The sequence below is a fragment of the Crassostrea angulata genome, unplaced genomic scaffold, assembly GCF_025612915.1.
Source record: "Crassostrea angulata isolate pt1a10 unplaced genomic scaffold, ASM2561291v2 HiC_scaffold_163, whole genome shotgun sequence".
NCBI lineage: Eukaryota > Metazoa > Mollusca > Bivalvia > Ostreida > Ostreidae > Magallana > Magallana angulata.
Window position 1 is genome coordinate 1 of NW_026441716.1, and position 144,179 is coordinate 144,179.

General features: G+C 33.5%; 1 protein-coding gene, 1 long non-coding RNA gene and 1 pseudogene across 2 annotated transcripts; 1 reads left to right on the top strand and 2 right to left on the bottom strand.

Moving 5' to 3' along the window:
- Positions 1-6: 6 nt before the first annotated feature.
- On the bottom strand, positions 7-99,732 carry LOC128169631 (uncharacterized; the record flags this gene model as incomplete). Its single annotated transcript, XM_052835747.1, has 29 exons — positions 99,616-99,732; positions 97,278-97,606; positions 87,640-87,783; positions 76,738-76,897; positions 76,436-76,591; positions 55,601-55,737; positions 55,255-55,425; positions 52,171-52,214; positions 52,009-52,040; positions 51,779-51,879; positions 48,658-48,819; positions 48,515-48,561; positions 48,110-48,223; positions 38,692-38,814; positions 35,602-35,682; positions 34,645-34,656; positions 20,857-20,958; positions 8,679-8,707; positions 7,405-7,499; positions 6,967-7,161; positions 5,942-6,000; positions 4,124-4,134; positions 2,457-2,572; positions 1,174-1,305; positions 1,027-1,079; positions 833-940; positions 590-700; positions 185-222; positions 7-96 (listed from the first exon to the last, which is right to left on the bottom strand). Coding segments are annotated over exons 1-29 (3,069 nt in total), but the record flags the coding sequence as incomplete, so codon positions are not given.
- LOC128169633 (uncharacterized) lies at positions 40,251-41,170 on the top strand. Its single transcript, XR_008241561.1, has 3 exons — positions 40,251-40,328; positions 40,736-40,830; positions 41,088-41,170. It is a non-coding gene; the product is annotated as an uncharacterized LOC128169633 (long non-coding RNA).
- Positions 99,733-123,078: 23,346 nt separating the features above from the next.
- On the bottom strand, positions 123,079-124,652 carry LOC128169632 (uncharacterized; annotated as a pseudogene).
- Between the last annotated feature and the right edge of the window lie 19,527 nt (positions 124,653-144,179).

The following is a 144,179-nucleotide window of genomic DNA, read 5'->3' on the forward strand; positions in this document are numbered from 1 at the left end:
GGCATGTGTATTTTGGGTGATGCTGATCGGCATAGTACAGGGTTCACTGATGTAACATGTCACGCTCTCGATGAGACCTACATGAGTGAAATGTCCCTGAAATATTAAATACAAGATGGTTTTAAGTATATCATGCATACAAACTCTATAAAACAAATCGATATGATTCAATGAATAAGCTTACCCCGTTTTCAATTGTGTCTGTTAGATTTCGATTAATATCTGTAAAGCATATTAAAATTTAAAGTTTTAAAAACCATCAACAGAAATATTTTCATTTAATTTACCTCTAGAATAATAAAAAAAAAAATAAAACGTCTTGAGAATCAAAGGAACTGCTCCTTATCTGAATAATGATAAGAATATTTTAATTGCTTAAACAAAGATTCATTAATTGATGGTTGCCTATCTATTGTTCCCTTGGACAGCAAAACTAAATGTATTTTTCAAAAATTCAGTTTCTGTTTCTAAACAAAACAAATTTTCTATTTATTCAGTAAAAGATACACATCTTATTTTATCTTTTATCATTAATGATTTTGTTGAACCTCTTTATCTCAATATCTTCTTTAAACGCGTGATAACTTACCCAAAGCACAATTAGACCCTTCCAGTCCCAGACGACAAAAACAACCTCGATTTCCGTTACTTGTGAAACAAACAGCGTCGTTTTGGCAATATGATTGATCGGTACAAAATCCTATAAAAATATTTGAAAACACATTTTATATGCTCTAGAGGTGTCTTGTTTATTCCATTATACCCTTTGCGCATCAAAATTGATTGAAAAAGCAATGTCTATTTTGTAGCAAACTATTTTAGAACATGATACCGTTTTCACAGTGCTTTCCCCAGAATCCCTCTCGACAATGACACCTGAAGTCCCCTGTCGACTCAGTCTGACAGTAAGCGTTATTCAAGCACGGGTCTTTTGCACATTCTTTATAAAAAATAAAAAACAATTAAAATTCCGTTAAAATAAACTTATTGAAAAATGTGAAGAAACATCGACACGTCAATACATACGATCAACTATGTCGTGGGTGTGCATTTGGAAACATCTGGATTCTCCTCTGGAACTATACAAATTGAAAATAATAAATGCACATGATTTACTCTACACAGGAGTGCATATATAATGTAATTTTTATATAATTTAAGATAAAGTCTTACCAAATCAGGAAGCATATTTTATTAATTCCAACCGTGGACGTGTTGGTATACGCTACTTCATATCTACACAGTCCCAAGGAGATTTGTGGATCAAATATACCGGTAGAGGGGTCATTTGTGGTCAACATTGAGCTAAAATGAAGTCGCAAACAATTTTTAAAACTTGTAATTTACTTTAAATTTGATTTTGTTAAAACAATTTTTTATGACATTGTATTCACTTTCTTGAAGCCTGCTGTAAGATATGTAACCTGTCGGACTACATTACAAGCAAAAATGAAGATATCATAATTATATTGTATTGTACTAACCCTAATCCTCTCCCATCCCATTTGATATCAAGACAGAAGTGATAAAAAACAAAACTACATGTCAATCACAATCAGGTTTTGTAGCTTGCTGTTATTCAATATCAATATGATATTAGCTAAAGGATAAATCTTCGTTTAATGTTTTAAAAAGTATTTGCGGAGTGTGTAAAGGACGACGTTAACTCAGAATGAGAAAAAATTAACTAATGATAATGAAAATCATTTATCAGTGTCATATAAAACCGATTGCAGCTGTATGTTTCACTTTAAAAATAGAGTGGGCTAATGGCGTACGTTTTGAGTAAATGGCCTTTGAATATTTTAAATTTAAAATACAATTCATACAAACTTTTATCATACAGTTGAAATGTCGTTATTGTTAACTAAATGATAATAATTCTAAACATTTATAGTTTTAAACTGTTACAGTGACCTTATTGTGCTGTATTTACATATATATCAGACCAATGATCAAATTTATTATACTAGTGCCGACTGAGAGTTAAATCGTCACTTTCTTAATAGTGCTGCCTAAATCTTTTATTGCGATATAATAATTCGAAACATTATGTCCATATTTGTTCTTTGTTTGACTGGATTGCCTTAAAATGATAAATAAATACAATGTTATTAATGATTTATTGTATAAATATGTATTGTGTTTAGAAAAAAATGAATAAGCATTGTGTTTAGAACAAATCTTTACACATGACATTGAACTTTATAAAAGTCCAAACTGAAGAGATCTTACCCTGAGTTAACATCCATCGTAAGAGAAAAAATATGATTCAACTAACTGTAATCTTTTTCAAAAAGCTGTGAATTTGCATGTGTAGAGTTGTCGACGATTTAATGGAACTTAAAATAGCAGATAACATTAATTATTATTGGATCTATTATTATTATCATTATCATATCGTTTCTACATAAACCTTAAACACTAATACATCATAATTTTGAAGGTAAAATTACCATCTTCCACTCGTTTTTTCAGAATACAGATAAAAATGGCAAGATTGTCCTTTTCTGCATCCAACAGTTGACTCTCTTGGAAGAGTTGGTTTTACAAAAGTGCAACTATGATTAAGCTGTAAAATTTATAATAAAGATATACAATCATTTAAGGAACCTACTAGTATGCAAGCAACAAGGAATCAGTAATTATAGTTATGTCATTTCATATTATAACTAGACTTTGACCCGTGTGAGCACGGATTGACACTACATATCGTACATTTACGAATAGATACATCGCCACACCGCATTGTTGATATTTACATAACAAATCTATTAGCCTACAATAATGCTATTAATTTCACTACACTCTCCTATGTTAGAATAATCTAACAGTGTCTCGAGAAAGGCTCTAACCATAGTTAAAATGTCTTCCCTTTACCCGTAATGTAGCGGGAAATTGCAGAATCGCTCCGAAACGATTTTGGAAAAAATTAATGATGTTGCATTGAAAATAACAGTCAAATGAATCATTATAAACCTTTTTTAGACTGTAAATACCTTTCATCTAAAAATTTTATCCATATAATGGAAGAATTCAAAACTTTTTTTTTACCAACGTACATGTTTTTTCTTTACTACAGAGACAATACATAGAACGCATTCTTTCGTAAAATTGGGTTCGTATGACACTTATCATTTTAACGATAAAACATTCTAACTTCATTCCTAAAATATATGTGAATTTTTTGGATGGAATCAGATATTTTTTTGCCATCACAAAGGCAAAAATTACTACTAAGTTGATATGTATATTTGTTATTTTCAAATTTCTCTCTTAAAATATCAGATAGATATATATATATATATATATATATATATATATATATATATATATATATATATATATATATATATATATATATATATATAAAGCACTGAATAGAATCAACAACACTAGGCATCTTTAAGGTGTCGGATCTAATATATAGATACTCAGCCAGTAAACTGAAAATATGAAGCACTAAAAATGGCTAACGACGCGAACAATAGAAATTGTCAAATTTTCGGGACAACCCGTCCCTTCTTCAGGACCAAAAAATAAATTACATGAGAAAAAAACAAAGAAAACAAAATCTAAAGCTACTACTAAACTACTTAAGAAACTATGAAAAAGAACAGCTACATTATACACATCATTTGATCACATTCTTAAAGGTGTTGATACTGTCGCCGATCGCTATAAAGTAATCAATCGACGATTGTATGATGTGTATAATGTAGCTGTTCTTTTTCATAGTTTTTTCAAAATATCTTATGTTACTATTCGATAGGGACGCTTAAATAACTTCAGAATATGAAATCTGTTTTAAAATCGATATACGCATTCTTGAGATTTCGGGGTCCAAAGTTCTGAAGCGAAGGTCTGAGTAGCTCAGTCGTTAGAGTGTTGGACTTGTGTCCATGCGAACTGGGTTCATTCCCCGAGTGCCGAATATTTTTTCTTCCTTAATTGTGTTTACTTTAACGATCTAAAATTATTAATTGTATGTTTTCCACTTTATTCTTACTATAAATGAAAATAGTAGCAGCTTTCTTTTAGTACCAATAGATAGCTCGTTTCTGTCAGCAGTAAATTAAAAGCAAAAAAAAAAATATATATATATATCATAGATCATACTTACAGATTGTTGCACTGTAAAAAATGTTAACTTAAGTTAAATATATAAAAAAGATAAATTGTTATTCTGGTCATTGCTTTAGCAATTTAGAATCAAGTATGAATGATATTAAGACCCTTGCATAGTAGTAACGCGGGGGATTTAAAGAAGCATATGGAAACTGAGTTACATGTAATTCCGTGAAATCACAAATCTTAGTTATTTTGTACATATTCAAATATCTAAGCAACGAAACGTAGACCAAAAAGAAATAAAAAATACTGAAGACAATTTTTTTTCAGAAATTAGTTTGTATTACGTAGATTTACACATTGATGACATCATGACCAAAAGTTAAATGTGGTGTGAAAGCATTGTAAACATATTCAAAATATAAAAAATCTAAGAATTCTAATTAAGTATTGTGGTGTGATTTATTGAGAATTGAACATAAGAATACTGGGAGAGATGTAAGTTTTATCAATCATTCGCTAAAAAGTACGTAAATTTGCTTTTATTTCTCGGTCAGGCTTTCCTCTTTCGTTGTTTACGATATAAAAATCGGACTAGAACAACACTACCCCGTATATATTGAACTTGAAATTTTATACGTATCGTTAGTTTGATCAATGCTTAAATTGAAAAATGCCGCTAGAATCCCGTGATGTGTGTTGTTTTGATGCAACATACCGTTTTCCCTGCAGACTTTGTAAAAGGTTTTACGAGAGCCGGATGAATAACTATTTAATTAAGAAGAACACAGAATTCTAGCAGCGGTTTTGATTAAACTGAGATGTTTTGCTTTCACTTGGTATGTTTATTTTATTTTGGAAACCGCGGGGTAGTGTTGTTCTATCTCATTTTATGTTAAGGAATGTACGTAAGCTATTTATGGTTATCACACATTGTAGCAGTAATATACTACCCGATTTTATCGCACTGACATTTATTTTAAAAGATAATACTAAGCTTTTGATCTTATTCAAAATAGTTATCTAATTTCATGATTTTTAATATAACAGTCAAAGTAAGACGCTAAATTGCCCGTATGCTTCCTAACACCCCCGTGAACACGAATAGTTATCAAATAGTTCTCAATTTTTTTATATAGAGTTGCACTTTAGTTTTTGTGTAAAACGAACGTGTTTGGCCTCTCATCTGTAAGTATTAATGGTCGATTGATCATGGTTTTGAAATGAAAAACCAACACCGTATCAAAATAATTGAAAAGAAATATCACAGATTATGACATCATGGTGTTTAAAATTCCATTAAAAAATTCTTAAAACATATCTACATTAGACGTAAATATCTTATATGGCTCTCATGTTGTCGGCGGCGAGAAATTAAGCAGCGCAGGGTAATACTATTTAATAAATCATTATTGTGAATATGATTGCGTCCTGAGATTGAATACTTGATAATCAAAACTGTTTAAAGAAGCTTTCGAGTAAATGCATTTGATTCTGTTTTGTGTCACGTTTTGAATAGGTCTATTGCTGCACAGAGAAAAGTAAATAATATTTGTTTTTTTTTTGGACAAAAACCAAAGGTAATAAAAAGAACTTGCTTTAATTGATTGTAAGAATTTGAAGTCTCTCATATTTTAAAGGTTTTGTCTCAATGAATAAAACAGTGCTTTGCGACTGAACGACGCAGAGACGTAAGGATTCAGTGTTTTGATTGCTGTCAAAATAATTTATGTGTAAGCGTACTATTTGAGACAACAGTTCGATGAGATTTAACGTCCAAAAAGTGATTCACAAGTGATGCATATAACCTTTTGGTATTCTCAAATACCTCATTAAATAGCTTTTAAAGTTAAATATTTATCTTTCTTACCATATGGAACTCCCCTATCTACAACGTGGAAACATCGTTTATCTGTTATATGTTCAGGTCTGTAATAATAAAAAAAGTTTAATACAGATAGAATATGAATCATAGTTTTTTGTTGGTGGAAAGTCAATTTAAACATAATGTCAAATTGGTCTTTAATATTTGTAGACCTGACTTGCATTTAAAATTTTACATATTCTTTTCATATACATGTATACATTTCATATTTTTTTTAGAGAGGTATGGATACGATTCAAATTAACGAGTACATATGAGTGCGCATGACTGCGCAGCTTTTACTTCATGCAATCGAAGGTGCAGAGTTATATTTCTTTTCTATTGTATTTTTATTTTAAATCAACATTATCCGTAACGGTTATGAGTTAAAAAAAATGTGATTTTTTAACCGTAATCGATTAAAATTGTAAATGGGCCTTACGACAGCTTCATTTGCTAAGTCAAATACCGATCTATTACAATGGTATGATATACTTTAAGATCGTATCAAAATTTGAGATTTGATTTAATCGCATCTGTGACCTTACTTTTGGATTAAACCTCTTGATTTATTTGGACTACAGTGTAATGTTTACGCATTGGCCATCTAGTGTTGATTCATGCATGTTTTTGAACTACCAAATTTCACACCTTTTGGAAATCAATTAAATTATTTGCTTTAAAATATAAAATATAATCTCACTCGTGAATTTATAATAATACGGGAGACAATTTTTTTGTTTGAAATATCGTATAAATATCGTCAACCTTAATATATACTTGTAATTAAACTGACATGACTAGTTCCGCTGTAAACCGATTCAGTCCTTTACTTAGCAGAACATTTATAACAATTGCGCCAGAAAGTATGTTAAAAGTTTGCTTGCAAAGTTAAATAAGACCCGTTGACAATAGCGTGATATACTTAAAGATGATATCAAATTCATTTACAGTAAAGAAAAATGCATTGTACCGAAATACTCACAGGCTTTGTAACGCATTAATGTTCACAAGACAGATTATATACTCACAATGTGAATTTTGCTACGTTCAGACAAAGATCAATTTCTTGACGTTTCGGATCGTTGAATTGTGATTTGGAAAGTGTTGCTTTTGATAGAAAAATGCCATCAGAAATAATTTTTAATGGCGAAAAACTTATTTTTCGATCAAACGAGCTCAATTCCTTTGTCCCGATGAAGAAAGACAACTTCGGAGTAGTGCTGCTACAAAAAGAAAAGGATGGAATGATATACACATGTACCAATTTTATATTACCAATAAGTCAATTCTAACTCCTTAAATAATTGCCTTTTTAAAACAAAATCAATAATACATTAATGTGATAATTAAAGAAGAAGAATCACTTAATTTGGCAAAATATACTACTGTAACTGATAACGTTATTAATTATTGATTATGTTGCAGCGACTAATGTTTTCAGTTAGTATTTATATTAAAAGACTTACTTTGAAATTAAATATATTGGAAATTCGCAATTGCTTTCGTAAAAATCGCATGTAATAATTGATCCACTAGAAGGTGTCGGTTCTATGAAATACGGCTTAAAAAAACAAAACAAGAAAATCATGCAACAATATGTAATCAATTTTAATCATGTGCTTGACAGCTTAGTTCAACTATGACTTGATGACTATGAACTATTAAATGCAAAAACATGCAATTTTCCTATTGTGTCTATGAAAATTTGGAACAAAGCAACAATCATTTTTTTAACAAAAAAAAAGAATGAAGTCAATTTTTGTTAAAGATAATGTAACATTATTTTAAGATAATGTAAGGAATTCAAAATACATTTAAAATGTTGTTCTGAAATTTAAACTCTTTATTTGATTTTAAGGGTACGTCATTCATATCTTGTATATATTCGACCCAAGCATGTTAATATTTCTCAAACTGACATGTTCTTGCCAAAAAACTGAATAAAATTGTTAAGGTACCCTATTTTGAAACAATGATGCAACTTTAATATACAAGATTCAACTTTTTTCTCAACAAAGTGTGGACACTTTTGACCCCTCTTTGATGATTTTTGAGAATTTTAGACATTCATATTCGCGGCAGATGCGGAGTTATCAATGATGACATTGTTATGTATTTGCATACAAAAGAACACGTGAAACCTAAAATTTATTGCTTTCGTATCTTTTGACAGGCAGTTTTGTTTTGGCCAGTGTTTAATCTAACAAGTCAGTGTCAAAATGTTCCCACATTTGGTCCAAATATATGCAAGATGGTAGACACTCCCTTTGATTAATCTTGTTTTCTTAAAGGTATAAGAAATTCGGAATATACGAAATGTGAAAAAGATTTAAAATAATAGCTAAACAATAAGTATGATATTAAATCCAGCTGCCTTATCAAACTCTTTTAATGATTCAAACATCCAATATAGATTTTGAATCATTTTGAGTAAATGATATAGAGAAGAAAGCAATTTTAAGCTTAGGAGTTTTTGTACAGTCCATTTTATATGTTGATAGTTTTATCTCATTTTATAAAAGGTATGAGAATGTGCATCTAAAGAAACAAGATAAATTGCATTTCATATTAGTTATATAATTCTGCTGTTACTATTATTTTTATTCCGACTTTTAATAAGTATTATGCTAAAATCAAAATATTGACATGTTATGTTTGAAGCAAATTAGAATAACCTTTTCTATGAATATAAGTAAAATGAGACATATTGTACACAGTGTAATTTAGAAGTCATACTTACGTTTTTGTCTTTCGATAAGTATGTTTGATCTTCAAATATATGAAAAGTTGAAGAAAATAAGTAGATTTGTAATGGGCATAGTCATTTTTTGAAATTTAAAACAGTTCAAATTTAATTCCAGAAAAGTATAAAATAGTTTAATACGTAGTTTTAATCTAAAGGCGCATGGTCACGATTTTGGTCAAATTTTATTTTTCTGTTTCCATTATTTGCAATGATTTAGGAATGCATTTCTAATGATCAAATGAAATTTGGGTGCCAGTCGTTGAGTTTTAAGCAAGATACAGGGCTTACAATTCTTCGTCATGTACACAAGGTCCGTGTCCTGTTTTTGTTTACATAGGTTCAATATACCAGTAAAAATCTTTTTAAAGCTGGTTTTTCTATCTTATTGTTCATTTTAAGCATAAATAAACAGTTCCTAACGATCAACACATTCATTTCAGGTCTAAAACTGGAATTTTAACTTCAACATTCAAAATTAATTTCAAGCTCTGTAACTCGCTTATGCCTCATCAAATGACATTCAAAGTTTGGTTGCCTATTAAAAATGCCTTACTGAAGCATTGTTAACATTAAAATTGAAAAAAATAATTTTTGACCAAAATCGTAACCATCCCCTTTAAAGTACTTGACTTAACTTAGAATTTAAAAAAAAAGATATGTTACTTGCGAAATACAGAGAAGTAAATTTCTTTTTTTACATAAAAAGGTCTTGGCCATGTATTTTAAAAAAAAAATAATATGTTGTAACGAAATTAAAAATCTTAAAACTCTTTAGATATGTTCTTTGTCTTAGGACCAAAAGAAGATCAGCATAGCGTTTTAAAAACATATCGCCAATTTAAACAAATATACAATTCAATTTTTGATATATGACTTGCACATTTTGGTAAAGAATTAAATAAATGCATCAATCAACAATTGAAGATAAATAAAAAAAATCGGAGAGAAGAGAATGAACCAAAATCCCATCCGTGCACCTTATAATAGAGATGATAACAAAATAATTCAGCCTTATCATTTCTGCTGTTGAAGAACAAAAAACCCCCCAAATTATCATTAATATTTCTATTTGTTATTGTAAGATCTACCATAAGGCCTGAAAACCCAACTCAGTGGCCATGGCTTTTTATAGTAAAGTAGAGGACTTTATGGACATTATAATAACGCATTTATTTTTTTTCCAAATATATACTGGAACATAGAAGATCTTCCAAGTTTCAATAAAGCACTTGCTGTGACCTTCAACTTGACTTTCATATATATTGAAGTGTGTTATTCATTATCAACTGTTACTTTTACTCTAATGTTATCCAAAATATCACAGTGCGCTTGTTTTAAAAGCTACTACAGATTCTGAGAAATCTGTTTCATATTTAAATATTTTACTAGAAAAAGACGTTAATGGTAACATAACAACAAAGCTATATGATAATCACCAACTTCCATTACTTATGTAGCGATATACCATCATCACCTGCTTATTGAGTATGCTCTACATACGAACAATTTCGAAAACGAGGCAAGTTTTTAACAAGTTGTTGGAACAGGAATATCAAGAACCTCGATTAAGATCATCTTTACGCAAGTTCTATGGTCGATACAATGACCTTGTCATCAAGTACAATGTTTCATTAAGACACATGCAAACTGACGTTGTTCATACTTGTTAGACCTTTATTTACACATCGAACTGACAACGGGTTCTTCCGTTTTTTATGATTTTGGCAATGAGCGCACGACGGGGAATACTTACTTCTCCTAAGCACCTGATCCCACCTCTATCCTTTCAGAGGTCCGTGTTGCTGTATTTAGTATTCACTTTATGGAGTTTTGAGATGGTTGACAATTTGTTATTGTCATCAATGACCTCACCTTTTGACCTGAACCACTGCCCAAGTGGCCATTAATTTTACAATTTAAGCATAAAGCTTCATAGATATCATAACATAACATATATATTTTACTACACTTGTAGTAATGAAGATGATTTTTTAAAATTAAGGAAGGAGTCATCTGGGTTTTCGATTTTCGAAAGAATATTTATTTAATATCCATTAAATCAAGGTAAAAGGAAATGAAAATTTCATTGTTCCTTTCTTTTTACAATTATACAACTTGGCATAGATATAGTAATCAAAGTTTGGAATCTAATAAGGACTATATTTTTGGCGGAGCTTTAACGTAGGAAAACATCACATTTTTTCAATTCAAATTGCTATTAAATCATGATTTGCTTATCAAATTACATTTTCAATAGCCTCATTCTATAAATAGAATTGTGTGAAAAAGTTACTAGAATTGGTTTTTCTGTTATCAAATGGACATTCTGCATACGCTTTTTACATTATCTTTTTGATAGGTCATCATAATATATAAAGATCTATCTGTAATACTGCAAGCAGAAAAAAAATAATCAAAATATCTTCGAAGTTTAAGAAAATTAAAGAAAATGCAGGCTTAGCAATAACAATTTTAGTTTGAATCCCTATTCTGATTTGGGAGGGGGGGGGAGATAAATTTCTCAAATTATGTTCCCCATCCCCTATAGAGGCTAGACACCAAATCTGGTCAAGGGTTAGGACCTAGTTTTTATAGAAGAAGCTAAAATGTTCAAATGTGAACGCACGATGACGGACGAAAACAGATCGCAATAGGTAAGTGCCTCAGTTGATCAAAGCATCGAAAAAATTGGGTTTTGGACTGAACTGACCAAGGACAACCCCAAAATTGTGAACGTAAAAATTACAGAACATTATTTGAGGACCAATTGATTAATACACCGAATAATTTTCTAAGATTTTATTTTACTTTATAAATTGCATTGTCTCCCATTACCAAAACTACATTTATTTATTACTTAAGATTGAAAATTATATTTCTTCAAAATTGGATCATACAGCCTTAAGCACTAGAAAACATATTTAACTTTCAATATTTACATTTGATACGCCATTCATCCATTAATAGAACAGATAAATCTTTCTAAATACCGTTTTTACATGTAGCTAACTAAGTAATTAATAACTTTATGACTACTAGTTTATTTAACCAAAAAGACGTATTGTTAATCCTTAATTTCCAAAACCCAAGAGGCTTGACGGTCACCTGAGTACCAAAGCAGGTAATTGGACTTGTCAGGTAGTCTCATGATTGCATTTTCAGCTTCATTTTTAAAGCGCTAAGCATAGCTCAGCGCTTTATTGTCGTTAGACTTCTATTTCCGGTGCAAGGAATAACTGCCCTCTATGAGCAGAAATATACATCATTTGAATTGGTAAGAGGTATAGAGAACAATTTATCTGGGTGACGGAAATGGCCGAGTAAAAACGATTGGTTTGCGGGGCTTACGTACATCAGCACGGGATGCTACGCAGTGATGAAAAAATATAGTGCGTATTCAGAAGCTAAAATATAGAAAAATAAAATCGATTCTTTGTAAGAAATGTCAAAAACTGTGATAAATTACTGTTCAAAAGGTATAATTTGTGATTTTAACATATCTTTTTTTAGGCAAGTATCCATATACAAGTCGTGTTCAGCTTTAATTCACATCATCTTAAGAAAGTAACATATATCTAAAGAAATCTGGCCTTCGATACTTTAAATTGATATTCATTAAACATAAACCAAAATTTCAATAAGGCTCATTTCCGCCTACGCTTGCACACAGTAAATTTTCTTAGAACCAAGCTAGGTTTGCGCTTTTCAGTACTTTCAGTACTTTGATTTATTCTAAGCCCTAGTCCTAGACTCGTCAGACTTTTTTTCACTCTTTTATTATTTGGTTTTTGATAACAACATTTCATAAAGGGTAGGGGAGAGTCAGAGGTATCTCTTATTAACTATGCGCTTTGCACCAATTGTAAAATTTTATATATAAAGAGACCTGCAAACCTTGGACTGAACTTTGTCTATAAGTAAAATAACCTCGGCGCATTTTTGTGATTGGAATTGTACTTTTCAATCCTTTTTTGTAATAAAAAGTATAGGAAAGCCAGATGAATTTAATGTTTACCTGCGTAAATTGCACGGCAATAGGTTACCCGAGTGTCTTAAATGCCATATTAAAACATATTCATTACATCGCTGCTAGATTTGCCACCCATCCCCGAAAATGTCTGAACCCTTGCTTAAATGGCAGCGAATTTTTACAATTTGGACGCCATTATGGACATAATAACAATGCGTTTGATTTATCTCCCATGACTATTAGTACAGATTTTTAAAAATAGATTTCACTATGTGGCCATATTAGCCCTAACCAAAGGCTTTAACTCCTGACATGAATTTCAAAGTTTAGGTAGAGGGCTTCATGGAAATCAATACAATGCCTTTCGCTTATCTTTCCCTAATGTGGAAATAAAAAAGATGTTTTTAAAAGAAAAAATCCAGTTTATCTTTATAGCCAAATTTGTCTAAATCTGTTTGCTTCTAAAGCAATGAATTTCACAATTAAGTTAGAGGGTATCATGAATGTCATATGAGCCACGCCTAGTGATCTAAACCCCTGGTCGCGGGGCCATAAACTAAGACGAGTTCGCTTTTGATCTCAGTCTCACTTTTCCACTATAGGTTCCTTTTCTAAAAGGGAGACTTAAATCAAAAGTAACGTCGTCTAAGTTTTATGCCTCTGGGGCCAGACTCATGAGCCATGAATTCCCCAATTTAAATAAAGGACTTCATTAACACCAAGTTCATGCATTTAGGTTTCCTAAATATAAAAAGGAATTGATAAGAATATTTTCTAAGATTTAATACATGGTCATTAAATAATCATATTGATCGTACCCTAGAGTCTAAACCCTTGACACAGACATTTTGGTAGAGGCATTCCTTCTCATCATAACAATGTTTTAAGTTTCTCTGCTAAATGTTCAGAAAAAATCTGCATCAATGTTTACAGTTTTCACTCAAAATTTCGGGTGCCTTAAAGGATGGGTTACCCTCCTATAAATGCTACACACCAAACTTCTACTAGTTTTAGACTCCACACTCCTCATGGATAAATAAATATACATCAAACTACTTTGATATCAGCGAAAGCATGTACATTTAGTTGTAACAAAGAAGATTATAAATAGTGCAAAATAAATGACATACATGTAATTACATTGCGCAATGGTTTTCGATGCAGAACCACCATGACAGAAGATATAGTTACTGATTTTAGGTGGTATAAGACACATGTCAATATTTCTGGGATAAAAGTGCATTAAAACCACAATTCCTTTTTTAAATTTTGGAAACTTAAGTAAAAAAATAGAAAAGTCCCAGCAGAATTTGAACTCTCTACTTACGGACACGTAGTTAACGCTCTAACCTATTGCAATTCATTGTGAGGTAATATTATTTTGGGGGAAAATTTTATATTTATACTTTGTTGTTTATTCCAATAGGGAGTGCAACACAATATGCAGGTGTCCTGTACCACCTTAAGACTGAAATGTGTGCTTTACATAGTTATTTACCGAATAGGCAACTGGCTTTGTTTGGAATAAAGTCGTAAAAATACATGCATGTTACAAATAAGTGATACTGTATGAAGTTACGTACACAACACAGGTCTGATGGCCGCATTTGAGGGGTACTAGTTTTACCCAGCTCTTCGGTTAGATGGGTTTCACGTATTGTACATACCGGTATGTGTTTTCCATATGCAGAAAAGGATTAATAATATGCATAAACGTTTCTTTTGTGATGATCAGCTAAAGGGATTTATATTGTGCTCCAACTGGATTATCATTATGATGTTGACCAAAGGAGGTGTAACAAACTAAAATTCGTGTGTATAATTGTAATTCCCCTTGGTTCACCCTTCCGGTTTATCCTTTGGAGAGCCCCTTGTTTTAATACTTTGACCCTTGGTTACCGTGGTAACATATCAATCCTGTGTGGAGCCCCTCGTTGATACCTTAAATAGTTGATAAAAGTATGCACGGGTTGACCCGGGAACATCAGCCGATAGACGTGGTCGTCATCCCGTCTAGTGCCCAGGGGCCTGTTTTAGAAAAACATCAGGTATTTAAACAACCAATTTTTGTACGTTTTAACCACACGTGTTTAAATAGGTTTTTGGTAGTATGTTTTTCTTTTTGTTTATTTTATCAGGGTCTTTTCTGCCTTATTTTGCTGTTAATTTCCCCGTCCCTACAGAACGTCAATACCTGCCAGGGAAGGAGGGTTCTTGGGTGCTGAAATATTTCCGGCTCCTGTATTTATGAGTAGCCGTTTCCATTTTCATGGGATAATTTATAGAGACCACTGTTCTACAGCGAGTGGGTGAACTACGGCGGCACTTTCGACACATCTCTAAAACTACTTATGAATATATACCTGAGGGTGATCTTCGCAGTTTTAGCAATTCATTATCGTCAATGCAGATACGTGCTTTAACTTAACATTGTGAAAGTTTGATATTTATATAATTTGTGTCATTTGAAAAATTATATTCTGCATATTGAGTTTATTGAAAGAAACCTCCAATCAGCGTGGACGAGGCCATGGGACATTTACATTACCAAAGAAAACTTTCGTCTAATGCAGCCTCAATAGACCCGTGTAGCATGTGAACTTTCTACTTCGACTTAGTTCAGGTGGTTGCCGATATACCTATATCTGACTGTAACCACGTGTTCACCTGAGGGTTCTTCAATACCACGTGCGCCGGAACCGGGCTGACCAAATAGACTTTTTTCTTCATTTCATTATTTAATTTGTATATTTTTGTTTGTTTGGTTTTTTTTCTTGTTTAATTTAATTTTATTTTTTTATTAAATATTTTGTTAAAAATTTCATACTTGTTCTGTTGATTTATGTAAGTTCATCAGGATGCATAATCACACATCCTCACAGTAGGTAATCATAATACATGTTGTAGCACAATATTATGAAACACCGGTATAAGTATGAGTATTATTTTCACTTTCTAAATAAGCAATCTCCCTTTGCCAGAATACTATTATCATCAATAAGCTTTTCATCATTACCTATTCAATCGCATTTGTACAGTTTCTGTCATTTTAATTGCAAAAATTATTTTTTCATTTGTCAGATTTATACTATTGGGTTGATTCCATTTTGACCCTGTGACATTTTGTATTAAATTTGTGTATTACATGTTAGGTAAGTGTAGAGACTTATTATCATGTTTACATGGGTGAAAATAGGAAGAAAGATGTCCATTTATTATAATGTATTATAATGAATTAAATATAATAAAGGCCATGATACTATGGGATTGTTCTGATCCCAGGTAACTACCAAATATCTTGAAAACTGTTGAGATCCCCACCACTTAACCGTATATCACAATTCTTGTTTCTAATGTTATTATGATGCGTCAAATGGTGTTAAATACATGACCCCCATGTATTGTCTTTAAACCACCCCCTCTCTGAAATAGGAATTGATGATATTTTTTGATAATTTTTCAAAACCCCATCCCTAATTTACCATATTTATCCTTCCTCTTTGTGTCATTGCGCATCAAATGGTATGTAGGTTATAGCCCTTGAAAACACCCTGACTTTCTAGGACTAGAAATAATACCCATTATCTTATCGATATGTAGTGTTTGACCCATGTGGGTAATTCCTAGCCTAATGATGAACCTGCTTTGTTTAGGAGACTTTACTATTACCCCGAATGCAAACAAGATTTTGTTTACCTTAAAAATTAAAAAGCAATTTTCAAAATCTTGATGTGCATCTAGAGAAAAATAGCAATCAAAAAATGATTCATAATTTGCTACCGTACACATGTAAGAAGACTCTGAATCTTTAGAACCAGGTTTGATGGGGGGGGGGGGGGGGTGTATTGGGGTGGATGTGGAGGATAAACATTTCATTTTACTCATTTATTGTTATCGATTTTAATTCAAATATCATTTATTGGTCCCCAGGTAAAAAATAAGACATTTGATCATATCTCAATGGATCATTTGACAATTATGCAAGATGTATTGTGGTTTTTTTTTCTTCAAGAAAAACATTTTTTACAAGGTTATAAAAACATTTTAGACTTCAAATTATATTCTGCTTTTAATAGATCATTCGACTATTACAAAAATTGTAAATTTAAGTCTTTATTATTTTAAGCAAAAATAAAAGACATTGCAATTTTTTATCATTCCAAGAAAAAACAAGAGGCCCAGGGGGCCACATCGCTCACCTGAGCAACAATGGGCGTTCAAAAGATATTGTGCCATATGGCCCTCGGTAGAATAACAAAAAAATAAATATTGTAAAGTATTCGAATTTGACACTTATTTTTGCATACACGTAATCTTTGACATTGTACCTTCATGAAATACTGTTTTTACAGAGAATAAGAAAATCCTACGCAAAGTATAGAACTAAAAAATTGGTAGGGGTACACTGTTATATAACTTCTAATTTCCTGTATTTTCGTTCTACCCCCCCCTTCCCCACTTAATAAAGCGATCAAAATATATGAGAGCATATAGGTACATTTTCTTCCTCAACTACTTACTAGTTATTGTATTTTTTAAAAAATATAATAGTTATTGTATTTTATAGAAAAAATCCTACATGTATATATGTGAAGAAGAAAATTGCACCTCAATGCGCTCAATTTCTCAAATTAAAAATATTCAACAATTTAATTTGTCTTCTCCATTATAATTAAATGACTGTTGTTTACCCCGCGTAAACTCGTGACTTTTATAACTTTACTCACACTTGATTGATAATACACTGGAATGAAAAATGTTGTCAGTTGACATGTTAAAGAGCTATAAAAATCACTGTTACAGTATTGACAGGCACATTACTCTTATTTACTATGGCCCACCCAATTATTTCATTTTTATTCAAAAATAGCAAATGGCTACAAACCAGGATAATTTTCCGCTGTAAACTTTTCTTAGGAATAGCGTTAATTCTTTTATCCCCGCAGCAGAAACGTGTCAGAACTATGGAAACTGTTTTAACGATTTCGTTTTTATTTACTCACATTTCACATTATTCATTGTATAAAGAGGGGGCCCCAGAGAGTAGTTATATACAGCATAACATTCTTTAATTTTTTTGTGTACAAGTATTTAACATACTCTAATTCATATAGAATTTCTAATGATCAACCAAAATTTCAGCGTCAATCGTAGAATTATAAGCAAGATGAGCTCAAAATTTTGCTAGGTTTGAGTCAAATTTTGTTCACATGAATTTATTACATTCAGCGTAAGATTTTTAACTTGGTATTTCCTATTAGGCATTTAAAATGGAAAAAATGAATGGCCTCAGATCTGTGTACAAACATAGAATTGTGGGCTCATCTCTGTATCTTGCTCATAATTCGAAGCTTAACACTCAAATATGGTAAGTAAATAGAAATTGTAAACAATTAAACACAAAAAACATGCACTATACCAAATAAAGAACACAATTTATTTTTCAAAATGAATCATATACATGTATATACCTACATATTTCCGTCAGCGATATTAAACTCTATTTAAACTGAATAAACTCTAGAAAATGCCGAGCATCTCAACAAAACATATTGCATTATTCTACCATTACGCAAAAGATGATACCGAATTACCGATAGCCTGATTGAATTGCATTAAAGTTCTTTTTTAATACATCAGATGTTGTTTAATTTGCGCAGGTAAACAGTAAATTGTTTGATTTACCGAAGTCTCTGTTTGATTTGATACGTAAAAATCAGGAAATACAAGCGACAGTTCCCTGTTTAATGCAAAGCATAAATGAAAACGAAACGAAAATCACAACAAGCTAACACCACCGTCATATGTGAAAACTGTCAACGCATTGAAATATTTAGCCTCAATTTACTTCACAAAATCGGCACCGATGTATCTTGCATGTTTCAAAGATTCCCTTCGTACACGAACTGTTGCACAACAAACAAATTCATCATTGTCAGATCGACCCGTTTATCATATAGTGTCATGGCTGCTTTAAACAAAGAACCTCGTTTTCGAATTATGGAATACGAGTCTTGGTAAAATTGGTAAGCAAACCCGGGCCGGGGCAAAATAAAAGCCGGGGAAGATCGGCAAATGTCAATTCCAATTACGCATTATTTTGCAGCAATATTTACAGCGAATACAAATATACTGGTCAGTAAATATCTTGAAATTTTAATGAGATTGGCAGATTAATAACTGTCAATCTTTTGTTTTGCCCTGGTCCAGTCATGCCTACTCATTTTACCAAGACTCATGGATGCTATAAATTGCTTGAAACACGCCTTTTCTTTCTTCTTATTTTCGTAATAACTCAGATTTGAAACAGAATTAGCCCATAATTTTTGTAATTTATATTTCTCATTCCATAAGGATTACTTATGCTAAATTACATTGAATTTGACTCAGTAGGTCTTGAGAAGATTTTTAAAAAATGCACCCCCCCCCTTTTTCTACAGTTTCGATGTTTTCTCCGCTTTGAATGAAGATCTGTCTTTCATTTTTTAAAATTTATATTTGCCTTTCCATAAGACTGCTTTGTGCCAAATTTGGTTGAAATTGGCCAAGCAGTTTTAAAGAAGAAGTTTAAAATGTAAAAAGTTTACAGACGGACAGACAGACAGACGGACGGACGGACGGACAGACGAACAGACGGACAGACGGACGACGGACAAAATGTGATCAGAATAGCTCACTTGAGCTTTGAGCTCAGGTGAGCTAAAAAAAATACGTCATTTTATTAACAGTGTAAGGAGAGATTCATGCGCAAAATCAGAAAGTTTTTCGGGGGGAGGGGAGTTATTTAAGTTTGCCGGGGTCATATTTGACAATTTTATATTGTAATTTTAAAGAAATTTGAAGTTTGATTTTTTGGAGAAGGGTTCTGGACCCCCCCCCCCCATCTCTAGATCCACACATAACACATATAGGATAGCCCCTTTTATATCCCAAGATATGAAGTGTCCATTATTTAATCTAAGAGGAGTTCTGGGATGTAGGTTTTTTTATGAGTGATAAACGTCAATTTTTTTTGGCTATTTTTTGACTCTCTGGATGAAATTTGAATTTTCCAAACCTAACTGCACATCTATAGGACAGCCCTAATCATATTCCAAGAGATGACGTAGCTACTACAAAAGTTTTAAGAGGAGTTCTGGGAATCATTTTGTTTTCCAAAAAACGTTATCTTTCGTTGCCTACCAATCACTGTGTTAAAATGTTGATGTTTTGAAACCCGATTTTTTTAAATGAAAGAAAATTTTTCATCCATCAAACAACCCCGAGGACAAAACTGAATTTCCTGAAACCTTATTGCGCATTTAAAGGACACCCCAAAACATATTCCAAGAGATAACTTGTCTATTGTTGAACATGTGGAAGAGTTCGAGGAAGAAGGTTTTTTGTGGAAAAACGTCATTTTTTAATAATTATTTGAACCCCAGGCCTACTAGAGAATTCTTGAAACCTTTTTACAAATCAACATGAAACCCCAAATCAAACACTGAGAGCCGAGTTTGCTGATTTATTGGTGTAAAAGCGGTTTGAGAGAATAAAACGTGACAGACGGATGGACAGACGGACGGACAGAAGAGTAACAACAATTTACCCAAACTTTCTTTTTTTCTGTTTTCATAATTTGCAATGCTTTAGGAATGCATTTTTAATGATCAAATGAAATTTGGGTGCCAGCGTTGAGTTTAAAGCAAGATACAGGGCTAACAATTCTTCGTCATGTAAACAAGGCTCGTGCCCTGTTTTTGTTTACATAGGTTCAATATACCAGTAAAAATCTTTTTAAAGCTGGTTTGTCTATCTTATAATTCATTTTAAGAATAAATAAACAGTTCTTAACGATTAACACATTCATTTTGGTCTAAAACTATAGCGAAGAATTGTAAGCTCTGTAACTCGCTTATGCCTCATCAAATGACTCTCAAATTTTGGTTGCCTATTAAAATGACTTACTGAAGCATTTTAAACATAAAAATCGAAAAAATAATTTTTGACCAAAATCGTGACCATGCCCCTTTAAGCAGATACATACTATCAGAAGCGATTTATAGAAAACGGTTATAATAATTATCAATAAGCAGTAGTAAGTTATGTATCTTCCTTAATATCTTTCGATGGAGGGTATACGAAAATACATAAGAATTATACAATGGCCTATACCAATTTGAATTTGGCGGTCATTTAAACATATAAGCTACTCAAACTTACTTGAAATCCATGTCGCATTAAGTTGTTGCCATAACGCTCTGACGCACTGGTTCATCACACATACTGATGATTTACTCTTTGAACAAGTACTTGGACAATATTCTACACGCAAACAAAAAACACATATCCTGTTGATATTTAAAATTGTTTGTCATTATCTATCTATCTATCTATCTATCTATCTATCTATCTATCTATCTATCTATCTATCTATCTATCTGTCTGTCTGTCTGTCTGTCTGTCTGTCTGTCTAACATAACGTGTGTATTTTGCAAGTACTATGTCTATATAGTTGTCAAGATATGATACATAATGCACCCTCCAGTGGAAAGTAATGTGTCTTAATTTCTAGTATTTCTGTTGAAACACTGGATATGTAAAAAACAAAACAAATAAGCAAATTCTTGGATATCATCATGATGTTGTCGGTTCATTTATTGAGTTTTTATCGACATAAAGTACGTATATCTTTTTTTTTTCTTTTTTTTTTTTCATGATTTATTTCTGTTATTACCATTCAATACAATAGTTCTGTATATAAAGACAAACACATCAAAAAGACATAACACAAACTTTCACTCTCACACTCATTCTAAATGTACATTTACCACAGTTACTAAGCGGTTACTTCAGTATATGATGCATGTCAAATTAAAAATACATGTTGATATAGATATACGTGTAATGTCCATTATAGCAAGTAAGCATATGGAGATGATTAAAAATAATTAAACATGAATGTTTGCTATAAGATTCTCAATAGTTTTCCACCTAGTAATAAATTCATCACATCTCATTTTTATTGCAAACAACTTTTTCTCTACCAAATAATATGCCAATATTGATTTCAATAATTCGCTAATATGCAGATCAGAACTTTTCCTTGATTTGTAAAAAATATATTGTTTTGTTAATAATATCAAAATATTAACAATATCATTTTTTTCTCTTGTATAGCCAAATATTACTTCACTTAATGAGAAGTTTACATCAAAATGACAATAAAATGACAAAAAATGCTCTAATCGCACCCATAATTGTTTACTCTTATGACAATAAAAAAACAAATGTTCAATTGACTCAGGTTCTTTTGTACAAAGATTGCATGTGTTATTGCATGTAATTTTGCAATTAAATAAATATTTGTTTGTTCCTAGAATTCTATGAAGTATCCTATATTCCAACCATAATAGTTTACTGTCTTTTGTACAATTAAAAAGTGCATTATACTTTGATTTCCAACTAAATGTATCATCTAACTCAAGTAAAGTTTCCCATTTATGTTCATGTTTAGCACAAAAATGGATATCTTTATACACTTATACACTTCTTTGTTATTTTTTTGTAACATATTTATAGATGCTGATAGGAGAGGAAATTGCTTATGTGCATAATAGTTGTCATTAATATGTAGACAAATGACTTTTTTTAATCCAAGTACAGTGGTAAATGGCAGATTAACACCAAATTCATCAAGCCAGATAAACTCTCCAAGATCATTAAAAAAATCAGACAAATACATAAAGCCTTTCTTATATAAACTTAAAAAAAAAGGTGATTTTTATCAATTTTGATTTGAGGATTAAACCAGACAGGAATGTGTTGTGCATCCAATGATTTATGTACAATGTCAATGCAATCACTATATGATATTAAAGTTTCTTTCCAAAATAAGTTGTTGATACTATTTGAGAGATTTTTTTTGATAATCAGATCCTAATTGCAAAAGTTTAGATATTGTACTTCTTGTAATTACGCTATAGAGAGTACTCAGTAGATTATCTTTTGATTGTAAAATTCTCCTGAACCAAGACAGTTTCAGTGATTTGATGTAGGAATCTAAATGTACCATTTGGAGCCCCCCATCAGTATACTTTTGAATTAATAATGCTCTTGATATTTTATCATTTTTTCCATTCCAAATGAATTGGAAAAATGTTTTTTTCCAGTTGTTTTAACAACTCTTTACTTGGTGTAGGCAACGTTATGAAAAGATGTGTCAATTTAGGTAGTACTATTGACTTTATAACAGTTATCTTTCCTAAGGGAGTTAACTGCCTTTTATTCCAGTTATTAATTTCCTTGATTATCATAGAAAGTTTACGATCAAAATTTATTTTTGTAATATTATTTAGACTTGAGTTGAATTTAATTCCTAATACATTGAAATCCTCGTTTGTCCATTGTATTTTAAAACTAGAGCATAAAATATCCTTGTTTCCTAACTTTGACCCTATCCAAATGGCCTTGGTTTTTCCGAAGTTTGGTTTTAACCCTGAATATTTTGAAAATTGAAAGAGAAGATCTAAAGCTGATTTTAAACTTTTTTCTGTTTCATCTTAAAACATAATTGTAATGTAATGTCCAAACATTTAGAACCGACTCCTGAGATGTGTTTATTTATGTGTTTATATTCAAGCTATTAAGCTCTGACTGCCCATGTTCTCACGGGTAAATCTATGTACAATCCCAACATCTGTTATCATATGAAAATATCACTTCACTTAATAAATAGTTAGCAAACCATACAGACGTGTTTCTTACTCTCTCTCCAATACATTACAATGGCGACGAGGATTCCTTGGTGATACTTGGACATTTAGTACTACCGTGTCGAACACTTGTGGTATATTCATCATGTCATCATTACCAAGTTTCCCACCGTTTTCTGTGCATGAAAATGCACCTGACATTCGTTGGAAAAAGTGGAAGTTAAGACTAGACAATCTTATTCTTGCAATGGGCGTTAAAAACGACAAACCGAGACAAAGAACGTTACTCCTACACTATGCTGGAGAGGAAGTGAATGAAATTTTTGAAACTCTACCCGACACCGGACACGACTACGACACCGCTGTAGCCAAACTTACGGAGTACTTTGCGCCAAACAAAAATGCAGAATTCGAAATTTATAAGTTAAGACAGGCGAAACAGGAAGCAGGGGAGAGCATAGATACGTTTCACACTAGGCTTAGGCAATTATCATTAACATGCGAATTCGCCGCAAATGACAAGGAGTTGAAGTGCATTGAGGGAAGACATGAGTCTGAACGATTTACTGAAGCTAGCGCGATCTATGGAAATATCAGACAGACAAGCAAGCGAAATTAAGAAATCGGACAAATCCACAAATGATGTCAATGCGATAAGGAAACGCAGAAACGCACCCAAATTCCTGGAGAAAAAACACAGAACGCCGCATCACAAGGACGCACGACCAAAGGACAAGTGCTATTTTTTTGGAGGATCATATCCTCACCGGAATAGAAGATGCCCCGCCCGAGGTAAAACATGCAATTTATGTCATAAGCCAGATCACTTTGCTTCAGTGTGTCAATCAAAGAAGAAACCGCATTCTACGTCTAAGTCAATCAAACAACTCGATAAAGCAGCCAAGTACAGTGACTCCGAAAGTGAATTTGAAGAATACGTTTTTGGTCTGGGTCAGATTAACTCTGTATATAAGCAACCACAAATAAAAGTTGAAATCAACGGAATCCCCGTGACAGTACTCGTTGACACAGGCTCAAGCATCAACGCAATTGACGAGTATACATTTGAGAAAATAAGAGGTAAAGTAAAACTGAGGAAAGCCAATAATCCTGTTTTTGCATATGGCTCAAATACAAAGCTTGAAATGATTGGAAAATTCACAGCAACGATTGAAAATGAAAAGAAAAAAGGAACAGCTGAAGTTTATGTGGCCAAAGGAAATTATGGCTGCATACTAGGATACGATACGTGCATCGAGATGCAGATTATACCAAGAATAGCGACCACCGTATGCGAAAACAAAATTGAGAAATTGTGTAAAAAGTACCCATCCGTGTTTGATGGAATCGGGAAACTGAAGAATAAACAAATTCAACTCATCATCGACAAAAACATACAACCGGTAACGCAACCACATAGACGAATACCGTTCCATGTTCGAAAACAGGTCAAACAAGAACTAAAGAAGTTAGAAGAGCTTGAAATAATCGAAAAAGTAGATGGACCAACACCGTGGGTGTCACCAATCGTTGTCGCACCAAAACCCAAAAAGCCTGGTGAAATTAGACTTTGTATTGACATGCGTAAAGCGAACACAGCCATTCAGCGGGAAAGGCATGTAACCCCAACAATTGACGACATGATCTTGGATCTTAACGGTGCTAAAGTGTTTTCCAAGCTTGATCTTAATGCAGGCTATCATCAACTCGAGTTACATCCGGAATCACGCAATATCACAACATTCTCTACTCATGTAGGATTGCGTAGATACAAGCGACTCAGCTTTGGAATTTCGTCCGCTGCCGAAGTATTTCAGAATACACTCAGTACTGCGTTGGAAGGACTGCGTGGTGTCCGCAACATCAGTGATGATATAATTGTGTTTGGAGAAAATCAGCTCGAGCATGACAAAAACCTGGAAGCTGTATTCAAGAGGCTATCTGAAAGAAATCTAACATTGAATAAGGATAAGTGTGAATTCAACAAGTCACAGCTTGAGTTCTATGGATACGTGTTTGGTGCCAATGGAATATCAGCAGATCCACGGAAGGTTGATGCTATAAAGACAGCGGAAATTCCCAAGAATGTAAGCGAGGTAAGAAGTTTCCTGGGCATGACCAACTATGTCGGGAGATTCATACCAAATTTTTCAACCATTACAGCACCATTGAGGGACTTCACCAAAAAAGATGTAAATTTTGAGTGGGGAAAGAATCAACAGGAATCGTTTGAGACACTCAAACGTGATCTCACAAATGACAAAGTAATGGCTTACTTTGATGCAACAAAACAAACTGTAATGATTGTAGACGCTAGTCCCTTAGGATAAGGAGCGTTATTAACTCAAGATGGGATAGTCATATCATACGGGAGCCGAGCGCTAAATGATGTTGAAACAAGATACTCCAAAACTGAAAGAGAAGCATTAGCTGTTGTTTGGGGCTGTGAGCATTTTCATTTATACTTGTTTGGAAACCAATTTAAAATCATTAGTGACCATAAACCGCTAGAGTCCATCTTCAACAACCCAAATTCAAAACCCCCAGCAAGGATCGAACGATGGAGACTAAAGCTTCAACCATACAGCTATACAGTTTAGTATAAACCGGGGAAATCAAATGCAGCAGAATACATGTCGAGACATCCATGTAAACGATCGATACCAGAACTATCAAGCATTGCAGAAGAGTATGTAAACTACGTTACAGAAAATGCAGTCCCAAAAGAACTCACTTTAGAGAAGATCGCCGAAGAAACACGTAAGGATTCGGCACTTCAACATGTTATTGATGCGATCAAAAATAGAAAACAAATGTCACCATGTTTATTCAAATACAAAGTAATTGACACTTTAATACGAAGAAAAAACGAGATGACCATTTATCAAGATGGGAACGATTGTGTCCTACTGGTCGAAAACAGGATCATCATCCCAGAAACATTACAACATACCGTAATACAATTAGCGCATGAGGGTCATCAGGGAATCGTGAGAACCAAACAACTCCTCCGCCAAAAGGTTTGGTTTGTCAAAATAGACAAAAAGGTTGAAGAATTTTGTAACCGATGTATCCCGTTCCTGGAAGGCATTGCGAGCCACTGAAAATGTCACCGCTACCAACACGACCATGGTCAGACGTGAGTATGGACTTCTGTGGACCATTTCCGAATGGATCGTACCTGATGGTTGTGATCGACGATTACTCAAGATATCCTGTCATAGAAATTCTGTCTAAAATCTCTGCAAAAGCAGTGTTACCAAAACTCGATAGCGTATTTGCTTTATTTGGAATCCCAGACGTCGTTAAAACCGACAATGGTCCACCTTTCAATGGATCCGAATTTAAAGAATTTGCTAACCATCTAGGATTCAAGCATCGAAAAATAACCCCGTTGTGGCCTCAAGCGAACAGAGAAGCAGAGAGATTCATGAGGACTATAGGAAAGGCAATAAGAGCAGCACATAGCGAACATCGGAGCTGGAAACAAGAACTTTATAACTTCCTAAGAAATTATAGAGCCACACCTCATCCGACTACCAACGCGACTCCAGCAGAATTGCTGCTGGGACGAAAATTAAAAACCCGTGTTCCAGAGATCATCCCGCCAGCAGTGAATAAGAAAGTAATTCAAGACAATGACTGGAAACGAAAAGAACAAATGAAACAATATGCTGATGAAAAACGAAAGGCAACACAACATAAATTAAAGATAGGAGATCAAGTCCTGGTCAAACAACAGAAAAGGGATAAATTATCAACTCCGTACAATCCACAGCCGTACACAGTAATTAAACAACATGGGTCCATGATTACTGCGAAAACAGAAGATAAAGAAATAACCAGAGACGCGTCGTTCTATAAGAAAATTAACACGGAATGTGATAAGCCAGCTGAGACCTCAGATGACCTGTGTGAAGACATTTACCCGCAGCCGCCGGCACAACAGGAACCTAGACGGTCAACACGCATACGCAAACCACCATCGTACCTAGAAGATTACTTGTGTAAATAGTGCTCTAATAGATGTAAAGGGGCATAATAATCCCCTCAATTATAAACATACTTGAATATGTTTTAGTTTTAGCGTAGTATTTAGAAAGGACGGTGATATTCTGAATAAACTTTTGTCTTTCAATCAAACAAGAAAAAATTGCAATACTGAATTAGGTCTAATGAATTTTATTTTAAACATGTGCTCCATTCTGAAGAAAGGGAGGGATGTAATGTCCAAACATTTAGAACCGACTCCTGAGATGTGTTTATTTATGTGTTTATATTCAAGCTATTAAGCGCTCTCTGACTGATCATGTTCTCATGGGTAAATCTATGAACAATCCTTCACTTCACTTAATAAATAGTTAGCAAACCATACAGACGTGTCTCTTACTCTCTCTCCAATACATTACATGTATCATCTGCATATTGAAACAAACAAATATTTCTTTGTATGTGTATTCCTTTGATATGTCTATTTTGTCTTATCATGATACCAATGATTTCTACACATATATTAAAAAGATATGGTGAAATAGGATCTCCTTGTCGACATCTGCGCCCAATATTGAAAAAATCTAAAAAAAAAATTCCATTTTGAATCACACATAACTTTGCATCTGTATAAAGTGTTTTCACCCATCTAATGATATTTGGACCAAAATTGAAAAATTTAAGTGCTTTGAATATAAAAGACCAATAAGTAATATCATTCCAGGAATTTGCCTTATTTTTGTTTCATTAATAATATCATAAACACAACGGGTGTTTTCTCCAATAAACCTACCCTTTAAAAACCCTTTTGATTTTCATTTATAATGTAGTATAGTATTTGTTTTAGTCTGTTTGCGATACATGCTGATATTAGTTTATAAGATACATTTAAAAGTGATATTGGTCTCCAATTTTTTAAATATTCTCTACATTTATCTTCTTTTGGCAAGATAGATATTATTCCTAGTTTCTGAGTTGTTGATAGTAGTCCCTTATCAAAGCCTTCATTAGCTGACATTAACCAGAAGTGGCATATATCTTTCCAAAAAAATGGCGGTAAAGCCATCTAAACCTGGTGATTTATCGTTTTTCATATTTTTTAGAGCTTCTAAGGCTTCTGAATAGGTTATATTTCCTTCTAGTTTTTCACGCATATTACTATCAAGTATGTTTACCAAGCTTTTATCTATAATTTCTTCTATATCAACATCATTCAAGTCATTATCTTTATTGCTATATAAGGTTTGATAAAAGTATTTAATTTCATTAAGTATTTCTTGTTGATTTGTGATTAAAACTCCACTGTCATTGGCAATTTTGGATATTGTTTTGTTTATAGAATTTCGTTTTTCAAGTGCAAGAAAATATTTAGTAGGCTTTTTGCCCTCTTCAATCCATTTAGCACGAGCTCTTACCATTACCATGTGTTCTTTTCTGATTTATTCTAACTCATTTTGCAAAAGAACAAGTTCATCATTATTAGTTTCATATTCATTATTTCTTATAGTATTCGTCTTTTCTTCTATTTCTTTTTGCTTGTTTACTTTATTTCTTTTTTCTCTCGAGCTGTAATCAATTGTATATCCTCTAATATGGAGCAAGATCTGCTCAAAGAAGGACTGGTAATCAATAGTAAGAGATAACAGGGCATCAGGTATTTGTTCTATAGCTTCCAGTGAGTCTGATTTTTCTGCATACTGATGTTTTAGAGAAACTTTTTTCACCCAACTACATATTCTTTATCTTTCAACAGAGAATTATTAAATTTCCAAAACCCCTTCCCTCTGACAAAATGTGAGAAAACAATATCAATAAGTACAATAGAGTGGTCTGACCTATACCCTATATCTATTTTTGCTTTATGTACAAAATTTAACAAATGTGAAAAGACCAAAAAAAAATCTATTCTGCTTTTTTTATTGGATGGACCAAACCATGTATACTGTTTTTGATCTTCGTGCAAACTGGGTCTTTTAAGTTAAGTTTTTCTATTAATTCTAAAACTATTTTCCTTGCTTTTGGATTTCCTATAAGTTTGTAGTTATGATAATCTAGAGATGTTTCTTGAACTAAATTAAAATCTCCACCTATAACAACAAAGTCTCCATAAAAGTTTTCAACCTTACTTTGAATATTTTCATAAAAATCAGGTGAGTCACGATTAGGGCCATATATATTGATAAGAAGGATATTGTATTTTTCTATTCTTAGATCAATTGCTAAATAATTACCGATTTCATCAGTTGTTACTTGAATGATTTCATATTCAAAATTATTATTAAATAAGATTGCCACCCATCTGGAGTCAGTTTTACCTGGGCTAATAAAGATTCCATATCCCCACATTGATCGCACCATATTAACATCATCTTCTGTGAAATGTGTATCTTGTAAAAAATAAATTGACTTTTGTTTCTGTTTCAAAAGGTTAAAAACATCCCTTCCCTTTTCTATACCATGCAGACCTCTACAGTTAAAGGATAGTAAAGACAAACTCATTAACCGTTATAATAGAAAATGTTAAGAACATATTGCAGATTTTCTTAAATGAGAATAACCATTTTGTATGAATGAAAATGACTTTGAGAAGAGAAGAGACACGTATATTGACACAAACATGTAATTCCACTCTGTACATTATTTTCTCTCATACTAACACACAAACTTAAATAACATATATACAATGAAAAAATAACACTGAGCATGATCTAAACCCCAAAAACGGCTCAATCAAATCGATAGGGCTCTGAAATTTTCCCCACCCATAAACAAATAATAAATTTACAAATGCGAGCATCTGTTTAGACACAAACCGGAAGTTCTATTGTGCACAGTTCTTACCCTTGGAAACCGTGTCTAAATACGGACGGAAACGATAGTTTCGGAATAGTCACATTATTTTTTGATGTCATTTACGACTTGATCTACAAGTTCCCTCATTAGACCAAACCTTGCAACACCAAGGTGCTCACCGCCATACTATCTTGTAATGACACACGCAATATTTACATGGCAGCGTTCCTCAAAATGCTTTAGTAGATTCCTTCCCGCACCAAACTCCCAATCATCCATCGATCCATCGATCACCTTACCATCCTTGTCCCGGAAGCGGTACACTAGAATGCGATCGTGTGCTTGTGCATGCCTCGGCAGAGAGCACAGCATTTTGTAAAAATTGCGTACTTCACCATAGGTTTTGACGGGGGTTCCGGTAGCCACGAATCTACTCCCACGTTCACGTTTTTCTTCCAAAGTTACTACTGGTATTTCATGTAGCTTGTATAATTCATCTTCGTCGCACTGTAGAGCATCTTCAGCCCGGGGGACGAGTACTTTTTCTCTGAATACATTTCCGTTGTTTTTGAAAACAAGTTTGTTTCCTCTTACACGCGTTTCTACGTTTTGAGACGTGTATTTACGTTAGAGCTCAAACAGATGTTTCCTCTCCTCCACTAGGGCTGCCGGGAATTGTTCGGATACATGGAAAGGAGTTTCTTTTGATGAACGCCTGAAATTCCTCTGAATTTGTAGAATTTCCTCCTTATTGTCATAATGCTCTAACTTCCCCACTATTGTGCGTGCTACCGGTCCGCGAATGGGTGGGCCAATACGATGTATGCGGACAAACTTTAGATCTACACCATAAACCTTTTTAATGGCACTTGGGATATCCAGCATAAGGTTCTCATTGGAACTTTCCTTGAATCTATGGATAAGTATATTGTCTCACATGGAGCGGCTTTTAAGGTCAATAATTTCTCTATCTTGTTCGCTAACTTTTCTATCAAGCTTAATGACTTTTGCCTTTAATAAATCAACCTCACGACGGAGATTTTTATTTTCTTTATGAATAGTTTCAACATTTTGCACTGCGTCCTCTGCTTGTTGAGCAACATATTCAATCTTTTGTTCAAGGCCGTCTGTTCCCCACAAATCCTCTCTCAGACTTTCTTTCACGCTTTGTAATTCTGAGCGGAATTCTTCAAGACCGTTAAGTCTGTGCTGTATATCTTGGAGGCTTTGTTGAACTATTGGCAGCGACTGAAGAGCGCTACTCACCTCTCCGCTGAGTCCGGGTGTAGAATTAACGGTATTTGACGTAACACCGGCACTGTGTTTTTTAAGGGAATTCTTCAAAGGTCCGTTTTGCGCCATTTTTTTGCCACTTTAGTAATCCTTTAGAACAGAATTGTTACTGCAAGCATTTGTACTTAGAGATACGCTTGATCTACGCTCCTACTGGGATTTTAAGGGGAAAAATTCTCTGCCCAAATTTTTTACAACCACCTACATGCTCACGTGACCGGAAGTACGTATATCTTAATTAATGTTTTAAATCAACCAATTTAAACCGGAAAGTGAATATCACTAGTTGATATTTATAAATGAAAGATTTCTCTTATACAAATTGATCATTTGAATGAAATATGAATGCACCATGCATGCATCTTGATCGATCACACACTTATTAACATGAGTAAGCTCAGGTTCAGAATTTGACATTTGTGGATTAAGTCATTGCGCAGGAGTGTTAGAGAAACAAATGAAATCAAAGATACAAGGAATTCTGCGATATAACAAATCTTAGTTTTATTAAATACCTATTTAAATATTAAACATTAAAACATAGACCAGAATCAAATAAAAATTTAACAATTTGTTTTTTTCATAAATTAAATTGTATTACATACAGGTTTACACATTACTGACTTCAACTTGCTTACACATTGCTGAATGACTGAAAGTGGAATGCCGTTTTAAATTTGATTGGAAAGCATTTGTAAACAGATTCAAAATATATAAGAAATCCATGAACCCTACTAAAGTATTTTGTTTTGATTTGTTGAGAATTTAACAAGAGCATAATAGAATATATGTCATAATCAAATATTTGCGAAAAGGTATGAAATTATTCTTTTATTCCTCGATCAGGGAAAAATTATGTATTTCCTCTGTCGTTGTTTACGATATGAAAATCGGACTATAACAACAATACCCCGTATATTTTAAACTTCATATTTAAGTAGGAATAACAAATCAACACAACATGGCAGACCTCTGATAGAAAAGATATTACGTTGTATTAAAAAGATTTTATTGACGGTGGCACGTTACTTAATCTATAGCTAATTAAATAAAGTGTCGAGATTGTGATCTGTACATCTTGAGTTCGATTCCTGCGGGGGCTTTTGTGATTTTTTTACTGAGTCGAATTTTTGTATGCTCCATTTCCCCCCAAACTACAAATTTTTCGATTATTTTACATATGTAAAGCTTATTTATTATATCTTTCAGTAACTCATATTTAAAAAAATACTGTAAATGTAAAAGATTTTTTTCCTACTGTGTTATTCCACCTTAACACGATCCAAAAGTTTGATCAATGCTCTACTTAAAAAATGCTGCTTGAATCACGTGTTATGTATTGCTTTGATGCGACAAGCCGTTTCCGTGCAAACTGAATCAAAGCTCGGGAGATTTTTCAAGAGAAATGGAGAATTGCAATGTAATCGAGGAAAATATAGGATTCACGCAGCACTTTTTATAAAACTGAGATGTTTTGTTTCTTTACTTGATATGCTTTTTGTTTTGTTGGAACCGCGGGTTTGTGTTTCTCTATTTCATTTTATATTAAAGAATAAAAAGTATATGTAAGATACTTATAGTTATCACGTAATGATGAATCAATTTAGCATTAATGTGCTACCCGATTTGATTACAGTGACATCACTTTTATCGGAAAGTAAAAATGTTTTTGATCTGATTAAAAACAATAATTTGATATTACAATTTTGTGCATTACAATCAAAATAAGACTCTAAAAAGTCCAAATGTTTCCTTAACATACTCGCGTGCCCTTCAAGTTAAAACGGTTATATACGAATGTATATATTAAAAAGTATATCATTTCAGCTTAGTTTTATATTTATCACATTTTTATCTATTGGTGGTTACAAAAAATACACATTTGAGAACCTTATTTGTTTTTGCTACATATTACATGATAATAACAACATACAAGCATCATTTCATACTTAAAACTGATATAAGTAGGGTTCCTACTCGAGTTACGTCATCATTGAAAGTTATGTAAAACTACATTAATAATACGTTATAATAACTATTGGATAATCAGAATTATTGAGTAGAATATGTACAAATGATATTGCATTAGCAGCAAAGTTTTACGTATTTTCTTCATATATTTACATGTTTTAAAATTTACATTTTAAAGTTTCAAAATATTGTATTTGTATATGCATTATAGCATATACATATGCATATACTGTTCACTTAACCTTTACAATTATACTATTTTCATTAAAGGTCTATCTTTTAAATATCTTAAGGATTCCAGCACCAAAGATGGCATGTGTCACCTTTTTTTTGGGGGGGTGGGGGGGGGGGTTCTCCTTATTTTTCTTCTTTTTAAACTATGAAAGAAATGATAAGTGTTACATTTTTTTTTACATAGTACTCATTATAGAAAATACAGATTGTAAACTTGTTTTTCTTTGAGATATCAAGAATTGCAAAAGAAAAAAAAAGAAAATTGACTGAAAAAGTGTTAAATTAAATATGAAGTAGTGATTTTAAACCCAAAAAATTATTATCATATAACAATTCTGTTTAGACGATATATTTTTTTTATTATATCGGAGTTCTTACTAACAGTTTAGGAAAAAATCTCATATAACTCTAACTAAAAAAATGTTGAGTAGGGACCAACCCTGAGAAGCACGAATCTTGATTTATAGAAAGTAAAAGAATGATATCAATAATTTCAGTTTAAGGTGAACAAATTTGATTAATGGAACTTAAATTAAAATAAAAAAAACAAAAATACTTATAACCGAGGTTGGATGGCCAACAAATTACGGGTTAAGGGACCTCCACACACTTGGGAACAGTTTGCATACAAACTTGAACTTCAAAGTTACTTAAAAATATAAATTTCTAGCATGTGTTTGACTTGAAAAAGACAACGGAATTAAAATTTCGGGAAAAACATCATTTTTTAAAAATTGCACTACTATTCATAAAAATAAAAGTCCCCGCGGTATTCGAACTCGGGACCTGCAGATTTGTAGATTGAAGGCATATACATATGTACATTGCGCCACAGAGATAAAAAACAAAATTTGGCGACATAACAATTTTCAAATCATCATGTTGTGACGTACTGTAATTAAAAGTAGAGGTCTCGGGATGTTGAGGATCTTCTTAAAGTTACCTTTACATTTGAGAAATATAATTATTTTAGCAAAAACTATTTAACTGAAAAAACGTTAGAAGCAAAACTTACGCTGTCCATTTCCTGTAAAGAAAGAAAATTGAGTTTATCATTATAAACATGATTGAATCGACACATATACTTAATAGAAAATTTATTTTAAAAATTTTAAAAACAATTTTAGTTTTTTTAATTAAAACATGAACAGGGGTCACATTGCTTACAAGAGCAACATTGGTCAGTTGACTTATATTTGACCAAAGTAGCCCATTAAAAGAAAATACAATGCAAAAACACATAAATCTTGTTTACGTGTCTATGCCGATCAAAGTTATTAAATTTAACTTTAACATATAAAAGTTGAATTATGCATATATTTCAACATGAATTAAAAAAAACCCATATATATTCTAATATTTTACAATTCCCTTTACCCTTCAAATGTAAAAAAAAAACCAGATTAAGATTTTCTGAATACCGTTCACGAGTACATTGGCAAGGAAAACGTTGAATATTTTTTTCCTTGAAAAAACATTTAAATTTCCTTTTTAATAAAGAATATTCCGTTTTTAACAGCGGTATATTCTTTATCAAAATACAATTTTTTCTTTGAAACTCGTAAGTTAATACCTTTGATTCCCTTTTGATCTGTTTGTAAAAGCAAGCCTTCAAAGTTTGTACAAACTCTATACAGTAGTTATTTATAAATCAATAAAAGTAAATATTACTTGAAGTGTGGATTTTGAGATTTTTTTTATCTTCATTTACAATATTTGTTAGTATTATTATAATTATTTATTTTTAACCAATAACAATCTTTTTGAAGTTGATCTTGACCTTCATTTGAACACAAAACTTTTTATGAACATATAAATCCTTTAATCAAAAAATACTTGGTTAGGAGTTTTGATGATGTTACCTATATTGTTAAGTCAACAATGTAGAAAAAACTGACGAAAGAACAGACATACAGAATGATAGACGAAAAAACTGACCAGAACAGCTTACTGTTGAGCTAAAAACAAATACCTTGATGGCATTGATGTAAACGTTGATCCTGTTCACAAATTTGATTCTCAGCACAAGTGGTTGGATTACAAACATCAATATCTGAAAATATTTGATTTGTCTTATACTATATGCCAGTTATCTTAGAAACTGGATGACTATATGTATTATTAAAATATCAAAGTATATAAATGACAAACAATACATATGTAATTAATATCTCGGTAAAAAAGTGTTAATGAAAAATGACAATAACAAACTTTCAACCGTCTCAATAATCCGTGTAGCGATATACAAATTCAAAGCAGAGCAAACAAGGACCTCTAAAAAAAAAGGGGGTGGGATAAGGTTGCTAGGAGGAGTAAACACCACCTGTTGACTGGTCGCAACCCCCGTGTGCTCTGAATATATTAATAAATTCATCTTAAAAAAACTATAATTAATTTTAATATTTTTATACTGCAAACAATAAACAAGAGGCCAATGAGCCACATCGCTCACCTGAGCAACAATATGCATGATAGAATCAACTTTATGAAGTCATAAGAAAACTCTTCGGACAATGTGGTATATTACATGTAGATCCTGTATAAACTAGAAAACTGACCAGTCAGGAAGGGCCCCGCTATGACAATTAATATACAGAATTGAAAAAAACTTAAAATTCCATCCTCTTTATATTAACAATGATGAAAAATAAATACCCGGCATAAGATGTAAAGAACTTCAATATATAGGATCTCATGATCTGTAGTTGGATATGATTTTCATCCAACAATTGAATTGTTAAACTGAGGGGTAAAAACATAAGGGTGCAGCTCATAGAATGAGAGTTTAATTTGATTACATCAAAAAAAATATATGAAAATGATAAGTAACAACTGTATTTTTAAAATTTCAAGATAATTCCTGAATGTCCAAAAAACTCTAAATAGTAACCTTGTATCTGCATAAAACAGAGATAACCTCGTGTCTTATAAAAAAAACTAAATTAAATGTGTATTTAAAAAAGATTTAAACCGGTGTTTTATAAAATGCAAGCCTTCAGTGAATGCAAATACATTGTATCACCCACGGTTGACCTCAACTTCAAAACAAACATCAGTTGGAGACAAAGGTGTTCATTAATCTTCATATGACAGATAGAGATAATCCTCTAAATTTTCTGCAGCAGGCAAGATAATTAATCCCAGGGGGTTAATTGTTCTGCTCTCTCATCCTTTTCTTCTAAATTTACAATAAGATTTGTTTTTTCAGAAATGACAGAATTGGGTTATTATCTGATTACCTGTTAAAATTAACAGCATTAAGCTAGGCAGAAAAAAATAAAATAGATTATAATTAAAAATTAAAATAGTGAAAAGGATTTCTTAATATATATCTTGATTTTAGAATTCAATAAAATTATCATAAATCATTGTGTACGGTATTTTAACCAAAAAAAGTATGAATATCATATTTTAAATCCATATTTCAAAGAATGTACACAATACTACACATCATTCAAAATTGACCTTAACTTCAAAACAAAGTTCATCTGCAGACACAGGCAGTGCAGTAATTAATCTCAATGTGACAGATAAAGATAAAGCTTAGGATTTTCTTCCTGTGGAAGGTTAATTAATCCCAAAGGACAAATATTGCACAGCCTTCCTAGTATACAATGGTAACATTCTCAGCAGTTATCTCTCTTTGCCCATTCATTCTTATGCATAGTTATGGAATCTACCCCACCACCCCAGCTCCAAACCAGAAGACATAGAAAACGAAACTTAGCATCAAAATATGTATTTCTGCCTATTGAACTACCATACTAAATTTGAACTTGATTGGGCAACCATAAAAAAAGTTATTAGAAAAAAACAGAAAATTTGTGGACGGAAGAGTGACGGATGGTCGGACGGACAGAAGGACGGACGGACAGAGTGATTACTATAGGGCACCCGCAAATCCTTGCGGGGCCCTAATAAAAGTTCATCCCCCCGGATATTTTTGTGTTTATGATCCAGTCACAGATTTCATTGTCATATAACATGTTCAGCATTGCAGTTCTCAAAAAAATCATAATTCTTTATAAACGGGATATAAACCTACATCACACTCTAAACCTCTTGTGAGGGCCAAGAAACGTACAAAGAGACCCCCAATGTGGCCCCACCCTACTCCTTAAAATTTGGTTTTTAACGAATTTAAATCCACACCATTTGAAGTTGCTTTCACCTTAGTTACAACTGTTCAAGGCAAATGGTTTTTTAAAGAAGTTTTTAAGATTTTTCTTTATATAATCCTACGTAAAAATGTGCCCCTACCCCCTCCTGTTGCGACCCTATCCTACCCTCGGGGATCATGTTTTGAACAAACTTAAATCTACACAACCTGACAATGCTTTCTCACAAGTATCAGCTTTCCTGGTTGATTAGTTTCTAAGAAAAAGATTTTAACAGACTGTTCACTATATACTCCTATGTAAAAATTTGATCAAGATTTTCACAGCTTTGTATTTTCACTACCTTAGAATGCTTCGACAAAAGTTTCAGCTTTCCTGGCTGATTGGTTTCTGAGAAGAAGATTTTTAAAGATTTCTCAAAAATTCTCAAAAATTCCTAATTATCTCCCCTTGTAAAAGGATGTGGTCCTTAATTTTCACAACTTTGAATCCCCTTTGTCTAAGAGTGCCATGTGTTAAGTTTGGTTGAATATGGCACAGTGGTTCTGGAGAAGATGTTGAAAATGTAAAAAGTTTACGGACAGACGGAAGAACGGACAACAGACAATATATGATCAGACTAGCCCACTTGAGCTTTCAGCTTAGGAGAGCTAAAAATTATTTTCACAATACAAATGTATATAAATATTTAATATTGCGTCGTTTTATTTTTCTTTCATGACGAAAACGCCCTAAAATTCAATATTATGATGACTATTATTTCTAAAATATATAATCATTTAAATACATAGAGATATTAAGTAGAACACATCAGTATCATTATCTCACCCACAGAAACATGGGTTTGGACGTCAAATCATCGGGTTCTTTTGTCAACTTGTGCATATGCATGTAACAGGACACCGATCAAGAAATTTATAAAGCAATTCAAATTATGTACTTACCAACGTCACATCTTACGCCTGTCTTTCCTGGTGGACATGGGGTACAAATAAAATATGGTGGCGTCTCAACGTCTATGCAGTTATTGGTACCAACGCAAGGCTTTTGTTTGCAGATCTTTATTTCTAAAAGAATTCAACAAGTAAGGTTTAACACAACTTATTTGACCAATCATTTATGCTTCATTTAGTCAATAGTGTTACTAGTTTAATTTTATATAGTAAAAATAACCTACTTTTACACATTAACATAATCATTTTTGCTTCTTTTTATTGACGAATCTTCAAGATTCATTTAAAGCAATATCAGCTGCAATTTCTATGTCGTAATTTTTTTCGACTAAAATGACAAAAATATCATAGTTTTAAAATTTCTGTCAGCTCTGTTTTTGTAGGAAAAGCCATTAAGAAGCATTCATTGGAGAAAAATTGAATTATTGTCGTCCTGTACAAAAATTATCTGCTATATGTTCCTTATAAGTGAAATCTTTTTTCTGACAAAAATTAATGATTTTTTCAAATCTTATCCATCATAAAAGTTTAAGTTACAGGCAGACTTATCACACTAGCAAGTTTTTGCAGCAAAATAAAATTTTAAAAAATACAGTTCATATTCCTTTAATTTGTCTTTGTTTAAATGTGTATATCAGTATATATTTTGATTTCATATGCATGACTGTTATTGAAACATTTATGAAGCATATGCGGTCAATTGCATTTTTTTTATCTAATCCTCTTGAATTTATCTCAATAAAACATCTTCAAACAAGGTTTCAAAGACATTATTGTAGCTTGTACACAGCTAATCGTGCCACATACGTTTCACATATGTTTGAACTTAACACACGTACAACATACGTTAAACATACGTTACACACATGTGAAGTCAAACCGTACGTTACACATATGTTGAGAAACGCATGGTTAACATACGTGTGATAACATACGTTCAACATCACATATGTTTAACATACGTTAGATTTTACATATGTTAAACGTATGTGAACCATATGTTTTACATATGTAGATCTCAACCACATGTTACACATGTTAATAAACAAATGGTTAACATGAGTTCTAAAAACCATATATTACATGTGCGTTAATAATATATAGGTTTAACATATGTGTGAAGGCGTGCATTTGAATATTTTACATTAAAATTATCTGCATGCGCGGATCTAAGGGGGCGGGGGATGGTCGGAGGGATCCCAACCCTCCCCCCCCCCCGGAAAATGAAAGTAAATGAAATTTACACAGTAAAATTATCGCAAATATGCCTCGGATCCCCCCCCCCCCGGGCAAACACAATTATCCTTCGGACCCCCCCCCCGGAAAAAAAATTTCTGGATCCGCGCATGATCTGCATGTACATGTCTGATGTTGCTTTATCACTCATGTCTCTGAAATGAATGTGTGAAGAAAAGCCTTGTTACTGTGCATGTTTATTGGTTTAAACTTATATGTAGGTATGCATAAATATGTTTCATTAACAGAAGCCACATGTCCTCTTAAAATTAATTCGATAACGAATCCGGAATTAATACAAAATCGGTTTTAGTTTTGTCGGTGACAAAATATACGTCACATTTTTACGTCACGGAGGCAGAAGATCGAACTGCAGGATGAATTTAGCAGAGGTAATGATTGTCAAGCATTCGTTTTTATTTACTTGCATTTGAAAATTATATCGTATAATTACCGATGTCAAAAGAGAAAAGGTGTAGCCCGGAGCTGTAAGTGTTCTCAGGGAAAATTCGGGTTGAATTAATGACGATAAAAATGATGTTTCCCCAGAGAGCTACAACTAAGCAGCTATTTGGTTTTGTTAATTTAGAAGAATCAATACTTATTAAAACCCATAGAATATATGTCGATCTTGGATAAGACGCATTTGAAAACTGAAATATTTGAAAGTAGAGAAAAACTAGAGCAAAGCCTATGCAAAAAACCGAGTAGGTCTTCCATTGCAACTAAGTGAAATGATTATTGAATTGCCTCTATTAAGTTGTATTCTTATTGCATGGTAATTGAAACTTTTTAGTAGGCATGCATTGGCTGCTTGACATATCCCTGGAAGAGGACATCAACTAGCTAACACAGTCAATGACAGATGTCTCTTTGAATTGATAAAATCATAATGTAAGTACACATACCAGTGCATTTTACAATTTTTTAAGGGTCATCAACACCGCTGGGAAATTTTTTTCCATACAAATCCAACCTAATAAATAACTCAAAGGTATGGATTTCTATGACATACACATGTACTTCATTAAAAGTAGAAGTCACTGGGTATTCAGGATCATTAATGATAATCTGTTGCATGACACCTACATGTACATTTGTATTTCTTAGTAAGTAAGTGTAAAATTTAATGCATGTATTATATTTTGTAGCAAATGGATATAATACAGAAGTTTCAAAGATCTGTTTTGATGTAGCCTGAAGATTTTGTAATGAATGATCCAGGATCCCAAAGATCCCAAAGTTCTTCGCAGAGTTCAAAGACAGTTGCAACGTGGTTGCTAATTTAGTGACAGGTTAAGGTAATTCAATTTAGATAAGGATAAGGATTAATACAGACATGTATCCAGTCACCCCCCTCCCCCCAACCCCATACCCCCCTATTTTTTTGCATCAAAGATTTTTCTTAAATTTCATATAAGAAGTGAATTATCAAGGAGTTGCCCCCCCCCCAATGCATGCACACACACACACACACACACACACACACACACACACACACACACACACACACACACACACACACACACACACACACACACACACACACACACACACACACACACACACACACACACACACACACACACACACACACACACACACACACTTTTCTGGGGACTATGTGAAACTATGTGTAAGTGTACTTTAGAATATCATTTCACCCAAATGATTCAAGCTTATTCGCATAACAAAAAATTTACCTGTATACCTTGTTTTCCGCTTACATGTATAAATTATATTTTTTATCGTGTATTTAAAAACTCTAATGATTGTATGTACTGAAGTTTGTATTAATATTTTAGAAAGAAGTTCAAACAAGCATTGTCATGGGAAAACATTAAAAAGGAAGAAGTTGGAGGTGGACAAAAATCAGAATGAATATACTAGAGGTAAAAAATTATTTTGTCAAATTAATACTTGTGATTGACCTTCTATTTTGCCTCTCTCTCTCTCTCTCTCTCTCTCTCTCTCTCTCTCTCTCTCTCTCTCTCTCTCTCTCTCTCTCTGAGAGCTTGCAACTAAAAGAAATCAAAGTACTGAAGAACTGACGGGAGTTGATTTTGTCGATGTTTATTTATTTGAAAATCAATGATATGTTTTTTTGCATGACAAGTACACGTATACGTAGTTTCTAATTTGAATTACGCATCTTTTTAGAGTGTGACTAAAATGGGAAGCGAAACCCGGGCCGGGCCGGGATTCTCGAAACTGATAACTGGGTTTTTGTTGATTTCTTAAAAAATACTTATTTGTTCTGCACGAAATTCGCAGGAATACTTTATTACAACTTGTTTTGTCTTCGCTGATATTTTTATCATTACAGAATGAGTTTTTCAATATTTATCACACATTTTCATTTTTCAGGTGACTAAAATGGGTAGCGAGCCCGGGTTACACATTTTGGCGATATTAAGCTAATTACATTGTTGTATTTGGAAACTTGTGTATTTAATCATTGCTATTTAAGTTAAAATACTTAGACAATTCAACAATTCCGTCATAAAAAGCCATTTGATAAAATAATAACAAAATATTATAAACCCGGGACGGAAAAAAACCGGACACGTTTACCCGGGACAAACCTTTTATTTCCGAAAAAGCGACGAGAGGATGTTAGCTACATGTATCACTCATGCATGTGATATATTGCCAAGCTCAAACCTCGCGGAGGTATCCACAATTGAATCTTCTCTCCCCATTTGAAATACAAAATATAAAGCACCCAAACAGCAAATCACGATGAAAAACCGTTCTAATTGTGTAAAACACAACGCCCTACAAGGGCCTAGACTCGGTTTGTTTCTTAATGATTTAACCTGTTTTACTGAAAATCAAACTAACTACCTATAAGCACTATTTATTATTTTGAATTTATTTTAAAAGTTTTTTTCTGGTAATTAAGTTTGCAGCACAGTAAATGTTGATTTTCTGAATAGATATTCTTTTCCTAATTAAACTCATTTTTCATTAGCAAAATCTTCATTTTTTGGATCAATCAGTTAAACCTCTTTGGGATGTCTGAAATCTTTGAACTGCTAATTTTTTTGTCTAAAAGCTTTGTTAATATCAATAAACATCGGATATTTTAATTTTTTTTTAATGTGACATTACTTTTGGTCTTAAAATAATGTGTAGGCACGTGCCTGTGCCTAACGGCAGGCTACGCCACTGCCCGGCTTTGAGTTAACACATGCATTGGGTGAAGAATTCAAATAACATATACCCAGTTATTTATTGCAGACTTCATCGATATCCACCATTATCTCCCCCCAGGAGCCTCCATGACACAGTTATGAAAGGAGACGGGTGGTGTGGTAAATAAATAAAGACATATACTTAGTTGTCGCCGCTAGGTATCCGAAATAATTATTTCGGAAATAAAAGGTTTGTCCCGGGTAAACGTGTCCGGTTTTGCTCCGTCCCGGGTTTATAATATTTTGTTATAATTTTATTAAATGGCATTTTATGACGGAATTGTTGAATTATCTAAGTATTTTAACTTAAATATCAATAATTAAATACACAAGTTTCCAAATACAACAATGTAATTCGCTTGATATCGCCAAAATGTGTAACCCGGGCTCGCTACCCATTTTAGTCACCTGAAAAATGAAAATGTGTGATAAATATTGAAAAACTCATTCTGTGTTGATAAAAATATCAGCGAAGACAAAACAAGTTGTAATAAAGTATTCCTGCGAATTTCGTGCAGAACAAATAAGTATTTTTTAAGAAATCGACAAAAACTCGATTATCAGTTTCGAGAATCCCGGCCCGGCCCGGGTTTCGCTACCTATTTTAGTCACACTGAATTTTTGAACTTTTTCGACTAGAATGTCGAGAAACCTCCATATGAATCATGTTAAATAATATTTAAAGATAAAATTAATTCAATCAAAGTATGTATCAGTGGTAGAAATATTTCTCGAAAATTGTATGGATCCAAGCACTATTGAACTTTAGTCTCGTTCAACCAAACGCTCGGTTGACACCGTAAATCTCCGACAAGGGTTTACGGAGACAGCCGAGCGTCGAGTTGAACGAGATTATATTGAACTCTGGCGTAGGAATACATACGACTACAAAAAAATATTGAAATTGTTCGTACCATTTAAAATCTGACTATTTTTAAGGTATTTGTAAGTAAGTTTCCTTGAAAAACAATGCTTTAGCATACATTACATCGAATTCATCAATTATTTTCAAGAACTAAGTCTTGTCAGGCGCAATGGTTTGTGCTGAGGTCCAAACACTGTTTCACTTTCGGTTTGTCCGAGTGACTGCATAGGAAAGTTGATTAAAAATCAACTCCCAAAAATTATTATCAATTGTAAACTTTCTTCATGTTGTATTTGCAATAAAATCTAAGTGGATCCTGTTATTCTTTAACAATATTGTTGAATAAAAAAGCAACCGAGGCATTTGTAAATTTTACTTTATCATATAATGAAATTTAATGTAATATTCTTTGTTTCCCCAGAAACTATTAAAGCACAGAAAATGACAACAATATAAATCTAAATGTAACCATTCAAGGAATTAAATTCATTTTTAATCTCGAAACTGTTTTTTTTATGTAACTCTGATTTTAGATTAACAAGTAGCTGGAAATGCAAAATGAATGTTTCCAAAGATCCACTGAAGTTACTGAGTAATCAATTGAAGTGATTTAAGCAGCAAGATGAAGTAAATCAAGAATGAACTGAAAAATTTAAAATATTCAAGTAATTTAATTTTAAGCAATTTACATGTGATATGTATGTAATTCATGTGAAAAACGTACGTTGGATCCACATGCGTTAACGTATGGAATGTATCACGTATGTCTAACACACGTGTAACATACGTTTCACATATGTTCATTAAAGTACGTTAAACACACGTGGTACTTAAATCACGTTAAACGTACGTGAGGTCACATACGTATCACACATGTTTAACGTACATCTGTATGTGAAACGCATGTGGCAAATTTTGCTGTGTACACAGTATATGAAAAATATGTCTTTGCTATTAATAATCTAAATTTTTATGATTATATTCATGTCAGTTAATTTATGTGTGACGTCATAACGCGAGATGATGGGAAGTGTCGTCTGCGAGCCGAGACGCGCTTGGACATCGCAGAAAAAGACACTTGATCTCTAGTACTCCGGTAATACGGATACTGCCATGCCGTGCAGATCTGCCTGTGAATCTACCATGTACTGTTTTGATGTTTTGCGTTAACTGAACCTATGATCCTTCTGTGAACTTGGATCCGTGTGTGCGTATCTTTCCATCTTACTGTCCTCGCAGGTAGTGCATAACGTGTTCATAACATTATATTCTAGTTGTAGAGAGGTTATTATGAAAAATTGTTTATATAAAGACTTTAATAGAGTAATGATAACATTTTAAAATTTTTTTTATCTAACGCTGCGATAACGTTGTGAAATGAATTACGTATTTAAGCCAAACCAAAACATTTTAATAAAAAGTTTGAAATATTTTTTAAAAAATGTTATCATCAACATTGTAAACTTTCTATGAATTATTAAAACATTGTTATCAACATTGAATATGACAAGTCAGGTACATTTTCAAAATTGCTTTAAGGACGTTGTTGACTCAGGATTAGAGTTCTCAAATTCGGATTGTTATCAAGTTTAATGTCATGAGTAAAAATGTACTCAACACTAAAAGTATTTATAAAGGAATTATTAATGACATACCATTCGATATTTTACTATATTATTGAATTAGGCTTAAACAAAGGAAATTCGGACTAAAATTTTCAGATTTTTTTTTTTTTTTACTAAAACATTTTTGTTAGTACTGTAATTTTTAAAGTTTAGTTTTTATCTGTTAGTCAACATAGTTTTGCCTATTTTCTGTTGGTTTTATCTCACTTTTTCATTTAGATAATCAAAGGCACACACTTCAAAGATATTGAAAAATGCTTTAAAACAATAAACAATAAAAGACACCATATCTCAAAATTTTGATCATTGACCTCATATAAGTTTTATGCCTGCAAATTGAGGTCAATATACTTATTTTAGTGCTATAAATGTTTAAGGATTTTCATCATTCAGTTTTTTATTAAATTAAATCAAAAAATGGGTAGGGATTTGAAAACTGATAGAGGAAATTCGGACTGGAATATTTATAAAAATTTTTGAACAAAAATTTTATGCTTTGTGTCTTTTTAGTGTCACTGCCATTCATAAACTGTATTTCATTTTTAAAAGAGTTTAACAATTTGTATTATATTCACAATTAATCTCAATCAAGTGTAAAAATTTTAGGGATTGTTTTTTATTCTTAAAAAATATCCAATAGCCATAAACCATTAGGTCATTGACCTACTTTTTGAAAGTGAAAAAGCACCACAATGATAGATGGTTTTCATTATCATCAGTGGAATTTTTTTTTCATTTTGAGTAAACGTATACCTTTAAATATTTCGAGAGAGATTGTGACCAGGTGTGACCGGTCAGCAGAAGATGCTCACTCCCCCACGGCACCTGATCCTACCTCTATCTTTTTAGAGGTCCGTCTTGCTCTGCTTTGAATTTGTATTTCGTTTTATGAATTTTTGAGATGGTTGACAGTTTGTTATTGTCATTTTTCATTGATCAAACATTATTTGCGTTTTTATTTCTTTTGATATGATAATTATCCTTTGCCTAGTGTCTCTCTGTGAATACTTACAAAGATATTTTACTGCATGTATGATTTGTTACTACATAACATATTTGGAACATATATCAGAAATGTTGATAAAACATATGGATTTTATTTTTAAAAATATGTTTTTAAGTGAATTAAAAACCGTAGCGGGATGACACGTTATGCAATATTTACGCCATTACATTTTGCCTGCATTTGTGAACTTATTTCAGATACATGATGTAAGTTTTTCTTTGTGCCGCTTCTCATTCACATGAGGGTTTGTTTTTTGGGGAAACGAGAGACAACTTCTTTTCTCGAACAATTCCTTATCAAGTTGTAGCGTGGTCTATATTCAAACATTTTTTTTTGCTATAAAATTCTATCTTGTGTCTATTTTTTTTAATTGTTGTTGATAGGCATGGGGAGCCCTTAGGTAGCCCCTGCGTTTGAATAGCCGCTGGGTAGGTTGGGTAAGTTATGTTACATAAATTATATTCATTATTTTTCGACGATAACACACATTTTGAAATACATGGATCAGTAGAAAGCGGGGGTTCCGCCCCCACCCCCACCCCACACGCTTTCTGAAACACATTAAATTCATATAGTACAATTAGTGATTTTTTGTATTGAATAATTTATTAGCAAAATATGTATTTGGAACCGTCATGACAAATTTTAAACAAGTTATCCCTTCGGAAACCCGACATGGGTAGCATTTATTTAAATGCGCTGGCATTAAAGTGTTTTATATTTATATGTTCCAATCACTAAATCAGAGGTAACTACCAGTACACAATAACAAGAAAACATGCCGACTTGTATTGAATAAAGACCTCTTAACGCCTTAGAAATTTTTTAAAATTAAACTCTGTAAATGTGTGGTCTGTAATGGAAATGCCTGTCGGATCCAATTAACAGAAAGTGTTTTTAATGTCTATAATGTTTTTGCCTAACCCTCTAAAATTGTATCATAACACTCCTGCTTCGCAGCCGCATAGAAATGTTTCAATTTTACATGCCAACTTCCAGTGTTTCCTTTTTGTCTGTTAAAAACGTAATTCAAAATGTTAATATTCATGTAATGTTATTGTTATAAAAACATTTTAAAAAACCTTATAATGGCATTTTGAAGCCCAAAATAATATACCTAATTCTAACGTTATAGATTAGGTATTCGTAACATTTTGATAAGATTAGCATAACGGTTTTTTTTACGTTATTGTGCTAAGTGGCCTTTCATTTCTGTCGCCAATCAGCAGAGTAAATGCGTCACTTTATTATGATTGATTGATTTTGTGTTCGTTGATTGTTTGTGTATTTTGTTCAACTATTAAATGTGCAAACATTGATAGTTTTCTCTGGTGATTTTATAAGTGTCGCTATTTTTAGATTTGGTAAAGTTACTTTGGACTATTTTAAGATTTCTGCATGTAGCGCACGTTACAAAATAAAGATTCAAATCAAATTGAAGGGTGTAGTCTATTTGTAAAATAGGGTTACCAAGACTTACTTTTTTCACATAATGTACCATTAAATCTTCCACCGCAAGTACATTTAAAACCAGATTTGTCTTTATAAGCTGTACATATGCCATTGTGTTGACAAGGTTTTGATTCACATGGGTCTAAAATACAAAGTGCACATATGGATTAAGATAAAACATAATTAATTGCCTGTAAAATGCTCTAAGTGATTTTTAAAGGAAACATTGAATTTGTTATTACACTCTAAACATCAACTGCATTTTGATATTGTTTACCTTTTCTTTCAACTGTTACGACGAGGCATCTCACGGTTTGTTATTGCCTTTTTTTATTTACGCTAAAAACGTTAAATGTAACTTTTGCCGAAAAACATTACGTAATCTTTGCTTGCTTGTATTCCAAACTTCAACTGCATTTTGATATTGTATTACCTTTTCTATCAACCGTTACGATGAGGCATCTCACGGTCCAGTCAAATCTAAAAATAACATTAGATAACATATTTAATCTTCTAAAACATTAAAAAAGTCCTTAACATTACCTCAGCAGGAAATATCAATTTGATAATATTCACCGATCAGTGGCGTTTAGACATATTTGTCGAGGTCCAGGTGTCAAGGCTAAAAACTCCACTTGTGCTACCTTGGTGTCTATTGTTCCATTAATCACATCAGAGCTGTATTGTATTGTCACATTTTCCTGACTTCTGTCTGTACTGATAATCCTGTCAATGCCTCTAGATTATAAAAATTATATTCTGATTAATTGTTTTAGAACAATATAAATATACTTCATTCGACATTCACATTCATGAAGACCCGACGATAAATTAATGAAGAAAATTAAACCCTCCGGGGTCATTTTTAAATGGAGGTTCTATAAGACTCCTCTATTGCTACCGGTCAGCTTGCATATGACGTCGATAATGGACTTCGTGGATTCGACGGTCACCGCCTAGCAGCAAAATTTGCAAAATTCATTTAGCATTCAAATTTTAATATTATTATTGAAATGATTATGTTATTTGCAATTACAATAAATAGAAATATCAAAATCCCAATAAGTATAAAACTGAACTTTATTTTTTTTTACAACGACTGATAAGCAAGTTCTTCAACTTATATTAATGTCTCTCGTTGGCACGGATGTTAGCGCGAGGGGTTCATTGGTGTGGGAAGAAGCCAGAGTACCCGTAGAGAACCACGAATCCAAGCAGGCGACCGCCAAACCCTATCACATACAACCACAATAAGTATGAATATGCGTAAGCTTAAAAATATTGATGATGTTTGGGGTTCAGTAGAAATGGTGTGATATCGTACATTGGCTATTTATACTTTTTATACAGCCTCCTGTCTGCAATGCCAAATAATAAGGATTCCTCAAAAACTACCCAGTGTTGACTTATCATGAGATTCAATGGATAAACATGGCGTGATTCTTTGTCTGTATCGTATATTACTTGTACATTATCAATTAATCTTCTGCAGTGACGTATTTTTTTTATGTATAGCCACCCCCTCCCCCGGGACATCGATCCTATTAACATGATTATTCAAGTTGAACCAATGTTATGTGAAGCTTGAATATTTCCCCAATTAAGTACAATATCAACCGTGACATTGGTATGGCATTTTTTTGTTTAGTATTACTTTACTTCTTTAACGATCACTTTCGTTAATTTTGACAATAATCAGTAAAGCGTTCGGTATGCATACTAAACCTACTATAAGGATAATGAAACAAATGAAATTACATCCAAATTTCACTCGTTAACGCACCCCTCCAACAACACACTCAAACACACATTTAGTGGGCACATAGGAAGGGTACCCAGCCCACGTGCGGCGAAGCTTGATTAATCTTGCAGGTCTGGCCAGCACTGCCGATTTCAAAGTAATGTGGGAAGTTAGTGTGTTCTTTCAAGCTGATAAGTGAATTGTGCGTGAAAAAAGTGTAAAAACATTAAACAGAATATTTCATTTTAAAAATGAATAACGAGGGTATTACAATATCTACCGGTATATTATTTTTTCCCTTTTTAAGGTTATTTCCAATTTTAAACACAGTAAGATAAAATAATAGAAGTTATGCACATAATGAAAGATTAAATCTTTTTACCGCATAATGTATGGAAGGGAATTACCGCCAAAATTCTATGTATCTTGCTTTTATTATTGTTATGCCTACTTCTTTATTCTTCAGTACATTTACACTTGTATGTCACTTTATTGTTTTCATATTTATGCTTATCTAATTTCACTTTGATTCTCTTTGATCCTTCATTGTTTGCTTTATTCTATGTTGCAACTTCCTCTTCTTATTCGTGTAAATTATTTCTTCTATCTCTGTTACAAACGTGAATTCAAACACGCAAACCATAAGGCACTATGAATAAAGACGAATACAAGTTGCATGAATTTAATGCTGCATTATGGACTTTCTGATCTGAAATGATTAATCCAACGGTAAATTGAGAATTTTAAAATTTTACATTTTTGAAATCCTTAGAAATATATTTGATCACTATCTACAAACGAATCAAATTTCTGCAAAAGAAAAAAAACGACAACACGTATTTCCTAATATTAAGGGTTTCCAAAAGTTCGCTTTTCAAGAGTTTTTATTAATTATCTATCATAAATTTTAGTACATATTGTGAATCATTAATTATGATAGTAACTATCGAAATTTTTTTTTGGTTTTGTAAAATATTTATTTTTGCGTATTCCATAAAAAAGCACGAATATGTAAGCAAAGTAGTTTCTATCCTGTAGTATTTAGTATTGCAAACTCTTAATTTATACTCCAACTTCTATACCCTAAAAGGTGAAGAAAAAACCCATATATTTTTATAAGTTTAGAGAGGTTTGTCCCTCTGTTTAAACCTAGCCATACTGGATCACCTCTATTCTGAAAACTTTGCATCATATATTATTTTATTCGTGATTTTTTCTAAAATGCCAAATAAACTTTGCTGAATAGAATTGTTCAGGTAAATTTACGTATTCACATAGTTTAGTAAGGGACTATATTTAATGGCGAGGTTTTAAAGAAGAAAATAATTTTTTTTTTCATAATAAAATCGTTTTAAAGTATTGTAACTTAAACTTTCTAGTTATCAGAAGAAACAAAACTTCCAAGTAGTTTCTTTTTTCGGATATCTTCATTTTGTTCTGAAAAAACTAAATGAACAGTTTTTTTTAAACATTTCGATCGACAAATATTGGAATATCATAAAAGACTAGCAAACTTAATCTACGGTTTAAAATATTTTATGCCACACCTGAAAATACATATATAATAGACCCATACTTTTGGTTTATTTTCTGAATCTATAAGATTTTTCTAACATTTCTGTAACGGTTTAAGTAAAAGTTTAAGACTTTGAAAATTAATTTATTTGCATGTTCAACTGTCAAGGATTGAAAACAGCGTCTTTAAGTGCAAAAACATCAAAATATTAATTAAGTGATGAAACTGTGAACATCTTTTTTATAATAGTTTCAAATTTAGTTATTCTAAGTAAAATAAATATGTATCTGATGTCATGGTTTATGGTAATAATGCCACCTTCTATCAGTACCTTCAGTACTTTGATTTATTTATAAAGTGTTGTGTGAAGCGTGTTAACCACTGGAAATCTTAGACTTAGACTTGTTAACTATGACAACACATTTTTTGAATAAGCATACCCTGTGTTTTCAGTTGCGGCATAAATAGGAAACCTACAAAATGAACCAACGGGGCACAATATGTCTTGTTGTTTCGGAAATGATGCGTAGTAAGGCTTTCCCTGTCAAAATATGCTAAAACAATTAATTATCATCATTTGAAAAAAAAAGAATAAATAAGATATGTGATTAACATTAATATTAAAGTTTAAAAACAAAAAAAGCCTTTCATATACTTTTCATGGACTTACCGGTACAATGGGATTTGGTCGAAACACACTGGCTGTAGAAAACAGATTTTCATTTATCATTTACAAAAAAATTACTTCTTATACTCTTTACCTTTCTTTATTAAATTATCTATTAAATTCAAGACTGTTTTTTAAAGTAACCATTTTATAACATTGTCTTACCTTTTACGTCAATTTTAAAGCATTGCAACTCAACTGTGCTTACGCTAAAACGAAAGAAAAGCGGAGTTTGAAAGCACCCAAAATTTCATGAAATTATGATAATACAAAAACTATAAAAAACTAGACTCTTGTTGCTTTAGTAACAAAAAGGTCTTTCTATTCCTCATGTTAATTTACTTCTATATAAAACAAAACAAACAGATTTTTTTTTCTCAAAGACTTCCTGTGACAACCGGAAATAACGCCAGATCAAACAGACCATGGTAAAAATATCTTTATACAATGTTCTGTCTTTCCTCATAGTTTAGTTCAATTTTCTGTTAGTTTTGTGATCTCGTTAAGAAAGATTCTTTTTTATCGTTTGGACAGGAAACGGACAAACTAAACTAATCAAGAAAACTAAACATAAGCATTTTTTATAACATTTCCTACGGTACATAACTTTTTATCTGACCAAATAAAATGTTCAAAGAAAAAATCAAAACTCATTAAAAACTGTATTTGCTTGAAAACTTCCTCTGAGAATTGGAAGTGACGGTCGATAAAATGAAACGGATTAAACACAACTTCAATCAAATATCTATCATCCATAAAAGTTTTTTTTGTTTTGATCACTTACATTTTTGAGATCCCAAAGATACAAAGTTTGTAAAAAAAAAAGAATGCTCTACTTGATTTTACCATGTAGCTATGTATTTCTATTACTGAAATTTTACTTTAATGCTTAATAACAAAAACATTTAAAAAAAAATGAATTTTGAATAATGAAATGCACATACAAAGGTCTATCATCCCACAAGTTTTGGTTTCGGGTTTTTAAGTCTTGCCGTGTTTGAGATCTCACTGAGACAAGGTTTTTGTCTAGGGACAGGAAACAGACAAACGGAAGTGCTTATTGATAATAAAAGTTAGTATTTCTTGCATTTTTTGCCTAGCATACATGTACATTACCGTTTATCGAGCTAACTAAAACTGTCAAAGAAAAACAGTTAAACATATATACAACTTGATTTGTTTGAATATATTCATTTTATGTAAAAATAATAAATATCTTGAAGTACTTCCCGTGGCGACTGGAAGTTACGATGATCAAAACAAAAAACAAGCTTTTTACCGCGGGACAGGAAACAAATACAGCCTCTACATGATTTGATCTAGTGCCCAATCAAGTTCAATTCCCAGTGAAGCTTTTAAATTGCTGTATTTTCTTAACTAATAGAGACGGTTAACTTTAATATGGAATATGTAATTTGTTATAAAATCAATCATTTCATTCTCTACAATTTGAGTTTTAAAGCGACTGTCCCGTTGGGTAATGGCTAGAGCGATGGATTTGTGCACAGGCGACGCGGGTACAATCCCCGACTGTTAATTGTGCCTAGATTTACAACTTTACTTGAAAATAATAGATTGTATTGTGTTCCGTATTAATTTTGTACAAAAAATCACAATAGTACAGTTTTTGTCGTATAAATATATGTTTAAAGCGTTCCTTACTTAAATGGAATTTGAAAGAGTTTTAAGAAAAAATAGAATATAAAAAATCCCGATAGCATTTTTATAGGTGCATTCAAATGAAAGACCTCTCGTTGATTGCAATGATTTTCTAGTTTTTTAATTCAATTAAATTAAATTTATTGAGAAAACCACATGTGGCGCAAGTCACGCATACATTTTATAAATATAATTAGTAAACATATTTTCTTAGGTTAAATGCATCACGTATGAAGTAACAAATATTTCTTTTTAATTTAACATTTGCTGGGTTAGGAACTATATAAGATAAACAAGCGTGATTAAAAAGAACAATATTCACCTCGTAGTTGTTTATAAAGAGGCCATATATATAACAAATGAATGTTCATCTTTAACAACAGTGTGACAATTAATACAATATATTTCATCCCTTGAAATAATAGGTTAACAATATCTGCCAATCTCTATCTGTAATTTGTGAGCACTTATACTTACGGAAATTTCTTAGAAATAGAAAATTTGAAATATGGTTGAATTTCAAGCTTGTTTAGATTTTGCGTACTTGTTAATTGGCTGTAGAATGACAATTTTGATATTTTAATATTTTCAATTTTTTAATAAGTTTTAACAAGTTTTTCTATTTCCTGCAGATATTCATCCTCTAAATATGCATATTTTAAAAGCAAGGTTGAGTTCTGACTTTTTTCTAAGCTTTAAAAACTCAGTAGTCATCTTTACTTTTTTATGTTTTGCTTTTCTGCTCAGACTTTGCTTAAAGTTTATATACTGTGGAATCATTAGAATTCGCGGTGGCTCAATTTTCGTGGTGTTCGTGGATAGCCCTCACCCACGAATTTAAATCCTCAACGAAAACAATTTTAGAAAGAGTTATATTTGTTGCTGAAACAGTAACCGACGCATCCACGAAATTATATCCCCATGAATCAGCAAAAAAGTCATAATCCACGAAAATTGGGCCCACGAATTTAAATGATTTCACAGTAATGAGGTTTTCTAAATCTTAAAGTCTTATACCCAACATTGTTATAAATGTTAGTAAATGAATTGACAATCGTGTTTGTCTCTGTAAAATTTGAGTCATCTAATTAACATACTGTGTAAATGTGTAAGATCATCAGCAGATTCCTTATCTAAATTAAAATTGCATCAACGTATCTTTCTTTACAGCTTTCTGAACAAATAAATGACACAATACAAGAATTGCAGTTATCATAATTTACATTATTGTTTCTAGGAAAAAGCTTAATACTTGTCGATAGTAGATAATGATCTGAAACAAAAATATTCAGTATAATTGTATATGTTTACTTCTGACATGTAGTCAACAGTGCTTTTGCCGTTTGAATTGTAAAATGTATAAAACCCAACAGAATCACCAAGAAATCTACCATGTATTTTTCTGTTAATAGTTAAGTATTATCTAATTGGTGACGCACAAGAAAATGATCCTTAACACATGAATCTGAAAGGGGACAATTAGAAAAAGATTTTAAAAAATCATTCATTAAAATTGTTATCTTAGATTTTTGAGTTTTAAGTACATGTATATGATTGTCATTAAAATTGTAACGAAATATTATATGATACCCCTTGTTATCCTCTGCATTGGCACAAATGATATGTTTCCCAATATCACTGTTTGCAGGAGACCATCTCATTGAAATGTAAGCTGTTTTTGGATCTCCGGGAACATACTTTATCACTGTCTGTTGCACATGTATACCATCTCTTCTCAGGAAGTTGAATTTCGTAATTGTTCTATAAAAACAACATTTTAAACATATTAATCAAAATGTATCAAATATCAAAAAGTAATGATTCAAATAAAAATTAACTCTAAAGTGATGCTTATATCTTTTTTTATTAATCAGGTGTTTAGCATTTATAAAATAGATTTATAAAATTATAAAATAGAGATTATTAAATATCTTGCCTAGCACTGTCTTTAGGTTTTGCATAGACACTGACATGAAAATCTCCCCCAACATATACAGTATACTCCTGGTTATTTGGCGGTGTTGGGGATATAAAGTCAGGTGGATCCGTCCGTCCTGTTACTTTAAAAAACATCTAAACCAAACAAAACTTGCACATTTAGGTATGAAACAATCTGTTCATAATACTATATAGTATTCCTTACAATTTTTTGGATGCAATTTGGTCTCAAATAATTTGACGGGGGTTGTTTTTGTACTCAGTAGATTGTCAGGAAGTAAAATATTTGTAGAGTGATTAAAGACCACACACAGTAAAATGTATGCAATTCTTTTCTTTTATTTGATATTTCAGATACTAAAAATAGGACATAATAGGGCACAAATATAGATTGGGAAGAATATAAAATATCGCAGTGTGCAGATGACACTTCATTAATCACAGACGGCTCTCCAAAATCTCTTGATGGAATTCTCCAAACACTAGACTTATATGCAAATGTGTCTGGACTAAAGATAAACTTAAGTAAAACAAAAATAATGTGGATAGGATCTAAAAAATTCTCAAAAATAGTTTATCATCACTCTAGACGGAAATTTACTGAATTTCACACAAGGTTAAATCTTTTGGGTATAAGTTTTTCAGTAAATCAAAAGAAATGATAGATATAAATTATATACCAGTAATGGAAAAGATTGATAAACTTTTAACCAGATGGAATTCTAGAAATCTTACACCGATAGGCAAAATAACAGTTATCAAAACACTTTTAGTCCCAAAAATTTATAATTTAATTTTAACACACCAAACCCAACATTAGAATTTATTAGAAGTTTTGAAAGAAAACTTTTTAAATTTATTTGGAACGAAAAGCCAGACAAAAATTAGAGAAGAACTCTTATTCAAGGATATGAGATTTTCGGATTAAAAATGATAGATTTCGAAAACTTTATGATAGCACTTAAACCAAATTGGATTAGAAGGCTTATATTTTCAAATTCAAAATGAATAAACTTGTTTAAAGCTTATTTTGGACATAAATTGTAAACATTGATGAAATTTGGTATTGGTTTTACTAATATGATTATGAAAAATTCAAACAATAGATTTTGGAAAGATGTATTGTAATGTTGGAGAACAATTATTGATGTGCAAAAAGGAAAATGTGATAGGCTGTTTAATGAACACATATGGTATAATCCAGATATTAATATCGACAATAAATCAGTTTTCTTTAAGGATTTATTCAAATTAGGTTTTATATATATAGGGGATATGTATGAAAATGACAATCAGATATTTAGTTATAATCAGTTGAAAAACAGTTTCAACTTAAAAACAAATTTTGTTCAATACATCGGTCTAACAAAAGCATGACAAAATTATGTGAAAGTATTAAATATACCGTTAACTAAGAATTGTAATATTGGTTACCCAAATACAGAAGAAATATTTTGTAGATCTAATAAGGGTTGCAGTAACATGTACAACCTCTTGATATCAAAGAAAAGAACTTATCCAAAATCAGAAAAAATGGATGTCAGAAATCGAATTAACTCAAAAACAATGGAGGAAAATTTATATTCTGCCCTTTAAGTGCACAAAGGATTCAAAATTACTGTGGCTTCAATACCAACTATTACATAGGATCTTGCCAATCAATTATCATTTACATAGAGTATGGATAGTAAATTCTCAATTGTGTTACTTTTGTCAACAGACCCCTGAGACAATAGAACATATATTTGTTGACTGTTAATTTAGTGAAAGAAATTTGGATTGATTTGGAGAAATGGATGACAGATATCTTTGGTTTACAAACAAAATTTGACAAATATTCAATCCTTTTTGGAAAATTTAATAATAGAGATATTCATAGGTTTAAAAATTTAATCATTCTTTTCACAAATCAATGCATTCTGCAAACTAAAATGAAAACATCAAGGCTAAATGTAAAAAGCATTAAGAAATCTATAACCAGAAGACTGTTTAAAGAAAAACTTTTGCCTCTGAAAAATTGTAATAATCATTTGTTTGATATTTATTGAAAAGATATATTTCAACGTTTGGAACATTCATAACCATCTAAATTCTCTCCTTAATTTCTCTGTTTCTTCTTCTTATTTTTTTTTTGTTCTGTATGTTCGAATTTTTCCTTTTATTTTTTTCACAAAAAAGAAAACCATTTTCCACATATATTTATATACCACAACTTGTTCAAATTATATTGTAACTATTCTGAGAAGTAATACACATACATGTATGTACATATACTTTGTATCAAAATATTGAAAAAAAGGACATTTAAAAATTATACTCATTTTTTTTTAGACTTTAATTCAACATTCAATAATTGTAATTGTCTAATCTTAGACATCATCTGCTACAAATTAAAAAGTTACAAAGTTACTGACGACATGAATTATTCAATTATTTAACCCCCTTCCCCACAGTAACGCGCTTTAACGCATCTACTGCTGCCCCACAATCACGCATTTTGACGCATATACCTTTTCCCCGCAATCGTGCACTTTAACGCACTTTTCGTTGTTTACTGTTACGGCTCCGATAACTCGTAATTTATTGCTTTATTTATCAAAATATATTGATGGTATTATTGTGATAGTATCAAACATATTTCTATATGTATTTATTCGTTTTATCTATTTTATTATCCGTTTTTGTTAAGCACAGTCTTAAATTTTAAATAACCGCCAGTTACATTGCGCAACTGGATTGAGTTGACTGAGTAAAGTCTTTCGTTTTTCATTGGTTCTCTTATTTCATTGGTCTTTCTTATTTTCATTATCCAATAAATTTAATTCTCTATTTGATATAAGTAACCGTTTAAACTAAGTAAAATTAGGCAGTATTTCATTTTCAACATCATCGGTCATTCCAGCGTATATCTGCTGCATCTTGTGGTATGTTAATATTATATTTACTTATATATTTCTTTACTACCATGTTAGTTATTTAGGCATTTTATTTTAATTGCAAAGTTTATACTTTAGCGTATTTTTGCAGTTAAACTGGTCATAGTAATTTCTAAAACTTGTTTGTAAGTTCAAATGTTAAATTGTTACAAAACATGTTTTTATATTATAAATGAATACTGGAGTAACGGTAGCTTATTGTCAAAGATTTCAGAAACTAAACATATTAAATGTACATGTAAAACTCTATTTTATGTCTAATGTATTATTTCTTTGTTTATAGGTCAATGCTTTATTTATCTACTTAATAAATCGACTGAAATCACCATCTGCCTCCTTTCTGCTCGGTTACATTATAATAAAAGATTAATGTAATAAAGTTATGTAATTAAATTTCAAAATCTTTTGCAAATAATATTTTTTTCAATTCTTGAAATGTTATAGCTGCCGGTGTAATGATGAATAATGACCTCCGTAGAATAATGACCGGGGGTCATTTTACGACGTAGAATAATGACCCTCCCTTGCTGTAGAATAATTGGATTTTTCTGAAGAAAAAGGACCCGGGGGGTCATTTTTCTTCATGTTAAACGTGAAGCAAAATGACCCATGTAAAAATGACCCCCGCCGTAAACAAGAATAGAAATTGGTTACCCAATATTCCGACAAGGTATCTGACTTTGAAATTACTGGAATTTTCACTGTTTGGTTAATTTTGAATTTATAAAAACCGAACTTGAAAAGAAATCGCTGTGTATAGTTTTTTATATCCGTAGCAAACAAACACACAAACACACATACATTGCCACAAATTGATTGTTAACAGTTACGCCTCTTCTCTGGTCGACGTATGGCGGGAAAAAACGCTGCACTTGTGTAGAAATCTGCTGAACTGATTCACCCCTGCGAATGTGTTCGGAATGTTTTCTTTATCGTTGCTAAGTATGTAATAAATCCAAAGGTGCTCGAATGAAATTCATGAGACTTCACCGAGATTTGTTTAGTTCCTATGAAATTTGGAGCGGAAGTATAAGTGTTCGGATAATATTCTCAAAATACGTAAGTACTGGTCGATTGTCATATCATATCCTACTTGGATTTATGTTAAAACATCAACATCTTTTAAGATGTATGTCTTATGTCACCATCTAACCGGTTTTTAAAAAAATTAAACGATGACATTCAGAACAGAGTTATCGTTCGTGTTCAACCACGTGTAGAATGGTTGATAATATAAACATCGGGTTGCCTAATAAAATCATAGCCATGTTTGATGCTTGTGGTGTGCAATACCATGTTTTTAAAAAAAATAAATAATGGGTGAATCTTTTGCCTTAAAACTTAGTATATCGAGCCATTTTCAAGGAACATTCTGCATAAAATAGTACAGTCTGTTTCACTATTGATGTTATTACTAGGTCAGGCGCGGATCAAAAATTAATTCTTAGAGGGGATCTCTACTACGCATGTTAATTGTCGAAACAGCAGGAAAAATATATTTTTTGTATTGTCACATTTATTTCAAGAACACATTTTATACACCAATTAATGAAGATAAAGTTTAAAATCAATAATCCTCTAGGTTTTATATTGACTACAAGTACCTAGATTCTCTAGAATAGACTATAAACACGAGGCACGATTTTTACTGCGAAATTGAAAGGGTCAAATAAAACCACGTGGTCTTAAATTTAAATGACAATAACATTCACAGGGGTGTGATACTTTACCATGAATAATTCTTAACAACATATTATAAAGCTTTATCATTTATAGAATGAATTTCATTTACAAAATGTATGCACAGCTTGCTAACTTTATATATCGCGATTTTACAATTGCATCAGCAACAAATTGCCAGGTCTGCACGTGTGTGTTTAGAAATCTGTGCGTGTGGTGCTACTGTTGCAAAGCCATTCCGTAATCAAAAAAGAAAACAAATGAAAAACAAATATATATACATTAAGGAATTAGATTGTGTATTAATTAACGAACAACAATCATGAAAGAATAGTTGTTGTAATAATATAAGCAATATCAATTGGTGAATGAATTGTCAAACAAAGAATGATATATATATTTTCTTGCTAGGGGAAAGTGATATTAAACGATAGAATGTCCTCTGATAAGGGAGATAACTTTTGTAAAAATATTCTCACTCATAATCATTAAGGCAAGAAAACAAATGAAAAACAAATTTATATACATTAAGGAATTAAATTGTGTATTAATTAACGAACAACAATCATGAAAGAATAGTTGTTGTAATAATATAAGCAATATTAATTGGTGAATGAATTGTCAAACAAAGAATGATATATATATTTTCTTGCTAGGGGAAAGGGATATTAAACGATAGAATGTCCTCTGATAAGGGAGATAACTTCTGTAAAAATATTCTCACTCATAATCATTAAGGCAACTAGGACAACAAGCAACAATTAATGGAGGCAGTACGTACTTGGCCTTTTTTTTATGCTGAAGGCGAGATTTATTTTAATTCAAATATTAACAGATGAAATTTGAACGGATTGAAGTGAACCTTAACTTTTTTTGGGGGGGGGGGGCGAAAAAATTAGAAAATATTTTACCAAAAAGTACAAGAAATTTAAACTAATCATATTGATCAAATTTTATGAGGTAAAATCTATACACCCCCCTCCCATCCCATCCCATAATGCATTGTTATTGTTTTTTCCCTAATATACCTTAATCATATTTACTCGTACAGTACATCAACAACACGTGTTTGATGTTTTAGGCCAGAGAATCTTTTTCTCTCTTAATCGCTCGTTTACAAAGGTAAATGAATTAGAATTGGGAAAAACATACTAAGAAAGACTTAGAAATCATTATTTGAAACTAATAACATTTCAAATGTTTAAAATTGATTCAGGTTTTTCTATTCTAAAAGATCAGATATGGGGAAACAAAATTAAAAAAAAATAACAATATCCCATTTTATTGAAGATAATATATATCCCTATATTAGATTATAAAAAATTCTAGAAGATCATTCATTCGATTCCCTTTATGTGTTAAATATAACAGAAAGCTCTTGTTTGATTTTTTTTCATTCCAAAACATATATATATACATTTACTATTATCTTATCCAAATTGAAAAACAGAAAATCTTTTGGAAAAATTAAAAACTATTATAATTTATCATTTACTGTTTTTAAAACCTGTATGTAAAACCTTCAATAGTATATGATAAAGAAAGAAAACCTCATGCTGATTGAAGCAGTTTTTGTTACAAACCTAAACAACAAAGTGTACTTCTGAACTAAAAAGCAGCGCTTCACTATGTTTTGTACGGTTATTTGACATTGTATATAACTAAATATTATTTTCAAGGAACTTAGGGCTTCTATCATATCTAAATGTGTCTAATTAGCTCACTAGAACTTTGTCATTTTTTAAGACTCTCCACAACGATATTGTGGTGAATGGTGGGCCGTTATCTCCCTTTTCTTTATAGTGTACATTAAACAAATTTCAGGGCAGTGCAGGAGACCTATAAGGCTATTATTTCCTGGTCCCAAATTTGGGCTGTACGGGTACCATCAAATAATTCCGAAAGGTTTTTATCTCCCTTGATTTCGATCACACGATTATATTTTCTGTTCGAGTACTCTCAGTACTTTGACGATTTCCCTTATTGAATGACTGCTGTAAGTGGCCGCTATTTTCAGCATGGTTATAATGCCTAACAATGGAGTAAACTTTTCATAATTTTGGTTTTATCATTAATTCTGGGTGATGCAGTTGCATACCCATTAGTTTGAAGTAGGGGGAAATCGCCAATGTAAGTATAAGTCATGAACAATATCGAGTCTACTCCTTTATCGCCAATAAACAGAGTGTTGTTTTATAGTGTCTTGTATCTCAAAATAATTCTAATGTTTTGTCACTCGTTATAATGAGATATATACATGTAAATTTAACTTGTTAAGATGAAAACCATACCCCTATACAATAAGTCAGTATCTTGTTATATAGGAAGGATTTTTAAGATATACCCCTTCTTTCACTTTAAGTTTTTTTAAACATTCGGGATATGAAGGAAGCATTAGCGGGTTATTAGTCCCCTACCGGTTTCACCGGAGGGGACTATAGCTTTCCTCTGCGTCCGTCAGTCCGTCTGTCCGTCCGTCTGTCTGTCCGTCCGTCAGTCCGTCTGTCTGTCCCACTTCATTTTTCCACACTTTTTTTCTTTATGCATTTTAGGAATAATATGAAACTTGCTGAACAGCTTCAAAATGTCAAACTACAGATCAAGTTTACACTTTTGTAGCGTCTGATTGACATATTTTCGAGAAAATTAATTTTTTATATTCCAATTTTTTAAATTTTGGGTTCGTTATCGGGTTCGGTGTGTACCTGAATAAACGAGGTCAGTATGTAGTCAGTAATAATATCGTGCGTTACTTGTACCATTCCTTTTCCTGTACCATTCCTTTTATCATTTCTAACAAACAAATAAATTCTATAAAATAGTGTCAAGCATTGTGTTGTTAATTTAATCGGCAGGTTTTTTTTGGTAGTATTATTACAATCGGATTCGTTGTCGGGTTGGGCTGTTTAACTGTTTCGTTTGATTCGGGGTACAGAAGACGGTAAGAAATGATATTGTGCATAACAGTGCATTGTTTTCACAAATTTTTACCAGCGAATACAGAATAGACTTGGCGAAATTACAGGAGATGAAATAAAGAGTATTATTTTACCTATTTCCTATTTAATTTCAATATCAACTATATAGTTTTAATTTCCTCTGTTCTTTTATCTCTGATTAAAGCATGACATCTCGTTTACAATAGCTCTGAAATAGTTGTGTGCTTGGAACCTTTCATAGAATAATACAAACCGGTAGGGGACGTGTATTGCTTATGCAATACTCTCAAAATGCTTGTTTAAATTGTTTCTGCAATGATCGCTACCTTCATAAAGAAAGCATTTTATTATTTATATTAACATCTTTCTTTTAATGATTAATAAATTGAGCGCAAAAACTAAGTAAAATTCACTAAATTACTGTTAATGTACATAAGTACGTAAGTTAAAAGAAACAGCCAAATCGTCTTCTGTGAGACTTTGAGTCTGACATCATCATTTTAGTTGTACTTGTATGTCTCGACCAATCGATAAACTGGGCGTGTCAATTTCAGTCCTGTCACTTTCTTGTCAGTTTTAGTCGCTGTAGATTTCGACAAATCGATTTCAGTGTAGCTGTTTCTAAAGAGCTATGAATTAACTATAAGTTTCCGTAGGAAATAAAGGGAATAATACTTGGTAAATGTTAATATTTGAATATGAATTATAGTCTTAGTTATTTCTGTGAACTGCAGTAAAAATTACAATATTGTAAAGACAATTTCACAATAATAAAAAATTATACTGAAAAACTTTAATTTATAAGGGGGTCATTATTCTACTTTTCTTCATGTAGAGTGTGTTCATTTTTAAGAAATGACACTTATTCTTCAGGCAAAAGGGTAATTTTTCTACGTAGAATAATGACCCGGGATCATTTTTCATCGTAGATTAATGACCGGGGGTCATTATTCTACGTAGAAAAATGACCCCGGTCATTATTCTACTGGGGTCATTATTTTACGTTACACCGGATTAGTTCGCAAACTTCGCCAGACAAAAGTTATGATGGCGGCGAATGAAGTAAATTATTTTAACATTAGTTATGGTAAAGAAGTATTCATACAGCTTTCTTAAATCAGCTGGTTTCTCAAATGACGTCTGCTTTAGTCACTGGGGATTTCTTTAATTAAATTTGACAGTTCCCTCAATTTACAACGTAAGGCAAATGAGAAAAAAATCCTTGAGTTGCTTCTCGACAAAGATTGTTGTAGTGTTACCTATTTCCTTATTCCGGAAATATTCTATCTAAACTGTTTGTATTTTTTATTTTATGTTTGACCAACATGTTCCAGATAAGTTGTACAGTGTACTAGTCTCGTTCAACCAGACGCTCGGCTGTCTCCGTATATCTCCGACGAGCAGAGAGTCTGGTAAAGCGTCACGTAAATGTTTGTGACCTCAAAACGAGGCTTACCAAAATACTGGTATTGAATTTGATTGGTTGAAAAAAATCAAATCTCCTTTAACATGTAAACAATGACTGGAACAACAATTTGTGATTGAATGAATTTGCCGTTTAAACTGAATGATCTCAACTGGAATATTTTATAACGGTTATAAATGGAAAGGATTTATTTGCAGTGTATCCTTTTAAGATAGGGTAGAACCAATAAATGTTTTTAAAGTATTTCAATTTACAAACAAACATTCACCGCTTCGTCAAGTTTAAGTTCTGAGTATAAGACTAAACTGACGTAAGTTCCTTAATTTAATCAAATTAAGAACTGTATATCACACAAACGCAAACCATCACACAAACTCAAACCGGCCCAAATTAACACAACGATTCAAAATGAAACTATATCGGCGCCCCCTATCGGTAGCGGTTATCAACGTGACGCTTTACAAGACTCTCTGCTCGTCGGAGATATACGGAGACAGCCGAGCGTCTGGTTGAACGAGACTTTACAGTGTACATGCAACCATTATGGCAACGGGTAGCCAAGCAGGGCTGCATTTTTATTTTCACATACTGGTACTCATTTGTTTGACAAGCATTGGAGCACAATGGAGTGAGTAGAATTTGTAATATGTCTAATTTCTATGAATACATATATATGTTTTCTGATTTACAAGGCGCTATTTTTATGCAGGTTTTGACTTTGGTTATCGTGCCACCAGTGTGCTATTTTTAGAATCTCTGTATAGCAATGTTTAGTGTATTCAAACTTAACCAGGTTCATCATTAGACTTAACATTTTGTAACTTTTTAAAGTATTTAGATTTAACACATTGACAGAAAAGTGTAGGAAAAATTAAATGCATAATGACAAGTACACATGTCTATTAGGCTGTTATTTACATTTAGAAACCGCGCGAAAAAGTAGTGCAAATGGCATGTTGTAAAATGTGGATTTTCCTTATCAAATAGATCAGGTTCATTTGTTTTACACCAAAATAGTCAAATATCTAATCATGCTATCTTTCTTGTATATCACAGAACATCAGGGCCCGGTTTTCGAAAGGTGGTTAACTCTAACACCGTGTTAACTCTGTGTTTAACTCGGTGTTAAAGTTAACCACATGGGTAAACGTTTTTCAAAAGTGTGTTAGAGTTTAACCATGTGTTAACTCTGTGTTAACTTTTATCCACCCCCAGTACCTTGGTTAAAGATTTAACACAGTGATTAAATATGGCCGCCGGTGTAATTTTTTTCCACTTCAACTGAAAAAGTTGGTCAATGAAGCATTTTCCAAAAGTTTTATAGTTTAAAAAATCTAACATATGATTAAAACTACGGAAAAGCAACCGACTTGACATGAAAAATTGCAGTAATCTGTGTGATATAGTTATGAAAGAAGGATTTTGCATATGGTTCATACCCCTTATGTTAAAGGATCCCTTCATTGGAAAAGGCTGACAGCAGAAAAAGGTATGTTTTTCCTTTTTTGACCTTCACATTGGTTAAATTGTTGTTGTCACTTAACACATTCAACAAAAAATTTCCAAAATTATTAGTGAAATGGGTACTCTAAGTACAAAAACAATTTTTCCTTGAATTTTTAAAACATCAATGAGAAAAGAATTTTAGCTTCTTGATAGATAAATCTTGAGTGAACATGTTAGCATAATTTTTTTTCAATGTTGGTTACTGCATATTCAGATTTATCTCCCTTTTGACAAAATGCAAGTGGTGGATCATGAGAATATATTTCTTATGTATTTTACATTATTAATAAATATATTTCTGACAACTTTTAATATCTTAATAATTAAAAAAAAAAATCATTTCTTCTGTATTTTTAAATATAAGAATTATTAATTTGAAGATTTGATAGACGGAGAACATAGCATGTGTGAAAAAAGTATTATGCTGGCTGGGTGACAATTACTATCATAATGCTTGGTACCTAATTCTACCAACCTAATTCTATTACCTTTTTTTCACTGAAGGTTGTAGTGACAATTTTTCAAATTATCATGGTAATTTTCACAAACAATATATAACAGAGCATTTATATGCTTAATTAAGACTAAATATTTTAATATTACCTGAAAATTTCATCGGAAGTATTATTACAATGTACATTTACTGTACTCTCAATCAAGAAACCTGATTATTTACCATAACTGAATTATAAAGAGTTTAATGTCACCTGGATGTGAACTGCTCTGCCTATACCAAAAATCATCATTTCTGTTTTCTGATTATGTCCATTTTAAACACAATTGTAGTCAGAACTGTTAAATATTTGTCAATAATGAAGTGAATATGAATTCAGTTAAGTCCCAAAATATGACTATACTTGTCTTTGTTTCACATTTGTTGTCTTTTTGAAAACATTTTATCCTTTTTAATTCGCAGATTTGCATGATACAGGAATTAACTGCTTGTATTGTTTTTATTGTAGAGGACTTGGAGACACTGAGGAAGATGAGTGTCTCCATGTATTTGACAACAACCAACCTCTAAGCCTCAAACACCATGCACCAAGAGAAGGAGAACAATATTGTGACATTTACTCTAATGTCTACATCCTAATCAAGGATGGGGTCAATTACAATGGAAAGTAATTAATTAAATTACAATTACTTGCTTAAATTCTTCAATTAAATTACCATTACCATTACAAGAGTTTTCAAATGTAATTAATTGAATAACAATTACTTTGCAGGCGTAATTTATTAAATAACAAATTACATTTTTATCAAAATTTACTAAAACCATGATTTGTATACAACACATAAACATTTAAGACGTATATCTATAATATGAATAAAATTTCCTCATAATCAAATTAATTTCACTGTTTGAGAATTTGCTAACTATTCTGATAATTAGTTACAATTTTTGGAAAGAAAAAATATAAATTTGGTTTTTATTGTTTATTTAAAACACAGGTACTGGTAGTCACAATATGGAGGTGTTCCATACACCCTGATATTCAATAAACATTTAAAAGTCATATCCATTAACCTACACCTACCATGTCAACTAAAGTATAATATATTTCCTGCATGCAACACTATTATATGAAGAATTTCTTCTTTGCATTTTTATACAGTATTTTTTTTCTTTGTAAATAAAATGCCAAAGTACAGGTTAATCTCGGGTAGAGGACATACTTTAATTGTTATCAAAACAAAATTCACATGTTAGGCATCAAAAACTTAATCCCATTTGAAACCATGCATTTTAGCTCTGTGTATTTTAGGCTATCAATTACAAAGCATTAATATAATTTAGATAACACTGATTTTGGTTGTAAATTGAACAGTGATATTTTAAACTAACTCAATGATAATTTTTAAGAAATAAGAGATCAAACAAATCATCAAATACATGTACTTAATTAAATTGGGAAACTTATCATTAAATATTTAAGCACTGAAAAAATCCATTTTGAAAAATATTTAGTATGATATATATAATAATAGTTCAATGCTTTTTAACTACTCTTCGAACTTGACCTAATATACCATTGTGTGGGGGAAAAATGGGTAGTGGACAGCTTAATATTTATATGTCCATCAGTATGTAATTAAAAGTAATTGAAAAGTAATTGGAATTACATGCCTTTTTTAAAAGTAATTAATTAAATTACCATTACATGTAATTGAAAATATAGCCAATTACACATTACTTCCAATTACATCAAAATTTGTAATTAATTACACTCAATTACCATTACAAATTACAATTACCCTATCCCTGATCCTAATAAGCTTAAATCATAATACACATAAGTAAAAAAAATTGACATTTTTTGGTTCTCTCTCTCTCTCTATCTCTCTCTCTTTATCTCTCTCTCTCTCTCTCTCTCTCTCTCTCTCTCTCTCTCCTATTAACATGTCTAACATGATTTTATTATGAAATTGTACAAACTACCATAAACTGGAAATGATAATTACATGTATTAAAGTATGTAAAACAATACAAATGTAAGCCTTTGCATTCTCTCTCTCTCTCTCTCTCTCTCTCTCTCTCTCTCTCTCTCTCTCTCTCTCTCTCATGTAAAACAGTAAGTTGATTACTTTATATTTGTATACTTTTATAATATAAAAGTTGAGATTTTCATCCAAATTTGAAATACTTAGCTAATAAATAAACTAAAGTATACACAGAAAGTTACACATAGATGACTCAATTTTTGTTTATCACAGTTTTTAGGTGTAAATGTTATATTGTTGTGTTTTTTAATGACAAATTGTAGTCTTCAATTACCCATGTAAGATAAAATATTTAATACATTTATTTTGTATGCTTTGTCCTTGTATAACAATATGCATTAATACTAGGAAGCCTCTGATATAATTATCCTTTTATTTAAGGCATACTTTTCTTTCAAATTAAGTTTACATGGAGACAAATGCAGTTATCATTGAACACAAAGTGTAAAAAATCAAGTCCTTTAGCCCCTTCCTCTCCAAAGGTGAAATTTTATATATATTTACATAGTTGAAAAATCACCCACTCCTTTCAATTGTCTCAATTTACATTACATGTAGGATATGTAAATGTACATTTTACATAAATTAAAATAACATCTTCTATAATAACTACTTTTGAAATGATCAAGAAGCAACAATATTTTTATCTTTGTATTGTATTTCTGCATCAAATAAGTAGAAAAAAAATGTAAAGTTTGAACATTTTTTGGGGATTTCTTATCCGTCTCCAGCTATCCGGGTGTGTTTGAATTTTATTTTAATTGAAGGCAGGCATCACACTGGTAGGTCTTATTATTTTTAATTATGGTTGAAAAGGTAGTAGAATTAGAAACCAGAATAAATAAGATTTTCATTAAATATGATTGCTAAGCTTACTTTTAATAAAAGCAAGAAATTACATGCAGGACGGCATGTATATTTGTCACTAAAAATGCTACAATTCATCCAATTTATCAAAATAGGTCAATTTTAGTGTCGGTGATACTTGTTGTTAAATATGTATGAGAATTGACTCAAGGAAATTGCCACAAGTTTGATAATATAAGGTGAAAAATTTAAAACCCCTGCTTTTCATGAAAATCAATACATAGGGTATGCATGCAAGGGTATTTTTAAGTGCTGTGGTGCTTTTATAATGATAATATCATGTAGATACATGCAGTACTGAATAAGGTTTCTTATTACAAGAGGTTGAACAACAACTGACCTCTAAAAGATTAAGTTAAGATGTTTTGCTGAAGAAGAACCATATGAATCTATGTTAAATCAAGTGAAGTGGAAATGGTTTGTTCACTTAAATGACCATATATTTCTTAAACCTCAATGGAATTGGCAATATGGGGTATACTTTTTCTCAGAATTGCATAAGCTTTCTTATTCTAAGACAAGATGTCTTTTCATAAAATGTTAGTGTAAGTTAAACCCTATAAATTAATTAGAAACATTTTTTGAGCCCTTAGACCGTGTTTTATAATATATGTACCTTATTAATTTACATATTGAAAGGACTTTATAATGGTATTTTGAAGCTATTACATTGTACTTTAACAGTGTTATAATATAGACATCAAGAAAGGAAAGGATTTGGAAAATTGCAGACTACATGTATATAGGATGGAACCCTGGAAATGATATAGATGTCCAACATAAAATTATATTAATAAAATTTCACTAAATTCAAACTTATTAAAATCCCAAAGCAAAATCTTTTTTTTTTTCATACATAGGAAGTAGAAATAAATTATAGACGTCCAACTGATTACCAAGTGGTTAACTCAGTTAACACAGTGTTAGCTAACCAATGCGTTAAATTGCTTTTGATCAACAGAATTTAACCACTGCGTTAGCTAATCACTTGATTAGGATTTAACATGTCGTTATCCTTAACACAGTGCTAAATTTAACCATCTTTCGAAAAACCGGGCCCAGTACTTTAATTAAGTTGTATTTTTGTATGTTAATGAACGCTTTGTTATGTTTTCAGATTTAACCACACTCACGTCAATAAAGGTTCAACTACTGCAATAGATCTCGTTGTGAAAGTCATAGGCAGCATAATTGTTAAAGAATATATAAATACCGACAAGATAAACAAATCTTCAAAACAATGTTGAAGATTTTAATATGGTGATATTTTTAATGATAAATTATACTGTGGTATTGATCCCGTTAAAGAAATTGTTAATCCATGTGATTATAATGCTACAAAATGTCTGTGTGTTTCTATAGATAAATGCTCTATGCAGAGAAAACAGTTCCAAGGACTATACAGAATTTATAAAATTGTCTTGAATGCTATAGCGTTTATGTTATAATATTCTTTTCTCAGTCATTTGATTCAATTTTGACTGTATGCCAACATGGTGATGTCAATAAACCATTGAATGGAATAAATAAAACCATGCTACTGAATTATATAAATATTACCATGCTACTGAAACACAGCAGAGACAATGTATGGTTTTAAAAGGGTTTACAAGTAAAATTACAAAAGGACCTTGGGGCACATCGCTCACCTGAGCAAGAATTGCCTTAACTCTGATCAAAATATCTTGACAACTTAGTACAGTAGACCTTGCTAAAAAGAATATTTAAAATCTGTCAATTTTTATCCACATATTTCTTTTTGGTAAATACAAAGCCTATTTTGTTGTTGTACCTGTAAGGAGATTTTTCTCTATTCCTATAACCCTCCCCCCTTTCTTGTGGCCTCACTTTTCTCTAAGGAATCATGGTTTCATCAAACTTGAATCTGCACAACCTGTGCTTTCACACAAGTTACTGCGTTTTGGACTGAAAACTTTCCAAGAATATTTTTAAAAATATTCTCTATATATTCCTATGTAAAAATTCATCCTGCCATTGCGGCCCCGCCCTACCCCCAGGGACTATAATTAAACAAACTTAAATTTACACTAACTGAGGATGCCTCCACACACGTTTAAGTTTTTCTGGCCAAATTGTTTTAAAAAAAAATCTTTAAAAATTTGCTCTATATATTCCTATGTAATAACTCAACCCCCCCTGTAGCCTCACCCTATCCCTGGGGACCATGATTTAAACAAACTTAAATCTATATTATCTGAGGATGCTTCTAATCAAATTTGAACTTTCCTGGCCTAATAGTTTTTGGGGAAAAGATTTTAGAGATCTGCTCAATATATTCCTATGTAAAAATCTATTCCCCCAATGTGGCCCCGCCCTAATCGAAGGGGCCATGATTTGAACAAACCTGAATCTACACTATCTGAGGATGCTTCCACTCAAATTTGAGCTCTCCTGGTCTAATAGTTTTTGAGAAGAAGATTTTTAAAGATTTTCTCTAAATATTCCTATGTAAAAATCCATTCCCCCATTGTCCCCTCCCTACCCCTGGGGACCATGATTTGAACAAACTTATATCTATACTACCTGAGGATGCCTACACGCCAATTTGAGCTTTCCTGGCCTAGTAGTTTTTTAAGGAGATTTTCTCTATATACATGTATGCCTATAAAAATTTATTCCCCCATTGTGGCCCCGCCCTACCCCCAGGGACCATGATTTGAACAAACTTGAATCTACACTATCTGAGGATGCTTCCACTCCAATTTGAGCTTTCCTGGCCTATAAGATTTTTAAAGATTTTCTCTATATATTCCTTTGTAAAAATCCATTCCCCCATTGTGGCCCCTCCCTACCCCTGGGGACCATGATTTGAACAAACTTGAATCTACACTACCTTACAATGCTTCCACTCAAATGATAACACAGAAATATTATACATATCCTAAGCACTCAGATTCCATGGGTGTTTAGTCACCGGCCGACAAAATTTACCCAAAAATGACTGAATTGAAATTTAAAAACGGTTTTCTGTATTAATAGGAACGGTGATGATATCGGCGATTTATGAGCGGCGAAGTATTAACTTTATTGTTTACACAGTTAAAAGTGGGGTATGTAAGCCTGCTTTTGGCGTGTTTTGTTGACAATCAACAGTGAATTAACTAGATAGGTTTGCAATCAAAGACATTTCGTACTTTAGTTTTGATGATCAAATGCAAGTCACAAGTTAGTAACAACGAGTATTTATATAATTTTTGAGCAATAAAAATATTTATGTCAGCACATTCACTGAAATGCATTTAAGGAGTGTCGTCCCTGAAGTGCCACAAAGACTGATAAGTTGAATCAAATTTATGTGGACATATACATGCACATGAGCAGAATCAGAAAAATTTTCGGGCGTGGGGGGAGGGGGGTGATTAAAGGGATATCTTATTTGCTAAAGGGATGGGGGTGGAAGGGTCCTATTTTGGTAATTTACTCTGTAAATTTCAGAAATTTGAATTCGCCATGGTGTAGTTGGGGTTCAGCCTCCAGCTAACTCCGACCCCTCTGGATCCACGCATGATGCACTTACAATTCTTTCATATGCATTTGAGTTGCGTTATCTTAATTCAAACTCTATGTCACTAAAGGTAAGAAACGAAGATTAAGTATAACTTTGCTTGATTTCTTTTCTTTTCTAGTGTCATCAAATAAGTGACAATACAATGAAAAATGACAATAACAAACTGTCAATCATCTCAAAAATCAATAAAACGAAATATTAATTCAAAGCAGAACAAGCAAGACAGATCTCTAAAAAGAAAGAGGTAGGATCAGGTGCCTAGGAGGAGTGAGCATCCTCTGCTAACCGGGCATATCCCCCGTGTGTTCTCTGTCATAATTGGTGAAAAAATTATCAAATTCAAAAATAATTTGACAAACTGTAGAATAACAATTTAAATCTGGCCTCCCCCAAACTTATCATTCAAATTTGCTGCCCTAGTATGAAATATATTTCGACGCCTCTGTATTTATTAAATACCTGACATATTTTGCTGGTAGAATATAAGTCCAGGTCTCAAAATCTGTCACAATTTTGCAGTTTTTCAATAAATTAGAGATCACAAGTATATATTTTGTTTATCTTCCATGTTTGAAGTCAAAGTTGGAATTGTCTTATTCAAAATTAAGAGAACCCGTTAAGAGAACAGGTACTCTATATTATGGTGAAGACCATGTGTGTTATTTATTCTTCCTACATTTACAAAGGCAAAATCAGAGCGTTTTAATGCTATTCTATTTCAAAAAATTACATCCATAGCAAGAACTGTACAGGGAAATATTTGCCCTTGTTTTGGTTTAGCCCTCTCGTCATCAGAGTGAGATTTCGAATGTCTTGGCTTATTCAAGACAGGACAATCCGTTTGCAAGAGAAGCTTGTAAAAAAAGACCGGGCAAAACCCCCAGTTTTAAGGTATTCAAAAAGATATTTAACTAGACTCTTGTTGCTATAGCAACAAAAATGTCTTCCGTTCCTCATGTATTAATCTGTACAAAGATCCATTTATCTTGTTAACAGAAAATGGATAAAATATATATTGTAAAGGAATTCCAAAGAAATCAACAAAACAAAATGACAAAATATCAATTTTTGAGTACTTTCTGTGACGACCGGGAGTTACGCCGGATCATACAGAACAAAGTAAACATATCTTTTTATATTGCCTTGTCTTTCCTCAAAGTTTGGATGTTCAAGTTTTTGTTATAATATCTCGTTGAGAAATGGTTTTTGTCTCGGGACCGGAAATGAACCAACGAAAGTGATTTAAGAAATTGAAAGTACATATTTTAGTACATTTAACTACGATACGTTAATGTTCCTTTCATTGAATTAAATGTTAAACAAATCTAAAGTTAAAAAAAATACTTCTATTGCTTGAACGCTTCGAGTGAGAACTGGAAGTGACGTACGACCAAATGAAACCCGATAAACACATGTTCAATCAAATGTCCATTATCCGTTTTAAGTTTTGTGTCTTATTCTCTCACAGTTTCTGAAAATCTTGTGGGTAGTTTGTTTTTAAAAACGAAGGCTACCTGAGATATTTAAGATGTTTCACCGGAAGTAGATTTTTAAATTTTCTTTACCATGTGTAGATGACCTTTTGTATTTCTATAGCTAAAATGTTACTTCCATGCTAAATAACCAAAATATTTTTAAAAAAACAAAATTGGGTGTACTTCCTGTGACGACCGGAAGTTACGCCGGATAAAACTAAATAATGTAAACACATGTTCAAACATAGGTCTATCATCCCACGAAGTTTAGTTGTTAATGTCGTTACCGTTTTTGAAATTCCGTCGAAATAAGGCTTTTTGTCTCGCGACAGGAAACGGACAACCGGAAGTGCTCAATGAAAATTACATTTATTATGTCCTGTTTACTTGCCTATCTTACATTATTATTTATCAAATAAACAAGAACTATCAAATGAAAACAGTTAAACGGATAAACAGCTTGATTTGTTTGAACTCTTCCGGTGTGTACCGGAAGTAATGGTTGACAAAATGAAACTGTTTAAACACATCTTCAATCAAATGTCTATAATCACTAAAAGTTTCGTGTCTTGATCACGTACAGTTTCTGAGATCTTGCGGGTACAAAATATGTTTTAAAACAGCTTCCTAAGATAATCGATATATCTCACTGAAAGTAGAATTTTTTTGTTCATTTAACATTCTATAGATGAAATATGTAATGATTTATACTTTATTATACGGAAAATAAATTAAAAACTTAAAGAATTAATTTTCGAAGTGCATCCGGTGACGACCGGAAGTTACGACGAACAAAACAAAAATGTGTAAACTCATCTACATACATAGATCTATCATCCTACAAAGTTTGATTGTTCGAGTCATTACCGTTTTTGAGATCTTGAGCAGTCAAAGTATTTTGTCTTGGGACAGGAAACGGACAAACGGAAGTGCTCAATGAAAATGAATGTTAGAATTTGTAAGACATTAGAAAACAGGACTTTATTACCTATCAATTTATTTAAAATTGTCAAAGAAAAACAGATAAACTTATAACCAATAAACAATTGTTTTGTTTGAACTCTTCCGGTGTGGACCGGAAGTGACGGTTGACAAAATGAAAGCAGTTTAACACATTTTCATTCAAATGTCTATCATCTATGAAAGTTTCGTGTCTGTATCACTAATAGGTTTTGAGATCTCGCGGGAACAAAATTTGTTTTAAAAAAGCTACTTGAGATAACAAAATACTTTAAACACATCTATAACTATAGTTCTATCATCCCACAAAGTTTGGATGTTCAAGTGCTTGCCTATTCTGAGATCTCGAAGTAACAAGGTTTTTTGACGCGGGACAGGAAACGGGGGACCGGAAATAAATTTTGAAAAAATGAAAAAAATTCCTCGAGATATTATTATTCTCTATCATCTCAGAAAAGTTCAGGGAAATCTATCGAGCCATCTCTGAGAAATTCTGCCGACAAAAAAGGTGAAAAAAAAAGAAAGAAAAACACTACAATCACTTTAAGGTCTTCCGTTGGAAACGGGAGACCTTAATAAATAAAGTTCTCAATAAATTGCCAAAGATCTAAAGGTTTGAAATTTAAAATGGCACTTACTCTCAAAGGACTTAGTTCTATTGCAGGGTTTCTAATTTAATGAACACAGATTCTATAGGTACAGCTACTTTTTCCGAATTTCTGTATAGGATTATTGATGTGGTCAATTCAATAAATCGTTCTAATTACTAGATCTTTTTTAACTTACACTTTTAAGTTGTACAAAATATTGTTAAATCACTTTGATTCATCAGCCTTGCTGTACTTGAATAAAATATTTTAAATTTTGACTAATGTTTAATGTTTTTATTTGTAAAGATATTAAACATTACCACTTTTGAAAACTTTTAACAATTATTTATTTTTTTGGATAGCTCCTCAATAGTGTAATTATAAATTAATTTTCTACATATGATTTTTATTCCTTATGCTTACCAAAACAGTAACTCTTCCAATTGGTAATTCATATGCGGGGTAATTCGCACTCGTCACAATGAATCTTCTACTGTAGTCCTTAACTGTGACTGGAAGAGCGAACGTATCGCCCTCACTAAATCGTGTATTTTGAAGGTTGATAGTAAACACACAGTCCTGTTCAATATACACACAATAACTTGTAACTTTCTCCGAATCACAAAATGATAACAATGGAAAAGGTCTGAGAGATAAAGGGATGCAGAGAACAAAACAAAATATCCTTTTACACATATCAAATATCACAACTTTTCAAACAATACTACCTTTTCATTCATCATTATGACTTTTGTACGATCAAGTTCTTTGACAAGTGTTTGAAAATGTCCAGCTTCGATAAAGGTAGAAAATTCACACTTTGTTGAATCGTCATCATTATCAACGGCTGGAATGTGTATCGTATGCATCTTTCCATGTTCTAAACTAAAATGTTAAAAAAGTGTATTAAAACAATGTTTTAAAATCCAAAAAACCACACTGGAAATTTAGTTTATATGATGTACTGAGCAAAAGCAAAGACATAACAAGGAATAAATCATTAGGCATGGTATGAAGAACGTTTGATCTCTAAAACGTTCACCGGTTAAACTAAATAATATTTGGTTTGGTAGTCTTGTGTGGGTTCAATCACGGATATCAATTTTCTCAAATGTTTCCTACTTTTTTAAATAATTTGAATAAAAATGACTACTAAAAATACTAATCAAATTGAATGAAACACTATATCTGTTTCTAACTGATTTGAAATCTAATTTTCCTCAAGCTATCCCTGTGTCTCAGCTGTATGTCCGCAACCACTGTTTTAGACATGTTTGTAAACCTATAGTCGAAACTTTTTTTCTGGGCAAATACTCCCGGACTTTGTGCTATGGTTTAATGTATCAAAAGGTCCACCCACAGTATGTTTGGGTCCCACAAATGAAACATAACCCTGCCTATTGTTACCGCTGTATCATTCACATTGCGATCTGACTTCTCTGCGTCTACCAGCAGCTAACAACGTTGCGCAGACGCGCTTCCTATTTATATCTCAATGTGGAACATGAACTTTACCATGTACTATATAAGATTAAAATCATTTCACGTGTGTTGAATATGAAGCAGCTACCTGCATACAAACACTAGCAAATAACGTTTTTCAAACCCCCTCCAACACACTTTGTTATGGTGTATGATGACCTGCGAAGTAAATTATATTTGACTTTTGTCCCAAATATTTTGCACAACAGCTGTGATACCACTGACAGGAAATCACTCTACGCTTGAACGCATAGAATACACAGGTAAGAGACAGGTGGATAGTGGTGGATAGCAAAAGTAGGAATCAACAGGAATTCTACTCGTACATCAAACAATTTGACAACAAATACTTGTTTTATTTTACTGCGTTCCTATAAAATGTTAACAGTGTGTTTGAAATGTTCCTCTCCACAGCAAATCAATAGATTAAGAAAACTCGATAAAACCTTTAATATAAGCTGAGAGAGAGAGAGAGAGAGAGAGAGAGAGAGAGAGAGAGAGAGAGAGAGAGAGAGAGAGAGAGAGAACGTGGTGCAGCTCGCGGGCTGATTTGATTGACAGGGATAGCATGTGGACTTCTTATGTATAAAAGATAGTAAAGGGGGTTGTGTACGGTTAGAGTTTTTCTTTTGTCTTGAACATGTAAAACCCCCAAAGGCATGTCGTTTGCTACTTTGGGTGTGCCAATCACTATACACAAGAAATAATCGCGACTTCAACTTAATACACACAAGGAGGGAAATATGTACATGAAAAGTTTGCATTTGATTTTTTGAAATGTAATTCGAGATGTACACATTTAGTTGCATGTACAGTATCCTATGTTGGTTTGTGATGCACAATGATTACCTTCTTCCTTTTTTTTAATGAATAACACCTTAACGTATCGAGTTAAAGACAGCAAAAATAAAACGAGCATATAAGATTGAAAAATGTAACGTAAATAATGTCAAACTAACCATGTCAACTTTGTTAACTATGTCAATCAAAAAGATTTTTTGGTACCTGCATCTTTGCGAATATTCTAACATGAAGAACGTTTAGCGCGGTTTTCGAGACTACATATTATATCACTTAACCGTGAACAAGTAGATTAAGAACTGAAAATACATACATAAAACAAATATAATCAATATAATACATTTAAGTGTATTTTTGTTTTTGATAACGATTGCAAACTGACTGAAGTTGAAACCCAATCGTACGAAAAAAGATCGGCCAGAGCATTTCATTAATTTGAATTATACAGTTTGCATATTATGGCAGAAAAGTTTCATCACCTCTTTACAATTAAATAAGATTGAAAACCACAAAAAATAAATACATATCCGACTGCAATACATATCAATTTTTAACAGACTGCGTTAAATTTTAATGTTTTCTAAAAAAAAAAAAATCATCGAGTAACTAAATAAACTAGATGCTGTCATTAGACAGTAATACCCGCACCATGTGTTTGCCCCTAAATAACACTGTTTTGTACCAGTTTAATTAAAAATGAAGGCTATATGCAAGCTCCGGTAATGCAATTAAAATTTATAATTTTCATAACTGAAGGATGAGATCCTTTCCCATATGATAATACACATCGTGACATGAGCAGCACTTTATGTGCAATTTGGGGTAGAACTGTTTGCATTGAATTTTCAGTTAATCAATAATCTTAACATTTTATGTCATAGAAAGTATAATGGTCTATATGATTATTACAAACAAAATTAAAAATTAAATTATGCCCCCTCCCCTTGGCGGTTGCCGGTTTTAGATTTGCTTCTGTGTGCCTACATGAACATCATCGTGTGCACAGATTTAGAGAAGGGGTGGGAGTGAGGGGTCCAGACCCCCTTCCCCCCCCTCCCCATGAAAATTCATTTATATCAATTGTAAAAGTACCAAAAATACACCTTGGACCCCAATGCTCTTACAGACATGTAAACGCTCAAACCCATTGCGCTTCAATGTTAGGTAAAATTATTTGGGGAGTAAATATTTAATCAATATTTGATATACTTTATTGTTTATCTCAATAGAAAGTATACATGTACATCACAATATGCAGGTGTCCTGCACCACCTTAAAGCTGTTATTTACCTAATAAGATAGTGCAAGTGGATTTGAAGAATAGGTCATAAAAATACATGCATGTTACAAATGAATGATCTTTGTCTGAAGTTACGTACACAACACAGGTCTGCATGTCTCATTAGCGGGTACTAGTTTTACCCAGCTCTTCGATTAGATGGGTTCACGTGTATACATACATGGGTGTTGCTAAAACGCGGAACGGAAAACGGAACGGAAAGCGGAACGGAAAATCTTATCTAATGTTATTACCTCATAGATTTGTTAATCATGCTAAAACGATATACTTTATGTACCTTTTTATTTTTTTTTTTGAAAGATTAGCAATATTTGATTATTTATTCAAGAATATTTATTTCCTCAAAATTAACAGTACATGCATTGACCACTATATTCTGTCCCAAAATATCCTCGATTCACTTTTTGCTGTATATTTATATATACCTCAGGGTTCCAGCGATTCTCTTTTAGAAGCATTACACATTCTCATTATTCTTTCTTTAAAACGTCCTCTCTAGCTTATCAGCTGGTATAAATACACGGCTAAAAACAAAGAAGTCTACGGGGTTTTGCATTTCAACAGACCCGGATTATAGTGTTGAAAAATTGTGCAAGGTCTTCTGAGTGACTTCCAAATGGAGAAAAGATGTCAACATTTTCCATTATAAATCGTCCAAATGTGCTGCATGAATATTATGGGATCGACATACTATAGTCCCAATATATAATCGTAAAATCAAATTAGGCAACGTCTAGGGCTCTCTATTCGGATCATATGTATATAGCTGCTGGAATAAACAACTGCTTAGTAATTAAATGCAAACGTAAACAAAATTGCATTGCTAAAAATACTAGTTTTACAAATTACTAGTTTCACAAATTACCGGGTATATTTTAATGTTTTCTGTATTTTAATTTTTAATGTCGTCAGTCCTACGGTTTTTTTTTCTTCCATCTCAATGATACTGTATCGTCTGTATGATAAAAGATCGTCTAGAACACCGACAATTCAATTTTGATGTAAGCATATACATGTACATCATCATATTTGAAATATAAAAATACTCAAAACACGCATAAAACGCTTTCACTAACTGCGTACGTTACGCTGATATGCCAGCAATACCATATAAGAAAAATAAGTAAAAAGTTATAGCTAATTTGCTCGTTTAATCATGTAAATGTTTCACAATTCGTATACATTTGATTTTTCCGTTTCGTACTCAACTAAAGCCGAATGAATACAATGCTATAATTGATAGACATTCATATGAATATTAATAAGATAACAACATGTTGATAATCATTCATTAGATATAAGTAAAAGATACAAAGTAAATCGTTTCTGGCCAGTCTATACCCTTTTTAAGCGATAAACGTGATGATATTTTCCATTCCGTTCCGCTTTCCGTTCCGTTTTTTGTTCCGCGTTTTAGCAACACCCATACATACATGTCTGTGTTTTCCGTATGCAGAAAAGGATTAGGCCCCTAGTTAAGATCAGCTAAAGGAATTCATTATTGTGTTTTAATTGGATTATCATTATGATGTTGACCAATTTAGGTAAGCATAATACATGTAGTAGCAGTAGTAGCGCAATATAATGAGATGCCAGCATGCATATATAAGTTCTACTTTCACTTTCTAAATGTGATCTCCCTTTGACAGCATACTGTTTCATCATCTTTTAATATTTAAATAAGCTTATCATCGCTACCTATCCTATCGCATTTGTAAAGTTTCTGTCATTTTAGTTGCAAAAGTTATTTTTTTCATTTGTCAGACTGCATGATCATGCACTATTGAGTTGACCCCATATTGACCCTGTATAAACAATTTCTTATTAAATTTGTGTATTACATGTAAGTAGGTGTAGAGACTTATCATTTTTATATGAGTTATAATAGGAAGGAAGGAGTATTTCTTTCCTAATGTATTATAATGCATCAAATACAATGTAGGTCATGACCTTATGGGACTGTTCTGACCCCACGAAACAGGAAAATACAAAATATCTTCTAATTTCATTATGCATGCATGATGCATCAAATGGTGTAAAGTACATTAATGACCCCCAGGTGTTGTCTTTAACCCCCCAACCCTCATAATAATGTATTTTATCTTATTCATATGTTATACAGTAGTGTTTGATCCATGTGGGTAATTCCTAGCCTAATGATATGTCACTGCTTTGTTTAGGAGACTTTACAATTGCCCCAAATAGGCGAATACACATGGAAGTGATGCATATAACATTTTGTTTATAAATCTTAAAAATTGAATTAAGCAATTTCCAAAATGTTAATCACAAGAGAAAAAGCAATCAAGAAATGATTTAAAATTTGCTACTGTACACATGTAAGAATGTATTAAGAAGACTGCATGAATCTTTTTAACCAGATTAGATGGGGGGGGGGGGTTGAATGTGGATATAAACTTTTATAATTTGAATAATTTATTGTTATTAATTTTAACTTGTCAATGAATACTACTTATTGATCCCAAGGTAGAAATATGACCTCTGATCATATTTCAATAGATCATTTGTCAATTATGCAAGGTGTACAAATATAATTTTTTTAAGAATAACATTTTTACCAGTTTATGTAAGTTTTTAGACACCCAAATTATATTTTGATTTGAATAGATCTTTCGACAAGGGGGGGGGGGGGGAGAGAACAGTTTATATTTGAGTTTGTTTGGGAGTGGGGGTTCCAAATCATATATTTGACAATTTTTTAATGTAATTTAAAATAAGACTAAGCCATACTACAGTCATGAACATGAATAGTATAGAACAAAACAAAAACTAATACATGTACATGTATAATATACATAGGAAGTATTACAAAACAGATGATTGATCTATATTTGTGTTCTTACATTGAATCATATATCATGTACATATTATATTATTGTGTCTTTGTTCAAGGCATTTAATATGGTATGTAGGTCATGATCCCAAGTGCTCTTCCTGAAATTATTAAATATCATAAAAACCATCCCCACCTTAATCCAAAGATATTATTCCTCCTTAGGTCATGCAGGCGCATCAGATCATTATGGCATGTAAGTCATGACCCGAAGGGGTCATCCTGACCCCCTTAGAATCAGAAATTGTCAATTATCTTTAAATTATTGATGTTTGATGATCCTATCTCTATTTAATCTTTATTATTAAGTCTCCCGAATGAAATTTGAAGACTTATTGTTTTTGTACGGTTCTTAATACATGGATTATTATTCTTCATCTTCTTTTTCTTCTTTCCTGCTCTGAACTTGTTTCTTAGAGATTGGCTGAACAGAATTGTACAAAACTCTAGGATATGATAGGCCTGCATATCTAGTTGTGCACCCTGGTTTGATTTTTCTCATTTTGGGTTAGACAACCACTTTTCGGGGGAGGGGGTGTCAAAAGGGTGTGGGGTCTAACATTGAACCTTGTAGGAAGAATCGTAGACTCTATTGTAAATGGTAACTTGAAAACGGACAAAGATAATAATATAGGGTTTTCATAATCATATATTGGCTGTTACTGGCAATATATAGGGTTTATTAGATCTGACCCCTGGGGTCATCCCCACCCCCAGGAATTTGAAATTACTATATATCTCAGAAACTGTTATAATCATGACATATAAACCATATATGTTCATATTTCTGATGTCAAGGGGCATCAAATGTTATGTAGGTCATGGACCCTGTGGGTGGTCCTGACCCCCTCAAACAGCAACTCCCTTAATATCTTCAAAACAGTTGAGATCCCCACCCTTAAACCATATATATTCTTGTTCCTTGTGTCAAGGGGCATCAAACGGTATGTAGGTCATGGGCCCTGGGGGTGGTCATGACCCCCCTTGAACAGGAAGTGCACGAATATCTCGAAAACGGTTGAGATCCCCACCCCTTAACCATATATATTCTTGATCCTTAAAGGGCATCAAAAAGTATGTACCGGTAGGTAATGGGCCTCAGGGTTAAATTTAATTTTTCAAAACCGTAATGCACATCTATGGAACAGTTCCTATCATATCCCAAGATATGATGTGTCTATCCATTAAATCATAAAAGGATTTCTAGGATCTATGTTTTTTTGAAGTGATAAACGTCAATTTTCTGCTACTTTTTGACTCCCTGGATGAAATTTAAATTTTTAAAACCTTACTGCACATCTATAGAACAGTCCCTATCATATCCCAAGATATGATTGTCTATCCATTAAATCATACGAGGAGCTCTTGGATCAATGTTTTGTTTTTTAGTAATAAACGTCAATTTTCTGCTACTATTTGACTCCCAGGATGAAATTTAAATTTTTAAAACCTTATTGCACATCTATAGGACAGCCCCAATTATATCTCAAGAGATGACGTAGCTACTCCAAAAGTTGTAAGAGGAGTTCTGGGAACCATATTTTTTTGGCCAAAAAACGTCATTTTTTGTTGCCCACTGATCCCCTTAATAAAAAAAAAATTCTGGAACCTGATCATGCCTCAATATGAAACCCCGAATCATATTCTAGAAGATCATTTGGCTACTGCCAAAAAAAAAATGACGTTTTTGAAACCATTTTTTTGGTAAAAAAAAACGTCATTTTTCAGCCATTAAATGACCCCCAGGACAAAATTGAAAATTCCGAAACCTTATTGCGCATCTATAGGATACCCTTAAACATATTCCAAAAATGATTTGTCTACTGTTGAAAATGTAGGAGGAGTTCGAGGAAGAAGGTTTTTTGAGAAAAAACGTCATTTTTTACCAATTATTTGACCCCCAGGACTAACAGAGAATTTTTGAAACCTTTTTACAAAACAACATGATACCCCAAATCAAACTCCAAGAGTTCAGTTTGCTGGTTTATAAGATGTAAGAGCAGTTTGAGAAAGTAAAACGTGACAGACGGACGGACGGACGGACGGACGGACAGACGGACGGACGGACGGAACAGGGTAACAACAATATACCCGAACTTTCTTTAGAAAGTGCGGGTATACATAGTATTGCTGAATGTTTTTAAACCTACGCTATGAATATAACAATGATTATTTTTATAATTTAAAAAAAAATAGTTTTTTTTATAGTTTCATTATTTCATAATATGATATATAAGTATATGTAGCTATAAGATAACGGCGGTGTTGTCTTGCTGGACGACCCTACCGCGGAGGTACGCGGTTTTACCTGAGACACCTGTCTTAAAATGCGTTGCAATTTGGACCGTGGGGGAAAATATGGGTTCCGTGTAGCCTGTACTACATCTTCATTTGACACTGTTTGATACTGCTCTATAATTTTCTCTGAATTCACAGGACTCGTCTTCCCTGTCCCTGTAACTTTTGTCTGTACTTAATACCTGCCCTGTGTAAGCCGCTCTTTTTATTCTTTCTCATGAAAGTTCTTCTCGTGTCTGATCAAATATTCTTTCTTCGTGAATAGTTTTTTACACGTCTTGCAAGGAAAATTCCCTTCCGCGCAACTCATCAAATGTTCAGGCCTTTGGTTATCAAGAATTTCTCCTTCACACAAAGGACAACGACTTCTAACTTTAGCTTTGGTAACTTTCAGGACCGCTTTAATTCTTAACTATAAAGTTTTACACAATTTTAATGAGACTCATAGTCCTCTTACTACTTTGGAGGGCAACTTTTTTGTCTGGCGAACTGAACAAGTTCATTTACACTCAATTTTATCAGCTTCTTACTCTTCTTCACCTGTTTAAGTATAACTGTCTCACAACTCGTTAATTAAACCAGTATCCTCTCCTCTTAGGGTTTGATCCTTTATTGGCGCAATCAATCACAATGTCTGATCTGCGTTTAGCCTTTTTTCCCCACAGTTAACAGCATACATCGGATCATTTTTGAGGACTTTAAATGGCAAACGCCAAAACAAAGTGAGCTTTGAAGAACAACCTTTTTTTTTTTGACGAATGTAAACACAAAATTGGTCCATTGGTTTAGTTCTCAAAACATCTTTATGTCATGATGGTTTTTCTGTGGCAGCTTCTGAGATTTGATGAACAAAACTGAGCTTTCATTATTATCTCTCCAAGTGTCCAAGCCATTCATTTGGACTTATTTTTTAGAGGATCCGGCTATTCAAACTGCAAATCTATTGACGAATATGCCATCATAATATAGGGAATATGTGTGAACCAAACTTCTTGATGTTCCTGTATGCGCTATGCATACTTGTTAAGGTTCGGATAAACCTTTCTACAATCCCATAAGATTGTGAATGGAAGGTCTTGGTCCTCGTTCTCTAAATGTTTAAAAGTTTACACACTTCGCTGAAACATTCATATTCAAATTGCCGACCTTGGTAAGAATGTATTCTTTTGAATGTTTTAATTTTCACAATAACGTCGTCTACATTCAATTTATCCATGATATCGGCATCTATGTTTGACGTAGGAAAAGACTCCGTTCATTTGGTAAAGTAGTCTGAGACTACTAAGATATATTTGTTGCTGTCACATAAAAATCAATGTACATTTTGCCATTAGTTTCGTATTTTAATTTAACCACATCTTCCGTGGTGAGTCCCTGAGTGTTTTTTTAAAAATTATTTGTAAATACACTTATTGAACCTTAGTTCACTGGGCCTTAAACCCACTGGTCTGTACAGTGTCAGTTTAGACGCAGCAGTCTAGACGGAAGGATGTATTCATACTACTCTCTTGGTAAATCATCCAGTTATGTGTTGTGCATGTTGTCACTTCAATAGCTTTTTGCTGACTCTTGGGTGAACCTGGTCCCGGCTTTTTTGAGTTATGGTTTATTAATTGTTAATTTTATCTTCATTTCGTTCATTACTTTTCTAAAACACGAAGTAATGGTATTCTGATTTTATGTTTATTTGTTACCTTTGAATTTAAATGTCTATGTTTAGATAAACGTGTTGAAATCCTTTATAAGTATAGTGTCCTGTAATATCAGCGAGATTCGTCGAGACTGAAAGTGTTTGACAGACGTCTCTTTCCAAATCTCAGACCAGTGCCTCACAAAGTGATTCGGGAAAAGCTGCCCCAACTTCATCCGGTTGTTATGATAGAAGTTCGATGAATTAAATCAATAGCCTGCTTCAACTTTTTACTTTGAACATCATTTTAAATCCATATGAACATAAAATGTTAGTTTCCTACCGTTAAAAGGTTTAAATTACACAAAATATGAACTTGTTTATTTTTGAATTCATTACCACATTCATTCGAACATCCAATGTTGAAGAGTTACAGTTAAGGTCTTAAATGGCTTGTTTCAAAATTTTCAGTCTCGACAAATCTCACTAAGATAAGGTGTGCTTTGATGGTCATAACCTTTGTTTTAACGAGCAGTTACATGCAACACTGCATTTGAGTACTAGTAATCATAATAACATTTTGTGATAGTATGTATATTAAAGCTAATATGCTTTATAATAGTTTTCTTTAAGACTGATTATTAGTATTTTAATGGTGTAAAAAGCGGCTATGCTTTAAAGTATGTCATTCATGACCGTAGTGTGTACGTACAGTATGGTGAGTATTGGTGTAAAGGCACAGTTGCTTTTGTCATGTACTTAATGTGTTTGTGTACAATGTCGGTGCAGGTCTCTTTTTCAGCCAGTGTGTAAAACACCCGCATCGGCGGTTGCTCATGGCAGGACATTGGTGTGGTCTTGTGTAGGCCAAGTGGCCAGTGGAGAACATTACCATTAAAGGACCTTACCTGTCCATTTTTGTGTAGGCCAAGTGGCCAGTGGAGAGCAGTACCATTGGACAATTTGACAATATTTTACTTTATTGTTCGTGTCATTTGCTATTTTTAGTGCTTTTATATATATATATATATATATATATATATATATATATATATATATATATATATATATATATATATATATATATGTTTTTGTTTTAAATAAAATTGTAAATTAGAAAAAAAGTGATCCACTGATCAAGGGTGTCGTAACAGACGTCCTTTCACACCTTGGAACCCTTTTTCGATTAGCAAGAAGATAAAACGACCTCTTGTATTTTTTAATAGTTCAAAATCTTTCAAAACTAATGTTAACTCTCTAACCTGTAATAGGGCTTAACCAAGACCACAGGACTGCTGTTTGGTCTGTGTGTATCTGTCCGGTTATACGGGTCTACTTTAACTTGTAGAAAAACTTCGATCCCGTTACCCATGTTGGTCAATTCAGCATCGTTTAAACTGGTAAACCTTAAAAATAACAAAAGATAATGAACTTTCTGCAATTATTAAATAGATTTTTTTTCACTGCAACCATTAAATAATTTTTTCACTGGAAGGATTAGCATCTTTAACAATGATAACATCTGTTTAGATATACATTGTTCACTGTTTAATATTTTTTGAAACATCAAGTTTCATTAGTAGGAAATAGGAAATATCATATGTAAAATTTATGCACCGCAGGTTTATTTTTTTAAAATCATTTTTATATTTATCAAACACAATTAAGCTGTCCTTGATAAATTTTATCAAACAGAAGCAAGCTACTGAGAAACAAGTTGATAAAACAGTACTATCAACAGTCTCGTTTGAAGTCATCTTTTCGTAAGTTCTATGGTCGATACAACGACCTTGTCAGCATATACAATCTTCCAGTAGGTCGCATGTTGACTGACGTTTTTCATACTAATTGTTAAACCATAAGTAATCACCTAATTGTCTACGGACTTTTCCGTTTTTCCCCGATTATGACAAAGAGCACACGGCGGGTGTGACCGGTCAGTAGAGGATGCTTATTCCTCCATGGCACCTGATCCTTACTCTATCTTTTTAGAGGTCCGTGTTGATCTTCTTTGAATTTGTATTTTGTTTTATGGATTTTTGAGATGGTTGATAGTTTGTTATTGTCCTTTTTTTCAGGGGACCAGAGACAGGATTTATCAAAGGCAGATTTACAGGTAAAAATATTAAGCAGGTCTATGATATTATGCATTTTACTGAATTCAATATTATACCTGGCATCTTGATGTTAATTGACTTTAAGAAAGCCTTTGACTCAATCTCTTGGAACTTTATATACACAGCTTTAGAATTCTTTTATCTTTGAACCATTAATAAATGGGTGGATAAAAACTTTTTGTCCTGGTCTGATTTAAGTAAATTATTTGACATCCAGTTACTTTTATCCTGCAAACATTTTTCTAGTCGTAGAAATTAGTTTTTCCAATTTTAATGGGTTTTGATTATCATGTATACTTGAGTATCATTAGCATAACAATGATACATGAAACCGTGATGACGACATATGTATCCGATTTGTTTAGATAAAAGACAATATAATTTTGGTCCTAGGACGGATCCCTGTGGAACATTAAACTGATGATGGCAAGGGTCTGACGTGTCCGATCCAATGACAACATGTTGGTGCTTTTTGGTAAGGTATGATTTTATTCAAGCCAGGGATTTTACATGAATCCGAAATTTGTCTCTAGCTGTTGGAATAGAATTGTGTGATCTATAACATCAAAGGCTACTAAAAGGCCAAGATGTGCCATTGCAGCGGATGATTGATTGTCCAAAGCCTCCATGATGTCATGATTAACCCTGAGAAGTGCTGTTTCCGTAGAGTATTGTCGTCTGTAAGCCGATTGCAAAGAGTCCCTAAACATATTTTTGTCCAGATGGTCGTCGAGGCGGTTAGCAACAACTTTTTCCAAAATTTTCGAAAAATTCGGGAGATTAGATAACGATTAGATTCAGCAATGTTCTAACTTGTGCCTCTTTGAATACTGATGGTACTTCTGATTGATCACTTCTGAAAGGCACATTGATAATGTTAGTAATAAATGGAACAACGGTACTTAAGTCCTTTTTTTAAAAATCAAAGTTGGGATTGGGTCAAGTTCACATGCCTTGTTAGGTGCTCTGCCAAGAATTGCACCCACTTCGTCTTCTGTTGTGTGTCGAAAAATCATGAACAGATCGCCACTTAAATGAATATGAACGGACAGCGATGTTTCGATGTCAGAGGTAGTAAGCTTTCTCAGACGATTTCTAGTTGTTGTCACTTTATTAATAAAGAATTCTGAAAATTTATTTGCAAACTCCTTATTGGATGTTGAAGACGGTAGAATAGTTTCCTGTTTTCCCCATTAGTGACTTTGTTTATCTTAAGAGTTGTTTGTGTCCTTACCACACTCTTCGATCTTTTGGGAAAATAGTCTTGTTTGGTTTTTTATAATCGTTTTGCTGTCTTGGAGAATGTATCTCTGAAAATTTGTCTATGAACCACCAGTCTTGTGTTACGCCATATGATTTCAGCTCTGCGTCTCTCGCGCTTTGCGTCACGCGAGTTCTTCAGAGTACCACTTGGTGTTTAGACGAATTGACACATATTTTTTCGTTAGGGGAGCATGTCTTCCACAGCGTTATAAATCGTGGTGGTGTAAATGTCCACTATTTGAGAAATACATGAATTCTCATTTTGTATACCAAGTGTGATGTCCCTTGATAACTCAGTGAGATCAACATTTTTCCATTTCCGGAAAGTTACTTCCTTCACAGTGTGGTTCGGTTTTCCCAAGGATAACACTACTTGAATGGAATGACGATCTCAAAGAGAGTTTCCGTGTGCATTTAATAAGTTTGGATCATGCACAAAAGGTTTATTCGTAAGCACCGTTGAATCAGATCTTGTTATCAGGAGATCAAGTATATGTCCACGATAATGGGTAGGTGTGGAGGCATGTTGAATTAAGTAATGATCTTCTAATGTTGTAAAAATTGTTTTTCTCATCATCGATATAGAAATTAAAATCACCTGTAATAATGGTTTCATGGGATTTGTGACAATTTGATCAAGGTAGGAATTGGTTTAAAAATATGCTAGTTTGTAAATCATGTACTTTTGATGGAAGGGGGTTATAGAAGACGCTCAGTCTGATGTTTTATCCAGACATAATGAAAAGTCCATGTACTCAAATTGAATGACCTCCAGATCCTTATTAGGATCTTTGTTAGGAAGGAATTTCTTTTCTAAACAATAAGGCAAAACCATCTCCTCGATTTTGTGTAATGGCTGATGACCATAGATTTCAGTCTGCACGAAATGGCAGATTATGCTGCACACTTATCAGCCGCAGATTTTCTGGTATTCGTTCACAAACATATTAATATTAGACTTCATTAATCCACATATAAGAATATAACGTAATATGCACATAATTCCGCCTAAACATTTTATGAACAGACCGACAGATAGACAAATGGACAGACAAACAAACTGTCGGACGCCGAACAAAATTAATCAGAACTAAAGCTTTAAGTGCAGGTTAGCTAATAACAAAATAAAATAAGATACATTTCATTATGGTGTCCATAGCGGAACCACAAAGGGCCTGAGCCCTTTTAAAACGGGGATCCTGAATTCCCATTTTAGCTCACCTGAGCTGAAAGCTCAAGTGAGCTATTCTGATCACATTTTATCTGTCGTCCGTCTGTCTGTCCGTCTGTCTGTCTGTCCGTCTGTCTGAAAACTTTTCATATTTTCAACATGGGCCAATTTCAACCAAACTTGGCACAAATCATCCTTAGGCAAAGGGGATTCAAAGTTGTAAAAATTAAGGGCCACACCCGTTTTCAAGAGGAGATAATTTCGAGAAATTTTCAAAAATCTTCTTCTAAAGAACCAGAAAGCCAGGAAAGCTGAAACTTGTGTGGAATCATCCTCAGGTAGTGTAGATTCAAAGTTGTGAAATTCATGACCCCCGGGGGTAGGGTGGGGCCACAATGGGGGGGGGGGGCGAAGTTTAACATAGGAAATTATATATAGAGTAAATCTTTAAAAAATCTTCTTCTCATAAACTAATCAGCCAGGAAAGCTGAAACTTGTGTGGAAGCATTCTCAGGTAGTGCAGATTTAAAGTTGTGAAAATCATGATCGCTGAGGGAAGGGTGAGGCCACATTGGGGGGGGGGGGTGTTAAAGTTTTACATAGGAATATATAGAGTAAATCTTTAAAAATCTTCTTCTCAGAAACTAATCAGCCAGATGATTCTTTATAATTGTTAAGACTTTGGCTCCAGGAGAATTCTTCGGCCTCACAAGAAGGTTCAGAGTTTGATGTAGCTTTATATCCCATATATAACAATTGTTTTGGATCTTTTTGAGAACTGCAATACTCAACATGTGATATGACTATAAAATCATCCTGTTAGAAAAGGGACTAATGATTATAAACATAACAATATCCGGGGGGGGGGGATGGATTTTATTTATACAGGATCTACATGTACTATTGTACATTGTCCAGATTGTTTGTAATATGACTCCATTAAGCTGATTTTATCATACCTATTGTTCCTCAGGTGAGCGATGTGGCCCATGGGCCTCTTGTTTAGGAAATGGTTTCATGGTAGTTCTAACCATGCATTCAAGTCATATTCTTCAGCGGAGGATTTCAGTAAAAATTAGTAAAAATTCATTTTTACTACAAGGTCATACTGCCCCCTCCCCATCAAAGGGTCTGAACCCCTGACCCATGAAATTCACAAATTCGGTAGAGGCCTTCAATGATATTCCAATATTTAATGCATGATTTTCATTCAGTTATATTGTGCCCGCTCTCAGGTCTAAACCCCTAACTCTTTGAATGACAAAATTTGGAAGAGGTCCTCATGTGTATTATATCCATGTACTTAGTTATTTTTCCACATTTGTGGAAGTAGTAGAGAGAAGAGTTTTTAATGCCTTCATATTTTGCCTTGACTACTAGGCATTTTAGGGAATTTTAAAATAAAACGTTTCACAATTTTGTAAGATTTCTCTTATCCATTAAACAAAAAAAACCCCCAATAGTATTTATTAATTAGAAACGCTAATTAGTATCATTTTGTAACAAAAAAGGTATTGTAACGCGAATCAAGACATTATTTTTTTTAAGAAAGGCGTAAATATCCATAAAGGCAATATAACACATTTTCAAGGTCACAATCTTAGTCAAAATTCATTTTTCCGTATTCAGCTAACCTAACCCGAAGGTTGAAGTGAGTTTTTCTGATCACTATTGATTAGAAATAATGTTTTAGTGACCCAAACTAAAGTTATAAAATATCATTATGAATTATAGTTTTTTTTAAACTGAATGAACATTAAAAACAATTTGCGTTGTCAGTTAGAGAAACAAATTCTAAAAAGGGCAATTATTGATTGAAACAAAGTTCACTTAGTGATTGGATATTTCCTAAGCAGACAAAAATATACAGATAACAAAATTATATTTAACAGATCTCTAAAAAAATACCTTATAGATATACCAATTGTTTTAAGCTACAAAAGACTGTGGTATTTTCCAATGATTGATTATGCTACATTATAAGTTTTAAGTATCTATGAAATTTAAGCGTAGTTTATTTCATACAATTTGCCTAAAACTAAGCAGCCCCTTTACGTCCGTATGTTGTTGTTCTTAATATTATGGAATAGTTTTGCAATTATCCCTGTCCATTGTTCATTAGTAAATAGGCCACGTGACTCCTTATCTTTTGATGATCCTGGACAGCGTCAGTACCAAGCTATATTTACCTTTGTTATCAAAAGGATTTCTTTTGAAATTTCAATCATCCATTTTAATCAATTGTGTATATACTTCCAATTAACTCTAATGCAACTAGAGTCGATAGTATTTTTGGACGATGACTTTCTATTGTTAATTACGGATTTAAATCGATCGTTTTGTGAACAACAATGGCGAGCAGAAAAAGTTGTAAGAGGGAATAATCTTCAGGCAAGTCGCTTGATATGAATCATTATTTAAATTGGCATTCCGGTATCCTAAGGGAAAAACTGTCAGATGTGAAAATAAGTGGCCACTTCAAACTTCCCTATATCTGTTTTAAGAAAATTGTATGCAAACAATATCCAATTCTGTTCATGAAATCGGGACCCTCTTTGCCGTTTCTACAAACAACTATATTCAATTGAACCTTCCATCGACCCCAACGTCAAATAAAAAAAGGTTAAACGAGCTCAACGCTCTTAGCCGAGCAAGTCTCTACTGACAATACGAGTTCCTCAGCATTTATCGAGTGTTTAGTGCACACAGTAGAGAGTCTACAAACGATGGTTTCTAGTATGAATTCACTTATCACGACTAAAGAAAGCAGTCTGAAAAGTTCTCCTGCTTTCAACTTACACGAGTACTACAAGTCGGACGACATCAGTCATACATCGAGGAAATTCGGAACACACCCGAAGATCTGCCTTAAGTGAACTACAAGTGCTTTCAGGTAATGCAAACCCACTATGTGCTAAGCTTTTCCCAACCGAAGGGAGGAACTTGATCACTATGAAGCAATAATAGCCGACCTGTACAATGTATATAGAGTCTAAAAGTATCATAATCTCTTTTCCTTTAGAAGTGTGAATGCTTTGGCAGTCCACAAGATAAAAGCAGATTGGTGCGTGAGAGACATAAATCTCGTACAAGTGATAGCCTCAAGATCCAAATCGTGCTCTATGTTGTGCAGAAGTTGCCCACGACTGTACGTTCAGCCCGCAACTTCAAACCAGTTCTATAGAAAATTCCAACCTACCAATGTAGATACGCATGGTAGAAGGAGGATCGTGCATAATGAGCAGGAAATATGCAGTAGTTATAACTCTTAAAAAAATTGGAAGAAACAGCTGCTCTTTCATCAACGGCTGTAGCCTATGCAAAAAAAAGATCACTTGTTACCGACTTGATACCTGAAATCCAAATCAAAATATACTGCCTCTTCGACGACTAAGCATAGGTGACTATCCGTCCGGTCGACACCGTGTTCCACTTTAAACATAAAACATTTGAAACTAGAGCTTTAAAATCCTAAAAAACAAAACTTTTTTTCGTATATCACCAACTGTTCCACAAATGGATTTGAAACTGAAGTGCAGAAAACAGACTTGGAAATAAAAAGAACGCAGAAACTTTCAAAACAGGGATACAGTTGACCAACTATTATCAAAAGAAGCTGTAAAGAGATTTCTTGCGGGACCTTACGAAGCTCCTTCTTTTGAAAACCATTGTGTATTAAAAAAAGAAAAGGATCACCGTGGACCTTTCTGCTCCTTACAACAATGAAAATCAACCTAGTAAAAAAAAACTCTTTAATAAACAGTAATGTTCTCTGTCTTATGTAAAATTACACGATGCATTTAAAATAATTGTCCAATGTAGTCAAGGTGCTCTGGTGTGCAATACCGATACATCCGACGCCTTTAAACTTAATCCTAAACTACTGTCCCAGTATCGTTTATTTTGTGTTAAGTGGAAAAATTATGCTATCACTATACTCTTTTGTCGTTTGGATGTAGATCAAGTCCAAAGATCTTTGATCAGTTTCTTCAAAACTTTATTGATAGTTTCTTCAGTATCTTCTTGAAAGCACAAAACAATTATAAAATTAAATCTATTCTTCATTTGCTCGATGATTTCCTGACCATAGGCAAACCTGATTTCCAAGCAGATAGGACCATTGCAATCCCGACGATGATTTTTAAGAAGTCAAACGTTCCAATTGCTCAACATGAATCTACATACTCCGATACTATTATGAAATACCTTGGACTCATATTAGCTTCTATGAATACGCAAATCGACTTCCTCCAGAAAAAGTTTATAGAAAACAAGAAATATAAGAAACTTTCTGTGTGAAGCAAAGTTGTACTAAACGAGAACATTTGCAACTCTTAGGGCATTTGAACTTTATTTCTCGTGTCGTAGTACCAGGAAGATGATTCGTTTCCCATCTCTTGTGCCTAGCCTCTTCAATGGGTGATCTCAATCATCACATTCATATGACTTAAAAGTTATTTCCGGATCAGTGGAACGGCATATCATTCTTCTATGACATAAAAAGAACTCCAGCCAATAGCATGCATTTATATACAGATGCTTCATCTACCTTAGGATTCGGGGGATTCTTCAAAGGACATTAGTTCTGTAACAATTAGCCAGAAAAGTTACCAAGTGAACCAGACAGGGACATATCTATCGCAATAAGTGAACTTTACCCTATGATTGAAGCTGCCATTCTCTGGGGGGAAATACTTGTCTTCAAAAAGAATACTGTTTTATTGTGATAACGCAGCTACAGTGAATATCATTAAAAAGACGATCAGAAGTTCTCTCTATAATGCAAATTATGAAACGGCTAATAGTGTTCAGCTAAAAACAATATTTGTATATAATCTGAGTTCCTTACAAGCAAAACTAACGTAAATTGCTGACGCTTTGTCTCGATTGCAGATGAATAAATTCAGAAGACTGGCTCCCCAAGCAGACAGACTACCTCTTTCCAGCCCTCCTATGAAGGATATTCTATGGAAACCTCTCACAGAATTAAAGAGCTGATGAAAGACTCCGTGTCAGTTTCAACAAGAGCTACTTATAATTCCGGTTATCAAGCCTTTTTATATTTAAGCTGCATGAACAACCTCTGTGATGATGTGTCAGAATCTACTTTAATGCTAGTCGCTACTGACTGCTACGATTTCATGAATATGTTGTACCAAACCATGAACAAACTATTTAAAAACAAATTGTAAGATCTGACATCATCTTACCCTGCTTAGTAAACCTAATCCTTTCACCGATTTGGCAGAAACTAGATTACACATGCTACTGAAGAAAATTAAAAGACAAACTCAATATTACCAACCGAGCCGACAACCGATAACGTTTTCTGTATTAACTGACTTATGGCACAAACTTCAAAAAATGGAGTTTTCTCAAAATACACGGATACGCTGATGACAACAGTGTGTGAAGTAGCTTTCTTTAGTTTCCTAAGATGTGCAGATTTTATACATAAATGCTGTGCAATTTTACAATGACAATTCTGTACCTTTCCTTAAACAATCCAAGACCGATCCTTTTCGAGAAAGAGTTGTAATCAAGTTGTTTAAAAAACTAATTTGTCTCCTTTTGAACAAATAAAGAGCTACATGTCTGCAATACACATCATTTTTGACCCATAGTGCATATTCCTCTGTTCCTATTAGAGAATGGAAGTGCTATTCATAGACGTAACTTTTTGACTACGTTTAGAGAAATACGTACTAACCATGCGGACAGCCATATCACTGGACATTCAATGCGTGTCGGTGTTGCTACATCTGCAGCAAAAGCGCGTATTGAATATAATCTCATCAAATCCTTAATAAGTGGACTTCCGATTCTTACGTGCGATATATAAGGACACCAGACTATGCTATTTAACGTACTCAACAGTCAATGATCCGTGCCAGCTGACTTTAATAGTGCCTGAACATGTAACCTTGTTATTTACACCTTCAAGCACCTTCAAGATTATGCACTTATTGTATATGTAAGTGCCATCTATACATCTACCATTTTCTTAACAAACTCTGTCCTTATGTTTAAATACCATTACATGGTTTCTTATGATTTAACATTATAGCTTACGTGTTTGTTTATATTGTAATACATGTCATCTTTTATGCCGGAATGCTTAGATAATTAACTTTGAACCTTCATTTTTTGTTTTGTACTGTAAAAAACCCGGCGATAACTCCTTTGACAACAAATGTATCATATGTAGTTATATTTATATCATAAGAGTAAACGTATACTGAAATGTACCAATCAAACACCTTTTAAATATATATTATTTACCAAAGATACCATTTCATAAATATAAGGATAAGTAATCATTAGTGTTGTTTGTTTCATTCTTACTCACATGACATCAAATCCATGTTTCTCTCTCGTGTTTATATTCACAAGCAAATTAAGCTCTGAGGTCTCCAATTCCCAACCCTCGTGTTTGTTGACCATAAGAACAACATCTTTTATTTTCTCGTTGACTTTTAGCGTCAGATTTTTAACGGGTAAATTTTCATTTCTTTTGGCTTCTTCTTCAAATGACCACATTCCAAAAGCTTCTGGATCTTTTGTATCAAATATGTACTGTTTTCGTCGCGCTGTTACATCAAGTCCCTCGTCATCTTCTGTGCAGTTGTAACACGGGCCTCGAGAAAGTTTCCACCCATTTAGAAAAAAAATTTTCACCTAAAATATCAAAGAAATATAATATACTGAAAGCAACATTATGAGAATACGTAATTTAGCATTAACATAGATTGTATCATATGTATATGTTGTGACTAGCTTCACTAAGTTCAAATGGATGGAATGGTAAAATGGCCATGTACTTTATTCCATACGTTTTGATATTTTTAATGTTTGAATACGCAACGTTATATCTATCCCATGTACACGTATGTTCAGCGAAAATATGTTTGTTGTCGAGTAATAAGCAATACAGAAAAATAACAAAATTGGTTGTTTAAAGATCAATCCGATCACGTCCCATGTTTTGTTTAAATTGATATCTGTTGGAAAAATTCTTTTTAAGCTATATTTCAAATTGTTAATTCCTTAAAACCATATACAAATATATTCCAGTCTTAGCCACGATAAAAGTTGTTCAATACAGAGAGAGAGAGAGAGAGAGAGAGAGAGAGAGAGAGAGAGAGACTATTTTATAGTCAAGAATCTGTTAAAAAAAAAAACAATATCGTTTCCAATATTTTTTGTCAAATCACTTAATGCGAATAGAGTAAGGTGTCATTTGCAATCGAATAAATGTTAAAATATTTAATCTTAGTTGGAATTGAAGTTGTTATACAAGAGGCGTGCTTACTATCTTGGTAAAAATTCACTTTTTTCATTTTCAGCTCACCTGAACCAAAGGTTCAAATGAGTTTTGTTACCTCTTGTAGGTCGTTCGTCCGTCTATCTATAAACTTTTCATATTTTTGGCTCTTCTTGATCTTCTAGAACCAATGCGCCACATTTAATCAAACTTGGTAAAAAGCATCTTTTTGGAAATAGAAACCAAAATTATTCAAAGAAATGACTCAAAACGAAAAAACAAAACCTTTTTAAAAAGGGAGAATATTGCAAAACCATGAATACTGGGTGTGTGTATTAAACAACTTCTTACTAACCAGTACACTAGAAAAAGTAATATGTAAATAAGTAAAGATTTTAAATTGTTAAAATTGTGACCTCCTGACTAATACTGGGGCCTCAAGAGGGGTTCAAAGTTTGACATAGAAATATAGGAAAATGTATAAGTTTAAGTCATAATCGGAATGGAAGTTCACTTAATTCAAACAAATCCAAAAGTGTGGATCTTTTTTCTTACGAAGATTTGTATCACAAACACACATTTAGGAAATACAAAGGAACAAAAAAAATCAATACATTGAAAAAAGGAACGATTTCTTTACATAGTAGGAATTATTGGCAGACTATGATGACTTTCCATGATTAGTTCAGCTTTTAAAACCGGTGAAAATGAAAAATGTTTAAGGTTCCTCGGCAAACCATTATTTTATTCAATGGATCGATAAAGAATGTTCTAAATACGATTTCACGACAACGACAACAACGATTCCAACAATATCAGACAACGGACCAATCTTGATCAGAAAAGCTTACGTAAGTCTTCGTCTCAGGTGAACTAAAAAAAAAGCTTAGAAACTCCGACGGCTATTTAGAAATATGTAATTGTGATACTTTATTCGTTGCTCTATCTAATCACATTTTATTATGATCTATACACATGCCAGTACACGTCAAACAAACTCTGAAAACTAGAAGGTTAAGAAAATAAAAACAATTAGATTATTATTTTTATACCTTTAAAGAATTGATAAAAATATGTTAAAATATTATAATAATATATTCTGGGTAGATATGAAATATTAAGTACATTAAACATTATTAGCGAACGCCAAATTACGTTAAGCACATAGGGAAAAATATCAAAACGAACGATCATTTAAAGATTTATGAAAATGTTACGGATAAAGGTACAGAGTTGCGAAAGATATATGCTATTAAGTTATTGAGAAATTTGTTCATCGCTGCGTAAAACTTATTTTCATATTTTTCTAATTTTCACAATTTCGTTTTATTTTTTTGCGAGAAGTTAAGCGAAAATTATTTGAAATGGAACTATTTCTGACAACGGTATAATAGCCTTCTCTTAATCTGATTACGAAACTAACCTGGAACTGACTGGGAACCTCCGTGTGACTTGTGCTGTAACTCATGCAGCCTCCATAAATCCCAAACACTTTATTCCATGTTAGAGAAATAACAAAAAAATACAGGAGATTTTTCATTTCTAGGAGTTTGAGCTTTTTTAGAATCTGTATTAAAAAAAAGTTATCCAGATAACAGATATTTAATTTTCTTTAAATAACATTTCAGCTTTACGTATCAATTTACCAGCTGTTGTATTTTCAATGAAATTTCAATGTCGAAAATGATAGGTTGATAAGTAGCAAAAATCATTCTTGCAAAAACTTTTAACAACTTTGAAGAAAATAATAGTTTAGCATTCAACATTATTAAAGGCATACCTTTTAACGTTCATTTCGTTTCCTGATAACTGCATTGACATTACCTAGTTGTATCGTTTAAAGGGTATCATATATTGCTATTGATTAAAGCTATTTTGCTGGTAGCGTAACAAACTTTTCTTCTAGTCTTGATTACACTGTTTACTTACCGATTATCTTGTCAGTCCCTTTTAACTTGTATTGATTAAGAACAGAGAAAAATTGTCTGTTGAGTAAAGGGTTTTTAAAATTAAAGAGAATGGGATATTTAATTAATTTATGTAATAGTGACAACTAATTCCCCCCCCCTTCTCTGCGTGAATTCATGGTTTGTACGTTATTAATAACATTTTTCAAAATATATTACCTAATTTAATTCTACACACTACAATGATGTAAAGTTTTTCATATTATATTGTGTGTTTGCACTGATCATTTTAAATTTTGACGGCAGTTTGATATTGAATATGTCAGTCTATACATCTTACTTCATTGTGATGATCATATTATGAAATTGATTAGTTTAGTCATGATGTAATTATACGTATTATTATGTATCTCTGAATCTTTTAATCAAACTCAAACTTGCAGTACATGATACATGAAAAATAATAATAATATTTTCAAAACATAGCTTTTGTCTTAATTCGAAACGTTTACTTGTATTTAGTATTTAATCATTCATAAGTACAAGTTAAATTGCTAGAATTGATGAATCAATCAGTAAATCTAAAGACACTAAGTTCTATAAGATTATGGCTCATACGTGAAACAAGAAGGCACATTTCATGCACAGTTTGCCAACTTTTGAAGATACTAGTCATTTCAAAAAATCATAAACATTTTTTACGAATTCGTGATTTCAACGGCAATAATTTTGAACTAAACATATCTATACTAGATTATTTAATTAAAATGACAGTGGTTAATATATAAAAATGCATTTTTGCGTTGTTTCTTTACACTAGACTGAAGACATAAATTTTGCAGAAATGCTTGGAAAAGAAAAAAGGAGTCCGGTCAGCAGAGGACGCTCACTCCTCCTAGGCACCTGATCCTACCTCAAATGTAATAGAGTTCTGTGTTGACTCAATGTTTGTATTCTGACCATCACAAACAAACCAAATCATCGACTTTGCGTTTTTCCCAATTATGAGATTTACCTCGATTTTGACATGTCCAATAATGACAAAGATCACACAGCTGGTGCGACCGGCCAGCAAAGGATGCTCACTATTAGGCACCTGGTCCTACCTCTATCTTTTTGGAGGTCCGTGTTGCTCTGCTTTGAATACCAATTTATAGATTATGTTTTTTGCTACATATCAGCGACAGATGATGTTAAAATAAAGTGAAAACAAGCAAAGTGCCCAAGTGAACATGTCAACCACATATTGTTTACAATCTAGAGACGCATATTGATAACGTTTGAAAAGAAATGGACATTGAAGGGAATATATTTCGTTGTTCTTAATATAAGAGACTAAACAAGAGTAGCAATGTTAATTGCAAAACGAAAAAAAGTTATGTGTACTTTTGAATGTTTCAAACACAAAATGTAGGATAGATATGAACGTATGTTCAGATTGTTTATAGTTACCGAACTGAACAAATAAATGTGTAAATTTAGATGCAAGAGTAGAAAAATTACATCAAGGGTACTCATCAAAAAGATTATGAAATACCAGTTTCAACAGATAAAATACTTTTTTAAGGTTAATTTTGTATACCTTGGACTATATCACGTAAATGTATATACGTATATTCAAATAAACATATCCATGTAATTGGTGTATAACCCCTTGCTCAGCTTTCCATATGACAGGATCTTGTCTTTAGGTTAAATGTTAATTCACATTGGAAACAGAAGACTGTAATTGATTTCTTGGTATAAGACGCATGTCAATGTAGATCTGTTTACTTAGAGATTAAAGGTATTAATGATCTTCTATCGTGTATCGGAAATAACTCAGCTTAGATTAGATACATAGATGGATGAGATATATGTTTAAACTTGCTAAGAAAAAAGCCGCAAAATAACAGTTCCTTCCGAAATAAACCTTGTAATTGGATATTTTTTTTATTTAAAATCTAAAAACTTTTGTTTTGTATTGATTATGGGTTAATGTACATTTGGATCTAAAACGTTATTTTGTGATTGTAATTTTGGCAAGCCTTAAAAAATATCCAAAATAGGCCAATATTATATTCCCGTCAAAATACCCCCCCCTCCCAGCTATACGGTAACTTCTGTTGTTAACAATTTATCTGAGATACATGATTAAGGTAAGGCTTTTGTAAATTAAACAACTAATTAGATAAACACGAGCTAATGAAGTACAGTATTTAAAAATCAAAACGATAATATTATGTAATAATTATTTTTGTAAGCGTTTGATATTAATTTGTTTAATGTTTAAATTGTTAATGTTTATTGTTACATGTTAGTAACAGAATGAATATGCTAGTTATATAGATCTTTAAAAGTGATGCCGGAATGGTTCATTAGAAGTAGAACATGTTGAAAATAAGCATAATTGATAAACTTAAATTCACCTTTTACTACCCTGAAATGAAATAGAAGTGTTTTTAATTAAGTTAAATTAATCTTTTTAGGGTACATGCAGTGCTTGTCTATTTTTGATATGTGAAAAAATATCATTCTGAAAATTTTAAACCGATCGCATAAGTACTTTCGAGATATTTTGGGAAAACCCAATTTCACACACAAACCACTTTTGAATCAAGCCAATTTGGCACGAAATGAACTGTGAAGTCACGACGAGAAACAAGAAAACCGTTTAAAAACTCATCTTTTCCTCACATAGTTTTATCGATATATATGAAAGGTCGTATTTGTATTTTTGGAGTTGACTTACATCAACTCTCCTATGCAGTTACTCTAGCAAACCGGAAGTAAAATGGTGGTTGGACTTAGGCACAAATCATCACCGCTGACGAAACTTAGTACTTGAGGATAATCGATAAATTCGATGTAATGTATTTTGAAGCATTTTTTAAAGGATATTTACTTATAAGTACCTTAAAAATAGTCAGGTGTTTAACAATACGATGAGTTAAGATAATTTTGTAGTCGTATGTGTTCCTACACCAGAGTTCGATTACAGCGGTAGCGACAGACTATCCAGTCTAAAGATAGAACCAGTAGACCCCATTACTTTTGCTTGCTTAAAGTAGCTTTGATACTCTTTTCCAGAAATATTTTGATTACTGATATGCATGTATAATACATCGTTTGGTAGCGTTAATTCTATTTTTGAACATTATACAACGTGGTTTAAAAGGGGTGTCCGTCTATAGCTCGGGAATTCTTGTCGTAAAAGCTCGGTAATTCATGTTAAAAACCAACGTGCGTAATTATTCAAATGCAGCTAAGAAACTATAAGCCAATCGAAATAACATATGTTGATGTTAAAATAAAAAAGCATCAATAAAATCAACTCCCGTCAGTACTTCAGTACTTATTATTATGAATTCCTTATTGACCTGTCAGACTATATATACGTATTAACTTTACTACTTACATTAAAAAACAAACACAAACTTCAAAATGCCTGACAGCCAGCAGTGGTCGCTGGACGACGTTGATTTATTAAATAGAAATTATAAAGGACCTTGTCAGCAAGTACAATCTTCCACTGGATTGCTTGCTTACTGACTTTTTCATACAAATTGTTAGACCATAAATATTCACCGAACTGTCTACGAACTTTTCTGTTTACGACAAAGAGCCCACGTCGGGTTTGACTGGTCAGCAGAGGATGCTCACTCCTCCTATGCACCTGATCATTTCGTTTTATGGATTTTTGAGATGTTGACGGTTTGTTATTGTCATTTATTTGTTGTGTCATTTATATAAACTTACAGAAAAAACATAACCATTAACTAGCATACATAAATATATGAAAACTACTATTGTATTCATATACATGAAAATAAAAATATCGGAATCATAACAAAAAACCCCTTTACACAATGCATCAAACGAGATAAAACGATAAAACTCGCAATCAATAAATTCTAGAAAACCTGTGTCAGGTGCCGCTGGATGCAGGATGGTTGTGAACAGACCTCACAACATATATATTTTACATTACTTTACACTAAAATTTGTATTTAATCTTGTCTAACTCCGGACTCGCGGCGGCTAGAAGTGAATACCTGAATAAAACTTGTCTTAAACCTGCTCAAGTCTCCAATCTATTGCCTAATAATGAATCTCCTCCCATAATAATGCACCGTTCCGAAAATACAACATTTTCCCTATATAACCACCGAAACGCGGGAAAATACAAGTATGAACTCTCAAACCTGGCAGCTAGCCATGTGGTGAACACAACTGTACCAAAATATCACAACTTCAACGATTTTGATATCAAGATGCAAAAATAACAAAAACAAACTGTCTACCATCTCAAAAATCAATAAAACGAATTACAAATTCAAAGCAAAGCAACACGGATACCTAAAAAAGATAGAGGTAGGATCAGGTGCCCAAGAGGAGTGAGCATCCTCTGCTGACCGGTCACACCCGCCGTGTGCTCTTTGTCGTAAGCGGGGGAAAAACGGAAAAATTCGTAGACAATTAGATGATTAATCATGGTCTAACAATTAGTATGTAAAACGTCAGTCAGCATGCGACCCAGTGGAAGATTGTGGTTGCTGACAAGGTCGTTGTATCGACCATAGAACTTACGAAAAAATAACTTCAAACAAGACTGTTGATAGTTCTGTTTTATCAACTTGTTTGTCAGCAGCTTGCCTCGCCTTAGAAACTGTTCATGCGAAGAGCATGTCCTTGTGTATCGAATTAACTGAGAGACAAAAACACCATATGCAGGTGATAAAGATAAATTACTACATGAGTAAGGAAAGTTGACTACAGAAAAATTGAAGTCATCGCGTTTATCATAAAGTTTTGCTGTTAGAATACCATTAATGTCTATTTCAAGTAAAATATCCAGATATGAAACACATGACGCAGACTCTGTGGTATCATTTATTTAAAGTTTACTGGAATATATCGAGTCGACATAAGTATCGAAATAACAATTGTGAATTAATAATACGTCGGCCTTATAACTGAATGTTGCGTTGAAGGCCACAGCGAGTGGTTTATGTTTTTCACGAACATGTTTTTGATAATATTTGCTTTTGTTAGAATACAAAAATAGGTCTGCTCACAATGGGGCACAATTGGTAACCATGGTAATTCCAACAGATTGTTGGAGGACATGATTTCCAAAAACTACATAGATGTTTTCTATCAGAAACTCAAGCATTTTTTTCATGTCAACCTCAGAGTACTTGTGTGTGCAATCAGAATGGTTTTAAACAAAATAGCTTTTTATATTTCCAATGACAATGTAAGCATTTTCACGACTTCCATTTTTAATAAAGAAACAACTGTCAATGATATCAAAAAGCCTTTCGTTTAATTTTTCACGGGGAATGGTTGTATAAAGCGTTGAAAATCGTACGTTTTGATGCTATTGATTTTGGTTAGATTTTGTGACTTCAAAGTTTCTAACAATTCTTTGGAGTTTTTTAGTATCCACTCTGATTCACACCACTTCTGAAGTATATTATTGTACAGTACTCTTGAAGTTTTTCAATCACTACTGTAAGAATTTTAGTAAGGAGTAAAGAGAGAGGTTTGGTAGAACATTCACTGGAACCTGCTATATAACTCTGTTTGTAAGGACTTTTGTGAAGCTTTGGAATCCAGTACAAATAAAGTAAATCAACTTCATTTTATAAATTGGGAATATTAAAGATATTCATAATCGATTCACGATTTTGAAGTATTTCCTGCTTGGAAAGGCTGCTATGGGTGTAAGTAGGATTACCATGTGTAGAATTGAAGCATAGTTGTTTGAAAATGCAATTACCACAATGTGCAAACAAAGACAATGTTGTTACTTGCCTTATCAGCAGGGACCAGTATATACTGATCGTGTGATCTATCTTGTTCTTTTTTCACTTCTGCTTTATTGAAAACTCTCCCGCCTGTCACGTCTTTTCAAACATCTTTCATCAACGATTGAACTTGTTGCTACAGTTGCCCCACCTGTTTTAAGATATTGAATGAGGGGGGGGGGGGGGGTTCAAGGTGTCGTCACTTCAATTACTGGTTTATCGACAATTTTGTAATATTTGACCACCTATATATTGCAGCTATAAGTTAAGAAACTATCAGAGATATGACTATGAAATTTTCAGGGTAGTTAGACCTTATTTCCCGATATTCATCTATTTTTTTTACGCCATTGGTTTCTTGGATCTCGCCGTATCATTAAATTTGGGTTTGAATTTTGAATCAACATTTTTATCATTTGATCTGTATCTTTTCTTCTCAAAAGATTTCATGAAAAAGGGCTGGTCTTTTTTAATTAAGGACCAAAGACTCGTAACATTTATGACAAATAATTGAAAACGATTAAGATCTCTCATGCATTATAGAAATAAAGCTGTTTCTCGTAACAATAATTGTTAGAAAAAGGTATGCTAACACCCATTATTTAAGTAATTAGATACTTTAGGGGCCAATGTCCATACACTTTGACGCAATATATCTAGAGAGGAGACATACTTTGTTAGGCATTGTAGAAGAGAAAATGTGTGCATAAACCTAATCGATTTCACCTATCGAAACACCCAAATGTCTGTTCCCATTTAGGATATCAGGGTTGGCCAATAAAATATTTATTCATTTATATCTAAAGAAAATGAACAGCAATTCTAGATGTTAGTATGATGAAATCACGAAAAAAAGGCTGGCATCTTTAATTAGGGACCAAGAGGCTCTTAAAGTCTAATACAAATAACTTAAAAACGATATACATTTTGTATTGCATTATAGAAGCAAAGTTGTTAATCATAACGATATATATTTATAAAAACATTGTCACATCCATTTATGACTTAATTAGGGATTTTTAGGGCCAAAATCCTTCAATTTTGTCTCAATATATCTAAAGAGGAAATATTTTGTTAAGCATTTGAGAAGAGAAAAAGTCTTCATTGACGATTCTAATCTATTCCACTAGTCGCAACATAAGGTCTGTCCCCATTAAGGTTCCCTAGTGGTTGAGTAGCTAAATATAGAAAAATTAAGTTAGCTGTCTCGAAGTGTAAAATTCCTCATTGTTCACCAGACCCGTGTACCATGCGTATACATACAATGTACCCTTGATAAACACGTGGCTAGAGCAGAAGCTTCGTTAGTTTACCTTTTTACCTGCGTCATTATCTCTGATTATTCGTGTTGGAAGTTATATTTTGTAATGAAAAATTAATAATAAACATAAATCTGCTCATAAAAGTGCTTTAAGGCATTATAATCATCGGTAAAAGGCGATGAATATAGCAAACTTTAAATCTTTTAAGAAGATTTTGACTATAACAAAATATGTACGGATAAAAATTTCTATACTAAAAATATTTAAAGTATTTAGATACGTCGAATCATCAGCCTTATATCAATCATCTTAACCGTGAAATCAAAGTTATTTTGTATAGTTTTGTGAAAAAATCTATCGCCTGTTGAATTGAATTTTTTGCATGTGAATTTTAAGTTAATCAATAATCTTAACATTTCTTGTCAAAGAACGCATGGTCTATATAATTTTTACATACAAAATTAAGTTATGCCCCTCCCCTCGGCGGTTGCCGGCTTTAGATTTGCTTCTGTGTGCCAACATCATCGTGTGAACGAATTTAGAGAAGGGGTGGTAATGAGGGTCCAGACATTCCTCCTTCTTGCAAATTCATATATAATACGGTAATAGAAAGATTACCAAAACACACCTGGGACCCATATCCCCCCTGCAAACACGATCACATGTTTTACTCCGACCCCTTCCCCCCACATACTCCTCATGAATAGAATATTTTTTGATAACAACGAAAGCCCGTTCATGCAATTGCAACAAAGATGATTGTAAACAGAGCAAAAAAAATCACATAATTATATTGTGCAATGGTTTTCAATGCATATCTGCCAGAACAGAAAATATAATTACTGATTGAAGGTGGAATAATACACATATGTCGATATTTATGTTGATAAAAGGGCATTATGATCAAAATTCTTTCATTGTGATGTATAAGAATATTACAATACATGTATCTGGCCAAAAAAAAAAATAAGTTTTTAAATTTTTTAGAAACTTGGGTAAAATTAGAAAAGCCCCAGCAGGATTTGAATTCTCTACTTACAGACAAGTAGTCAACACCTTTATTAAACCCATTGCTCTTCACTGTATGGTAACATTATTTGGGGGAAAATATTATATGTATACTTTACTGTTTATTTTAATAGGATAACATCACAATATGCAGGGTGTCCTTTATCACCTTAAGACTGAAATGTTTTAAAGAATAAAGTCAGAAAAATGCATGCATGTTACAAATAACTGATCTTTGTCTGAAGTTACGTACACAACACAGGTAGCAGGTATAAGTTTAACCAAGCTCTTCGGTTAGATGGGTTTCACGTGGTGTACATTCCGGTGTTGTCCATATGCAGAAAAAGGATTAATTACCATGCATAAACGTTTCTTTTGTGGTAATCAGCTATAGATTAATATTGTGATCTAACTGAGCTATCATTATGATGTTGACCGAGTTGGTAAGCATTTAAATACATGTAGTACAACATTATGAGACACTGGCATAGGTATTACTTTCACTTTCTAAATAAGTGATTTCCCTTTGCCAGCATACTGTATCATCATTTTAATATTTAGAGTTTAAAAGCGCTTATCATCATTATCTATGCTATCGCATTTGTACAGTTTCTATCATTTTATTTGCAAATTTTTTTTTCGTCAAACGTACACTATTGAGTAGCGATTATCATATACATATGAGTTTTAATAGGAAGAAATGGGTCTTTTTTCTTAATGTATAATGATGAATCAAATATAATGTAGACCATGGCCCTATGGAATTGTTCTAACTCTATGAAACAGAAAAATACCAAATATCTTGAAAAAACCGTTGAATTCCCCACCACATCAAATGCATCAAATGGTATAAAGTACATGACTCCAGGTGTTGTCTTTCAACCACCCCAACCCCTTACCCCCTCTGAAATAGAAAAAAGATGATATATTTTGATAACTTTTGAGATCCCCATCCATAAACCGTATTTATTCTTATGTTATTGCGCATCAAATGGTATATAGGCTATAACCCCTTGGAGACACCATCACTTTCTAGAACTGGAAATAAAGTATCTTATCTTATTCACATGTAGTGTTTGACTCATGTAGGTAATTCCTAACCGAATGATGAACCTGCTTTCTTTAAAAGGCATTTCAATTTCTCCGAATACATTTAACATTTTGTTTATCTTCAAAATTAAAAAGCAATTTCCAAAATCTTAATGAGCATCAAAAGAAAAATATCAACCAAGAAATGGTAAATAATGTGCTACTGTACACATGTGAGAATGACAGAAGTGAATCTTTAGAACCAGGTTTGATTTTGGGAGAGGGGGGTGGATGTTATATTTTGATTTTAATAGATCATTCGACAATTAAGAAAGTGTAAATGTAAGTCTTGTAAATGTAAAATAAACGCAAGTTTTTCTTACTTTAAGAAAAAAAACACCGTCATTTTATTTACAGTGTTAGCAGGGATACATGCACGGTTCCAGAAAGTTTTTCCGGGGGGGGGGGGGGGGCAACATCTATAGGACAGCCCCTATCATAACCCAAGATGTGATGTGTCTTTTCATTAAATCAAAGTAGGGGTACTGGGATGTAGGTTGTTTGTAGTGATAAATGTAAATTGTTTGCTATTTTTTGACTCCCTGGATAAAATTTAGATTTTTAAAACCTTATTACACATCTATAGGACAACCCCTATCATACCCCAAGATATGATGTGTCGGTTCATAAAATTAAGAGGAGTAATGTGATATAGGTTTTAAACAAAGTGATAAACGTCAATTTTTTGCTATTATTTGACTTCCTGGGTGAAAATTAATTTTTTAAAACCTTATTGCACATCTATAGGACAGCCAAGATGATGTAAATACTCCAAAAGTTGTAAGAGGAACCATACTTTTTTGCAAAAAAAAGTCATTTTTGGTTGCCCACTGATCCCCGTGATGAAAAAAAAGTAATTCTGAAACCTGATCACATTAAATGACAATCCCAATCATATTCTAGAAGATCATTTGGCTACTACAGTAAATGTTGATGTTTTTGTAACCAGTTTTTTAATGTCATTTTTAAGCCACCAAATGACCCCTTGGACAAAATTGAAATTTCTGAAACCTTACTGCGCATTCATAGTGAAGCGGAAGTAGTAAATGAAAATCAATAATCCCTTTCTGTTCTCTAGAGTATGTTTTGTGACTTCCTGTTCTGAACTCCGTACTGTTCTCTGAGTCTTTTGTCACGTGACAGAAGGGTATATAAAGCGGAGATAGAACGTTGAGAGTCAGTCTTGGAGTTGAAGTCGACTGGTTAACATCGAGGGAAATAAGGTAATAGTAAAAGCTAGGTCTTACGTGCCTGAATAAGGCTTTCGAGACCTGAAAATAAAGCTTTGTGTCTATAAGACTTGGCATTACCTATAGTTTATTCGGGGTTGCGCGCTTTTATAGTGCGGTAATACATAAGAGCGCAATAGAAAGGCGCGCGCGCTCCAGAGAGAAGAAAGGGATTGTGTACATATTGTTGATTTAAATTTGTGATTGAGAAAATTGATTATATTTATCATAGCTCAAGTAGAGCAGCCGAATTAAAACGAACTCAAAAACGTTACATAAATTTGGTGGCAGCGGTGGGATTCGGCGAATTGATTCATATTGTAAATTTCAGTTAAATTTGTAATCAGTTATCATGGATAGAATGATAGATGAAGAGATTTCTTTTCTGGAAGAGAGCTGCGAGCGATTACGCTTAGAAATACAAAATCGGTCAACTCCGATTGCTAATACGCGAGTGCGCGACTCGGGTATTGCGACAATGGCAAGCGCAAATGGTAGTTATCACGATGCGCATTCGCCAGCTGCCGAGGATACAGTAGTTTCGCTTGGCATGAGACAATCTGATAGTCCGGCGATCATTGGAAATTCGGATGGAGTAACTCTAAGGAAAACCAGAGCGCAAAAGAAGAGGGGGCCTGCGAGCCATGTAGCAAATGCGCAATACTTGGAAAGTGCCATTAACCACAGTGATGCGCATCCACTAAGAGCTAATGCGCTTGATCATGTAACGGCGGATGCGCTACATCAAACACCAGCGCATGCACACAGGCCGTTAGAACAGACAGAGAGGTTGGAAGTAAACGCTGATGCAGAGAGCGCATTACCTCGACGGATAGACCGCATTGAGGATGATCATAAGGAAAAGAGAGACCACGATAAAAAGACTACGGCCAAATGTAATATTAAGCCTGCAACGTTTGATGGGACTCATTCATGGTTAGATTATAAATCCCATTTTGATGCGTGTGCGTCTCTTAATAACTGGAATTATAAGGAAAAGGGTTTATACTTAGCTGTGTCGTTAAGAGGAGCGGCACAAGGGATATTAGGAAACGTGTCTTCAGAAACCGGACAACAGTATGACTTGCTAATCAAAGCGCTTGAGGAGAGGTTTGCGCCACCTAATCAAACAGAGTTATACCGTGCACAACTAAAAGAAAGGCGGCAACGCGCATCAGAAACATTGTCCGAGTTAGGCCAAGCGGTGCGAAGATTAACATATCTTGCCTATCCTTCAGCACCGGCCGAAGTAAGAGAAACCCTTGGTAAAGAAGCTTTCATAGATGGCTTGATTGACTCCGATATGAGACTGCGCATAAAACAAAGTCGGCCTCAGAGTCTGAATGAAGCTATACGCTTGGCAGTAGAGCTCGACGCTTACTACAAGACAGAGAAAAGAAGCCACATTCGTGCATTTGATTCTCATGAACAAGCGCCTGCGGAGACTGCAAATTCTGATGATTTATATGCGTTGATGCAGAAAATGCAAAACAAACTAGAAAACTTGGAGAAACAGGTTCAGAGACATACTAACTTTAACAGAGAACCTTTTCAGAGTAATTATCAAAATCATCAAAGAGGGCGAAGAAGTAACAGTGTGAAATGCTACTACTGTCATGAGGAGGGGCACATTAGAAAGAATTGCCCAAAATTGAAGAACAGAGATAAGGAAAAAGAGAAAAGGGGCAATTCAACAAAGAAAGATAACGGAAGCGCATGTCAGATCCGCAGTAGGCGCAAAAGAAAGAGAAATTATATCAAAGGTCAAGTTGGTGCAAACAATTTATGCGATGAAGCTGGAATATTTGTTCAGGGAAATTTGAATGGGAGCAGTGCAAAATTGTTGATTGATACCGGGGCATCTCTTACTCTTGTTTCAAGGAGATTTTATGACAAATTGCAAAATGAGGAAAGACCCGAGTTAACAGAGAGTGCGCAGCGAATATTAAATGCAAGTGGTTCTGTGGTGTCTCACTATGGCAAAGGCACATTTTCTTTTCAGATTGGGAAATCGAGTCAAGTTTTAGACGCAATTGTTGCAGATATATCTGTTGACGGAATCATTGGGCTTGACTTTCTTAGGAAATGTAATGGAAATATAGATCTGCAGGCGAGTTCGCTTCGATTGAATGATGAAGAATGTGCATTTTCCTGGGAAGGCACATTAGGATGTTACAGGGTTACGGCAGCAGATGACATTTGCATTCCACCAAGAAGTGAGATTGTTATTCCTGCCAGTGTGACAGGAAAGAATAATTACGGAAGAGCGGACTATCTGGTAGAACCAGAACCTAAATTTTTAGAATCAGGGCGTGCACTGGTAGGTCGCACTCTTGTGAAAGGTAATGATAAGGTTCCTCTTCGGCTGATGAACGTCACAGATGATGTGCAGAAGATTTACCGAGGAACTTTGATAGGTAAAATGACCGCAGTTGAGGAAAATCTAAATTTGACAACTTTTGCTGAGCAGTCAAGTGGAGAACTGCACAGTGATTTGAAAGATTTGCTAGATCGAAGTATAAGTAACCTTTTGCCTGAACAAGTGTCAAAGGTTGAGGAGTTTCTGCGCAGAAATCATTATTTATTTGCAGCTTCTAACTACGATTTAGGACAGACAAATGTAGTGCGCCACAAGATCAACACAGAACAGGCCAAACAACCCATTAAGCAAGCTCCTAGGAGAATTCCTATTCATTTGACCCAAGAGGTTGATGCCCAAGTAAAGGAAATGCTCGAGAAAAATGTAATAGAACCCTCATACAGTCCCTGGGCATCGCCAGTAGTTCTAGTACGCAAGAAAGACGGTTCAATGCGCTTTTGTGTAGACTACCGTCGACTGAATGATGTAACCATAAAGGACGCTTATCCTCTGCCAAAAATTGACGAGGCGTTTGATCATTTGTCAGGACACGAGATGTTTTCTACCCTTGATCTAAACAGCGGATACTGGCAAGTTAGCATGGAGGAGAGCGATAAGCCTAAAACTGCATTCGTAACTCGTCAAGGGTTATATCAGTTTAAGGTAATGCCTTTTGGCTTGTGCTGTGCGCCTGCTACGTTTGAGAGACTCATGGAAACCGTGCTTGCAGGACTCCAGTGGGATAAATGTCTCGTATACCTTGATGACATTATTGTTGTGGGCAAATCATTTAAAAATATGATGGAAAACCTACAACACGTTTTTCAAAGATTGCACCAGGCCGGTCTAAAATTAAAGGCAAAGAAATGTAATTTGTTTGCTACAAGGGTATCCTATCTCGGACATATTATATCAAAGGATGGCATTTCGACGGATCCAGAGAAAGTGAGAGCAGTGGCTGAGTGGCCAGTTCCGGCTACTGTAACTGAATTAAGATCTTTCTTAGGTCTTTGTAGTTATTATAGGCGTTTTATACAGAATTTTGCCGCAGTTGCAAAACCACTGCATCGACTCACAGAGAAAGGTATGAAATTTCTTTGGAATAAAGAGACACAAGAAGCGTTCGAGGTTTTGCGCAATAAACTTATAAAAGCGCCAATTCTAGCCCTTCCGGATATTACAAAACCATTTGTATTAGATACGGATGCTAGCAACGAGGCAATAGGTGCCGTTTTGTCTCAAATCATTGATGGTACAGAACGCGTTATAGCATATGCTAGCCGTACCTTGACAAAGTCAGAGAGAAAATATTGTGTGACCAGGAAGGAACTATTAGCCGTCGTTCACTTTGTGAAGCACTACCGCCATTATCTTTATGGTAAAAGGTTTCTCCTACGCACAGATCATGGATCATTGAAATGGCTTTTAAGGTTTAAAAACCCGGAGGGTCAGTTAGCCAGGTGGCTGGAAGTCATTAGTACTTACGATATAGAAATAGAACATAGACCCGGTAAAAAGCATGGAAATGCGGATGCGTTAAGTAGAGTGCCATGCGCTCAGTGTGGTTTTGACCCTTCTTCAGAAAACCATACACTGACAATTGAATCCTCGGTGAGAACTGTGCAGAAATCAGAGGTGAAAAGCGACCAGATTGATAGTTGTCTGCAGGAAGCTCAAGAGCAAAATAGAGACATTAAGCTTGTAAAAGATTGGGTCGGAAAAGGTGAGCGCCCAAAATACGGTGATATCTCTAGGTATGGCTATGTAGTAAAGTCTCTGTGGAATCAATTATCTAGACTCGTTATGAAAGATGGTCTGTTAATGCGCAAGTGGTCTGTGCTCCCCTCAAATAAAGAAACTCATCAAGCCATTATACCTGACCAATAGCGCAGACGCGTCTTGGAAATGTGTCACGACAATCAGACCTCAGGGCACTTGGGAGTGACAAAAACGTTGGCTAAGATACGCCAAAGGTATTACTGGCCAGGACTTCAGAAGGACGTATATCAGTATGTTACAGGTTGTGACAAATGCACTAGGCGTAAAAATCCAAGTCCTAAACAAAGAGCACCAATGCAGATTACTGGATCAGGTGTGCCAATGGAAAGAATTGCGACCGATATATTATGTGAGCTTCCTGAGACTGATAGAGGCAATCGCCACATTTTGGTTGTGTCTGACTACTTCACAAAGTGGACAGAGGCATTTGCTCTGCCAAATATGGAAGCTGAGACAATTGGTCGCACTATTGTTGAGGAAGTTTTAGTAAGGTTTGGTATCCCCTTCATCATTCATTCGGACCAAGGAAGGCAATATGAGAGCAAACTCTTCCTAGAGATGTGTCGGCTGTTAGGGATCCAGAAAACCCGTACAACACCCTACCACCCAAAATCCGACGGGATGGTGGAGCGTTTTAACCGCACGTTGCTCTCCATGCTAAGCACTTATGTACAAGAAAACCAACGTGATTGGGATCTGCACCTTCCTTACATACTTATGGCCTATCGTTCTACTGAGCACGAGACCACTAGTTTTTCACCAAATATGCTCATGCTGGGACGCGAAGCGACCACTCCATTAGATGTAATGTATGAAATGCCTCCCGATATAAAAGATATACCAGCTAGTCAGTGGGTTTGGGTTTTACGAGAACGATTAGAGTCGGCGCATAAGCTGGTCCGCGAAAACATACAAGGTAAAATATTGCGCCAGAAAAGATACCATGACACAAAACTGTCATGGTCCTCCTTTAAACCCGGAGAAATGGTATATGTGTTCTTTCCCACAAGAAAGAGTGGATGTTCTCCTAAATTGACATCGTTTTGGAGAGGGCCTTTCTTAATTGAAGAAAAATTGTCTGACGTCCTATATAAGGTTGCATGCGGAACAAAAGGGAAAAGCACTGTAATTCATTGCGATCGCATGCGGAAGTGTAAAGCGCAGACACTACAACGGGAAAATGATGTTGATATATTAGAGAGTGAAAACAGTGAGGAATATGAAATTCCAGAAATGTTGGAAGTTCATAAAAAGGAAGATCACACTGAAATCAGTGTAAACAAGAGCGATAGCGTTTTAGATAGACCAAAGCGCACTAGAAATGTACCTACATGGCATGATGATTATATTGTAGAGTATATGTGTTAGGCTGTTTGATTTTGATAGTATTGTTTTTAACCAGAGACTTATCGTTTTTATTTGAGTTTTCAGAAATCATTTGAGATGATTATTGATTGTTGTATTTTGTAGATCATGGCAAACACCAAAACCACAAAAAGAAAAGAAGGACATCTCTGCCCCATGTGTTCATTGCGGATTCAAGAAGAATCAGAGTGGGAGAAGCACGTGGTTGAGTGTGGTAGAAAACGGAGACAAAAATATGCAACCAACAAGAAGAGCGACATGGACAGGCACTGCCGGACGCGCCATGGCGGATACGCTAAAGCTGACAGTGAGAGTGAAGAAGACTGGGAACAGTTGGATCCCGGGACTCTTTCGGATGTTGTGGGTGAGACAGCTTCTGCAACTTCTCCAGAAATGACACAGAGGAAACCAACGAGACCTGATCCCGTCCACACTCCAAAATCTAAGCTGTTGAACAAGCGCTCTATGATGCCAGTTGCACCAACTCCTTTCAAGCATCCCATGACAACTGTGAAGGAGAATGTTCCATCGGCGACGGTTCCTACTAGTATGCAGGATCGCTGCGTGCAGGCATCCTTCCCTTCCAATGGAGTAGACAAAAGTACTCAGACTCTTCCTTGTGAACACGTAGAGCAAGCCTCTCAAACCGATGGGTCAAAGAGAAGGCGTCTTGATCGAATCCAGGAGTTTTACCAAAGAGATGGAAAGTCAGTTGTGGAAATACATGAAGATGAACTTTGGTTTTAGTGATTGAATTGATCAGATTTTGCAAGTAGCAAGTGTCACATTCTGGAAAAATCGTTCAATACGGTTGACATCTGTTTATGCGTTGACAAAACATGTTCACGCATAGTCAGGAAGACTTTGTAATTTGTGTAAATATAAAGATTGTATATTTCCCATTTTGTTTTCTTGATTGTTTATCGTATCGAAAATGCGAGACGCATTTCTTGGAGGCGTGGGTAGTGAAGCGGAAGTAGTAAATGAAAATCAATAATCCCTTTCTGTTCTCTAGAGTATGTTTTGTGACTTCCTGTTCTGAACTCCGTACTGTTCTCTGAGTCTTTTGTCACGTGACAGAAGGGTATATAAAGCGGAGATAGAACGTTGAGAGTCAGTCTTGGAGTTGAAGTCGACTGGTTAACATCGAGGGAAATAAGGTAATAGTAAAAGCTAGGTCTTACGTGCCTGAATAAGGCTTTCGAGACCTGAAAATAAAGCTTTGTGTCTATAAGACTTGGCATTACCTATAGTTTATTCGGGGTTGCGCGCTTTTATAGTGCGGTAATACATAAGAGCGCAATAGAAAGGCGCGCGCGCTCCAGAGAGAAGAAAGGGATTGTGTACATATTGTTGATTTAAATTTGTGATTGAGAAAATTGATTATATTTATCATAGCTCAAGTAGAGCAGCCGAATTAAAACGAACTCAAAAACGTTACAATAGGATACCCCAAAACATATTCCTAGAGAAGATTTGTCATTGTTGAAAATGTAGGAGGAGTTCAAGGAAGAAGGTTCTTTGTGAAAAAATGTCGTTTTTACCAATTATTTGACCCCAGGACTACCAGAGATTTTTTGAAACCTTTTCACAAAACAACATGACACCCCCAATGAATCTCCAAGAGTTTAGTTTGCTGGTTTAAAAGATGTAAGAGCAGTTTGCATTGAGAACGTAACAGACGGAAGGAAGGACGGACGGAACAGGGTAACAACAATATACCCGAACTTTCTTTAGAAAGTGCGGGTATAATAAACAACCAAAAATTATCTGGCCAACTGGGTTTTGAGAAAGAGATAGATTAAGACAGGTTTCTATATATTTGTAGGCAAAATGGACCCCTCACTGTGGCGCTACCTAACCATAGGTATTATGTTTCGATCCAACTTGGAATAAAAACACCAACTTATAATGTTATTATACCAGATATTGCTTTTATAGAAAAATGGTTTTTAAAAAGGTTTTTAATTTTTTTATATATATATTCCTCTGTTCAATTGTATCCCCATTGTGACCCACCCCTACCCTAAAAGATTATAATTTGAACAAATTTAAATTTAAACTACCTGATGTTTCTATTACACACGTTTCAGCTTTTATAGCCGTATATTTTTTTAAAGAACATTTTAAAATACTTTTTACTATATAGTCCTTTCTAAAAATTCAACTCCTTGTCGTTGTCGCATCCAACCCCCAAAGATTATGATTTGAACAAACTTTAATCTACGTTACTTGATGATACTTACATACAAGTTTTACCTTCTCTGGTAAAAGATTTTGAAAATATTTTTTGAAATTCTAGAATTTTCCAAAAATCTTTGACTGTTTATTTAAACAAGCTCAGGCAAGCTAAAAACTAAATGAATTAAAAACTATATATTTACATACCGTGTATATTTCCTTCAATGATAACAGTGGAAATCTGAGATGTTTAATTTTCATTAACATGCCAAACCTGAATACGACATACATGTATGCGCAAAAATAAGCGTCATCACGCATTTTGAATAGATTTATTATTGTAAGATTTAATGAAACGTTCAAACATTCACAGATAATTTGATAAGTAAAAAATCGTCAAAATAACATCCTTTGAATATAAAAGTTTTCGTGACAAAGTTTCTGGCACAATATTTTTAGCCGCAGAATTAAATAACATGTTTATGACTGTTCCATCTTTGTTTCTTATCCCTGACAAAAAAGTGTATAATGGCTTTAAAGCGATGATACGCACAAATTTCATCTATTCTACTATATCAAAATAATAGACTCGAATTTATGGGCTTTAATACCGATAAATCAGAAGAGTACTTTTTTTTGTTTTATATATTTTAAACATCTTTGGTACTTGAAGATAGCCGATTTCTTTTTTTTTTTCTCAATCAAGCTTCGCTAATTAATATTTAACGAAAAATCCTCAAAAAATTCCAGAGATCATCTGGTTTTGGGATTTTACCATCTTGCACATGCGGATTACATTCACGCTAAATCATGGAAGGCTCTTTAGTTTATGTTTCCACATATCTTATTTGGATAAACTCAGAAACGATAACGCAAATAGGGTTATGTTTTCATTGGAAATTTGTTTATATAATTATTCTGTTCATCATAGAAAACATACTAAATTCGAAGCGAGTAAAAAACTTTGGTGAATAAGTGTTGAATTCCTCAATAATATCAATTAATTCTTTTCTGAAAGCCATTGAAAGGTATCACAAGTCTCAGAATGGTTTGTTATGAATAATTTGACTGGTTTTTTTTTACGGAACTTTTAATTTTCTCCAAGATCGTTTAGGAACGATTCTGCAATTTTCTGCTACATTACGGGTATATGGGAAGCATTTTAACTGTGGTAAAGGCCTGTCCGGTATGTCGATGTATCTATTTCGTGAATATCCGATATCGTATGCAATGTCAACCCGTGCACGCATGGGTCAAAGTCTAGTCTAGATAAAATGAATATAAATAGTCCTATTGCACTCTCCGACGTCACGTTGTGTCAAAGGTCAATCGGGGATAAATTTTACATCCGGGTTCTCCCGCTCTAGTAAACAGTGGAAAATACGTTAGGCTTATCAAGAAGTATAATAAGAAATACTCAATAAATCGATGTCAACGGTATACTTATGTTTGAATATATCGTATTGGTAAGTTTTAAGTATGCAGATTACGATCATAACAAAATCTACTTGAGTTTCATTCAAGAATATTCTTAATTTAAATCTTTATCATGCTGCTGATAAAATACCGTATCCATCTGATTACATAATCCGAGATCAACAACGTATTTTTTAACAGCTCACACGAAACGCTTTTATACTGGATTAAGTTGTCAATGTATCTTTTAAAATATATAATAATATATAAAAAAAATTATCGCAATTAAAATTATGATTATAATCAGAAATGCCAGCCTTTCTTTTCTGTGAAAAGGAGGGGGCGTAATTAACAAAAAATATCAAAGATTACCCCAGTTCTTTTAAATACAGTATATAAATCAAGGTAAGAATTTAGACCGTTATTACTGATTCTCATTTGTTTGTAGAGTATTAGAGCTTATGGTGGTAAGAAACCCATTATAACAGTTTTCAGTTTTCTATTCTTTTTTTGTGTGGAAGTTTTCTTTGAACAGTTTGTTGTTTGTGAAAATTTGTTGACAAATATGCCGGGAAGACATTGTTGTGTCAATGGTTGCTACAATGGTGACAAATATTAAAAGAATGGGGATCACAATTATGTGTAATACTTTCTGTAATTTTGGTACTGGGAGATGTACATGTGATCCTCCCTTCAAATTATTAACATTTCCCAAAGAATCCCGAGACAAATATGCCCGAAATATCTGGATTAGAAACATAAACCACCAAAATCAAAGTGGAGAACTTTGGCTTCCAAATAACGATTCCAGAATATGTTCTTATCATTTTGTGGATCTTGGACTTACCCCAAAGAATCCTTACCCAACACTACATATGGGACACATTGACAGAGTTGTTGTTGGGAGGCAGCCACCAAAGGACAGATGTTTAGAAATTCCTACTAAGAAAAGGAAATCGACATCTAATGACTGTTACAGTGATTCTGATGTGACAAACAATGTTAAAAGTCATTTGAATGACCATGATTATTTGGAATATTGTGATACATGTTTGTGCAAGGAAGAAGAGATAAAGAAGTTTAAAGATCAAATAAGATGTCTCACTTTAGAGTTAAATGATCTTAAAAAGAAAAATTCAGTCAATGTTCAAAATCAGCTCAAATCGCGTGACATGATGAGTTTGTTGGTCAATGATAGGAAAGTAAAATTCTATACATGAATCCCTACCAACTCTGCTTTTAATGCAGTCTACAATGCAATGCAATACAACCATCTCTTAAAAATGTTAGATATTTGAAGGGCCCATCCTATAATTGCACTACTCCTAAGCATAAAAAAATTTCCAGAAAAATAGTGCTTGTAGAAAATTAAATCAAAAGGAGGAAATGCTTTTTACATTCATGAAATCAGACTTGGTCTTTTAGATGAGGATCTTGCTGACAGATTTAAGATATCTCTATCATATGTGTCAAGAATTTTCACGACATGGGTGAAATTGTTGAAAAGGTATCTGAGCTGTTTAGTTTTCAATGCTCAAAAAGATGTAGTCAGACAAAACTTACCCCTTCTTTCAGAACTACCAAATACTCACAAGTAAAGCTCATTATTGATTGTTCGAAGGTATTTATAGAAAACCCCAAACATTTAGTGTACCAAAACCAGTGTTGGAGCGATTACAAACATCATCACACTGCAAAATTTTTATTAAGCATAAACCCATCAGGTATGATAAACTTTGTTTCAGAATGCTGGGGTGGAAGGACCAGTGATAAGCATATCACACTTCACTCTGGGTTAATGGATCTTATAGAGCCTTTTGATTGTATTATGGCCGACAAAGGTTTTAGTAATCTATTGCAAGATTTCATCCTTCTTCATGCTACTCTATTGACTCCCCCAGGCAAACATGGCGTCAGTCAAATGCCAGCTAATGATGTTAGGAGAGCAAAAGAAATAGCTAATAGAAGGATTTTTGTAGAGCAGGCTATGAAGTACTTTCGCATATTGAAGTTTGAAATTCCCCTTACATTGTGCCAAGACCTTGATGATATTGTAAGAATAGTTAGTAGGGTGTGTGACATGTATCCACCTCTTCCAAAGAACTGAGAAAACTTGCAATAGCTTTTGCCCGAGTAGTCTATCCCTATATTGTCTGGTACTAATAAATCTTCAGTATATTTCCTTTTGGCATTTTGTTATAACATGTTATGAAATGCATTTAATATTCGAAGAGAATGTAAATTAAATTATATGAAATAAAATGAAAAGAAAATGTAAACAATTTATTATTTTCCAAGTCATGCAATGAAAAATAGTACATACAATGAACATACTATGAACATCAATGGTAACAATTAGAATATATATGATATACTGTACATAAAATGTACATGTACATATACAAGTACGGGGTATACCATTTTACAACAATTTCTATTTGCTTCAGATCATTTATTGAGAGAAGCTTAAGAAGAAGAAGATTGAATGCATTTTTTACGATGCCATGATGTCAAACTTCTGACATATTTGTCAGTTATTCCAACACAATGAAAATGATACCAAAGTTTGCACACATCACAATATATGCTACGCTCTATAAGCTTGGTCACTTCATTCATAACAACCATATTACATTCAGGACAAAAATATGTCTCCCCTTCAACATGTACCTTGTTGTCAATTTCCATTGGCTCCGGTGTATGAACATTTAAACTTTCTTGGGTCAAAAGATGTTGCAAAGACCTAGAATGAATCTCTGGTAAAACAAATGAATGATAGAAAAATTCAAGGTTGGATGACATTTCTGAATAAAAATGCTGGTCAAATACAATATTTTCATAAAATGGTCCATTGCATGTATATATGTACAGTATACACCATTTTTGCTTTGTAAGTTCAATCTGGCCCTGAATTTGACCATAATATGCCCCGTGTTTCAATGTAAGTGATTCAGTGTTTTGTAAACAACTTGGCAAATTACACTTGCAAAAAGAAAAACATGTAGAACATTTTGGAATGAGAGGACATTTAAATTCTACTAAACCCTCACCACAGCAAGAACATGATACCAATAAATCAGAGGAAGCTGCTAAATAGGGGTGATCAACATCTAAAAATATACCACATTCATCAAATGATACATCTTTGTGTTTTTTTCTGTACATTTTCATAAACTCAATTTTAGCAATAAGTTCCATTTCTCGTCCATACTATAAAGACATCTTATTCGGATTAACATTTTTAAATCCCATTTTACTAGAAAGCAAAGGCTTTATGTCACAGTGTGTAGCGTTTCTGTTATAACTTTCCACTTTGTATGGACAGCATAGAAATTTGATGCCGAAATTCGTCCTTTCCCCATTTCTGTCCAATGGTGGTTGGATGAATGGCCCATGGTGAGGTTGTTAATGGCTTGAACCTCAGTCTCTGTGACATGTTCTACATTGTTTTTTTACCATATTGTCAATATAATAGTTTGAAACATCAAAAACCATAACATCAGCTGTTTCTTTCTGATTCACAGGTACAGGTAACTGTGTTGTATCCTGGTCATCAGTAGTGTGCATTCTTATCATAAAAAGAAAAATATTAACCAACAGAAGACCCAAGAACCAAATATTAAATTAGTGATAAATAACAGAAGTTTATTCTAGTACAAATATCTTTTTTTATTTCTTTAGACTTTTTTATCTAATCTAAAATCATTCAAGTTCCAGTTGCCCTCTATTTGTTAGATTAAGAATCAAGAAATATAAAATAATTATACATGTAATAAAATTCCTAATTTAATATACCTTTGAATACACAAGCATTTGGAATAGCATCCTTCAGAAAGGCTAAACTAAAAATTCAGAGTTTTCTGGGCCTCAGTGTCATTGTTTGCTTCAGGCATTACATCATAGTCAGCCTTACTCTTTCCAACAAGTGGTCTGGTCACTAAATATAAATATGTAAAACATGACAGTCATACAATAACTTTACTTGAAAAATTCATGAACCATATGTAGCATAATAGAATACACACACACACACACACACACACACACACACACACACACACACACACACACACACACACACACACACACACACACACACACACACACACACGCAAACACACACACACACACACACACACACACACACACACACACACACACACACACACACACACACACACACACACACACACACACACACACACACATATATATACATAGACACCAGATTCACCATGTCTTGACTTTTTGAAATTCATGCTCTTTATTTGGGCAGGCTGGAGTTTCTTTTCAGATGGTTTTACTTATATGCATGTGCCTGAGTTGCAAGATGTAAGGCCTAAATTGTTTGCAGATTCAATGCAGAAAAGTAGACCTGCCACATGGTTGCAAGCTGTCCCAACCTGAATTATGTTGAAATTATCAGAGTAAAATTCAGTATATTAAGTCTTTCAACTATTACATTTAATCAGCTATAAACTCTTTTTGTTAATAAAGTTTGAAATATGTTTTTACAAAAAGTTTCAAACGAATGCTACAGCTATATTTTGAGACATATCAGTTTTTTTCATATGTTCTGGTGTCTCATAATATCGATATATGATATACATTGTACATATATCTCGGATATGATGGAACCCACATAAGAAGAGAGTAAATTATACGTCAGGTGTAAATACAAGTAATTTCAAGTTGAAATAATTACTGTAGTATAAAGATCTCTTTAAAGAATTTGACTACAAAAGGTTTAAATTATATAATTATTACTAACCCTGAGGTGCAGGAGCAGTAGGCACTTAAAACATGTCCTATGGCTTTCTGTAAACAGACCCAGGCACTGTGAGTTACTCCATTTAAACTCTGTGATGGAGTACATCTGGCACGCAGGAAACAGTAGGGAGATGAAGTAGTTACTGGATGATAAAACACCTCCTTCAGCCCCTCTGATGTATAGTACTGATATGCTTTACCGATCCTATATTGGTTCAAATGCAGCTGAGCCTTCTCCTCGCATTCGTATTTCATTAGAAAAGTGGTCACACCGGTAATAAACACTGGTAGCCAATGGGACATTCCTTCTGTTTCGTCCTCCCATTTGTCGAATATTAAGAATGGGTCCGGCAAAATAACATCACCAACTTTAAGTAAATTCTTGTAGCATTCTAACTTAGACTTTTCAATTTCTACAGCTGTAGGTAGTATTGACATGTAATGTGTGTTTGCTGCAAACGCGAGTGCAACAAGTTCTTGTTTATACCCTGCCAATTGACAAACCTCTTTGGCTAAAAAAAGAACGCAACGCCTCGATTTTCCAATGAGAAAAGTCTTCCAAAGAACACCTTTGATCACCTGGATCCATTGTGTATAGAAATATATGTACAAAATATCCAAATCACAAAATATCAATCGAAAAGAACCGGGTGTTTAACTTCTTGAATAGAACAAGCATCCATTTTGTTTGTTACGTATACAACTTTATCCCCGATTGACCTTTGACATGCATATATAATTAGCTGCTACAAGATGGCGATCCCGAGCGTGCAATAGAACTATATAATCATTGAATGCAGATTGTGATCAGCTTCAGTCGATCACAGTTGTGTCCATATAAGGAATCCAGCAAATTTTACTATTTGCGCAAGCATTGTACCTTGCACTACTTTATTAGTCCCCTACCAGTTTCACCGGAAGGAACTATAGCTTTCCTCTGCGGCCGTTAGTCCGTCTGTCCGTCTATCCGTTCGTCCGTCTGGCTGTCCCACTTCAGTTTACCACACTTTTTTTCTTCATGCGTTGGAGAAATAATATGAAATTTGTTGAACAGCTTCAAAATGTCAAGCTACAGATCAAATTTACACTTTTGTAGCATCTGGTAGACATATTTTCGAGAAAATAAATTTTCAAGCATTGTGTTGAAAATTTAATCGACAGGTTTTTTTTATTATTACAATCGAATTCGTTATCGGGTTGGTCTGTTGATTCGGGGTACAGAAGACGGTAAGAAATGATATTCTGAATAACAGTGCATAGTTTCACAAATTTCTACGAGCAAATACTTAATGGACTTGGCGAAATTACAGGAGATAGAATAAAGGGTGTTATTTTACCCATTTTTATTTAATTTCTATGTCAACTAGGCCTAAAAAAAGTTGTGTGTTTAGAGTAACCCGACCTAACCTACAACAATGCCCCGATCCTACCATTTTTAGATGTCTTTATCCGATTGTGAATTTTACAATATTTTTATTAAAATCCGTTTTTAAATATGACACAAACAAACATTCCTAGGATTCATGCAGAAAAAATATGATAAAAAAAAATTCCCTACCTACCTAACCTAATTTTTTCATCAGTGTTACCCTAAACACACACATTTTTTATAGTCCCAATGTAGTTTGAATTTCCTCTTTTCTTGTATCTCTGATTAAAGCATAACATCTCGTTTATAATAGTTTTGAAATAGATATATGCTGCGAAGCTTTCATAGAATAATACAAACCGGTAGGGGACCTGTATTGTTTATGCAATACTCTCAGAATGCTTGTTTACTATGGAGTGACAACTTCATGTAAATATTTAATGTGGATTACTTAAAACATTATTCAAATGCGTTGTCGATTAAAACATTTATACACTAACAAAATGACTTTACATGCCATTGCGTAAGAATATATTTTGGAAGTACATTAATCCTACTAGGTGTAAAGTTTTTCACTTTGCTATTTCGGAAATCAACAAACGGTGCGTTATATCCTATCTATCACGTTTATTGTATTGTTATTTCGCAATACATTAACAAAACGCTGACCAATGATATCACAAGCCGATCAATACTTTAAAAAGATTACTTGTTTTTTGGATATCGTCGGTCCTTTAACACTCTAGGCCATCTGGACAAATTATCATACCACACCAACGCGCTGTGTTCAATTTGTCTGCATGCCCTGGTGTGTTATAGGACCGACAATATCCGAAAACAAGCAATCAATGCTTAAGTAAATATTTACGCACTATTGAGTATTCATCTGTCTTTGCGACAAATTAATCTAAAAATTGATGTCTCATGGTGTTTCTAAATAAAATTAAACAGAAAAACTATCAAAAAGAACAAATAATCCCTCCAGTTGATTTAACAAATATAATTCGACAAACTTAAAAATAATTGATGAAAAACTCTGTTGTCATAAGCAATTTTTGACATTGTATTATTGATGAACATAAAAGTATCAAAAGCAAAAGGTTGGAAACGAGACATAGTACTGATCAATATTATTGAAAGATCAGTGATTAAGGCTTACGTCTACCGATTTGGGTTTTAAAATCAATACTTTGAACGTTTTTATTAACAGAACATTAATCACAAACATGTGACATGAACTTAAATCTCAAACCAGGCTCCATTTTGACCTAAAGCTTAAAAGGTTCGTTTGAAAATCAAAATACGAAATTTGAAAATCAATTTTTTAAACCAAATCAAATCATGCATATGAAAACTTATGTACTACCGGCACCAAATTGTTCAAAGTAAAGATTATACATACATGCTCTTACCTACTATTAAATGTTATATCATCTCTGATTGATTAATTATAAAATTAACTTATATGACTTATCTCACACAGAATAAATAATTCTGAATGAAAAATACGTGTATTGCAAATTTGAGTGGTTTTTATTATCTGCTGTGTATTCTCCAAATACATCGTTTAATCCCGTTTTTTAATTTTCCCCAATTGCGTAAAAAAGCAAACTTCCCAAGTTTTCATAAGAAAGATAACAAATTCACAAAGTTGATTATGTACTACTTAACATTAACATTGTAATCATGAAAAACAGAAATTTGAGATTATCTCTTAAAGAATTTAGAAAAGTAATGCATATGCTAATGCTAAAGATAAAGCAATGCCAGTACAACCATTCCTAAAAAAAGGATAGCAGTTTTAACGGAACATGCTTCTACCTACAACTCATAACATATGTGCATCTTCCTTTACAAACCATAATACCGTTCTTATGAGTTAAAGTAGACATTCATTTTATCTTAATGCTCGTGACAGATCTTGAAGTATTTTCTTTATACATTTCAAGATTACTAAGGCGTTTAATCTCAAAGTTAGCGGAACTTTGACAAACATTGGATACATAGAAATGTAAGACAATCTATATTCTACATCAAAGATTAACAGAATAATCTTTATTTAAGACACTAACACATGCATAGTTGGACCTTAGTTTAATCAATCAATTGTGTTTAATGCTATTGTGATTTTTATTACATTCATTTCTTGTTTTGATACATGGTAATCAAGTTAATAAACGAACACTGAAGATGAATTCGTGATTTCGCTCTTGTAAGCCTTCTGTCTTACGGATCCAATTGAGGGTCAGCTCAAACTTAGTGATGACAAGTCCAGTATTTCTTTCTCAAGCGGTTTTATTTAGCGTGATCGTATAGTTATAATTACATCAGCTAATAGCAGCCCAAATCAGGAGTCTCAAAATCTCTATAAGCGGAATCTATCTCTCTCCTCAACATCATTTTACATAGGTATATATAACATTTTACATATGATGGACAGTTTTGACTAGTTCGGCCCATTTACGACGATCATGAGTGAACATTCAGTGTTCAAAATTAAGATTAATAGTTTATTCCTAAATAAAGTAACAAAACCGTCAAAACTGCCAATCAAAGAGTCTGGATGCAGGATGTGAGTCTCCGAGTCCTGGGTCTCGGAGTCCCCCACCTAGTATGAGGCATCACTTACTCATAATACGTTCATTCATACACGGCATAAAAAGTTACAAAGGTTAATATATAGAATACACAATACATTAGTCAATATAGAGTACTAGAGCTATTGTTGCAGACACAGAATCGCCAAATATGACACTTGTTTTTAAACTCTCAATTCGGATATTATTATGCCCGTATTATTCGCCTGGTTTTATAACATCATTTAGGAATACTACGCAGTGCTACAAGATTCACAGAGTTCATTCTATTAATTATCCTTAGCACCATTCAGTGCGCAGCAACTAGGTATACATAAATATCATAGTGACCATTATGTAATACTAGCAATTCAAGGTCATAGCATGGCTATCTGTTTACATACGTCCCCCAAGCAAAAGAAATATCCCGAAGGGAGATTTCTCATGCCTGGCGCCCGGAATAGGAAAGCGTCCTTGATCTACCCTTGATCTGACGAGCTTCCTAGTGACATACCAGTCAGAACATCTATGTTAAGAGATAGTATCAAGTGACATGTTTCCACCTCCGGCTTGGAACATCATACATCTACAAAAACAAATCTATAACCAGGATGTATACATGTACATAAAATCATATCGCTTGATTATATCGCATTACAATCATGAAAACAATAATGAATAAAGTATGACAATAATGACCAAGATGAAATAACCATAGTTGAATATAATCGTAATTCATCATCAAAGTAATACTAAGTATAGTTAAGCTTAATGTCACACATATATACAAAGTCAGTGCATACTTGTAAGTTCACAAAAAATTCTCTTCCTTTCTAGGGGCGAGGTTAGCGTCATAGGTTCGGAGTCCATCGGTTTCTTCCTGAAGTTCTCCAGAGTGAATCACCAAATACGAGATTTATATTAGCACAAGATAACGCACATTTCTACTCTAACACATTTTACACAATTCACATTTTTAATTTTCACTAAATTTCACAATTCCTTTATAAGGAATACACAACTTCTTCATGGCTGCAGCTTAATTATTCATCCATCATCGGGCACCCGTGGATAGAGGGTCGGCGCGGATGGCGAGGCGACTTCTCGCGGAGCGTCTCCTGCGTTCCTCTGTTGCGTAGACATCGCGGCCTTCTCTTCCAGGTATTTACGTGCCAGCTCTGGGTCCGGTCTATAGTATTTGGTCCATGGAGATTCTTCATTTTTCCCCTCTCCAAGTAATTGTTGTGTCAGTTTAGTCGAAATTGTCCCCGTGTTACTGGTCAATTTGCGAGTTGCGATTCTTCCGCTTCGTCGGGGTTTCTCTTCGATCCTAGTGTCTTTCGGGATTGGTTCAAGTTCAATAATGTCATTAAAGGCCAATTTCTCTGGATTCACACAACAAAATACAGTGTCTTTGGAAGAACCTTTCTTATCTCCGTCACTACCCTTTTTTCGACAACCTGTCCAGCAACCACCACAGCATATACCATTCCACTTTTTAATAGTTTTGCGTTTCCTAATACAAAGTCCTATCGTTATTGTTACTGCCAAAGTTAAACACACATAAAACCAGGGGCTTCTCACCCAAGATGAGAATTTTCATGGGATACAAATTAGTTACTGGCAATTCCGCCATAAGTGAATTCATAGGGAAAACTTTAATATCTTTGGTCTTAAGATTAAACCATAAAAACCTGAGCAACCTTGTCCCATACTCAAGATGTCGATCGCAAAATCTGATTGTTTTTTACCAATATTCTTAAATCACTTACACAAATTAGTCGTATAGTTTCCTTACTTACTCGCTGCTTTATGTATTTCGAGTATATGTTAAGTCTCTTTAACCTTTATATACCTTCAAATAACCGAGGTGCTGAGTCAACGTTTGCTAGTCGGCGTATCTCAATACATGTTTTTATGTCACAGGGGGTCATCCTGTCATATTTTTTTAAAAGCGGGCAATATATACAAAGCTAAGCTTATTCAAGATTATTTACATCTACATGATACAATAATATAACTTATTTAATTTATTATTTTGGCTAATTCCTTCATAATAGCCAAACAATCTACAGCAAACTTGTGTTTGCTATTTTCCCATACGGGGCTTAGGGATTAGTTTTCGCGGTTTAGGGATTGGTTTGAAGCCTATACCTACTTTAGGGGCTATTTCGTCTATTTCCATATTTTCATCTAAGGGTACATTTGGGAAATCTAAGGGTATTTCATAGTCTTGACCACTATTTTCATCACATTGTTCTGACTCAAGGGTCTCATCCGATTCTGAATCTACGGTCTGATCGTTCTCGTGTTTATACTGCTGATCATCCATGATCTTCTTAGGTCGTATACGTCTTTGAAGTTCTGCGAGGGGTATATCCTCTTCGTCTGAAGACCCTTCTCTTTCCCATTGTTTGGACTGTATAGCTCTTTCTAATGGTTATGGTTGCATGTCTTCATTTTCTGACGACGATTCATCTTCTGGTGGTACCACATAGTTAGTCTTCCTTAGAGTTCTTCCACCATCTTCAGTAGTTTGTGAAAGGGGCCAGTGCGAAATATCTGCCAGTCTTAATTGCCGTGCATGGCATTTGGTGGTTAATCCAGTCAATTGGTCTCTCACCACGAAACTAACTGGTCCTTTCTGCTCTATGATTCGATAATATGGTAGCCACTTTTTATCTAACTTATTTTGTCTCCTGTTGTTCTTAAGGTAGACAGGGTCCCCAAAATCATTTCATTATGAAATATCAACTCCAAGAAAGAACCAATTTTTTCTATTTTAGCATTAACAAACGGTAATACTTAAACACTTGAGAGACCCCATAAATGTTTCAAAATTGTTACCTCAACCCTCATTTATCCTTTATTACAATAATACCAAGAATTAAACAGCATTAGTTAAATGAAAAATCATTTAATTAAGAAATAACATCCCTAGGAAAGAACCCATATTCTTCAGTTTAACGTTCAAACATGGATATAGTTAAACGCTTAGTAGACCCCCAAAAACGTTTTGGATTAAGACTTACACCCTCATTTCTTCTTGACTACATAAATACAAAGAAATAATCAGCATTAGTTTAAGGAAAAATTCTTTCATTAAGAAATTATACCCCCCTAAAACAATCCATAATTTTCAATTTCTTGTTGAAAATTGGTATAGTTATTCACATAAGAAACTCCCTAAATCTTTTGGGATCAATATTTGTTCCCTAATTTATCCTATATCCCATCAATACAAAGTAATAAACACCTTTACCTTTAGGAAAAATCCCTTTATTTTGAAATCAAACCCCCATCAGAAAACCCATAATTTTCATTTTGTCATTGAAAAATCAGTATCGTTAACCACTAAGTAAACCCCCTTAATCTTAATAGATCAGTATTTATATCCTAATTTATCCTAAGTTACATTGATACAAAGAAGTAATGACCATTAGTTTATAGGATAATCGTATTATTTTGAACATACACCCCCTGTAGGAAAGCCATTGATATGAATTTATCATTTAAAAATCTATATTCTTAATCACTTTGTTTTGGTATTTTTATCTTTTAATCCTGTAGAAACAGGATGAAATTTAATGCATTTAGCTATAAGTTCATGTACACTACTGAGATGGTCTTCTCCATATGCTGAAGGATTATCAGCTAAATAACCTTTAAACCGTTTATTTTTTGTTTTTAGGTAGTACAGTTCCATGACTATGCACGAGGGTTCGATTCCCTCCCTAGGCATTATGGAACAGAAAGCTGGTGCAAAGCGGGCAGATAGCCTAGTGGCCCCGCATAGTCAGAGCTATAATTATAATCATGATAGAATAAATTGATTCAAAAACATTTAAAGTGCTTCTTAGAGAAAATGTCACAAATAGAAGAAGTGTTGTGCTTGATAAAAGTTAACCAGTAGATTGTACATGTATTCTTTTTTTCTGTTGATAGTAGGAATTAAACCCACTCCTTTTCCTGGTTGATAACATAAAATGTGCTCAAATACATCATATCAGCTTTATTGATGATTGCAATATCTAATTCAGAGAGAGAGAGAGAAAGAGAGAGAGAGAGAGAGAGAGATCTTTGTTTGTAAGTGGTACCGTTCAATGACTATGTACGAGGGTTTGATTCCCTCCCTAGGCATAATGGAACAAGCTGGTGCAAAGCGGGCAGATAGCCTAGTGGCCCCGCATAGTCAGAGCTGCATGCATAACGATAGAATATTTATTGCTTCTAAAACATTCAAAGTGCTACTTAGAGAAAATGACACAGATAGCTATAAGAACAAGTGTTTTGTTTGATAAAAGTGAACCATTAGATTGTACATGTATCACCTTTTTTCTGTTGATAGTGGGAATTAAACCCACTCCTTTTCGGGGGGGGGGGGGGGTAACAGGAAATGTGCTCGAATACACCATATCAGCTTTATTGGTGATCATGTAATCTAATTAAGAGAGAGATAGAGAGAGAGAGAGATCTTTGTAAGTAGTTCAGTTCGATGACTATGTACGAGGGTTCGATTCCCTCCCTAGGCATAATGGAACAAGCTGGTGCAAAGCGGGCAGATAGCCTAGTGGCCCCGCATAGTCAGAACTGTATACATAATGATAGGACAAATTGCTTCTAAAACATTCAAAGTGCTTCTGAGAGAAAATGTCACAAATAGCTATAAGAACAAGTGTTGTGCTTGACAAAAGAAAACTTTAAGATTGTGCATGTATCACCATTTTTTGTTGACAGTGGGAATTGAACCCACTCCTTTTCCTGGTTGATAACAGGAAATGTGCTCGAATACACCATATCAGCTGTATTGGTGATTATGTAATCTAATTTTTAGAGAGACAGAGATAAATCTTGTTTGTTTGTAGGTAGTATGCAGTTCTATGACTATGTACGAGGGTTCAATTCCCTCCCTAGGCATAATTGAACAGAAAGCTGGTGCAAAGTGGGCAGATAGCCTAGTGGCCCCAATAGTCAGAGCTGCATAGATAATACATAACAATCAGGTTTGAACATCTCCAAAAATATAGAGAAAAACGCCTATCTTGACATTAATTCAAGTATTTCCATGACAGAGCAATGCGATAATACTAATCGAGTAACAATTTAATCGAGTTTAAGTCGATCTCGACTCGTTAAAAATTTTCACCCTATCAAATAATATAATACATCAAGTGACTAGTTTGGGTAAGAAAATCTCCAAAAATAGACATCAACATGAATACGTTTATGTAAATTTAAGTATTTTGATGTCCAGACAAAGCGAAAAACCTCATTACTTAACGATATAATGTTTATTTTAACGATATATAACAGTTCAACAATTTCACCCCCCGACTCTGGATATCTGATCCGTGATGGTCCTTAAGTTACAAAAGTGTCGCTACCGGGGTTAGCTATCTCAGAGACTATCGAAGATATTGCGACGGGACCCAGAGGGATAGAAACCATTTTTGATGATATTTATAGATTCGCTAACGTCCCAAAATGAAAAATGCCAAAATCGGCAGACCCCGAAACTCCCAGTTACAAAGCACATATCTGAAGTTACAAAGCACACTCTTAAGTTACAAAAGCACACATTCATAAGTTACAAAGCACACCTTTTTGGCTTAAGTTACAAAAGGTGTGCCTTTAAGTTACAAAAAGTGTGTTTTTTGACCCACTTCCCTAACCCTAACCCTAACCCTAACCCTACCCTAACCCTAACCCTAACCCTAACCCCCTAACCCTAACCCTAACCCCTAACCCTAACCCTAACCCAACTCAGAGCAAAACAATGTTAGACCTTAAGCTTAATGAGCCAAAGTTCTTAACGTAATTATCTTAATTAAGTATATCAAAAAGTTTCATTAATATGAATCATTCACTACATTTGATGAATATCTTGCTACAATTGAAATTTAATTGTAAACTTTAGATCAATTCAATAGTCTATTAATTACTACCAGCAATAACTACCATTTTTATAAAATTTATGTATCTATTAAGTATCTAATGCTACTTAACATTTGAATGCAGGATAATGAGCTATTAAATAATGATATTAAAAGATGCAATTACCTTTACCTTTAACGAGTGAAAAATCCATATAATCCAACAGAGTCACAATCAAAAGAATGATAAAAGAACCAAATCATCAGATATTTATAGAAAGAAATGATTGACAGTCACGTGGGTTAATAGGCGGATTCCCGCATTCCCGCACACGCATCTTGTCAGAGTGGCTATACCCTAACCCTAACCCTAACCCTTAACCCAACCCAACCCTAACCCTAACCCTAACCTTAACCCTGCCTTTACCCTACTTCAATTTAACCAAAACATTTACCCTAAACCTAAACCTAAACCTTACCCTAACTATAACACTAACCCTTAACCTGCTTTGATTAATATTTGGACCCTAAATTCGAAACACTTACTCTTAGCCTAAACCTAACCCTAACCCTAACCCTAAACCACCTTTGGTTAATATTTGCACCCTAAATTACCTGTTATTAAATGAATACAAGGGGAAGTGTCAGCCGAAGTCTCAAACCGCAAGGCACGCATAGAACACATGAATTGAGTCTACGCGTAAGAAAATAGTGCTGAAAGTTTTCATGCATTTCAGTAAATATGTATTATAAAAACACGCATTAAATCTTTTTAAGTCCTCTGTGTATAAACAAAATTCTGTTTAGAAAATAAACAAATAGTGTTATTGATCAAAATATTCTTACTCGGGTTCAAATGTGGAATGAGTTACGTAACTGAATGCACAGCGCCGTTGACGATTCTTTTGGTGTACGAGCTCATTCATCAATATAAGAGGTTGATGATGGAATCGAAATTTAAGTTCCCAAACGCAATGAGCCATTTTTGAAAAGTTGTGAGTTTTATTTTAACAATCTTTCACCTTAATACTACCAAACTTCATGCGCAAGCCGAAGTTAAAATCGGGACGGGTTATACACAGATGTTTTACAAATTAAATAGGTGTTTCATTGGCTTTCAGTCTACTTGCGGTATGACTGCTGTTCGTCTCTAAAGGAATTTTGCACAAAGAAAATAAAAACATGCCTGAGTTTGCCTTCTCATTCGTTGGCTCTTTAGTTGATTAAACTGAATCTAAGGTTGACAATCTCTGCTATTTATGTCTCTGATTTTCGGAGTATGATTTTTAATGAAAGGAACGGTTGTATCGTAATTCGTGTAGGTGATGCAGGAGTTTACATATAAAAGTAGTAAGTGGCGAACGGATTTATTTTTACCTATTAATTTTGCTTGAATTGCAAATGAAGAAAATCGTGTCAGATAAGTCTTAAAAATCAAAGTGGCGACCTTGACAAATCTTTATCTTTATCAAAGTTTTTGGAATCTTGTTGTAAAAAAAATATTCTTAATGTTAGGTGCCTGTGTTTGTTATCGGTATACAAATGTTCACTTTTTTTTGTTAATTCAGCAGTTTTAGAGTTTTCGGGGTTTTCATTAAACTTTTATTACAGATACCGTCTGACTTGTTGATTTTCCCTTGGATCACAAAATTGAATAAGTCTAATGATCAAAATTATCTACTTTGATATAGTTGTTTGATTTTCCTGGTAAGTAGTAATTTTTAAAAATTTTCATTGGGGTCTTATTTTACATAATATATTACATTGTGTCAATTTTCTACAATAATGAGGGCCGGGATTGAGTAAAATTTAGACAAAGTATCAGACAACTACAAAAAAGCCGAATTAACATAGATTGTAACAACTAATTCAAACTCTTTTATTTTGGAAGCTTATTCGAGGAAATCCAGGACAATTACAAATTCAAACTTTCAAAATCCCGTCTTTCAGTACTCTCAGTACTTTGATTATCTTTTATTACATCAATACAAGAAAATAACCAGTAAAATTTAAAAGAAATGTGCTTTTAACTTGAATTTAAACCTCCATGAGGGAACCCATGGTTTTTGGCTTTGTGTTGAAATGTCAGTACAATTTCATCACATAGGACACCTACTAAGTCTTTTTGTGTTAATATTTGCAGCCTAACTTATCTTTTATAACATCAATACAAAGAAAAAAAAAGCATTAGTTAAATGATAAATGCCTTTATTTAAAAATTTCACCCCAATGAGAGAACCCATGATTTTTTGTTTCTCATTAAACTATCAGTATGGCTAATCACCAAGGAAAACTTCAAAATCTTTTGGAATTTATCCTGGCACCCTTTTTTATTTTTATTTACATCAATACAAAGAAATAATCAGTAAAATTTAAAAGAAATGTGCTTTTAACTTGAATTTAAACCTCCATGAGGAAAGCCATGGTTTTCGGCTTCGCGTTGAAATGTCAGTACAATTTCATCACATAGGACACCTACTAAGTCTTTTTGTGTTAATATTTGCGGCCTAACTTGTCTTTTATAACATCAATACAAAGAAATAAACAGCATTAGTTAAATGATAAATGCTTTTGTTTAAAAGTTCCACCCCAATGAAGGATCCCATGACTTTCCGTTTCTCGTTAAATTATCAGTATGGTTAATCAACAAGGAAACCTTCTAAATCTTTTGGAATATATTGCCTTATATTACAGTAATCTTAATCATAGACAATCAGTTGAAATCGAAGAAACTTTCGGTAGCAAGGGACAGTTTTGGGGAGAAAAATTACCCGTCAAATTTTTTGTAAAATTGAGAGTTGCTGTACTTGAAGGCTTATAAGTGTTGTTAATGTTCATGAAATGATTTTTAATGATTATCATTAGTTAGAGGGGGGACTCTTTTTGAAATTGATTTGCAATATGTAGGCCCTTAATGTTAGGTTCCTGGTAATCAGAAGTAAAATTAGAAACGCGGTTATGTCTGTTGTGTTGACTTAACACAAATTTACTAATACCTAGAAAACTCAATAAGACCTTTAAGGGTCATCTTTTAACCTTAACCTTTAACCTCAAACATTACAGCTTAACATCTATTGTGGGAGTTTTAAGAAAAGTTCATTTCGTCATTTACAATAATTGATATCTGTAAATTTTAATGCAAACCGGAACATTAAATGATTTTTTTTCGTCTTAAAAGAGCTTCTACTGAAGTATAAGTTCAAAACCTAACCCCAATACAGGGTTCAACAACAAGTTTTTGTTTCGGGTTTAAATGTGAGGTAAAATGGCTGGTAAAGAGATTTAACCTCAACAACAATCACTATAAATATATATCAATCCAGCTTTAACTCCGCCCTTCAAAGATCACGTGACAATTCGGTGACATTGACGAGTTGATACAGCAAATGATTTCGTGAATATGCCTTAACCCTAACCCTAACCCTAATCTACAGATTTAATTCTTGTATAACAAAACATTGACCAGCACAAAGGCATATCATTTTCTTTGATTGTACTACCGTACAGTAACAGATATAAAAAATCAAACCAAATCAAACAACGTTAATACAAACAAAACCAACAAATGACAAACAATTTCAGAAATGCAAACAAAATAAATAACAGTAAAAATTAAACAACATTTAAAACATGATAACAATTAATTCATTTAAAATTTAAAGATTGGCACTTGGAGGCTTTTTCTGATGTCCTTGATTTCAAAACTGTCAGTCCAGAGGTCCTCGCGACAAAATTAAGGAGAGTTTATTGTGAAGCCAAACCGAAATCAACTTCCAAAAGATCAGAAGAACTGACGGATGTACAAGCTGAAAATTACCACAAAAAATCTTTGAAATCTATCCGTTCTGCAATCAATCGGTACCTCCAAGACCTTAGAAGGTCCATGGATATTGTTCGAGACAATGAATTCAAATCAGCAAACCATACATTGGATGGAATGCTAAAAGAAATGACAAAAACTGGTGCATCAAGGGCTACCAACCACAAATCTGTCATTCATCCTGAAGACCTTGAACGAATTTCTTCTTACTTCATTGCCGCTTCTTACAATCCAATTGTTCTTCGACAATGTGTGTGGTATCACTTGTCTATACATCTTGTTACGCGTGGATAAGAGTTCCACCATCAACTGCGAACAGACTCGTTTCGTTTTCAAAAGGATGAGAACAATCGCCAGTATGTAACTCTTTGCAACGAAACACAACAGAAAAACTTCCAGGGGGTATTCGATCAGAAGAAGCTCCATCTAGAAAGAGAATCTATGAGGTTCCTGAGAGTGAGATCTGTCCAGTTAAAATGCTACGTCTGCTTCTCTCTAAGACAGACAACAGTGCTCTTAGTTTGTTCAACTCTTGTTTCAAAGATGCACTGCAGAATCCTAGTGCAGATCTCTGGTACACATAAAAACCTCTAGCAAAGAGATCATTCAGTGGCTACATGTCCGACATTTGCAAGTCATCCATATGCATGAACACTTACACACCTCACTGTTTGCGCGCAACATCAATAACAGCCATGAGTGATCAGGGATTCGAGTCATGTCAGATAATGTATATGAGTGGCCACCGTTGTGATGCTTCTCTTAAGACATACAATCGTCACCTGTCAGATGAACAAAAACGCTCAGTTAGTTCATGTTTGTCAAATGTTACTAACCCTAATCATAACAATCGCAAAATCACCAACCTTTCGTGCAGCTCATCCACTATGTCAATCGCCACAACACGAGCTCCATCTGCATCTCTCTCTGTTGTTCCACGAGAAGAAATCGAAGGTAACCCGACAGAAATGCCATCCTATGACGCTTCATGCAATTCTTCGGTCAGAAACACCATGTCTTCAGAAATTCTCGCCAAAGCCGTCTTCAATCACTGTGTTTTCAACTTTAACAAGTAATTGCCGACCGGATTACTTTAACGGAAGTAGTGATGTTCCGCGTTAATCCCAACCCTTCGGGCTTTATGAGATTCGATCACGTGACAAACCCGTATTTATATCCCGATAGACATAAAAAAATGATACCTTATTTCTTAATCACGGTGAACTTTTTAAGTTGCTGTTTATTTCCTACGTAAAACAAATCGTGTAATAATTCATAAAGATATGACAAAATATTCCATAAATTTGCCATATAATTTATGTAAAAAAGCACTAACCATTTTATATTTCTAGTATCGATACCTTCACAACTTTATTATTCATGGGTCACACACAAGCGTGAATGTTTTAATTTATAACCCAACATACATGCAATTAAGATTTTAAAAAAAATACTAGAAAGCTTTTCACAATCTTTCAATGCAGGTGGCCGTCATGTGCGCAAAACCTCCGCAAAATTTCCGTAAAGGACTATGTGCGGTATGGTCATATATCTTATATATAAATAAGTCTTCATGACGCTGTTTCTATATCATGACGTCACTGTGGTGATTACCTTTTACACTCTTATTTTCAATACGATTTTAACTCTCTTCCATCTTCTTTTTAAAGCTTGTTATAAAACTTTTTATTTGGGGGGCAAAAAATGCATAATACCGCACATTGTCCTTTTGCTTTGTTTGCGGGAGCTTCGTAAATAAGCCGTAAACCAACCGTAATCCTTCCGTAAAGTTTGCGCAAGCCTTCCGTAAACTCAGCGCGACTACGGAATTTACGGAGGCTTTGTGAATAAGGTCCCAGGTAAATTTGAAGGGTTTCTTATAAATAAGTCTCTAAATAATTTTCCACCTTTTAATGCTAGTTATATTTTAGCTTTTTATTAAAAAAACATTTTTTTAATTGATATGAAAACGTTTTATCTATTCCCATTTAGGTAATCCTTAACATGAATAATTTTAATGTCATTTATAAAAGTCTAATTAGCCAGAAGTGATGTTAATAATTACTTTAAACCTGTTCATTGTAATTGTATAAGTAAGCGATTAGCAGGGATTGAAAATTCTAACAGAGTCCTAACTTCAGATATAACTTGATATTTATATCAAATTAAATGTGTAATAAACAGGAGCTTGATTTTAAGTTCAAAGTTCTTAAACACGAGGAAATGATTTGAAAGTAGAGTGTAAACAGATAGCCATGCTATGACCTTGAATTGCTAGTATTACATAATGGTCACTATGATATTTATGTATACCTAGTTGCTGCGCACTGAATGGTGCGAAGGATAATTAATAGAATGAACTCTGTGAATCTTGTAGCACTGCGTAGTATTCCTAAATGATGTTATAAAACCAGGCGAATAATACGGGCATAATAATATCCGAATTGAGAGTTTAAAAACAAGTGTCATATTTGGCGATTCTGTGTCTGCAACAATAGCTCTAGTACTCTATATTGACTCATGTATTGTGTATTCTATATATTAACCTTTGTAACCTTTTATGCCGTGTATGAATGAACGTATTATGAGTAAGTGATGCCTCATACTAGGTGGGGGACTCCGAGACCCAGGACTCGGAGACTCACATCCTGCATCCAGACTCTTTGATTGGCAGTTTTGACGGTTTTGTTACTTTATTTAGGAATAAACTATTAATCTTAATTTTGAACACTGAATGTTCACTCATGATCGTCGTAAATGGGCCGAACTAGTCAAAACTGTCCATCATATGTAAAATGTTATATATACCCATGTAAAATGATGTTGAGGAGAGAGATAGATTCCGCTTATAGAGATTTTGAGACTCCTGATTTGGGCTGCTATTAGCTGATGTAATTATAACTATACGATCACGCTTAATAAAACCGCTTGAGAAAGAAATACTGGACATGTCATCACTAAGTTTTAGCTGACCCTCAATTGGATCCGTAAGACAGAAGGCTTACATGAACTTTCTTGGTGCCGTGACCAGGACTGAGCGAAGTTCAAAACAGAATAAGGTAAGAACCATTTCTATATGTCTCTTTTAGCTATCTCGAAGTAAACAGCTTTGTCTAAGCAACCAATATGGTGACAGGTGATGGGTTTTATAAAAAAGAATTAAAAAATCAATTTGAGCAATTAGAAAAGCAATTCGCGGGGTTGGGTCAGAACGAGGAAAATAAAGGGCAAGAAACAGGTCAAAAATCCTCAGAAAAAGAGCAGATTAAACAAAATACTTTTGAAACATATCATGATGCTAGGCCGTATGAAACTCGTGAACCTCGACACCGAGTCCCAGATCAGGATAATGATAAAGATTTTTTCATTGGTCAAGTTAAAGCTATAACAGCCGCACTCTCAGTGCCCCTATCTTCTGTGATAACTCCTTTTGAGGGAGATGCTCAAAAATTTAAACAGTGGATAAAAGAAGTTGAAAAGTACAGTGTTATGTCTGGGAAACAAGGTCATGAGATCCCCATGCTTGCATACATAACGAGTAAGGGTTCAGTGGGGGATTATATTAAAAGGTATTTAGATGAAACAAATGCGTCTGAAGAAATCCCATCTTGGAACGATCTTAAGGAATCCCTTAAAAATAGATTTGCAGAAATAACAGATCCCCAACACGCGTTAGCAGTAATGCGTAAGACTCGACAAAATTCAAATGAAAGTGTTCAGTTGTTCGCCGAGGGACTATTGCAAATCGCGGAAGACGCCTACAGTAATAACAGACTAAAAGATCCTTTGATACAACAACAGCTAGTAGATATCTTTTGTGACGGGTTGACATTCGACTACCTCAGAATGAACATTTTGCGAGAAAACCCTAAAGATTTAGAATCCGCAATTCAAATAGCAATGCGAGAACAAAATCTGAGACAGAGGCTAGCGATAAGAGGGTCAAATATGACAGAAATTGTACAGAGTAATGACAACAGACGAACTCTTTCAAATTTTGATACTACTCTTCCCTTATTAAAGGATAGAGCAGATAAACTTACCTCAGTGGAAACAAGGCATGTAGAACCAATGGAAATTGACCATGCGCGTAATAGTAGGTGTTTTAAATGCAAACAGGCTCGATTTTGTACTCAAAATAAATCCCAAATCAGGTCCAGTCCTCAAATAAATAAACGACCCAGTCAAAACAAACCCGTCCATAATGTAGAGCAGAAACCCCGTTCGCCTGTGGAATGTAGGAATTGTGGTAAAGTAGGTCATGTGCTTGCCGATTGTTGGGGCTCGCATATGTATCAAAGAGCGCAGCAAAATCGGGGCAGACCATCAAGTCGTCAAGGCCGAACATGTAAATCTAGCGACTAAGTAAATAGGGGATCGTCTCAAAATTTCAAATCGCGCTCTTATTTTGACAAACAAAAGCAGGAAAACTAAGACGTTCTTCCTTCGTTGAAGCCCGAAGAAAGAACTTTAAACAAAGACCTACATATGAAATTAATTTTACTAACAACCTCAGTAGCTGTTTATTAAAAGTAGGTAAAAATAAATTTAGAGCTTTGGTAGATACAGGTGCAGCCGTATCTCTAATTAGTAAGAAAATGTATGATAATCTATTTCCCCGCCCCAAGTTGTTTAATAATGACGTCCCCTCTCTACAAGCAGCAAATGGCAATTCTTTAATTGCGATAGGGTATGTAAATATTTCCTTTAAGATTTCAGGATTAACTTTAGACCACAAACTTTATGTGACAAAGGGACTCAACCGAAACATGATTCTCGGTCGTGATTGGCTCAAGAAAAACAATGTTCGTTTATACTTTGATCTTGGACTCATGCGTATTGATGGCAAAGTATACGCGGAACTTAAAGAAGATTTACACATCTCAACTTTTGTAAGAACTCCTAAGAAACCTATTATGCGACCAAACACGGTGACTGTATTCTATGGAAAAATAAATAACAATTTTCCTCTGGAAAAAAATGACTTGGTTGAAGTGAACAGCATAGACAATAACTGCATTATGGAAGACCCAGGACTATATTTAAAAGACGCCGTTTGTATAGTTCGGAAAGATAAGAAAGTTCCAATGAATTTCGTTAACCAAACTAACAAAAATTATAAAATTCCAGGAGGCTACATAGTAGGACGAATTACCGCATTAAAACAGAAGGAAATCTCAGAAATACAGACTACTCAAGACACAAAAGAAGAAATTGATGTACCTAAGAGATTTGAACACTCAATCAAAAGACTTGTGAGCAAAAACAATGATTTATTTGCAAAGAAAGACAGTGATCTTGGAGTGACTGATACTGTTAAAATGAAGATAGAAACTGGAGATCACCACCCAATAAAGAACAGACCCTACCGTGTACCCTTAAATAAAAAACAGATAATTGACAAGGCCATACTGGAAATGATGGACGCAAAGATTATTGAGAGATCACAATCGCCTTGGTCATTTCCCTTAGTAGTGGTGAAGAAAAAGGACGGATCAGACCGGATGTGCGTTGACTTTAGAAGCTTGAATAAGATAGTGAAACCCGTATCATTCCCGCTACCGTTGATTGATGACATCCTATGTTTACGAGGTAAGGCAAAATATTTCACTGCACTAGACTTAAAGAGTGGATATTGGCAAGTGAAATTAGAAGATTCAAGTAAAGAAAAAACGGCCTTTGCATGTCACAAAGGACTATTTCAATTCAACCGTATGCCATTTGGGTTAAGTAATGCACCAGCAGTTTTTCAGGAGCTGATGAACAATTCCTCTTCAAGGACAAGAGGAGTTTGCTATCGCATACCTGGATGAAATTCTTATATTCTCAGAGACACCGGAAGATCATCTTCGTCATATTCAAGACGTTTTCAACCGCCTAAGGAAGCATGGACTTAAAATGAAGCTAAAGAAATGTAGTTTCTTCAAGGAACAGAGAGAATATCTTGGTTTCATCATTGATGAACATGGCGTTACACCTGATCCAAAGAAAGTCGAAGCTATCAGAAAGTTACCAGCGCCCACTACAGTCCGAGAAGTTCGTGGCTTTATAGGTATGTGTAGTTATTACAGGAGATTTATACCGAACTTCTCTAAGATTGCAGAACCATTGATTGACTTAACCAGAAAATATGCAAGGTTCAAATGGACATCATGTTGCCAAAAAGCGTTTGACTTTATTAAAGAAAGTTTA